The sequence below is a fragment of the Crinia signifera genome, chromosome 2, assembly GCF_055691185.1.
Source record: "Crinia signifera chromosome 2, ASM5569118v1, whole genome shotgun sequence".
In the NCBI taxonomy this organism is placed as follows: Eukaryota; Metazoa; Chordata; class Amphibia; order Anura; family Myobatrachidae; genus Crinia; species Crinia signifera.
Window position 1 is genome coordinate 251,579,929 of NC_139218.1, and position 144,179 is coordinate 251,724,107.

Genomic DNA, 144,179 nt, shown 5'->3' on the forward strand with positions numbered 1-144,179 from the left:
GAGATAGCATCCATGGCTGTTTGACAGTCACTAGTGCCGGGATATCGTGCACTATTCTGGGCCGTTAGAAATCTACACAGGTGGGTGTGAAAGCCTGACTGTAGATAGCGCCTTTGTATCGAGCACTGTGCTGGGCAGTCTGGGATGCGAGAAGAGGGCGAGTGGAAAGGCCCGACTCACAGTCTCACCTGCGGCTTCTGCTCAGTCACTAGTGCCGTGAGGCATATACAGTGCTGGGCAGTCAGATGTACGCAGCAGGGATGAACACTGCACAGAGTAAGTCCTTCTACCCTGATAAGGGCTGCAGGGTCACTCAACTGGTAACACACAATCAATCAAAATGTAACCATTACATGAAAAATTAGCTTCTTCAGGGTCCTGAAGAAGCTAATTTGCAAAGCGCGTGCCGGCTAGCAGTGAGCGGGCAGATTAGCACATTAACACTTTGATATTTTTTATGTAATTGTTACATTTTGATTGATTGTGTGTTACCGGTCGAGTGACCCTGCTGCCCTTATCAGGGTAGCAGGACTTACTCTGTGCAGTGCTCATCCCCCTGTGCACATCTGACTCCCCAGCACCAGTGACTGAGTAGCAGCCGCAGGCGATACTGTGAGTCAGGCCTTTCCACTCGCCCTGTACTCGCATCCCAGACTGCCCAGCACAGTGCTCGGTACAATGGCACAAGTGACTGTTAGGAAACTGAAGGCGCTATCTACAGTCAGGCTTTCACCCCAGTCTGTGTAGATTTCTGACGGTCCAGCACAGTGCACGATATCTCGGCACTAGTGACTGTCAAACAGCCGCGGATGCTATCGCTACAAGATATTGTATTGTTACAGCAGACCCCATAGAGGGAGTTATATATATGTATATATTTATGCTTGTTACAGTTGTGGTTAAATTGTTCAAATCTTAGATTACACACAAGGTTACTAACAAAAGACATACTGTGAAAACACTGCATCTTTAATATTTGAATTTCTACTTCTTGATTTATGTAACCACCCTTACCGGTAACAGGACAGATTTATAATACAATATATAAGTGTACTCGAATGTGCTATCTGCCCGTCACCTGATTTTAAACACCTGTATTGTCATTTTCTCACTTACATGTTTGGTCTTAATATTTTGCAATTTTTATTTATTAGAATAAAAGTACATTTTTTATTAAATTTGGTGCACCATTACAAGGACAGTCCTTTTCCTTTGTTTCTCTAAATTGATGGGCCCTCTTTATGTTTGCCATGTCATCAGGCCAGCAAGAAGGAATAGGTTAAATCAGCCACTGCACTGAAGATGTTGCACTGCTACCAGATGGGATTGCATCATGGGAGCAATTAGGTGCTTCCTTAGCTTAGGCAGATTAGATTATGCATCAAGTGATGCTTACTTTTGTTTTAATTATTTTGTAAGCTGGGCCATTATTTAATTGTTGTTATACATTTGTTAGCAATATGTTCTTATTTGTATGATCTGGCTGACCCTTCCAAGACCTTTCTTCTGTCAAAAGCTTTGAAGGGTTATTGTAGGCTGGCACCACATATCATTATCAGATGGCCTACCTATGTTTTGCTGTTGCCTCACATTTTAGATGCTTTTACGTTTGTGCATTAAGTTATTCAAATGACAAAGTTTTGTTGTTTAAACTGATTTTCTCTTTTCAGTGGATTTTCTCTTTTCTTCAGGATGTGATAGTTCAGTATGTGTCGTTCCAAGACTGACCAGGCTGGTAGCCTTGCTAGGATAGTCAAATTTTTCCTTTGTCCTTGGTGTGAGCTTTTTTCAACATTAAGATGGATGGAGCATGATTTATAGGTCAATGGCTCTCCTACTAAGGGGGTTATTCTGGTTCAATCCTTCTGGCAAATTCCTTTTTAGATGAACAAAGCCATGTGCGCTGCAGGGGGCAGATGTAACATGTGCAGAGATAATTACATGTGGGCAAGTTATTTTGTTTCTGTGCAGGGAAAATACTGACTTCTTTATTTTTACACTGCAATATAGATCTCACTTTGAAGAAAAACTCCACCCAAATCTAACTCTCTCTGCACAAGTAACATCTGCCCCTCCCCCTGCAGTGGACATGGTTTTGTCCACCTAAGAAGGAATTTGCCAGAAGGAGTGAACCAGAATAACCCCCTAATTACCAGTTTGGTCAGGTCTGCCATTCTCTGTTTTTCCCCAGTTGAGTTTGACTCTGACTCTTTTCATATAGGATTCACTATGTCAGCATCATCACATTGGGTTTGATGCTACTTTTGAGTTTATCAGTTTCTTTTCCTTCCTCATAACTAACTTGCCTGTTTTCCCCTCAAGCGCCACATTGGCTTATTATTAATAATAATAATAATAATAATAATAATAATAACTAAATATAGAAAATTGTGTATATGAATAATATCCCCTTGCTTTTTTATATTTTTTCCTTAAGTCTGATTACCTACGCACCCAACTGCATATTTTGTGGAATGCTTGTTTGTATGATAAAGGCTATTTTTCATATTTTGCTCTTATTTTCTGGTGCTTCTAACTTGTTCTTTATGTTTATTTCAGATAGATTCAATAGTAAACAAATATGGGTTTCTGGTCGATCTTACATGTTTTGGACTTCCAAATTCCCATCTGGCTACTGATAGTAGTTTGTTTCCACATTTGGTCTGGTTCATTGGTTGGAGTTTTGCTGGTATGCTCTGGCACTCAATGAAAGATTTATTTATTTGTGGGCAATTACCTTGGAAAGCATACAACTCTTGATGTTTTAACAATCATGCATGATCTTCATTTTGTTGCAAAAGCTTGGCCCTTTTTTGATTAAGTGTGTGTTATATACACAACTTAATAATTAAAATAAATCAATATAATGTACCTGTAATGATTTATTTAATAAAGCAAATGATAATACACAATTTGTCACTCTAACAATAGTTTGTCAGTGGTTGCCAACATTTTTTCTCTTCTGTACCCCATGATAAGATTTTTATATATGAGTGCCCCCTCCTCTCAAATATCCACAGTACTTATGAGTGGAGTGGAAGTGAGCGGTATACGCATTCTTGCGTATTCTATGCCTGTCCTTACAGTAAGGAGTAGCGGAGGAGTCTAGTGCAGTCAGGAATCTGGTGCCTCTGTGTCTGGCCACTGGCTGTGTACTGTCTGGGGTTCCTGCTAACGCCTGTAGGATGAATGCTGCTGCTTCCTCCACCCGTGCCAGTATTGAGCAGATTACCGCTGATGCCTGAAGGCAGTGTGGGTAGCTCCCAGTGGATTGCTGGTCGGGCAAAAGCATAAGGAGAAGATGATAATGCTGCAGAACCAAAAGTGACGCGACGTGGTTCATTTCCGCGGAAACAGGACTTCTTCTGCCATCGGGAGACTTCCTCCTCTTCTGCCATTACCAATAATTTTTTCAAGTACCTCCAACCAGTCTACAATGTACCCCCAGGGGTGGTTGGGAACCACTAGATTATATGGCCTCTCTAGCACACCCCTCAACCCTTCTTGTGTGCTCCAATGCTTTACACTTGTACGTATGTGTAGCATACCTCGTCATTGTTCCGTAACACACTTTTACCCCTTAGTTTCCTGTGTACAGTTTTATGCTTATCTTGTTGTGTTGTTTGTGTATTTATGCATCTTTAATGTCCTATTGTTTGTTTTTACATCTACTCTATGCTACTTCTACACTGTGAGTTTTCTTGCACCTCATAAATAATGATAATAATAATAATTAGTCTAGGTTAGCCACACTGACAAACCTTTAAAGCACTCTTTCTATGAATCACCCATTTCTGAAATATGAACAAACAATAACAAAAAGAACAGAATCCTCTTTTGTTTTTGTCTAGGCAGTGAGAACTGACAGAGCTTAGGACCCAATAAATGATGTGTTTAGTTAGGTGTGAAATGCTCAGCCTATCAATGGGCTGTCTCCTCACAACTTGACAAGCTCTTCTAAAGAGCTTAACAGTGCGGATTAAAGCTAAAAAAAATTGTTTCCCATCTGTTACGTGGAAGAGCTGTCATTCAGCATTCGCTGCTTGTCTAAACTAAGTTGGAAGTTTGCGTAAGTAGCTATATTTATTTAGCAAATTGCCCAATATGTGCATGCATACTAAGTGTTCAGCTCTTTATGATTTAAGATGCACATGTTTCTTTCCATAGTCAGGGTAAGAAGAATGATTCATTTATTCTGGATAACCATTTGGGGACTTTTCTACATGACAGTACTTGACGGACAGCTGCAAACTCCTACAGGTAACACCACACTCTGTAGAGTATCTTAGTATTGCACCTGTATGGTGTAACACATGTACCTGTAATTGTTATCACAAAGGTGTAGTTGATTTTTATCATGTTAAGATCATTTCTTGTAAACGTTAATAGCTAAAAAAATTTAAAAAACCTGTCCAATATTTTATTCTAGCTAAAATATAGCCACAGGAAATAATGTAATGTTCATGATAGAATATTGAACAGCAAAGTTATTATTATCTATTAAATAATTCATGAACCCATATTACACATGATCAACGGAATTACTGTTTATGTTACATAGAGTTCTAGAGCTGGGTACTGAAATGTACTTTATAATGTAACCTTGTTGGTTCATTGTTGTCCTCTCCGTAGCGTCCTACTGATGTTGAACTGAGTCACTTTTCAGAGATTATTTTTACATTTTTAAATATCTAAATAAATAAATGTAAATATTATAATTTCCATACAACTTCATTAAATGTTGCAGCATCTAAGAATCTATCTATCTATCTATCTATCTATCTATCTATCTATCTATCTATCTATCTATCTATCTATCTATCTATCGTACATGCTTACATATATGTGTAATGGTACCAATTATCTCCAGTTGTCAAAGACAATCCTCATGTATCCTTATTGATACTGAACCCACTAAATAGAAGCACTGTATGGGGTTTATTTTAGTTCATTCTTTCTGACAAAATCCTTCTTAGATGGACAAAACCATGTGCACTGCAGGGGGGCAGATGTAACATGTGCAGATAGAATTAGATTTGGGTAAGTTATTTTGTTTCTGTGCAGGGGAAATACTGACTGCTTTATTTTACACTGCAATATAGATCTCACTTTGAAGAAAAACCCCACCAAAATCTAATTCTCTCTGCACAAGTTACATCTGCCCCACCCGCATTGCACATGGTTTTGTCCATCTAAGAAGGATTTTGTCAGAAAGAATGAACTAGAATAACCCCCTATATTATAGAGAACATTCCATTATTGCCCATTGAAATCAAGTATAATATATGCTGTATCTTTTGCGGTTAGTTTGCATTTTAAGCAATATATATCTGTAGTTGAAAATGCTGAATGTTTTACTTTTTGTCGTATGGACTGTTAATAGCTGAGTATGGCTTTGTATTCAGAAATTCCTGACTCAGTAAGAACCAATTAAAGACAGATAATTTTCCCAGACATTTCTCAGTTATAGCAAAGTCTGTAATAAAAGCAGCAGTGTTGAGCTGATTTTGTAATAGTAACAAATCGGGTTTTGTTCCTATGTTATGGACAACATAAGAGTTTAGATAATGTTTTCTTTACATACTCAAAACAGCAAAATCTATACACTCTTAATTTCACCTCTCGCCTTCTGTTATTAGAAAAACAGGGCTATTGGTTTATACATACTAAGTTAATTCTAAAGTGTTGCTAAAGTTATCATTATTCAGTCATGTTTTTAGTGACATATGCACAATGGCCCTTATTCAAATTTGACTGCAGTACAAATTTGGGTACTTGTGTATTATAGCGGTGCCCCCGATGTACATCGCGCAATGTTTTTATCGCATCGCATGCCATGCACCCGATGGCATGCGATGCGACGTGATTTTGGTCCCCTATGCGATGAAACATTGTATAAGCACCCTAAAGGGTGCTTTTAAGCACCCAAATGGGTGCTTACAATGTTACTCCAATCAGATCTGAATAAGGGCCAATATCATAGCTTAAATCCATTTACAACACTTTGCAAGAATATTTAGATGTTCAATCATTAACTAGCAGCTGAAATCACATACTGTAGCCGATACTTGTGTATTATAGCGGCGCCCCCGATGTGCATCGCGCGATGTTTATATCGCGTCGCATGTCATGCATCGGATGGCATGCGATGCAACGCGATTTTTGCCCCCTATGCGATGAAAGATCGTATAAGCATCATAAAGGGTGCTTTTAAGCACCCTAATGGGTGCTTACAATGTGAAATGCACCCCCACGTCACCCCCCCCCCCCACTATAAACGTGAACCCGAAGCGTGGCGAGCGCAGTGAGCCCGCGAGGGGCGGCGGTACGCGTCCTCCGACCTTTTCATACCCCCACTATCCACGTCGGCGTGGAGTTGAGAATAGAAAGTGTGGCGAGCGCAGCGAACCTTCACAGGTATCGGAGTCCTCTCGCCGGCTTCACAGGTATCCGCGTCCCCTCGCGGGGCTCGCTGTGCTCGCCACGCTTCGGGCTCGGTGGCTCGCTGCACTCGCCACACTTTCTATTCTCAACTCCACGCCGACGTGGATAGTGGGGGTATGAAAAGGTCGGAGGACGCGTACCGCCGCCCCTCGCGGGCTCGCTGCGCTCGCCGCGCTTCGGGTTCACGTTTATAGTGGGGGGGGGGGGTGGCGTGGGGGTGCATTTCACATTGTAAGCACCCATTAGCGTCGCATCGCATTGTATGGCATTGTATGCCATGTACAATGTCATACAATTTTAAAATTGTATGACATTGTACAGCATCGCGCAATATCGCGTCGCATCGCATACCATAGTATGCCTTATGGTATGCGATGGGCGCCGCCAAAATACACAAGTACCCTGTAGCCTTTCGATGGCACCTCCACCTATAGTCTAGATTCAGGACATATTGCATTATATTTTCAATATTCAACTGAAGTAAAAAGTTTTGAATGATTACAATGAGCTTCATGGCACATTGATTTATGTGGCTGCAGAATCCAGAACACCCCTGGACAGCATCCTGTATAAAGGACTTACAGACGTGCAGTATGGAATGGAAGAAGGAAGCGGATCATTACCAGAATCTGATCCACCTTCAGCCAAATCACACAGCCAACTCTATAGGAGCTTCCTGAGGAGAAGGAAGAGGTCCATTTTATTCCCCAGTGGAGTGAAGGTGTGCCCGGAAGAAACCTTCGAGCAAGCTCTTGTGAATCATATAAAGTTTTTTAAACTAAGAGGTAAGTGAAAAAGCTAAAAATAGTGATGTCTATGGAAGTAATATAGAATGCTCATTGTGCAGGATGTACTATACACTAGCCCTGTAGTGTAATAACTAGTATTTCATAGTGTTTTCCAAGGCCCCAGTGTATTAGTGGCAGTTAGCATTAATCAGCACACTAGGGATAATGAGGAAGCTAATGCTGTGATCTACTAGGTTTTTGGCACTTACCCAGTGTAACCCACATACATGGCACTGTCGCCTGATTAGTGTTGACCCGGTTTAAACAATGAAACATTAGAAATTCTATTTAAAGTATATTTTTTTTTAGCAAAACCCACTTGTGTCTTGTTTAATGACTGTCACAATGCAATGATGCATGTGTACTACTACTATTAATATGAATGTTCTTAGCATTTATTAATATATGGTCCGCATACTCTGCAATACTCTGTATGACCTGTCTCATTATTCAGAAATTAAACTGAAAAAAATAAAAACATATTGTTTAAAACTCCATATTTATGCAGAGAAATGCTACACATAGATATTGTGTACTGACGTAAATCAATTCCACCATTTCAGCTGTTCCTCATTAGAGACTGCCATATGGGACTTTTGGAAATGAGTTGGACTAGCTGTGTGTTCCTTATATGCCATACAGTATACTGCATAATATGATGGGAGAGCTGACATGTGTTGCTTTAGTTAATTATTTTGTGATAGAAAGTACTGTATAACTATAGGAAATGATTAACTGTCTACTGTATGATGTATTGCTACTAAAAGGGCATACATACTGTATTTTATAAACTCTAATGACGTTAAAAACAATACAGCAAAAAATAAGAAACACATGTTAATCTTGTATATGTAATCTATAACATTAGCACATTCAGCATAAGTTCCTTGTGATGAGACAACTGCTGGTGTCTGGTGTGTCATATTTAATTTCACACCAGCACCCTTAGTGATGTTAGGTTCTGTTAAAGCTTTAAAAGTCAGTGCAGGAAATTGGCAAAAAAATGGCACAGGCCTCGATTTCTACAAATGTGCTACATTTCTTCTCAGATCATAGCTTTGAGGTGCATTGGTGGGCATAGACAGAGGGGAGGTGTTTCTAGCTATTAAGTACAAAATAGGCGCACCATATCCCCACACATTCTCCAACAGCAACAGCAGACATCCTGGGCTGGCTTTCGCTGTTGGAGGAACCAGGAGGGGGTTCCATTGATGTAGTAAATACCTGCCCCTGCAAGTTCGCAGTCCCCATTTGCACCCACCAGTGCGGACGAGGGGAGGTGGCAGGTGGACACGCTCATAGAAACGCCCAGCGTTTCATGGATGTTCCCATGGAAAAGAGGCAGTGACGTGGCAGCCTCACCAGATGTCAGCTGCCCGCCCTGTTCCCGTACAGGGCACATGCAAATCTAAGGCACCTGAGAGTGTCTTAGTTTTGCGTGTCCTGATCTAGAGTTGACAATTTTTAGACTCATTCCAATGTAATTAAAATCTTCACACTTGCAAAAGTAATAATATAACTTTTTGCATACATATGTGTGTCTACAGTAGATACACTGTATATTTGAATGGCTGAGAGCCTGGTTCAGAGGTGGACTCTAATGCATTTGCTATAAAAGCTGCTGTCTCAAGTACGGCTTTGAAAATATGCAACCCAAATCTCAGCCTTTGCCTTGTGCACCAGCATGTGGTGGAGAGTTCTAGCGCTGAGATGCCCACTTCCTGAGACCATGCACAGCTGCAATGGTTATATTGAACAGTGCACCAACAACAGGATATGGGATGCTCAGTGATTCTGTCTCAAATAAGTCTGCACATGGCCTCTGACGCTGTGGATCTGTGTTTGGGAAGGCAGCCATTTCCACTGACACTCCTGTGATACTCATATAACACTCCCATGATAAGCAGCTAACCATGGAAACGCCCATGGTTTACTGCTGGAAGCTCTGTTACAAGTGACTCAATGTGCAAGAGTGGTGTCTGCATGCAGTCAGGAGAACGCATGTGCAGTAAAGGGTTTTCTGGAGTTTTTATGCATGGGCACAAGCAAAAAGTACTCAACTGTGCAAATATCGGCACTGCGCCCACCTCTGAATCAGGCTCTATGACAGCAATCCAGTCCTAAAAAGAAAAACAATGATTTCCTCTGACAAGATCATCAACTCTTTTTGGAAATTCAAAAATGAAAAAAAACAACTTTCTGCATGTCGATTTGAATGTTCCACCTCAATTTATATACTTGGTCATACAGATGGAGCCACAGTTATCTTTGCTGCCTTCACGCTGCAGCGACCTGTCTCAGCGCGCCGTTTGCTGAGAATGGGACCGTGGTTCCATCTGGATGCGTTCCCGTGGCTCAGAGTACTGTAAAAGAGATGTGTGCCTTTACTCCTGAGTATGGCCATTTGCTTAGCTCTGTGCATTGAGCATGAATACTTGCAAATGCATAGTTAGAACTTTGGGGCCCCTTAACAACAGTTTGAAGGGGCCACAGTGGTGCACGCAGGGGGGGAGTTTCCGAGTACCCAGAACCCCCCCCCCCCAGGAGTCTAGTGGCCCTAGGCAGCTGAGGGTCCCCTATTTCAATGGGTACAATAATTTAAAAAATCGGCCCTTGGGAACCGGAGATATCTGAGTTCAAAGCAGTGGTCCCCATCCAAGCCTGTTAATTGCTCTTCCAAGTCAGATATTTCAGATTCTGTCTGACTTAGAGTTTTTCTGAGGATATATTTCAAAAGCTGGGACTCTTTCCCTTTGATGGACACTAGTAGCTTGTCTTTACTCTTTCCAAAACCAGAGATATCAGCCTTCGAGCAGCTGGTTACTGCTCCAGCTCCACACACCTGGTATGTAGTTTTATATTCTCATTGGCAGATTGCTCTGCCTCCTGAACTCTGATCCCCTAGTCCCCAATACCATTTGGTATGTGGGATTCTCTAATTTTTTATTCCATTAAAATCTAAGAAATCTATTTCCGGGAACTGGAGATATCTGCAGTCAAGCAAGCTGTCCTCCCACCAGAAAATTATGAATAATAAGCCCACTCCACTACATATACACCCCTCCTCTGTGTATTAAACATCCTCTACCACCCTGGAAGTTATGTATCAGGCCCCCTTCATTCAGCCCAATGCCCCCTTCTCCCACCATCTGTGCAGTAAAGGGGTAATTAGTGGAAATTACTGATCCAGGCCCTAAATGCTGAGCGGTTGATATAATACCTCTTACCACCCGTGGGACATCAAAGCTTCCGCTCATAGCACCCCCCGGCCCTACCACTGGAGGATCGGTAGGGGCCCTAATACATTGCTATGCTCTGGGATCTACACTGCTGTTGACGCCCCTGTATATATATATATATATATATATATATATATATATATATATTATATATATGTTTGTATGTATGTATGTATGTGTATGTGGGTGTATACATATATATATAACAGCAAGTAACGGGCGTCACTCCGGGGCTTGTGAATGAAGGTGAATTTTCTTGTGTCATGACAGACCGCATGACACAATAAAATTCACCTTCATTCACAAGCCCCGGAGTGACGTCCGTTACATATTTGTGGACATCCATCCACAGGGGAAGGCACCCGGGCACGGCTACACGGAGAAGCGGGGAGTGCCGGACATACAAGGGCGATATATATATATATATATATATACATACAGACAGATGTAGCCCGGCTAATCTTTGCAGGAGCTGGCGATTCTATTTCCAACCCCCGCCAGTGGTCGGCTACCGCATGCGCTTGAGACGCACGTGCATCCCAGTCCCTATCGCCGCCACTCGCCAGTGAAAGGGATCTGGTGGGCGCCGGGAATGAATGAGGGCTGCTACATCTGTATATTTTTTTATTATTATTTATATACATTTGGTCTATCTATAATACTATACTGACCCGGCATATACTGGGTCACCTAAGTGTCCATCTCCGTGCTTTACTCCGCCCCTCTCTGGAAACCCCCTTCTGAAAATCCTGCATCTGCCCCTGGGCCCCTGCCCCAATGCTTATACAGGAATCTTTTCCACAGCAGTTGGTAATTCTATGCACCATAATAGGGCCACGGTTCATTTTCTGCTGAATAGTTATGCCCTAGTTCACATTATATATATATACAGTATATATACAGTATATATATATATATATACACACACACACACACACACACACACACACACACACATATTGTAGGGCTGCCACTACACAGTATGCCACACAGTATCCCTAACTGATAGAAGTACTAAGCCCTGCAAAGTGGGAAAGTGGAAAGTGATATACTGTATGACCAACCCTTTTTTCCATACCCAGCCTGTAACATGACAGCCTTAGTCAAGGCTTAGTACCTCTCCCCAAAATACAGCGTCCCCAAGTCATATTATGCACATAACAGTACCCTAGTTCATATTATGTAACATTATTATTCCCTCCAGATAATTTTATACCACATTTCAGTGAGTAGGTCCAGGGATATATATATATAGATATATATATATATATCTATATATATATATGGTACTGCTTTCCTAGCACAGCGCCCGTCTCATTGATTGTATGCCAAGGTACTTAAGGCATACAATCAACGCGATGGACCCGATTTTTTAATCTCATGGATCTTATGCATACATAAAATGCATGAGATCCATGAGATGCATGAGATAAAAAATCGTGAGCCCCCAATAACCATTGTTAACGCCACCAGCACTATCAACGCCAACCCGAAGCGTGGCGAGCGCAGCGAGCCCGCGAGGGGCGGCGGTACGCGTCCTCTGACCTTTTCATACCCCCACTATCTACGTCGGCGTGGAGTTGACATTATATAGTGTGGCGAGCGCAGCGAGCCACCGAGCCCGAAGCGTGGCGAGCGGACGTGAACTACTTTACATGTATTCCGCGTCCCCTCGCGGGGCTCACCACGCTTCGGGCTCGCTGCGCTCGACACACTATATAAAATCAAATCCACGCCGACGTGGATAGTGGGGGTATGAAAAGGTCGGAGGACGCATACCGCCGCCCCTTGCGGGCTCGCTGCGCTCGCCACGCTTCAAGTTGGCGTCAATAGTGGGGTGGAGTTAACAATGGGGGGGGGGGGGGGCATTTCACCCATGAGGGGGGGTTAGCAATTAAAATTGGGGTTTTGGGGGCTTTTTACATTGATTCCAATGTAAAAATCTCATTGATCGCGTCGATTGCATCATCTCATGCATCTTATGCCGCACAAACACATAAGATGCATGAGATGCTAATCTCGTCGATCGCTTCGATTGCATCATCTCATGCATCTTATGCTGCACAAACACATAAGATGCATGAGATGCTTGAGATATCAGCCCCACACATACAATCTAGATCGTGGGCGCCGTGCTAGGAAAGCAGTACATATATATATATATATATATATATATATATATATATACAACCCCTTCTTAGATATAAAATATTTATTATAAAAAATATAATATTGAATAATGAAAAATTTTGAGCCAGATCTGCATTTTTGTGTAAAAAAATGTAATTTTTTACACAAAAATGCAGTTCTGGCTCAAAATTTTTTATTTTCACAAGGAATGAAGGAGACAAAGCACCCCAAAATCTGTGCCCCAATTTCTCCCGAGTACGGCAATGCCTCACGTGTGACCAAAAAATACCAGTTGGGTGCATGGCAGGACTCAGAAGGGAAGGAGTGATTTTTGGTGGCGGAATGAATGGTGGGTGCTATGTCGCATTAGCAAGACCCCCGAAGCACCAATACAGTGGAACCCCCCCACAAGTGACCCCATTTTGCAAACTACACCCTTCAGGGAATTCATCTAGGGGTATAGTGTACATTTCAAACCCCCAGGGGTTTCACCAATTGTGGTACAACTGGGCAGTGAAAATGAAAAAAATAAATTTTTCATTTTCACAGCTCAGTTGTATCAAAATTGGTGAAACCCCGGGGGGTTTGAAATGTACACTATACCCCTTGATGAATTCCCTGAAGGGTGTAGTTTGCAAAATGGGGTCACTTGTGGGGGGGTTCCACTGTATGGGTGTTTCGGGGGTCATTCAACCAGAATCTGTGCTGCAAAATCCAAAAATCACTCCTTCCCTTCTGAGTCCTGCCATGCACCCAACTGGTATTTTTTGGTCACACATGAGGCATTGCCGTACTCGGGAGAAATTGGGGCACAGATTTTGGGGTGCTTTGTCTCCTTCATTCCTTGTGAAAATGAAAAATTTCGAGCCAGATCTGCATTTTTGTGTAAAAAAATGTAATTTTTTACACAAAAATGCAGTTCTGGCTCAAAATTTTTTATTTTCACAAGGAATGAAGGAGACAAAGCACCCCAAAATCTGTGCCCCAATTTCTCCCGAGTATGGCAATGCCTCACGTGTGACCAAAAAATACCAGTTGGGTGCATGGCAGGACTCAGAAGGGAAGGAGTGATTTTTGGTGGCGGAATGAATGGTGGGTGCTATGTCGCATTAGCAAGACCCCCGAAGCACCAATACAGTGGAACCCCCCCACAAGTGACCCCATTTTAGTCACCAGCTTTGGGAGGGGGGCTGGCGCTGCGGCTGGCGGGGGGGTGGGAGGGGTGCTGGCGCTGCGGCAGCCGGGTGGGTGGGAGGGAGGGGGGCTGCCGGGTGGGAGGGGGGGGGGATGGCGATCGGTGGGGTATATACACACACACACACACACACACACACACACACATATATATATATATATATATATATATATATATATGTGTATATATGTATATATATATATATATATTTATATATATACATATATATACACACACATATATATATATATATATATATATATGTGTGTGTGTATATATATATATATATATATATATATATATACATATATTTTCAGTGCATATATTTTATTTTACAACTTTTTCAGCAGCTTGATGCTGCTGCTGCTGCTGCGGGGGGGAGGGGGGAGGAGGGCAGCGCTGCGTGCGCTCCAGACGCTCCGGGGGAGCCGTGGGAGCCGCTGCTGCTGCCGGGTGAGTGCCCGGCGGGTGCGAGGGGTGGGCTGCACATCGGTGGTGATCGGTGCTGTACCTGACAGCACCGATCACCACCGATCCCTGTGTTACCGAGCGGCTTAGCCGCCGGTAACACAGGAAACGCTGTGAATGGCTGTTCAGATTTGAACAGCCAATCACAGCGATCGCCGACCGGGGGGGGCACCCCTGCCCCCCCTGGGCGGCGAGGGGGGATGTCTGCTGTCAGGGACAGCAGACATCACCTAACTGTCACTGCGTCTCTAGACGCAGTGACAGTTAGAAGTCATGACGTACATTTATGCCATGTGTCGGGAAGTACCTCCCGGCCATGACGTAAATGTACGTCAAATGTCGGGAAGGGGTTAAATCAGGATTTTTAGCAATCTTCAATTTTTCTCTATTAAAATGATGTCACTGTGCCAATTTTCCTCTATTAAAATGGTAACCCTGTACCGTTTATGAGTGTATCATAATCTCATTCTTTAGTGAATTTTTCATAGGCGAATGATACTTGAGACAGGTGAATTGTATTAATATGGGTAAGGGTAGCCACAATTCTGGCCAGATTCCTCACAATCCAGCCTCCAAAAAATGAAAGTTTTCACTTATTGACATTTAAGCTTGAACCAAGGGTAAAACAGGTATATGGAACCTTAATTCCTGCCTCCAAACAAGTGATGTGATCACTCTTTAGTATTTTTTGGGGGATCAGAGTTAAAATTCCCTCAGTGTGGCCTGAGCATGTGCACTCTCCAATGTCCAAAGGGCAAGTCGCAGAATGTACACAATTGGCCACAAAAAAGTGTAAATTGGTCATAAGCGTTGTAAAGAGTACAATGATATATATATAAATATATATGTATATATGTATATATATATATATCCAAGGTAGAGGTGTGGCACTAGGACTAACAAAACAGGTCGATGACTACTCCATCTGAGGACGTTTCAGTATATTAACTGTTTTCAAGTCACATATATATATATATATATATAGATATATATATATATATCTATATATATATATATACATACATACATGCATGCATGCATACACACACACACACACAAACAATATTTTTCGACAAAACATGGTAGACATCATTTCAGCACCTTTTATGTTGTCACCTAAGTTTACCACACCATATACAAATCATGCAACACAATAGTAACCTCCTTTTACTATACTTGTCTCTTACACATTATGCCACATGGAATGAGCCAATATTCACACAGACTGAGCCAAAATTCACACTATGGCACATGGATTGAGCCAAAATACACACTATACCAAATGAAATGAGCAAAAATTCACAATATGCTTCATAAACAAGGACATTGCGCGCCAAAGGCATGCATTAAAAATGTACACCATAATGCCCATTACATGTTAAGCCACACACCATAATGTTCATTAGGTATTATGCCAAACATCATCATGCCTATTAAAAATTATGCTACATAAGTGCTGCTTACCTACATGCTCATTGCCAGGGGTTCCATTCTCATTGTCAGGGGGTCCATGCTTGTTGCTATGTGGGATTACATGCTCATTGCCAAGGGAGAGTACATGCTTGTGGTAACTGGGGGACAGCCGCCGCCGGGCAGAAGTGACAGCCATTGACAGCCAGCCATTGCCAGCCATTGACAGCCAGGGGCTGCCTGGCTGTATTAAGAGCACTGCAGGTCCCATCTATAATACCCCTTTCACACCAAAAAATGGGACTATGGTCTCAGGATCATGCGGGGACATTCCCTTTTACACCAGCCTAGTCCCTGCATTTTCTGGTTTGAGGGGGAGAGAACATCCCCCCCCCCCCCTTAGCCAGCCATAGCTTCGGAACCAACTGACCCATTTACATGAGATCAGTATCATATTGAAGACATTTTGAGTGGGCTTTGAATTATGTTGGTCCCGTGAAACTGGGCCATTTGGTTCCAGAGAAATCTACCCTCAAACAACATGAACAGCCATGAAATTACATTTCAGAAATGAAAAAAATTGGTTTACCCGCAATATCTCTGGAACCAATTAAACCATATGGACCAGCGTGGTATCAGATTGAAGGCCCAGTGATTTGGGTTTGAGATCAACCTCAAGCTTCTGTGATGCCGGAGGGGGAACTGGCAACTGTTGGAACCGGTTGGGGGTCGGAATTAGCGGGTCCCATGTTATCCTATGGAGAAAACGTTCTAGTTTTGCCCGGCTGTATCTCCGGTTCCCGAGGGGCTAGAGACACAGGGCCAGTCTCGTTGGAAAGCTATAAAATGGGCCTATTTGGAGAGTGGGCCTGGAGCTGTAGCTCCATCAGGCTCATTGTTAATCCGGCCCTGTATTTAGAGTGCCCCTCAAAACAAGAGTACTTTCTTTCCTCCTGTTGTACTTTACTAATACTTTGTGGGTAAACTCCACATGAGCAATTTATCTAGAGACATACATACTAGGTAATATTGCCCAGCATGTAGGCACAGCAATGATGGGAAAATCGCTGGGCTGAAAATTGTTCAGTGCATACATGCTGAGCAATTTTAGCCTATGTAAGAGATTTTCCCAGGGGTGGACAGCTTTCCATAGCAGGACGCTGTGGAAAGCCATCCATCCCTGGTTAGATCGCTTAGAAAATGCCTTGAAATCGCACCGTGTGTAAGCCTCATTACTGCAGATTGATATGCTGCTTCCCTTCACATGCCATATAGTATTGGGGAGGGGTGAGCGATGTCTCTGAGGTGGAGGACACACTGAATAAGTATATAGGCAGGCAATAGTAGTGGTTATATTATATCAGTCAGTGTAATGCTTTTATCCACAGTAGCCTGGGAACAAAGGTATGGTAGAAGGATGGGGGAAGAGAAAGGGAAGGTCACCTGCCAGCATACTGTATGTTGCAAGGAATGTGATGCTGGAAGCTGCCAACGGTCAGTCTGTGTTGGCTAGAGGAACCCTGCTATGCATACCGGGTATCCTCATGGCTTATGCACGGCGAGAATCAATGCAGAGATGTATCGAGCAAATGCTCTGTGCAGCTGTATGAATGGATGGGTGCCAGCTAGTAAAGTACAGAGGATGCTACAGTGGCACTTATGCAAATTTTCCTGGCAATCTGCTAACAGTGCCACCCACAGCGAGCTAAGCTCTGTGCAGCAGCAGTCGCACACCCCTAGTTACATCAATGCACTTCCTGTATATGCATAATGCAGTAGGTTTGCATGAGCTGCTTTTGCCTAAATGCACCCTGAGTCAGATGTATGAATGTCTGCAATTGCACATATGTTTGCGTGTTGGCTATTTGAGCATGCACAGAGCATAATAGATGCACAAGCTTATGTTGTATGCAATGTCACCACAGTGCTTGATGTTCAAAAACATTTCCTATATTAACTCTCTATTTTAAATGTAGCTCTTATGTTGGGTAAATGTCAATTTCAAACGTCTATTAGTAGTTTGGAAATGTGTACGCTGCAGCCTACTGTAGTACTGTACCTGTATGTACAGTACTCCTACTGTATGTATGTATGTACAGCACATAACTGTGTATTAATGTATGTATGTATGTATGTATGTATGTTTGTAATGAATTGCAATAAATGGAATAGAATTTTATATATACTACTAAATCGTTATTAATTATACAATTTCCCCACTACCAATATACATGTTCACAGCGCGTACGTTGCGTGAGCAAACCTAAGCTCCTACTATTTTCTAAGACCATAGAATATCCCTAAACTAAGCTGGATAAAGAGCTGACTTGGGCATGGATGGAAGAAGCAGGATTTAAACGTGATTATTAGGAGTGTTAAACAGCAGGACATTACTTATGTAACATCCATAACCTTGGTGTTTGGGAATAAACAATGTGATCAGAACTCTTGCCATCCCCTTCTTTGTTCATGGTGCCAAAAGTAATAAAGCTCTACTGTATATTTGTTTCCACTAGTCCATAGCCACATGGTATATTGGGGAAAAAAATTATCTGAGTTGAAAACACAAATCCCAAGTGTAGGGAATAGGATGGAATTACATTTATATTCAATGTTTTGAACAGTTCTACTATCAGTAAACAAATATTTAGTACAATAATTCCATGAGGATTAAGGGCATCATTTATCAATCAATATCTGCGGTTAAATCCCTGAAAAGGTTGGCAGCAATTATTAAATATCTCCCAAATGTATCAGGAGGGGACCGCAGCAGGAATCTCCAAACCCTGCTGTGATCCCTCTTGCACCGCCGCCGGCCGCATCTCCCATAGGTTTCTATGGGGGATGCGAAGCTGCCCAATTTATCAACATCGGACATCAGCGCTTCGCATCCTAGGGCTACCGCCATTCTGAGATGGCGGTAGCCCATTTTAGCCTATGGCTATGGAACGCACTGCTGCCGGGGCAGTGCGGTCGGCAGGGTCAGCGGGGAGTTAGTGCTAACCGCCCATACACAGGCCCCCCCCCCTAGTTTCCAGCTCAGCACATGGCAGAAACGGGCTCCTTTCGGAGCACTGTCCCTGCACCTTGGGGTGATACATTCAGGTGATAGAATCGCATTTTACAATGCGATCCTGGGTGGGAATATTCCGCTCAGATCGCATTGTAAATGCGGTCCTTCATAAATGTCCATAATTAGGGTATGCACCGCACTCTTTGTTTGTGGCTGCTCCAGTAATAATAAGTAAGTATAAATAAAATGGAGCGCTCTATGTGTATTTAATTAAAATATGAGTGAACACCTGTGAAAAAAATGATTAGTTAAAAACAATGTTTACACTCCTTTTTAGGAGTAAGTGGAGTCCCCAGCTTTTTCCTATCTGTCCCTACCTTAAAAGCGCCAGCGGCACAGCACAGCGGCTGTGAGATGACTTTCACCGTGGTTTTTGTTTTCTCTCCCATTTGTGGCGGGATTGTAGCTTCCGGGTTCATGCGGCCGGCCTCCCTGGCAGGCAAATCCCCGCGGGCGGGTGGCGAATCCCCACACGGCCGAAAAGTCATGTCGCACAAGAAAGCTTACAATGGAGGGGATGGCCACAGCCCGGTAGCCGTCCCTTCCAGTTGTGGGATCCGGCTGCAACCGGGCAGCCGGGCCGTGCCCGTCCCGTGTGAATGGACAAAATTGTGTCTATTATTAACTACGGTGTGCGGCACGGCTTTTCGCCCTGCGGGGTTTCGAAGCCCGGCAGGAGCCGGAGCATGTGAAATAGCCCTAAGAGTCACTGCAGCCGCCAGGGAGACCCACCGACACTTACTCACCCAGCACTAATGACTTTGCAAAGGGCGGCTCTTTTCGGAAGAGCGGTCCTTTGTGATACTAATTGCATATTGTAATACATATGCAATTAATATCGTTACAATGCTTGGCAGGATTTATTTTATTCACAAAACATCCCAACCTGAGAGCTGTTGGCCATGACTCCAGCTGTTCTTTATCTGTGAATATTCCTCTCACTGGCAGGTGGGGATTCTCAACTGCCCCCCCCCCCCCCCTTCCCGGGGCACTGCCAGCTGGAGGGGGTTTGTTGGACAGTGCCCTTTTTGGAAACCGTCCCACGCCCCCCCCAATAACACAATACATCCTGCAAAGTATTGCAACAATACTAAGTGCATATGTATTAACATATGCAATTAGTATCGCAATGGACAGCTCTTCCAAAAAGAGCTGCTCTTTGCGAAGCTGCAGGTGCTGGGTGAGTGGGTGTCGGCAAGTCTCCCTGGTGGCTTAAGTGACTCCTGGGCTTCTCCTCCCTGCGCTGTTGCTAGGGAGAAGGAGATCACTGGGTCTCGGGAGCACACCAGGAGACTGCCCGGACAGGAGGTGAGGGGGGCCAGAGCGAGCACTGCAGGTTGGCGGGGAAGGGGGGGGGGGGGCGGTATATGATGAGATGCGGAAAGAAGCCCATAGGCTTCTATACAGTAACACCAGAAAAAGATGGCATTATCATCCGCAACAAAAACTGCGATAATCGGGCAGTTTGGAGGTATACTAATATTAAGACTAAGGTGACAATAAAATGTGGACTTTTATGATCTCATGTTCTTAAAACTGCCTAATGTCATACAGAAAAGCAATGTAGCAAAGCAATGAGGAAGGCAAGTCAGATGTTTGGTTACATAGGAGAGCAGAAACAAAGAAGTAATAATGCCACTGTATAGTCATTGGTACAGCATTATCTAGAATACTGTGTCCATGTCTGAAGGCCATAGCTTCAAAAGGATATAAATACTCTACTAAAATGGTGCATGGCCTACATCACAAAACTTACCCAGAAGGATTACAAAATCTCAATATGTATAGTTTGGAGCAGAGTAGGGAAAGGTGAGACATGATAGAAAGCAAAAATTTGGGTAGTGTCTTAAATGCTACCACTCCTGGCGCTTAGATAACAAAAAAAAAACATAAATATGGGTCTCTATTTTAAACCAATATACTTCTCGCTGCAAGTTATCAATGGGGTTTGGCAAGAAAGTGCAAAAAAAGATGGGTTATGATTACTGGGAAGGTGAATGAATAAATAAAATATCTATATAAAATAGGTGTATTCCAATTTTAGGGAATTTCTTGCTCTCGTAAAATGAAACGATGTGATCCTTCAAAATATAGGATCACATACTGTTTCATAGAGCAAGCAATTCCCTCAAATTGGAATACACCCATTTTATACAGATATTTTATTTATTTATTTATTTATTTATTCATTCATTCACCTTCCTAGGCACAGTAATCAAAACTAATTTTTTTTGAGACACACTAGAACCTTTCAAATATATCAAGGGTTTTAACAAGGTCCAGGAGTGAAACTTCTTCAAATGAAGGAAAGTATTGCAACACGAAGACATGCACTGAGACTGGAGGGAGGGAGGGAGGTTCAGGGGAAATCTAAAGGGAAATTACTTCACAGAAAGGGTAGTGGACAAGTGGAATAGCTTTGGTAGCTAGGACAGTAGAACAATTTAAACATGCATGGGACAGACATAAGGATATCCTTACATATAAATAAGGATAACATAGGGTTAAGTATAAAAATATGGTTAAAAAAAAAGAGGCAGACTAGATGGTCCAAATGGTCCTTATCTGTTTCTATAAGATATGTTTCTAGTAATGACAAGTTGCATAGTGCTACTTTCTCAAGATATACTCTTTTGTATTAAATAAGCACTATAACTCTCTATTCTTTGCTAAATACAATCTTTAACAGAGAATCGTTACTCATCCCCAAGGTGACGCAATCAACTATTAAAAGGATGCCGTGGGTAAACCCCTTTAGTACTTCAAGTGGGACAATTAATACTGGTACACGCAAATTATGGCCCAAGACACTAACATTATGTCTTGTTATACTAGAGGATGCAATATATGGGTCGGGACTATATTGTAAGATCAGATATAACCGATAAGCCTGATTATTACTGAGCACTTCTATCACCCTCACAGCGGAATGCTATATCTTATTAAACATAGAGTAACGTGCATCACAAAATGTATTGTATACGTGAAGCTTGTCTTATGTAGGCAAGACCGAATGCACTCTGAGAGAACGTATGGCGTTGCACAGATCCCGGGCCAGCTCTACCATTAGGCAGCTTTAGACAGCTGCCAAGGGTGCCAGGATCTGGGGGGGCGCCACCAAGTCTGCCTATCAAAAAATCAATGATGTCTATGAGGATCCTTGTTGTACTTAATGCAGGTGGCGGCTGTGGAACCTTTAAGACTTCACTTCATATTTGCCTTGGAGCATTTTTTCCTACCTTGCTGCCCCTTCCTCCTTGTACTCTGTTGTGGGTGGCAAAGAGGGGCCTACAGGGAAAGCAGGGTATATGTCCACCTTCCCAGGGGGCTGGCAGGACCACCTGATTTTTGGGAGCCTCACTGCCATTCCAGAATGTTAGGCAAGTATACTTTAGGGGGTTGGAAAGTGGTTATTGCTTGCCGTTTGGGGGGGCAGTAGGTTGAACTTTTGCCTAGGGTGCTGAAAAGCCTTGCACCGGCCCTGCACAGATCGGCCATAAAACTAGCCATTGCAAAGGGGGCTAGCGATCAGCCGGTCGCGCGCCACTTCATGGCCCATAAACATAGCGTTGTCAATTTGAGGTATGTAATCATTGATCACATTCCAAATAATATACGTGGGGGTAATCGGCATATTAAATTGTTACAATGAGAGGCGGCCTGGATACATAGGCTAGGTAAGCTAGCACCTAGGGGCTTCAATCAACTAAAAAAGGTTTCCATTGCTTTTTTTGATCTGTGTATATTGTGATTTTTATGTTTCCTCAGAAGTAATAATTAAGTATATGAATAATTTAAATATACTTACCATTAGCGTAATTGATGCTAAATACTCTGGTAGATAAATATATGTCAGAGTACTCTATTGTCTCCTATTGTTTCCCCATTTTTATGTCTTTTTCTTTTTTTCTCTTAAGGGTATAGTTCACAATACACTTGTACTATTTATGTATCTATATGTGTATGTCATTTAATTGATGTATACAGTATGTATTGTTTGTATTTTTTTTTTTATAGAAAACAGTTTTTTTGTACATTTTGTATATTTGAACTGTGGTGTAGCTGGGAGGGCTGGTCTTGTGCTGATTGCAATGGGCGGTCTGTTGCAAGTGCACTTGATCAGCCTGACCAGGACACGGATACTCAGGGGTAGATGTATGAAGCAGTGATAAGGGAGGAGAAGTGATAAAGTGCCTGGTACTTTATCACCAGCCAATTAGCTTCTGACTGTTAAGTTACAGGCTGAGTTTAAAAAGGGGAAATAGATAACCGAGTTATCTAATGGAGGTGCAGAGGTTAGAGTTGCTGTGTCAAGTGGCAGTACAATAACTGGGGGTGTCACTCCCCAAAATATACAGAGAAAATAAAAAGGGAAATGACTGCGCTAGTATACTGCAAAATAAATGAATATTGCCAGTACCTATTAAGCATAATTTTAACCCCTTCCCGACATTTGACGTATATATACGTCATGGTCGGGAAGGACTTCCCGACACATGACGTATATATACGTCATGGCTTTAAACTGTCACCGCGTCTATAGACGCGGTGACAGTTTGGAGATGTCTGCTGTCCCTGACAGCAGATATCCCCCCTCGCCGCCCAGGGGGGGCAGGGGTGCCCCCCCCGGTCGGCGATCGCTGCGATTGGCTGTTCAAAAGTGAACAGCCAATTGCAGCGTTTTCTGTGTTACCGGCGGCTAAGCCGCTCGGTAACACAGAGATCGGTGGTGATCGGTGCTGTTAAGTACAGCACCGATCACCACCGAGCGGTTTTCCGCCCTCCCACCCGCCCTTCCACCCGCCCGGCAGCCCGCCCTCCCTCCCGGCAGCCTCCCTCCAGCCCTCCCTCCCACCCAGCCAGCAGCCGCAGCGCCAGCCCCCCTCCCACCCCCCCGCCAGCAGCAGCACATTAAATATTTCATTTGGGGTAGAAATTCGTTTATATGACATATATATATATATAAATATATATAGATATATATATATATATGTGTATATATGTATATTGTATATATACACATATATATATATATGTGTGTGTATATATATATATATATATATATACACATATATATATACACACACATATATATATATATATATATATATATACAGTGATCGGTGCTGTTAAGTACAGCACCGATCACCACCGATCGCCAGCCCCCCCCCCCCCTCCCACCCGGCAGCCCCCCCTCCCACCCACCCGGCTGCCGCAGCGCCAGCACCCCTCCCACCCCCCCACCAGCCGCAGCGCCAGCCCCCCTCCCAAAGCTGGTGAGCAAAATGGGGTCACATGTGGGGGGGTTCCACTGTATTGGTGCTTCGGGGGTCTTGCTAATGCGACATAGCACCCACCTTTCATTCCACCTCCAAAAATCACTCCTTCCCTTCTGAGTCCTGCCATGCACCCAAATGGTATTTTTGGGTCACATATGAGGCATTGCCGTACTCGGGAGAAATTGGGGCACAGATTTTGGGGTGCTTTGTCTCCTTCATTCCTTGCGAAAATGAAAAATTTTGAGCCAGAACTGCATTTTTGTGTAAAAAATTACATTTTTTTACACAAAAATGCAGATCTGGCTCAAAATTTTTCATTTTCACAAGGAATGAAGGAGACAAAGCACCCCAAAATCTGTGCCCCAATTTCTCCTGAGTATGGCAATGCCTCACATGTGACCAAAAAATACCAGTTGGGTGCATGGCAGGACTCAGAAGGGAAGGAGTGATTTTTGGATTTTGCAGCACAGATTCTGGTTGAATGACCCCTGAAGCACCCATACAGTGGAACCCCCCCACAAGTGACCCCATTTTGCAAACTACACCCTTCAGGGAATTCATCAGGGGGTATAGTGTACATTTCAAACCCCCAGGGGTTTCACCAATTTTGATACAACTGAGCTGTGAAAATGAAAAATTAAATTTTTTCATTTTCACTGCCCAGTTGTATCAAAATTGGTGAAACCCCTGGGGGTTTGAAATGTACACTATACCCCTAAATGAATTCCCTGAAGGGTGTAGTTTGCAAAATGGGGTGACTTGTGGGGGAGGTTCCTAACTTTTAGCACTTATGGTGCCTAGAAACCTACATGGTGCCTAAAAAAAAATCTCATAAAAAGGAGGCTCCAAAATCAAGTAGGTGCTCCTTTTATTATGAAGCCTGTGGTTTGGTCAACGTGCACACTAGGGCCACATATAGGATATTTATGAAAACAAAAGAATTGGGGGAATCAATTTTTAGTCACATTTCTCTAGTAAAATCTACTGTATTCGTTAGAAAAATGTATTAAAATTGAAACTCTGCAAAAAAAAAGAAATTTTGAAATTTCACCTACACTTTGTTTTAATTCCTGTGAAACACCTAAAGGGTTAACAAACTTCCAAAATGCTGTTTTGAATACTGTGAGGGGTGCAGTTTTTGAAATGGCATCATTTATGGGGGTGTCTCACATACAAGTCCCTCAAAGTCACATCAGAACTGAACTGGTCCCTAAAAAAATCAGTGTTTGAAATTTTCTTGAAAATTTGAGAATTTGCTATTCATATTTGAAGCCTCCTAGTGTCCAAAAAAATTAAAAGGAGGTTGAAATAATGATGGCAACATAAAGTAGACATATGGTCTTTGTTAGTTATTAACTATTTTGAGTGGTATGTTTATTTGTCTCTCAAGCAGAAAATGTGACATTTTGCAAATTGCAAAATTTTCAATTTTTTCACGACATTTTGGTATTTTTCACAAAAAAACACAGACTGTATCGACCCAAATTTACCACTAACTTGAAGTACAATGTGTCACGAGAAAACAATCTCAAAATCACTGGGATAAGTAAAAGCAAAAAAAAGTTATCCCCACTTAAGTGAAACATGTCAGATTTGAAAAAAATGGCTCTGTCAGGAACGCAAAAACTGGCTCTGTCAGGAAGGGGTTAATATTGATAATTAAAATATTTTAAAAGAAAATACATATGAACTCCACATTAATATGAGGCCAATATGGCGGCCATTAAAAATACCCTAAAAAAAGGGGGAGGGGGAGGGAAGGTAAAAATGTATGTTGGTGGCTGAACAAGTGAGTCCATACGGTACCGTATTAAATGAACCAGCATTGTGTCCCTCCTGGAGAGGGTCATGTTGGGATGTAAATGCAAATGTAATAGGTGGGAGGGTTCTAGGGGCAATTAATTAAACTATAATCTAAACTTACAATAAAAATATATATAAAATAATAGGAATCTATGAGCAGGAGACATATAAACGTAAAAACAGCAATATAGAGTAGAAACAAGCAGTACAGAAGTTTATTTTAAAGAGAAAAGTGAGCAGGTAATACAAATAGCGCTTCCGGATATCCGGAAGTGACGCACAAATAGCACTTCTGGTTTCTATGGAGATGAGGCGCAAGCCTCTATACGGGGGCAGCTCTATTTCTTCATCTGGTTTCTTTCAATGCGCTGTCCAGGTTAGGGGGCGGCGTGATAACAGCGGACCAATGCCCACTAGTCTCCACCAGAGTCAGAGTCACTGCAATATGTAATGTGACTCATATATATATCTAGAGAAGGGAGTGGTGGCCATTTTGGATATGGGCAAATAAGGTTTATGAGCCCAGATTAGAAGATAATTATTTTTAGAACTTATAAGAGTTTGGTAAAGATGAGTAGAGAAAGTTATTAGTGGACAGGAACAATAGATAGAAAGTATTAGGACAAGGCATACATAATAATTTATATGGAAAGTAAATATATCATCAGATCCTTTTTTCAGAAGAAAAGATCAGAAATATCAAACATATAATAGTTTTTATATGTAATTTCTGCAATCCAATGTTGATTGTTTATAACAAGCTATGTAAGCGGATTTAGCCATTGGATGGAAAGAAAAGAATATAAAAATAAAAAAAATATGAGTGTACAATCATCTTTTTAAGTAAAAAAAAAAAAAAAAGGGGGGGGGGGGGGGTATGATTTACTCCCCAATTGCACTTTATAATATTTTAACATGTGTATACATAAAAATTCTATGAATGTCTGTCGCACACTGTGCTCACATCCTAAGTGTTAACAATGGAGATATATATCTATATATATATATATATATTTAGATATATATCTATATATCTATATATATATATATATATAAACTAAACATCGGCACTCACCTTTCCTAGTTTTGGGGTGTGTGAACAAAAGTGTGAACAATGGAGATATACTGTATATCCGATGTTCTTTGTATCTCTGCTTTCCTTTTCAAAATGTTTCTTCTTATACGATTCAAGATCCTCTTTTATCCTTAGTAATCAGTTATATGAGGAAAAGAGGAAAACCATAAAACGTGTCATATATTTCATAAGGGAAAACAAGAATCTGGTTTGAAGTTCTATATTTATTAAGACGGTGGCATACCGCACTCACACAATGGTGACATACATTCCTCCTATAATGGTATCTTTTATTTCCTTTAAGGGTTAGATGTGATAGCGTACGCAAACTCACGTGGTTCTAGATAGTTATCCTCATATAAAGGTATATTTTATTCTGATCCTGCAACCATATTCACCATTCACTGTGAGAAGGCAAGAAAGTAGGGTGCATACCCCAACTTACAGGTTCCAATGTAGCACCATGCTCATAAAGGTTTCTTTGTAGGTCCCAAACCTTGTAATTTTGTTTGCCCACCGTACAGTGGTGGTGGACCCCCCCAAAATTTAAGAAAGTAGGTATACTAAAAATGTTCTTTTTATTATTAAAAGGTTTTTTTCCACAACATATATGAAAAGGGAGACTCAATGATCAAAAGTGCCTATGCCAGTTACAGATGACTAAAGGAAATAAACTTAACTTATTTCAGGGGGTAAGGTCCGGTAAGACACCCTGGATTTAGAAGTAGATTCCAGGCAACCAGGCTCAGTGGTCAAAGAGGGCTCCCTTATTCTCCACCTTTATGAGCATGGTGCTACATTGGAACCTGTAAGTTGGGGTACGCACCCTATTTTATTGCCTCCTCACAGTGATTGGTGAATATGGTTGCGGGATCAGAATAAAAGCACTTAGGATGTGAACGCAGTGTGCGACAGACATTCATAGAATTTTTATGTATACACATGTTAAAGTATTATAAACCGCAATTGAGGATTATATTACACACCCCTTTTTTTTATATATATTTGTAGGAGATTTGGCGATCTCTTTGTGATTTATTCCTTTGTAGCTGCTTGCGGTGCAGTCAAGATTGTCTTTTTTGTATATCTTGTTTTAATCTTTTTAAGTTAAATCTATAAGCACAAGATAGTATAAGTATACTGGAGTCTAATGACACACAGATTTATCACATTCCCTACTGTATGTCAGAGGAGATTGTTCTTAAAAAATTATAAATGTCAAGTGAATATAGAGAACGGAGGATTTGTATAATAATAGTGATATAGTACAAATATGGATTTGGGTTTTTAAATGATAGCATTGAGTCCCACAGCTTCATTAAGTCCATCGGGGTAGGTCGTTTGCATATGGAACATCCAGTAAACCTCCTGTCTACATAGTTGTTCGAAACGATCCCCCCCCCACGGATTGTTTTCTTAATGTGTTCTAATCCTAGAAGCTGTATGCCCGTCGGATCACCTGAGTGTGATTCATGAAAGTGTCTTGAGACACTATGGGACAATACATGTTTAGAAATGTTTCTTCGATGTTCCAAAGAGCGTACTTAAATTTTTCTGGTAGTACGACCTATATATTTGAGCTGGCAAGGACAGCTCAACATAAATATGGTGTATTCCGTATTGCAATTAATGAAACTATCTATATTGATCTTGTTCCCCTCTTTATCTTCTGTAACGAGGTTTGATTTTGATTTGATGTGGGTACATGTAATACACTTAGTAGCACCACATATGAAAAACCTTTTGGTCTTGGGCCAATCCACATTGAAGGCTGAGATTCAGATTGAGGTTCGGGATCTATTGTCTTCAGCATGCTAGGCGCTATTAGATTTTTTAGGATTCTATTTTTTTTAAAAACAAAAAAGGGTCTGTCCAGGATAATATCGGCTAATAGGTTGTCTTGACGTAGGAAATTATAATTTTTTCTTACAATTTTTTTTTATTTGCTGTGAATGACTTGAGATTACCTCCTCATATACTTGTTTGAGAAGATGTTTTGGATAACCTCTCTGTTCGAAGGTGTTTTGTCATCTCTGTAGCCCGTACCTCAAACATTTCTTTTATTGTGCGGTTTCTGTATAAGCGTAATAATTGTCCTTTAGGTATACCTTTTTTCCATGGTAAATAATGTGAGCTTTTGAAATGAAGGTAGGAGTTCGAGCCTACTTCTTTAGAAAATTTGAGGTACAGATACGACTGTCAACTATCTCTAGGGTCACATCCAGGAAAGTGATCTCGTTTGGGTGTGCGTGATGTGTGAAGTGTAAAGTGTAAAGTGTAAATTAAAGTTATTGGTGTTAAGGTGATCCACAAATGCTTGTGTTTGTGTGTGCGCCCCATCCCAAATGAAAAACAAATCATCAATGTAACGGCCATAGAGGACCAGATTCGCACGGAATCTGCTGTCCCATATAAGTTGTTGTTCGACTTCCCCCATATAGAGGTCCGCATAGCTCGGCGCAAATGTGGTCCCCATGGCTGTCCCCATAGTCTGTAAATAAAAAGTGTTCTCAAATAAAAAATAATTGTGGTGAATAATATAAGTGATGGAATCAGTGATGAATTTTTGGTGTTCCACCCCCAGGTCTCCATCTGTCAATAATCTTTTAGTGATAACTTCAATACCTTTGAAGGTAATTGATGATTTGTTTTTCATTTGGGATGGTGAGCACTTACAAACAAGCATTTGTGGATCACCTTAACACCAATAACTTCAATTTACACTTCACACATCATGCACACCCCAACAAGATCAATTTCCTGGATCTGACCCTAGAGAAACCGTATCTGTACCTCACATTTTTCTAAAGGAGTAGGCTCAAAATACTACCTTCATTTCAAAAGCTTACATTATTTACCATGGAAAAAAGGAAAATAATTACGCTTATAAAGAAACTGCACAATAAAATACACTTTTGAGGTACAGCCTACAGAGAAGATAAACACCTTCGAACAGAGAGGTTATCCAAAACATCTTCTCAAACAAGCATATGAGGAGGTAATCTCAAAAGATAGGGAGTCATTACTCAAACCTAAAAATAAAGGCGCAACCCCACAAAAAGAAAGGATCTAGAAATCACATATATTTGAAAATATAACAGTTATTCACAGCAAATTAAAAAAATAATAAGAAAAAATTATAATATCTTACATCGACAACCTATTAGCCTATATTATCCTGGACAGACCCTTTTTTTGTTTAAAAAAAAATAAATAAATAGAATCCTAAAAAATCTAATAGTGCCTAGCATGCTGAAGACAATAGATCCCCAACCATCTGAATCTCATCCTTCAATGTGGATTGGCCCAAGACCAGAAGGTTTTTTCAGACGTGGTGCTACTAAGTGTATTACCTGTACCCACATCAAATCAAAATCAAACCTCGTTATAGAAGACAAAGAGGGGAACAAGATCAATATAGAAAGTTTCATTAATTGCAATACGGAATACATCATATATATTTTGAGCTGTCCTTGCCAGCTCAAATATATAGGCCGTACTACCAGAAAAGTTAAAGTCCGCTTTATATATATATATATATATATATATATATATATATATATATATATATATATATATACAATTCCAATCCCCAGCAGGGGAATAAACGTACCCGGAAGATGTTCAATCACAGTAGTTCATATATATTATGAGGGAGAACGTATCGGGGTATGAGCCCCTTCGTCAGCTCCAACCTACAGCAGCTGGGGTGGGGGGGTATGGATGCTGCCGCCAACCTGCTCGGGGGGATACAGCTGCGGGCTCCAAAGGGGGAGGTGGGGGGTTGGGGATATGTGCGGGCACGCTCACCTGGCTCCAGGGGGGTGACTTGCTCCAAACCTCCTCCCTCCAGTGGCCGGCACCCCAGGCAAATGCCTAAAGCTGCCCTGGGAGTACTGCCTTGTTGCTTGGTAAATAAGATTCCCCTATTATTATTGGTGGTAAGCTATTTAATATAAAGGGTAAAGTGAAGCAAGTCTTTTTTTCAATGCAAACCAATTTTTCCCAGCAACAGGGTTTTTCCCCTTTTGAGAAATCAGCCCTTGTGGTCTATAACTGGACACCCCTTAAAAGTTAACATTCTCCAGCCAGCCCCTGTATTCAGAAATGAATGCACAGAGGAAGGAAAAGAGATAGAGAAAATATAAAATCATGCTGATAAGAAATAGGTAGAAGTAAGGCGTCTAAGAAGGATGGCGTGTTTATACTCTATGAGGTTTATTTACTAAGATGAGAGTTATATTGAAGATGGGATGTTGCCCATAGCAACCCATCAGGATCTACTTTTTATTTATTTAGTACATTCTAGAAGATCATATCATAGATAAAATATGATTGGTTACCAATGGAAACATCCCATTTTCAAGAGAACTCTAATCTTAGTAAATACATCCCTATATGTTATATAGTCTGTCTGGCAGAAGGATACACTGGAACCTGTTATCATCTGGTTACTGTAATCATGCACACTGTTCTATTTTAAAGCCACTTTATTGTTTAATGTTGTCACCACCAAAGATTGACACAGTGCTTGGACCACCAGTTCATAAATAATTACATTCTCTCAGGAAAGTAGCAGATGACCACAAGTGTGATGTAGTTAGTTCTACAGTCATTAAGTTGACCTTATATGGACAACATGCATTAGGCCGATGGGGTGACAAGGACAACATGGAACGGTAGATAGGAGAAAATGTCAACAGGGACAAAAAGGCAACATGGAAATGGTTTACATAAAAAGCTCAAAACAAGTTTTTATGATCTTTGGGTGTCATTTTTTTGAATTATTATTATTTGTAACGAACATTGCCTCAGGCAAGGTGTCTCAGTCCATTACTTTACTGCTATTCTCGACACAGGTAACTGTTCTCAGTCATAGTCCACATAGATGGTAAACCAAGCAAAAGTTGACCATAGACCATAGACCATAGACCAGTGGTAGCCAACCCTAGCCCTCGAGAGCTACCAACAGTTCACATTTTCCAGACAACCTAGCTGCTGCACAGCTGCACTCATTAATCAGTGACACATTTTAAAAGATACACAGATGGAGCTAATTAGCTCACTTGTGATTCTGTGAGGAGACCTGCAAAACATGCACTGTTGGTAGCTCTTGAGGTCTAGGGTTGGCTACCCCAGCCATAGACCATAGACATGTCAACCGTTTGTACCTGTCAATTTTTTTTTATACCTGTTAACCTCTTATGTAACCTTAAATCTAATGCACATCTAGACACTGTTTAATTATTGGAACCAATTACCACCTCAACTATTACACCCAAACCATTTTATAATTGACGTTAGCTTTGACACCCCATTCCCTGGGTGGGCTGGCAGGGTGGCATTAAGGTATTAGCGGCGTTAGCGTTAAGGTGCTTGCTAAGCAGCAAATGACCACTGCTTAGTGAGCCAACCTGAATTAGGCCCAACATGTATATAAAAAAAAAAAAAACCTCTACTAAAATGGAGCCACACCCATGGAACAATGGAGCCACACCCACGGCCCACTGCGCGGCAGCCATTTTTTCGTGATTTGTGCATGCACAGTGGAATCTGAGCGCTCTAGTGCTCAGACTCCACAATACCTCACTGCTGGCAGCAGCAGGACTGCGAAAATTGCCCAAAAAATGGCTGCCACGTCATTTTACCAGAGGTTTGCGCATGCGCAGTGGGGTCTGAGCGCTCTAGTGCTCAGACCCTACTGCTCCCATTGCTGTCCCCAGCAGAGAGGAAGGGGCACGGCCAAATGACGCTGCACGCGGGCTACCTCTTTTCTTAGGACACCCCTGCATGCAATGTTTCCATTATCATCTTTGTCTGATTCTTATGTTAATATCCCACCTTTAACATTAATAAAAATCTAATGTTTAAAAAAAAATATCCCACCTTTAACAACTAATGGGGAAATGTATCAAACCTCCTAAAGAGTGGACAAGTTACCCATAGCACAATGAGCTTCTATCTGTCATTTTCTTAAGTACAGTCTCTAAAATGATAGGCAGAAGCTGATTGGTTGTGGTGTGCAACTTCTCTTCCTGTTCACATTTCCACACTTTAGAGGATTTGACACATCTAACCCAAACAGTTGCATTTTCTTTTTCTTGTTTCTTTATTGGTATCAGCATGTTAGAGAACAGTGTTCTTGAGAGAGCCAAGGTCGGTCCTAGTGCCCGTTGACTTTGGTAAACTGACGAAGACAGTGCTGCTGCTCTCTCAACAAGAATTTAGTAGAATGAGCAACAAAATGTGACAGAAATTGCTCTCCATTACAGCACATAATTAAACATAATATAACAATGATGCTCATTTCTTTCTTCATTTGCATGTTAATGATTGTTTTGAAATATAGTAAAGTTATTACAATACTGTACATACAAATTCTTTTGTCCTAGCATTATAATAAAGCATGATATACAGTAATCTTTTGGCATCATAAATGTATTTTATTTCAATACAGCAACTTGATTTATGATGCACATTAAATTGTAAGCCTTGCAAATAACCATGCTTTTGAACCATGTACATGGATAGTCTCCTACCACATCAAAGTTCACACTTCTTCCACATTCAGGGTTATTGTCGAGTCACAGCTCAGTCTGAGAGGATCAAGAAAAATATCCCTTAAACAAGCAGGGTTGGACACAGGATTGACACAGGTCACAATGCAGTGTAAATGGGTAACTTGGGTCATCTGACCCAGATACCCATAAGCATGTAATCTCCAAACACCTGTGTGCAATGTAAATGAGACTGACCCTGGGATAACGCAAGTTGGAGGCAGTGTGAAATTTTGGGTCAGAAAAATAGATGTTTGAAATAAACATCCAGCATATACAAAATTAAAAAAAGAACACTGCATTGATGTAAATATGTCTTAGTAATATAATTTTTTATCGGTGACTAAGTGGCACATGTGATAGGATACAAGCTTGCTCGTGGTGGGGGATGCTGGCAGATCTCAAGCATTTTTTTTAAAGCGGCAATCATTTACAAGGCATAAAGTATCCAAGATCAGCTGGCATTCCCTACTTCTAGCAAACTCAGACCCTATTATATATACCCCCATGTATTCATTTATTATTTGTTATAAAATTTGAATTTTTAATGCTCATGAGTATTTCTGTACAGCCAGAGCATCTATATGGCTTTTTTTCATATGGTATGATCCTAAATAGCATGTAAAATGAGACTAGGCGTTTGAATGATAAGAATGGTACGGTCTTCACTTTCTGGTGAATGGATTTACCTCAATATGTAAGTGTCAAATACCAACTAATCAAATTTTTAATCAGAAACTTTGTTTCCTGCCATTCATTTAATATTCAATCATAGAGAACATTACTTTGTTTCTATCTATTGCATAGTCTGCCAAGAAACTGTTTGGGAAGTTTTCAAGATATTTTGGGACCGACTTCCAGACCAAGCGGAATATCAGCACTGGATGCATTTATGTGAGGAGGGCAAAATGCCTGCATTTGAAATAGGCGAGAACTTCAGCCGATCTGAAGACCATCATAAGCTGGTCACAGAGGTAATTTACTGAAATATTTATTATACGTTGAACTCATCAATATATTTAACATAGTGATTATTAATTAGCTTTCTATACTTTTGTTTTTATAATGAATTACCACACACATAAGTTTAATGTTAGCGACAATGAATCATATTACAATCTTATTGATTGCTCTTAAACCTTTAACATCTGTGTTTCTGGATACATTTCCAGCAGATGCAGAAGAAATGTTGTGAAGAACGGAATGTCTATGCCAGGCATGGTCAAACTGTGGCCCTCCAGCTGTTGTGAAACTACACATCCCAGCATGCCTTGCCATAGTTTTAGCATTTCCTAATAGCAAAGCTGGCAAGGCATGATGGGACTTGTAGTTGGAGGGCCATAGTTTGCCTTTGCCTGGTCTAGGCTGTAAGAAGCTTTTCAGTTTATTTATTAGATTCCTACAGTATAAATGTCTAGCTTAAGATAGAATAAGTTCATGCTTAACATGATTCTGCCGGCACTTTGCATTAGTCTCATGTGTCATGGAGACTACTAATGCATAATTTTCTCCATTGTTGCTTGTTCCTTATAAATGCTGTGTTGTAATCAGTGGTGCAAGTAGAAAAAATGTCTTAGTGGTACTGTGCCACAGCAAAAAATGGGTGTGGTCAGGGTGTAGCCATATGATGTGAAGGGGAGTGGCTACATGACAAAAGGGGAATAACCAAATGTGCAGCCCCTTTTCTTATAAAACTATTAGGCTGTTGAGGCTGGTGGTGGTGGTGGTGGTGGGGTAGGGTTACCCCACCGCCGGGGCTTCGCTGCGGGGGGTTATGCCAGTTCTAAATGGCGTAACCCCATAGAAGCCTATGGGCTTCCCTTCATGTCCCCTGCCGCTCCCCCGCACGCCCCCCACGCGACCCTGTCCTGTGTCCTGCCCGGAGCAGTGTCCTCCTCCTCCCTGCACCTCTTCTGGATGCAGGGGGGAGGAAGCGGAGCCCTGGCCGAGCAGCAACAGTTAGGTAAGGGTCCAGGGAGGGAGGGGGGACCCGCTGCACATCGCTGGCCACAAAGCAAAGGACAGCTCTTAACGCAAGAGCTGTCCTTTGCATTTATTATCGCATATGTTAGTGTGTATGCGATTATTAACAATGCGAATGCCGGCAATGTGTGGCGAAGGATATTAGAGAATCCCGCCTATAGGCACTGCTGGGCTGGTCATGTTTACATGGTGACTATGGAGAAAATAGGCCTCATCAATTAACCCCTGCTCTGCCAGAGTGTTACAGAGTGGCTAGGAATTAACCCCTGCTCTGCCGGAGGCTGTACTGTTACAGAGTAGCCAGCAATTAACCCCTGCCCTGCCAGAGGCTGTAATGTTACACAGTATCCAGCAATTAACCCCTGCCTTGCCAGATGCTGTAATGTTACACAGTAGCCAGCAATTAACCCATGCTCTGCCAGAGGCTGTAATGTTGGCGTATCCAGAAATTAACCCCTGCTCTGCCAGAGGGTGAGGCTGAAGAGTGACCATCCGGTATTTCAAATGACCCCACCGCACCAACGACATACCCACGGGTTACATATTCTTAGTACAATTTGGAACTATCTCCAGTCCTCAGCAGGCTGCACGCTGCGTTTCCCACCGATGCCCCCTTGTCCTCTGAACTGAGCGGCATGCATAATAAGGACACAGCAACATGACGTCACAACATCATGACGTCACGCCACTAACCTGCGCATGCGCAGTGAGATCGCTCTCTGGGTTTTTGTTATGGTGGTACAGGGTACCGGCACAATATGTTCAAACCTCGGGCATTATAGGAACAGACCCCGCGTATGCTGGCTTTACATGTTATTCCATGTGCAGTGTCTAACAAGGTGTTATTTCACTTTTATTTCTGTTTTATTATATGAATGTTTTTACATTTATTAAATGGCTTTTTTGTAAAGATCATCCAATTGCTTTAGACATTTTACATAAAAGAACAGTTTAGATTTGATTTTTCACTCAAGCGCTGCTTAGAACCACACAGGTTAAGTTTGTCCTTTTTCCATATATCGGGTACGACTAACCTGACTCTGCAGCTGCTGGGACAAGCACATTTTGCTTTGTGTTGCAGGTGGTTTGTAGGAATAACTGTGGTTTCTGCCTATTATTATTTGCTACAATTTATGTCACGATACATAATGACACTACTGCTCTTACGGTTTTAAATGGCAACATATTGTTTCAACAATATTTGCACCAGTTTTTGCTACATTCCTATTTATTATATGCGTTTGCAAATAATTGAAAGAGCTGTTTCTGTGCTCCATACATTAGATGTACTGGATTGTTATTTACCCTGGTGGGTTTAAAATGCTTTATACTTTGTATATTTAGTGTAATGAATTTATTAACAGAGTCATATAAATATATATATATATATATATATATATATATATATATATATATAATATATATATATATATATATATATATATATATATATATATATATATATATATATAAACACACACACTTATTTTTAATAACAGTCTAGCAACCCTCTCTTGGTTTTATGTTTATGGAGTTGCAATATTATACAGAGGTGGCAGATTTCAATTTTTAGGAAATAAACTTCAATGGCTCCTTTGCAGCAGTAGATAAGATTCCTGTTTTGTTTTTGTCTTTTACAAAACTATCTATTTATTTCTATAAACACCACAATGTCAGGTTGAGGAACCAGATACCTTGACTATCGGCAATCCCTCTCATCGCCCATAACATATTTTGAGGCTTTATATACTTTATCTGACACCCCCACTAAATGTGGAGGGAACTTTCATCTCAGCCGGGTATTGGAGACACCTGGATACATTTACATTTATCTTGATAAAAGTTTTTACTAATTTAATATTGCAGCTAACATGTTTTAAAATTATGTTTACTATAAGTTTACTTCATTATGTAAAATTATAACTGTAAAATTGACAGACTATCATTGTTTCGTTATATACCCTTTAGTGTTTTTATGGTACAGCTATTAAATCTAATTATTTGCTTACAGAAACTGGCAATGATCAAACATACTACAAGCAGGTAAGTCACTTATTGGCAAAGATAGCTGCTCTATTCTTACTGAATCAATTGTACAGTTACAGTATGTGTCATGTCTTGTGGGAGTTCATCAGCTGTGATAAGCAATCCCTATATCACCTTTATTTCAGTAACTTATCAAGAGGCAGACAATTAGAAATTCAGAACCACAAGTAATAGGGTGTGAGAATCAGAAAGTGAGAGATTTTGGGAGAGTTTTCCCATTTTTTTTAAAAGCGGCATTTACACTGAAAAAAAAAAAACAGGTTGAGTCTTCCATGTAATTGCCGCATTAAAAAAAAATCCCTCTCTTTCTGATTCTCAAACCCTATTACATTTGGTCTTAAGTGTTATTCAGACAAATATATTATGGACAAACTTTCTTAAATCATGTAGGTGTCCTATATTCATCTCTGTACATTTGTATGGTCATGCCTGTGTTGTGCTACAGTCTTGTCTTCAGTCATAGATGTACTCTCCTGTTCGTACTTTTCTATAGTCATGTCCTATAGCAATGTATGTCCCCAGTCAATGGGGACATACATTGACTGGGGACATACATTGCTATAGGACATGACTACAATGATGTTTATTTTATATAGTAATATAAAATAAACATCATAGACATCCTACCTCACGATCAAAGCTGTTTGCTAGTTGCCACCTACAGCCATGAATTTATGTATGTGCCTCCACAACATACATTCACCCATCAACCACCACCAACATTTAGTTACCATAGGTAAGTTCTTTGTTCACATGTCTTGGAGTTTAGTGGGTATGCTGCAGGAGTGGTTTTGGACTCAGATGCTTAACCGTTGACACAGTGCAGGCCATACTCTAAGAAACTGATCCTAGCATTTTGCTGGGGCAGTTCCGAACGACTGTGCAGCAGGACACACCCACAAGTGACAATAGATATGCCCATGGATTAACCTAGACACACCCTTTGGGCGGAGCATGGCACAAGCCTCAAGGTACATCAACTATAATCTCCCTGAAATAGTTTTCAAAAGTAGGCGAGTATGGTTTAGCCAGTGCTGGTTATGAGATAGTCCAAGTGTATGGAATTACAAGAACCAAATCTATAAATGACCCTAGACATTCACTTATTTGTGGGCATGCTCAGTACATACAGATGGTTCCTATGGTATTTTTGCCACAATGCATATGCATGGGCACAAGCATCACGGTAATGCTGTGCCGCACTGGGCTGTGTATAGTCTCCCTTGTGGGTATACAATTCAATGTGTATGGGTTGTGTAACAGGCATCACAGCAAAGATACAATAGGACAGACATCTGCATATTTTACATTGGGCAAAGACACCCAAATCAGCAACCCAGAGTCCCTTAGTTTTTATCTATCTAAATGCCAACTTATTTCTGTTACTTTTCTATTCAAGTTCTTGCAGAGATTGGACATGTGGGTAAGTCACTCTACTTGCAGGCTATTATAATCCATCTCATTTTCTTTGCTTTGTAATAGTTTGTTTAAAAAAAAAAGAAGTGTTTGGGTAGAGTTCTCTATTGGTTATTATCGGTTATGTATTTATAAATATACGTGCATCTAAGTGCAGTAACTATATAGGTAGCATGGAAACACAGTGGAGAGTGCTGACAGTTAGCAGACTTCTTCAGGTGACACATTAGTAAGAGTTGGAAAGACATTATTTAGCAATTAATTTGTCCTCCGCTCTGTTGCAAAGACCTGTCCTAAACAATCACAATGCAGTTGGATTAGTTCCACTCAGGTTTGATCCAGGAATTAAAACCATGCCAGCAACAATGACCATCAGCTAATGTGTGATGTTATTAGCTGACTGGGAAGTGGCATCGGAGCATGTGGGGAACATTTGCATTGTGATTTGGGGTAAATGTATTACTGTATGTTATGGGGGGAGTGGTATTAGCACATGTTATGGGCACTGATACAGTACCGCTTCTCTCCCATGCATTATGAGGCCGGTATTCAGTAAATGACATGGGTTCCACTGACATTATCGGTGCTGCTGTCTAAATGATAGCATACCGATATGCAGGGGCAATGTATGAAAGGTCAGCAGCGCTGACTATTCCGACACCTGAAGCTATTGATTTTGACTGCTGCAAGTGTCGTTGCCCTATCCTCCACAGCAGGGACAGCGCTGTCCCTGGCTGTGGCAGGTACTGACTGATCTTGCAGATGCCCAGTGGAGCTGGCCAGGCAGGAAGATACAGCTGTGTGCTCAAGGGGATATAGCCACAGGGGGAGTGCTCCAGTAGACAAGGGGGTAGATGTATGAAGCAGTGATAAGGGAGGAGAAGTGTGCCAGAGGAGGAGTGGCCCATGGCAACCAATCAGCTGCTCTGTATAATTTTATATTATGCAAATTATAGATGTTACTTCACTGTTGATGGGTTGACATGGGCCACTTTTCCTTTCTTCTCACTGCTTCACACATTTACCCCAAAATAAGGCAAAGCAGGAAGCGTTATATGGACACTTTGGAGGAAATTTACTAAAGAAAATTTGTAAAAAAATAGGTGTATTTGTATCCAGAAATACACTTATTTTTGACATTTACTATCCCGAAAATACGGCAATTCGTATTCCTATTGATGTGCTATCAATACGAACACAAATTGCCGTATTTTCGGGATAGTAAATGTCAAAAATAAGTGTATTTCTGGATACAAATACACCTATTTTTTTACAAATTTCCTTTAGTAAATTTCCCCCATTATGTGGCACTAGAATGTGTCTACCCTATTGTTTTAGATGACAGTCTATCTATCTATCTATCTATCTATCTATCTATCTATCTATCTATCTATCTATCTATCTATCTATACATCTATCTTGTTTACAGCCTGCCTAACTTACTGCGCTATGTGAGCATAATTTAATATTTACTATAAAGAAATTCTGTATGCATAGATTTTTCTATGTTGCATGGAAAACTTTATTTCAGTAACTTGGCAAATGTTTAGAGAAAAAGTGCTACTGGTGCGCAATTTGAGTCCATGGTTGGTATCAGCCCTCACCAGCCCCCCTCCCCCCACATACACTAAAACCACTGTTGGTGGGCCAAATGGTTATTTTCTGCCTTCAAATTCTATGTTTCTGTGGTGTACAATATAAGCATTATGTATTCTGTCAGGAAAATGCATTAATTAAGCATTAATGAATGCTCTCTATATTGAATAGAAGTCATAGAAATCATTTAACTTATTTAAAAACACTTTGCAGATATAGTGAAATTACATAATGTGCATTATAAATAATTTTGAACTTAAATATTGCAAACTGTAGCAGAGGAAAAATGCTAAAACTTTGCATAAACTGTACATTTATAAAACCTAATGAGCTACAGTTCCGGAGGCCTCACTTTGATGCTCATTAACAGAATCAGTTATTTCCGCACAATGCTGCATATTGTTACTACGTTGCATAATTATTAAGTAATTGGGTTAATAGGGTCATCTACTACATGTTTAGAACTACTTGAAAGTAAACTAGAAGTTATTTAGAGAACTGTCAGGACAGATGCCTGAGATTCCAAGTAAAATAACAAAGAAGGTAAAAAGTTCATGTCATGTAATTGTTGCTTAATCAACATTGAAGATAATGTAAAAGTTCTAATAGGAATGTCCGTAATAAAATGAATAGCTCATTTTAAAAATATTGATGAATAGTCTTCAGTCCCTCATTAGTCTTGTCTTAGATGACGATCTATGCTGTTTACTTGTTTTTAAATGTTTAACTTTTGGACCAAACTTGAGGTGACGGATGATTGCCAAATATATTGAATGGGGTGGCCCATTGTAGCCTCTCGTGACCACCACTAGGGTTATGCTTTTGATTACAAGCAGGGCCCAGCTATGTGTATAGTTTGTATGTTCTCCCTGCACTTTTATGTGTTCCTACCTCAATCCAAAATACACATTGGTGCCCCATGTGACTTACGAAATAATTTCTTTAAACGGTTCACAATATTTAGGCACTATAGAAGGGGGGATTTGATAAGCCTTGGAAAGTGATAAAGAGGAGAGAGATGACGTACCAGACGATCAGCCCCTAACTGTCCTGTTACAGGTTGTGTTTGAAACAATGACATTTAAGAGCTGATTGGCACTGTATCTCTCTCCACTTTATCACTCTACAAGGCTTAGTACATTAGCCCCTAATCATAACAGATATGTTTCCTCATTCAAATAACAATTTAAACATTAACAGGGTTATATACTAAGATGGGAGTTCTATTTCAGATGGAATGTTGCTATGGGCAAGATCCCATCTTAAAAAGAATTCATATCTTAGTAAAGCCCTAAATTGTTTGCGTAAATCACATTCATGTAAAACACAAAAAAAAAACAGGGACAAAACATTTGCATTGGATGATCGGTGGGAAGACAATTGTGCACAACATAAAGTAACGGTTTATAGATCTAGGTTATGCAGTACCATTATAATTGGAATGAGCGGTTTGGTTTTACTTCGGTTCATCCTGCCAAGTTTAAAAACAAGGTCAAAATGAATGTTTCATGGTCAGATGTCCATGAAACACAATGTTCCAACCATGTATGTTCCAACCATGTATGGTTCCAACCAACGTCATGTTTTGCCTTGATTTTTTTTTTTATCCTTGCTTGGCTGGAAGAAGTCAAAACTGAACCAATCAAAACTGGTCATACTGTTTTATCAGTCAGCAAATCAGTCAATCTATCCATCCACCAATACTTAGTTTTACCATACACCAGTTACCAATTGGTTTTACCAATTGATCAGTTGTAGTAATTCAATTGATAAATGCTACATTTAATAACTGGGCTTTTGTCATTTTGGTGGCTGGTTTCAGTCTTGAGGTTGTTCTGAGGAGGGGCAGTCAAATCAATATTGCTTCCATTTATTATATTAATAATGAATATCTACGAAATACACATGATAGCCTCTACAAGTTTAGTCCTCTCTGTCTTATTTTGAATAATGTGCAGCACAGATACTGATGCATGGCTTCACCTGTGCAGGTAAGTCCTACCTACGTATAAAGCTTTAGGAAATCCATCTACAGTACTAGCTTGCCCAAACAATGAACAGCGAGAAACATTAGTAGAATCAAAGGTACAATTAGGACAAAGGCCCTTATTCTGGTTAACTCGCAAAGGCAAATTCCTTCTCAAATGGACAAAACCATGTGCACTGCAAGGGGGGGGGTGTAACATGTGCAGAGATATTTAGATTTGGGTGAGTTATTTTGTTTCTGTGCAGGGAAAATACTGACTGCTTTATTTTTACACTGCAATATAGAGCTCACTGTGAAGTAAAACCCCACCCAAATCTAACTCTCCCTGCACAAGTTACATCTGCCCCAAATGCAGTGCACATGGTTTTGTCCATTTGAAAAGGAATTTGCCTTTGCAAGTGAAACAGATTAAGGACAAAGAGCAGCATTACCAGGTTGAATTAAAGGTTATTCAGTAAATTATAGTACCAACCAATCAGCTCCTGCTATTTTACAAACACAGCCTGTAAAATGTAAGCTAGATGATGATTGGTTAGTACTTTATCTCTCCCCGCCTTATCGCTTTCCAAGCTTTGATAAATTTCCCCCTTAAAATTGTATTTTGCACCACATGTCAGACTATTTCATAGCATAACTAATGTATGTACTGACCCAATAGTAAGAAACAACAGAGTGACTGATGCACAGTTTTATGCAAGTTGATCACAATTTACACTTGCACTACACATATGGAACTTAGGATCTGATTCGGAGTTGATCGCTATTGTGCGAATTTGCAATCCGGTCAATTATAGAATGACTGCACATGCATACGAATGATAGCGTGCATGCGCGAGACAAATTAGTGAAGGAAATAGGGAAAATATCTTATTGCAATTCCATTTGCAATTTGATGGACAGGAAGTCAGCATTTGGGGGTGGGCACCTGACGTTTTCCAGGTTTGTCAGAAAAAAATGCAGATGTTTTAAGGGAGTATGTGTGGCGTCAGTGTCAGCCTCGATCAGCCTGTATCTATCGCAGAGTTGTGGAAGAGTCAGGCTTACGGGATGTACACAGGGCCGGCGCCACCACTAGGCAGGACTAGGCATTTGCCTAGGGCGCCGGCCACTGGAGGGTGGTAATGAGCCGCCGAGGAGAGGTACCATAGAGGTCCCATAGAAAGCTGGGAGCGGGGAGCAGGTCAGACAGAGGGCTTCCCTCTTCCCGTTCTATTCGCACTGTGCCATGTACACATTCGATTTAGGCTATATAGTACATATCTGTACTATATAGTTTTGTCTATTTTTCTATTCGGTTACGATGCCGCGGGGTCAGCAAAATCAATACACAAAATCCAACAGTGTGTACACCCTATTCCTCTCATTTTCACAGAGAAAATCATTAGATGTGAGTAAATTGCAAATAGACGTGCAACGTGATACTGGATTGTGACATTTTCGCAATTCACTTGTAGATTGCAGATGAGCAATCAGATCTGAATCAGGCCCTTAATGCAAATATTCGCCCATATGTAGAGGTTTAAGCATCTATCCATGTCACTGGCCCCAATCCATACACTGGAAATAGCGGTCTTCATTATCAGCACTCACTTTTACCAGGCCTATACCTGCTGCAAGAGATCTGTCTGAAGTCAGTACACACATGTTAGCATTGTCACAATTCTGTCCCTATGTCCACAAGATGCCCTCACTCAGCTGCCTATTATGCCAATTCAGCCTAAGGGGAGCTGCAACTGAGATGTATAGAAGCAGTGGCGATTGCTCAGTTGTGCGCTTCAGCACAGATCAAAATTATCAAAGGTGGCTAAATAGAACATACACAACAGATCTACCTTTTTATTATTATTAGAGGGTGTCTGCGGGAACATAAGCTCCCCAGAAATCAGTGCCATGTATCACATATGCTGCATCTGGAACATAGGTATCAGTGCCTCCCCCCTGTATCTGTCTACCCCCAAGATTCCCATTGGCTAATTTATATAGGAGTCTGGTGGGCTGGGCAAATACAGGAAGGAGGCCCTGATTGCTCTGTCCCAGCTGCAGCATTAGTGATAATTGGAGCTGATCCATAGTTAGACACCTGCCAATATTAAAAAAATTAAAATGAAAAAGTACACTTAGGGCCTTATTCAGATCTGAGCTCAGTACAAATTTGTTCGGAAAATGGGCAAAACCATGTGCACTGCAGGTGGGGCAGATGTAACATGTATAGAGAGAGTTAGATTTGTGTGAGTTATTTTGTTTCTGTGCAGGGTAATTACTGGCTGCATTATTTTTACACTGCAATTTAGATTTCCGTTTCAGCACACCCCACCCAAATTTAACTCTCTTTGCACATGTTACATCTGCCCCACCTGCAGTGCACATGGTTTTGCCCATTTTCCGAACAAATTTGTACTGAGCTCAGATTTGAATAAGGGCCTTAATGGGGGCTGAGAGTCCAGGAGGTAGGGGTTGAAAATCCAGGAAGTCTGCTTTGTGAATTACAGACCCCTGGCTTTCCTCTTGCCCCCGTTTCCAGGAATGAAGCCTTACATCCTCCCCCTCAACATCACTGTCTGTCAGTCAAAGGGCAGAAGAGAGGAACTGCAGGCGACAGCACAAGACCTACGCTGCACAGTTGCAGAATGGACCCTGTGCAGCCGCAGATTCCTGATAATTGGGAATCTGCTTGCAGCACAGTACCTGTGCCGAACTCTGAATCAGGCCCATTGTTTGGAAATAAGCAAATCTATAGTAGGAGCTATATAAATAAAATATGCCCTCAAACGTTTATGGAAAAGGAGGTCACAACTTTTATTGATATCAGTGATTCCCAACCCTGGTCCTGAAGCACCCCTGACAGTTCACTTTTCCAGTGCAATGTGTATCTCCAACTGTCACACCCAGCGCACTTTTACTGGGAAGTACCCACCAGCATCTCCCTTGGCTCAACTCCCATAAGGTTTATGCCCGGGATTCCCCACACGGGTGAAATTTGCCCACAGCTGCATAAAATGGGGTGTAGCGTTCCTAACCATATTTTGTCTGTTAAAAACAAACAGCAGAACAAACAGCAGAATAATATAATAATTACTGTAAGTTACTTTCTCATGGACATATTGAAAATCCTCGAATCACCTCACACACATTCCTTATACAGTATATAGCCTCCTACATGACCCCATGACCAAAGCTACCCTATAATCCTATTAGCTGCTGCAAGTATCTAAACTATCCATCAACCAAAACATTAACCCTAACATTAGTCCAGGACAAATCATACTGAAAAATGATGGCGTTTATTTTCCCTATCGCTTATATAGATTTCACTCATACTTCCAATAACGGGTATGGGATGATGACCACAATTTTGGCTAAAATTCCTTTTATTGCATTGTCTTTTAAATGGATGCAGACTAGTACATTTATAGTTGTTATATAGTATATAATTTAGTGTATCATGTAGTTTGCAGTTCTCATACAATTACCCTGTATTTCCTGACCTTGTGGAATAAATGTATATCAAGTTAAAGATCCTTCAGCATCATTCTGTTAATCAAGTGGACTGGTGTCAATATATTACAAACACCCAGCATAATTGTTTTCAAGGAATTATCAGGAGAGCTGCAACTACCAGAATTCATAGCTGTAGTGCCATTTGTCATGTGTACAGTATGTGCTATTAAACACAATGACCTATAGAAAACCTAGAAATAGTTACTTTTACGTTCATCACCATAGCGATGTACAGAGTAACATGAATGCCTGTTTTAAGATGACGGAATGGTGTTACAGTGGGGTCTGCGGTTTATGTTCGAGGATGGGGAATAGTATTATGGTGATGTGGGTTACTAGGGGACACAAGAAATTCAATGCCATGGGAAGCAATGAAAATATATATATATATATTTTTTTTTTAATATATTTGAAACATTGAAATGTAGGTCAGAAAGAAAAAAAGTAAATGAAAAAGAACTACAGTGAAAGAGAGGAAAAAATAGTGTCTCATATATAAGGCAGAAAACGTATCATAATAATATGATTCTAAAGAAGTGGTGTATATTTCATAATTGTAACTTGTCTTCATGTTTTCCAGTACTGATATACTGTTATCCCCAGAAACAGTGGACAATACAACATTTCAAGGTATTTAAGTTCCATAATGATTGAATTACTATGTTCCAATTACTGTAGTCATTTATGAACAATGAGGAAACATGAAAACCCTGTAATCCCTAGCAATCACGCAGACATTTGTACCATCTGTCTAATTTGGGCAAGACGATTAAAGATAATTGCAGATTAATTGCTATGGATATTGGTCATTTCAACTCTTACTGTACATCTTGCATTAAGTGACCTCCCTATAAATCTCACATCTATTATGTAATATACATGTATGCTACATTAAATGGATACAATATCAAAGTCGATTTTCCAAAACCTTAAAATGAACACTTGATTGTAATATATTGAAATATAAACTCTATATTAAGGCTTTTTGTGACATGTTCAATTCACAGTTTGTGGAAACACCCTAAAAAAATCTGTGGCTAATTTCCTACCATAGAACATGTTATGGGAAATGTAACTGTACATGGATGAAGCTTTTTTATTAAATTGGTTGAAATTCTTCTAGAAAAGTGCTGTCTCTTAACCCCAGATAGATAGAGGCCCCAGATGCACAAAGCATAGGCCACCATTTCATATTTGTTATTATTATTATTATTTTTGTTTATTTATATGGTGCCACAAAGGTCCCATAGCACCTACCAATATATAAATGAGCAAAACCAAACAATTAAATAATAAATTACAGTACAATACAATTTAAGACCAGTTCAGACATACTATCCATATGAACCTAGCACAGTGGTTCCCAAACTGTGTGCCTAGGCACCCTGGGGTGCCTCAGGACACTTGCAGGGGTGCCTTGGGTTGGTGGACCAAGATCAATTCATATTATTTATGGTCAATGTACCAGGCAAAATCAGTGCTTGTGGCTGCCAATCATAATATATGTGGACAAGCAGAAGCAAATCCTGTCCCTCACCAGATAACTGTGACATATAAACACAATGCACTTAATTTAATATTTTTTTTTCTGAATTTCGCGATAAGAAGCATTTGGCCTTGGGGTGCCTTGAATATATTTTGATGCTCTAGGGTGCCGTGATTCAAAAAAGTTTGGGAACCACTGACCTAGCATATGAACCTAGATCTGTCCAATTTCTCCAACTGGTCACTAAAAATAATGTTATCTAAGCTCCCAAATGAATATCTATTTTAAACTAGATATTTTACAGTTTGTAAATGCCCATTTCGGTCAGTGTGCAGTATTCTTGCCTCATTTTATTTTAAATTCTTATAGTAACTTTATTGATTTTTGATTATGCTAGAAGCAGCAGCCAATGTACCGCTGTCATATGAAATATCCATCGAAAGTTACTCACCCACTATCACTCTGACGCAAGAGGAGAATGAAGATGTAAGTGATCATATGTAAAATAGATTTATTTGTATCTCTATTTATTGTATGTTGGGATCATTATGGAACTCATTTAGACTTTATGTATACATTTAGCTATGTCTTGGACACTATATTAATAGAGTTCATGAATAAAAAGGATCTAGGTATAATTATAGATCATAGACTTATGGCAATCCATTTCATCAAGTGCTAATGTGATATTGAATACTATGCTCTATAAGTGGTATATCGCCAGCTGAGAAACCTATCTACTCTATTATAAGGCACTTGATAGGCTTTTCTGTGAATATACAGTTCATTTTGGTAAAAACAAAAAATTATACTAGAATATTTCCCTACCTAGAGACGGACAGAGAAAAAATACTGTGTGAGAATCAAAAAGGAGCAATCAATTACAGTATATTGCAAAATCAGCCTGGTTTTTGGAGTGTAAATGATTGCTGCTTTAATTTAAAAAATGGGAAAACTCTGCCAAAATCTCTTGCTTTCTGATTCCCACACCCTATTGCATTTGGCCAATACTAGTGCGAAATCTCACCTATCTAGTAACACGCTTCCTAACTTAATTTAACATTCACATCGGTTCATATATGCACTAGAGTTCATTTTGTTGTCAGTAGCCTATGTTCCTAGCAGGTAGTGGGGCATATTCAATTGATGTCGAAACTGCCATCTTGCCGAAAAGACTGCAGTTTTCGACATGAATAGATCGGAAGGGAGGTGAGCAACTTACACGGCACTGTCCTCCTGCCCACCACCGCCACCGCCCGCACACTCCTGTCGCCTCCTATACTCACTCGCCGCACTCACCTGTCCTGCCGCCGGGCAGGGCCATCCTGGCTCCCACTGCCTCCCACCACCTCCCGCCGCTGCGCTCACCCGGTCCCATCGCTGGCCGGGTGAGCGTCAATCAGCAGCCAAATCTGAAATCCGGATATGACTGCTGCAATGAATAATGAATGCCGGATCCATTCCGGCAAAAGAATTTTGTAATGGATCCGCTATCAATTGAATATATCCCACTGTATGTTTTATGTGTTTGAAACTGCAAATATGGCCACTTTGCTTTTGTACAGATAAATGCTTTGGTGCAAATCTAGGCACAATTGTTTACATCTGTTTGTAACTTTACATTTCCTGATACAAGAACAATATAAATGATGTTGAATAAAAGAGTCCCATATTATCAAAAATAGGTTAATTAATCCAAGTATGGCAATAGTAATTAACATTGGTAAATATTCTTTAATGATGAGTACCATTTATTTTTTATTATCGTTAGATAGTGGATTCATGATATTTTCATAATTCAATGTAATAACTCAAAACATTCCAAACATGTCATTTTCTTCAGATGGACAATGAAATAATAATAGCGACAGAAAGGCCAAGGAAACCCGGAGACAAAATGGTTGAATTCAGAATCCTTATTCTAAATGAGCCATACAGCAAGGAACTGAGTGACAAGTCTAGTGATGCACATAAAGTGTTTGCTGGAAAGTTCATTGCTGAGGTAATAACTAAATGTCTACAGTAGTACTGACTATGTATAACAGTGGTTTCCAACCTCGGTCCTCAAGTACCCCCAACAGTTCACATTTTCCAGGTCTACACAGAACCGCAAGTGAAATAATTAGCTCCACCGGTGGATCTTTTATAATGTGTCATTGAGTAATGAGTACACCTGTGCACCTGATCGGTGACCTGGAAAACGTGAATGATACTTGTGTAATAGCACGGCGCCTGTTATGTAGTTAGTGTAGCGTCCCTGTCAGAATCAGCATAGTGTTTCAGCATAGTCAGTCAGAAGTAGCATAGTGTTTCCACGGCCAGCGTAGTCAGCGTCCCTGTCAGAATCAGCGTAATGTTCCCGCGGCCAGCGTAGTCAGTCAGCATGACGCAGTTACCCTAGTCAGTCAGAGGTGAAGTCACTGCATTATTTCTGACGCTGTTAATTAGGAATGGCTGAAGAACCTCTCAGCATGTTTAACCTGCCGCAGACAGAGGAGGGGTCGGTGGCTTTTTTTCAGCAGCACCATTTGCTGCCTCTGACACATATTGGTGTTACTGGACACCCCATGCGCTTGAGTATGAAGGAGTGCATGTGGCGCTGCCACATTAAAACCTGCCGAAAGAAGGTCAGTCTCCGTGCGGCACATTGGTTCCTGGGGTGTCGTATACCATTTCTTACCCTCATCTGTTTTATTTATTCATGGGCGGAGGAGCTCACAAGCATATCTTTTTGTGAGCGACAACTAAATTTGTTGAATAAAACCACCGTGCTGTACAATGCCATTATGTGGGAGGCCTGCACCGTGGACTTAATGTCGCAGCCCCAATGCCGGATTGGCGGTCCGGGAAAAATAGTGGAGGTGGTTGAGAGTCTATTTGTACAGAGGAAAAGTCATGTCGGACGAGTGCTACCTCAACAGTGGCTGTTTGGAGGCATTTCCAGAGACACCGGTGACTGTTTCATAATGCCTGTGGAAAGACGTGACTCCAGCACCCCGATGGCCGCCATCAACAAATATATAGAACCCGGGACAACTATATATTCAAATTGCTGGCATGCATATAACACCGAACAGCTGGAGCAGGCTGGGTACCACCATGCATGGGTGAACCACCACTATAATTTTGTTGAACCAGACACTGGGGTTCACACCCAAAACATTGAACGCCTTTGGGGATCGTGTAAATGGTGTAACAAACGTCAAAGGGGCAATGCGCGCCAGAATCTGGACTATACAGGAATTCATTTGGCGAAAGACTGTTGGTACAGCATTTACTTTATGCCTTAACTCTGCTCCCACAGGCTGACAAAGCAGACGACACAGATACAGACACAACTGCATCCACTTCTGCTACAGTTTCTGTCAATGCAGAATCAGAAGAATAACTGTTCATTCATTTTTTTCTTTCTTCTTGATAATTTTGATATTATTGTACTCTGTGAAATTGCTTTCTTCTTCTTATTATTAACTAAAATCCAGTTACCAGTTAACACATGTCATCATTAATGTCTCAGATATATGATATGGCAGGTGTGAATGTGTTCCTGTAACACCCCCACTATCCACGCCAGCCCGAAGCGTGTCGAGCCCCGCGAGGGGCCGCGTTACGTATCCTCCTGACCTTTTCATACCCCACTATCCACGTTGATTTTATAAAGTGTGTCGAGCGCAGCAAGCCACCGCACCCAAAGCGTGGTGAGCGCAGCGTGCGCCGCGTGGGGAGGCGGATTACTTTACATGTATTCCATGTACCCTTGGCTGGCGTCCCCTTTGGGCTTGCGTGGATAGTGTGGGTTTCAAATGGAGGCATTTGCCAGTATGTAACATGGAGCACTGGTAAATGCCTCCTTTATTGTATATCAGACGCACTTGCGTCCGCATAACCCCCTTTGTGCAGGAGACACACGTGCTACCGGACCCCCTAACCGCGTCACCCTGAAGCGGACATGGGCAGAATTGCCGTACCCTGTCGCGATAATTACTGAGATGCAGGAGCTTCTGAGAAGCACCTGCATCTCAGACAGCTGGAGCGCCTCTCCACCGGCGCCTGCACGATCCCCTCTCCACCGGCGTCTGCCAGCGCAGGCAATCTGGTGGCTACCGGTGCTGTGTGAGAGGTGCTCACTAGGCTTGCTATGGATGCCGGGGACAGAGCCGGGCTGCCGTGGAGTCACTAAGCTAAGTACGCTAACTACGCTAGGCAGCCATTGGCCTGCCACGGAGTCACTGCGCTAACTATGCTAGGCAGCCGTTGGGCTACGCTGACAGCGTAGCTTAGCCTACGCTGAAAACTTAGCATAGCCGTGCGCCGTGCTATTACACAAGTACCACATGAACTGTTGAGGGTCCTCGGGGATCGAGAACCACTGATCTATATCTATTGTATTGTATTATTTTTTTTGTAATTGTATTGCAAATCCATCACTGTAATTCCTGTAATTGGTTTTAGTAAATAAAATAGTGCATTATTTCTTTAATTGTACAGATGGAAAGTATATTTCATACTTTGCCTGGTTACAAGGGACTCATAGTCCAAAAGATCAGGTAAGGCTTACTCAGACATATAGTTATTGTATATCTTTAGCATGGGGAACCATGAAAATGTGTATAATAGCAAAATATCTAATGAGACTTTTCTTTTTATTACAGTCCCGCATCACTGGATGGAAGGTATAGTTAAAAAGCTATATTCATGTAATTGACAACTAATAAGATAATTACTTTCATAGTATAACACAGAGGTTCCCAAACTCAGCCATTGTAGTAAGTGGCGTCAGTTCATCCCGGTTGCCCGGAGGCAAGATAATCTAAAACATATATATAGAACAATCCAGAAAATATTTCTAGAAACTTTGTTAAATTGCACCGCATTTATTTAAAACAAATATATTGCCAAACAGTCATACCCAGGATTAGAACCTGTGCCCTGACTCACTGGAGACAGACACCTTACTGATTACATTTTAAGTATGCAGATTCTGACTATGTATAATTTTTTAGTTCTACACCATTACTATTAGGCAGAGCTATGTATTAGGAAGCTAGAATGTACATGCTTCCTATGCATGAGCAAATAGCTCTATCAGTAAGGTGTCTTCTTCTAGTGAAACAGGTAATTGGTTCTAATACAGGGTGTGACACTTACAAAAGCGATATCAATGGCTTTTAATTAATTGATTCAAACTTGCAGTGGAGGAGAGGTGCCCCCTTGGGAGCAGGAGTCAGGCGGCAGATGACTATATTGCCTTCCAGAGTTACGCCTCTGATCAGTGACGTGCGGTGAGGTTAGTGGTTGGTGAGGCAATGGCTTGGTGGAGTCAGCGACGAGGGGGTCTGTGGAGAGGGCTGGGCCCGGGTTGCTTCTGCGCTGACAGGCACGTGTGGGAGCTGCCATCTGCATAAGCAGCAGAGAGACCGGCAGAGCAGCTCCTGCCTGACAGCACAGAAGCCACAGACCCCCTCGTCGCTGACTCCACCAAGCCGTCACGGGGTCTGCCCATTGATCTGCCCAAATACCTCTTCTACTTAAAAAAAAAAACACTTGTGGCCAAATGTACTAGCCTCTCCGTTCAGTAGTTGTGCAGGATGCCGGCTGAACTCCGAGGTTTTTTTAAGAGGGCAATCATTTACAAGGGATGGGTTTGCCTTGTAAATGTATACCTCTTTAAAAGAACCTCGAGTTCAGCCGGCATTCTGCACAACTACTGAACGCAGAGGCTAGTACATTTGACCCATACTGTATACTTCTTTCATTTAAAAACACTTATTTTACAGAAACACATAGATACAGTACACACCTCTATTACTTTACACATACACACACCTCTATTACTTTACACATACACACTCCTCTATTACTTTACACAAACACACATCTCTGTCACTTAACATATACACAGCCCCCACCCTCCACAATTGCCACACATACAGCACCCTTTTTCACAGATACTGCTTACCTAAGCAGCACAGCACGTCCCTGGTCAGCAGTGAGACAGAATCAGACACAGAACAGGAACCGGACAGGAGATGGGTGAGGGCTGAGAGATCGCGTGTAGCACAGTGTGTGCCGGTGGCCAGATAATAACGGGAGCTATCAGCCTGGCTCCGCGCACCCCTTCATGCCGGTGCTCCAGCAGAGGCAGGAGGAGGGAAAGAGGCCAGGCCACGCGGCAGCAGGAGAAGAAGGTGAGCCTGGCCGCCCTGACATGCCTAAGCTGGGGCGCCAGCCACGGCGGGTGGAGGCTGGGGAGCCGGGCCACCCAGCAGGGCCGCGGCAGCAGGAGGAGGAGGAGGGTGATGAGTCGTCCGATGCAGGGGTTCCACTGGCGGAGTGGGGTGGAAGGGGAGCCATGCCTGTTGGTGGGGTCTCAGGAGACCGCGCAGCCACCACAGCTTAGCATGACAGCGGATACAGGCTGTCAGTGTGTGACAGCCTGATCCACTGTCCTATCACATCTGCCTCAGTGACAGGGGCGTTCGTCCCTGTCAATGAGGCAGATGTGTAGATGCCGCCTTTTCATGACTTTTTAATGGGCTTTTCAGCCTCATTTCACTCTGCAGCTTAACCCTGCCCCCGCTGCTGACATTTTTCAATTGTCAGCGGGAGGCACAGCTCCCGCTGCCTCCTAGACACAGACAGTGTCGTACCTCACCTCATAAATAATAAAAAATAATAATAAGATATTTATAAACACAGTGTATGTGCTTTAAATATTTTTATAATTTTTTTTTATCATTTATGACAGGGGAGGCACTGCCTCCCCTGCCTCCCCTGACTGCACGTCCCTGCCTCTGATTGTACCCCAGGTATTAAGGCTATTCATGCTTGAGCATGTGGGACTTAATTAGTCAATCTAATTGAATCATCTGGACTCAAGCATGGATATCCTAAAAACCTAGACTGCACTGGCAGAGTTTGGCTTAACAGAAAAATGGAAAAATCTAATTGGTTGCTGCGATTTACTGCAACCTTTTATACATTTACATATATACTTGTATTCCTCAAGCTTCATCTTTGAATCCATCTTAGGGTATGGAAAACATCTACAGTATGTGCCACTTATTCACACGGAGCTTAATATAGTGATTACATTGTTTAATTAGTAAATAATCCTGCATGCTTTCTTGAGTTCCAAATGTGTTATAGTCTCTTCCATTAGACATCAACTACTGCATTCTTCTCTGACATATCACAACTATGTTCTTTTCCATAACTTTTTTTATATTGTTTTTGTAAAATGTTTGTGTGTGTAATTGCTTACTGTAGAGCAGTTCTGGAAGTACAATTTGCTGCAATATTTGATGGGGATGCGGATGCCATTACCAACGCCACTTTGGACCTCATGAATCTCCATTCCAATAAAATTGAAGATACCTCCATAAATGATATTGAAGATAATCCGACAGCAGTTTATACAGTCAGTAGCTTTAGAAATTACCTAGTTGATGATCTAAAGAAGCAAATATTAATTGGTGAAAAAACATTGGATTTCAACACAGACTCTCTACAGCTATATAATGGTAAGTATTTATTTGTATTGTTTGCTAAAGTAATAACAGTAGAAATGTGGTTCGTAATAAAAAAGGCAATGTTTATTATTATCATAACATCAATGTTTATGCAATGATTTATAATAGAAGCACTGCCATCAGAAAATGTTGGGCCAGGAAATTACAAAATAGGCAAGGTCCACTCCTGGTGGGGCCTGAGCTGTGGATAATGTGGGTGGAGCTACATTGTTAAAGTTTGGGCTGGTGGGTGAATGTTATTATAACTATCATTTAAATTATATTATACCCTAGCCCTGCCTCAGCCACCTCAACATACTGTACATATACAATCTCATGGCAGCTCTACCACACTCACACATATATATACCCACACCATCTGCCTCTCATTCATATTTACCTAATCAACTCTCCTTTGCACATATGTACCCCAGCCACCTACCTTTCATGCATGTATGCTCCTACCCCCCCCCCCCCCTCCCTCTAACACACCAATAGTGCTTAACCTTTCCTCTTACAGATTGGTCGCTGAAGAATACACTCAAGCAAGTTTTAAACCGTCCTCATTCCTGATGGCAGTTTTAAAATAAACCGAAACATAGAACTTGCTTGAGTGTATTCTTTATCTACAAATCCTATGAGTGCCGCTTGATAGTCTGCATATTTACTCTCTCTTGGGAGGGCACTGGGTAAATAAAGCAACCCTATATTCACATTGGTCTGAGTGCCAGACCCTACTAACTAACTATCTATCTCTCTATCTATCTATCCATATATATATATATATATATATATATATATATATATATATATATATATATATATAGCGGCCCCATTTAATAACAATTGATCAATCTACTACTGCACATTAGCTAGGCATAGATTTTGTAAAAAAAAATATATATAAATAATAAAGCGCCTCATTCTTTAGCAGGGGCTGGCTTCCGCCAGGGGCGCGCACGCACGAAACGCTCACGCGCCCCTTTGAAAACGGAGCCTGTTGCCGGTCCCTGCCGCTGGTCCCTGCCGCCTCCCCCGCCTACCCCGCTGGTCCCCCTTGCTTCACCGACCCCCTCCCCCCCCGAACTGGGCAGCATCTCCCTGAAGTAGAGATGGGCAGGGAGACGCTGCCCAGCCGCCGTGATACTGGGATGCACGTGCGTGTGAGACGCACGCGCGTCCCAGTCTCTATCGCTGGTGCTCGGATCAGATCTGAATAAGGGCCATGGTTCGGCTCTCGACTGGCGAGGACAGCCAGACACAGGAACAGTTTTTTTCCCCAAGCAAGGGTGGGACGGTCATCCCACCCGATCTGCAACTAAAAATTGACACATGTACCTAGCAACCAGAATGCCCATCCCCACGTTTATCGGCCCTGTTTGGTATTAGTCTGTTATGTATGCTATATTATTATATAGCAGTGGTTATCGGAAACAAATTCCTCATGTATTGTGTTTTGTGTGCACTGATATACTTGCCAATAAAGTGATTCTGATGTGGTTGGTAAAGTATGAGGGAGGTGGGTTGTGGTAGGAGTGCTTGTAATGCTGTTGTCATTTATTTTCCTCCATACATGTTGGTGTCAACAGTCATTTAAATTCTTCAACCAAACAGCTTAAAAATATGTGAACAATAAAGTACCTAGTCATATGATTTTTTTTGTCTTTTTTAGTAAAAAATGTTCCATCCCATATTTACAATGAATGGACCTTAGTAACTGAGAAACCAGCATTTCCTATTCCATCCACAGCTGATGTTGTAAGTATGCCATAAATTTGAACATTTTAAGATAACAACATACCTCCCAACTGTCCCAATTTGGAGACTGTCTCGCTGTCCCTCCCGTGGCTGACAATGTCCTGCGGGCGAGGGCAGTTGGGTGGAGCCCGAGATCACCACTGAGCAGAGCAGAGAAGTCGGTGATCACTGAAGAGGGCATGACATATCTTCAGTGCAAGGATGGAAGGAGTGTAAGGAGGGGACCAGGGGCTACCCAGTCGCTAGGAGAGTGCTGGGTACGCCCCTGTAAATGTTAAGAATGGGGGTCACTGCGCTAGGCCACACCTCTATACTTTTACCCATGCCCACCATCCCTTATTCCCACCCCCTTGATAATTAGAAAGGTTGGGAGGTATGTAACAACATACAAAAATAAAATGTTAATTCTAAACAAAAAGTATAGTAATAATAAATTGCAAAACTTCCCAACTCAAAGAATGTTTAGTAATTAGTCAAGGTAGAAATGGATGGCTTAACACTCAGGGGTGGATGTACTAATCCTTGGAGAGGGATAAAGTAGAGAGAAAAAGTAGCAGTCAATCAGTTCCTACCATTTTTCAAACTCAGCCTATAGCATTGCAGTTAAGAGCTGATTGGCATGTACTTAATAGCTATAAACTTTTTCATGGCTGAGTACATCTCAGAAATATGGAAAAAACAGGCAACAGAATTAGAAAATCAATGTACATATTTCAGCATATTAATTTATAAAATCATACCACAGGACTGATTAGCCATGTATGACTCCATACGTTTTTCTATTTTGTTTTTCATGTTTGTTGTGTTCTAATATCCTGTATGTCATGTATGTGTTTTTAGAATAATGCACTACAAGCTGAATGGCTGCCAACTGATTATTCAACTATAATGAACACTTATGCATATAAAGAATCAAGTGAAGAGCTAACATCAAGAAGTCAACTTGCTCTGGGGGCCGAAAGCCCTGTTGTCACAGAAGACAATGATTTTAACCTTCATGTTACTCCAGTTCCAGAATACATCTTTACTACACCTTCAGATTACTTGACATTCCAGCAAACCACATTCTTCAGTTCACTGGACTCTAAAACATTGGCAGTTATTGATTCTATCACGGATCTAGAAAATCAAGAAGCATCAGGAAATGATATATTACAGATCAATCAACCAACTTATGAGAGCCAAGTAATTAACACCATTCTGCAACCAAGTGCAACAATTCCATCAGCTGCAGCAGACAATTCTGACATTGTGACATCGGCAATAGCTGCTGAAGAGCCTGCTTTAAGTCAATCTTCATTCACAATCTTATTAAATAAGAGTGAAAGCTTTAATGGAGCTAGTGATACTGTACCAGAAGTCACTTCTAAAAACAGCATGGAAACAGCTGAAATACTTGTAGAAGACCATTTACTACCAACTTCTAAAAACACGGAAAGTATTGTTCCTCTGGATGAGGGGTCAGGTTCAGGATTCGGTCATATGACTGATGAATACAAAGCTGTTACATGGTCTTGGACTGAAACAACAGGGGAATATATTTCTTCAGTAAAAAGACAAACAATAGACATAGATTTAACAGAGACAACAAGGAACTATGAGGAATTACTTGAAGGACATTTTACTGATAAATCAATTGCAAATGATATTAGCTTGGTCAACAATGAAATGAGCCTTGGTACAAATCAGGATACAGAAAATGTTGAACTAACTCATAACCCTATTGCTACAATACAACCTATCCTTCATGAGGCCTCAACTGAGGCTCCAGTTATGTTGTTGACTTCAGGATCCTGGAATGTTGACCTGTCTGTGCAAACAACAGAATCATCTGACCAAGATGTAGACTTTTTCCCTGATCCAGATAGTTTACTTTATACTACAGAGGAATATTCACCTTCAAATACTGAGGATACTTCCTGGCCTGTACAAACACCAGAACCACCATCCCAGGCAAGCCTGGTTTTGGACTATGATACAGATATAACAGAAAGTTTCACTTCTAATGAAATAGAACCACTAAAACCAAATGTTCCTGTAAATGATCTCACACCAGATCCAACAACTAGTGGACATGATAATCAATTTATAACTAGTTCTGAAAAAAATATTATTTCACATGAGGAATTGTTAAATACTCTCCCAAGCCTGGATACTAAGAAGACCCATTCACTCAGTGACAGTGAATCTGGAAGTGAAAGCAACATGCCCAATATTATTCCTATGATACCGAAGGAGGCTGCCATTACAGACTCAGGGCAGTATGAGTCACAATCCAGTCAAACTTTCGTAGGCCCGACAACTTTGTTGACACAAGAGGAAGTAGATACTATTGGTGTTCAAGATATATCTCTGGAGTTAGATCATATGAGCACGGTATATTTTCATCCTGATTTAAGTCCAGAAGAGAGAAGTTTAATAGGAAAAAACATTGACTCTACAGATTTGTCTGGTGTCCTCTTTTCTACTCATGGGAGCAACGTCAATGCATCAGCGCAAGCACGGGCACTTGTGGTATTTTTCAGCCTGCGTGTCACTAATATGATATTCTCTGAGGATCTCTTTAATAAAAACTCTCCTGAGTATAAATCTTTGGAACAAAGGTTTCTTGAACTGGTAAGTTTTAACTGTGAAATGTTAAATGATTAAATTTGGGTTTATTGGCAGAATAACATTGATATAATTTAATATATTTTAGCAGATGTAACCAGTGTCTGTAGGTATACATCTAACTGTCAATGGGGGGTATTCAATTACCCGTGAATATTGATTGCAGTTAATTGTATCACCAGAGGCTATTCATGAAACCCTTATCAGCCTGCATGTGCTTCAGCTTATTTGGTTTTCACTGTGTCACCTGCCTCAGCTCCCCCAGTAGCTCCCACTCACATGACCCCGATCTAGCCAGGGCACCCGAGGCATGGAGAAGTGGTATGGATGTGGGTCATGGGGCAGAGTGCCAGCTCACAGACGCCCTCTTTGATATCTCTGCTAATTTCCTGTAGCACGAGTGGGGCACTGACTGGAGCAGTCACCGCTGCTTATCATAGATCTTTTTCACCTGCCTCAGGCAGCAAACAAAATCCCCAATATGCACTTTTTGGGTCACGGCACAGGCTTCATTGAACCTGTGTGGTTTTTGGGCGAAAAAGTTATATATTTTTTTAATAGCCTGAAAAAAAATATCAAAGAACAACTGGGAAAAATCGAGAAAAAAGTTGGTTTCTTCGTGACCAATTGAATATCGGCCATTAAGTTCTTAAACTTTTATTACATTACATGTATCAGCCGCCTAATGATCGAAACTATAATTAAGTGCGATAGGCATACATTAACTATTCCCTGAATACCCAGGTGGTGAAGCATCGGCTCAACGATCTTCCATGTAAATACTAATATACAATACATTTACCTTGCTGATTTGCATAGTGCATCTGAGGAGTATTTCTAAACTCTCCCTAACTGTTGTAAGAAGTCTGCAGAATAATGAATACTCAGTTCTATCACAGTATCTTTCCTATAGTGTCATGACTAAAGTTTTGGTAAATTAAATGATTCCTTCACTGCTTTATATATGACATCCATGACATCCATAAATATATATAGGGGCATATTTCTCAAACAATGTTTGAGTGATAAACCACAAAAATGCCCATTTTCAGGGGCTACCTGCAAATAGTACGGTTGTGTGGATGTTTGCACTGGAAACCACAACAATGCCCTATTTTTTTATTGCAAAAGCATCCCCCATAGGTTTCTAGGCTAGCCGCTAAAATAGCAAGCTTGGCTCAAGTAGCTAACTTCATATTCAGAATGCGTTAGCTACTGTAGCATATGGCCTACAAAATGCAAAAGTTACCTGGACATGGTTCCTATGGATCCCTCCCCTGCAATGATTGCTCGCATGTGTGCAATTAGCAGACCAGGCATGCACAGTATTGGAAGTAAGTGTCCTATTTCTAACATTCAGGCATTATTTAATTTATTATTGTAGTGATACATAAAAGGCAGTACGAAATTATAATTATTACAGTCCTAATAATTAATAAGAATATTCGGTACTCTTTACCTAGAACGGCGCCCATCGCGGGCATCGCATGTACATCGCATGCCATTATAATGGCATGCGATGCGACCGATGCGATGCCCGCGATTTTACATAGAAATGCATGTTAAAATGTAAATTGCGTCGGTCGCATCGCATGCGACCAAAAAATCGCATGCAATGCGACCGACGCGATTACCGCGATTTTACATAGGAAACAATGTTAAATGGCCCAATTGACCCGATTTTACATAGGGAAAAATGTTAAATGGGCCACAGTCCCCAAATAGCCACCCTGAAGTGTGAAATGGCCCCCCCAATTGTTAACGCCACCCCACGATCAACGCGAACCCGAAGCGTGGCGAGCGCAGCGAGCCCGCGAGGGGCGGCGGTACGCGTCCTCCGACCTTTTCATACCCCCACTATCCACGTCGGCTTGGAGTTGAGAATAGAAAGTGTGGCGAGCGCAGCGAACCACCGAGCCAGAAGTGTGGCGAGCGGACGCGGATACCTTCACAGGTATCCGCGTCCGGATACCTTCACAGGTATCCGCGTCCCCTCGCGGACTTCACAGGTATGTGCGTGCGCTCGCTGCGCTCGCCACGCTTCGGACTCAGTGGCTCGCTGCGCTCGCCACACTTTCTATTCTCAACTCCACGCCGACGTGGATAGTGGGGGTATGAAAAGGTCAGAGGACGCGTACCGCCGCCCCTCGCGGGCTCGCTGCGCTCGCCACGCTTCGGGTTAACGTTGATCGTGTGGTGGCGTTAACAATTGGGGGGGCCATTTCACACTTCAGGGTGGCTATTTGTGGTCTGTGGGCCATTTAACATTGTTCCCTATGTAAAATCGCGGTAATCGCGTCGGTCGCATCGCATGCGATTTTTTGGTCGCATGCGATGCGCCTGACGCGATTTTTTACCTTGCGATGCCTAAGATCAAAATCGTGGGCGCCGTTCTAGGTAAAGAGTACCGAATATTCTACAGGTACACCTCCGATAATCCTGCACCCTCGGTTCCGCTACTGTGCCGGATTATCACTTTTTGCTGGAATATCTGTTGTATTGATAGCAGTCCCTTTGGAATGCATCCCCCCCCCGACTACCCCCACCACGTGCCTCGCCCTGTCACTCATCTCCCTCCTGCAGTATGACTCCCACAAAAGTGTGACTTCCTCCCCACCGCCACCCTAAACCCTGCAGCTGGCCCTCTAACCTCTCCCACAGAATGCATCCCACTGAATCCTACTCCCCCCCTCCCCCCCTCCCCCCGGCACTTGGTGTATCCGGATTAAAAATCAGTTGTCATCCTGTATAACTGTAATCTTTCTCCATTTGTTTTAAATCACACTTTTCCATTTATTTTGTTCCCTGACCCATGGTAAGACTCCCCTTTAAAAATGAACTAAACGTGTGTACAGCATCTTGTACAGATTACTTTTACTAATTTGTTTGTTTCAGCTGGTTCCTTATCTGCAGTCCAATTTAACTGGATTTCAAAACCTTGAAATATTGAATTTCAGGAATGGCAGCATCATTATTAATAGTAGAATGAAGTTTGCAAAGCCTGTACCACGTAATGTAACAAATGCTGTATATATAATTCTTGAAGACTTCTGCAACACCGCATACCAAACTATGAACTTGGCAATTGACAAATACTCCTTGGATGTTGAATCAGGTAAAGATCTGTCCTTTTCATTATCAATCTAAACTGTTAAATAGTAGTTATTCTTTGTAAACATTTAGGCTTGGTACACACTTTGATGATGGCACCGTTGACTGAAAAGCCAGCAACCAATTTTAGTAAGCAACACACTTATTGTTTATGCGTGACCATACATCTCAACTGGGTGATCTTTTAAGTTTGCCTCCCATTTGTCATGTCATTGATGCCGGTTCCTGCAGCCAGCATAACGGATTGGTTGGTCAATCACCCGTATACGCAGGCAGACGTACTTATATATTGGAACATGGTCAAAAGGTCCATATGGTCAAAAGGGATTCGGTATGAAATCCCTACGGTTAAAATCCCGACAGGGTCAAAATTCTGAATGGGTCATAATAACGACAAGGACAAAATCCCGACAAAGACAAAATCCCGACATTAAAATCCCAACAAGGACAAAATCCCGACATTTAAAATCCCGAAAGGGTCAAAATACCGACATATATAATGTACAGGTGAAACAGTCAACATGACTTTCCGTCGACAGGTTGCGAGGTTGACATGGGTTTTTTCACTGTTTTTTTCCCCGAATGTCGACACAGTCGACATGGACACAGTTGGAAGTGAACTGCAGCCCCTCGCATTCGCTCGCAATGCTTCGGGCACGGTGCCTCACTGCGCTCGGCACACTATTTTATTCTCCCACCATGCCCTAGTGGATGTATGGCATGAAATACCGCCTGTCGGCACATGTCGGGTCAATATACAGTGAAAAAAACCATGTCGACCTTGCGACCTGTCGACGGAAAGTCATTTTGACTGTTTCACCTGTACATTCTATATGTCGGTATTTTGACCCTGTCGTGATTTTAAATGTCGGGATTTTGTCCTTGTCGGGATTTTAAATGTCTGGATTTTGTCCTTGTCGGGATTTTGTCCTTGTCGGTATTATGACCCATTCGGGATTTTGACCCTTTCAGGATTTTGACCGTCGGGATTTTGACTGCATCCCGGTCAAAAGGTAGACACATGAAAAGATCAAAGTTTAGTATCCACACAGACTACAATTGGCAATGGTAAAGTTTGCAGAGTGAAGCCTGTATGCTCAGTCTGACTGTAAGTAGCTACTGTATGTATGTCTTAGAACCATTTTGTAACATATAGAGGCAGCCAATCTTTACAGCTTTTGATTTATTTACATAGTGCAGATGTTGAAGCTTGATAGGTAGTAATACGTTCCTGCATAGTGACAAGGAGAAGGCCAAAGGGGATCAAGAGTTAAAAAGAGTTGCTCAGCTACCTCTATATTTGGATTTAGCTTTATTGTCTAAGGACAGGTTTAAATCTCAGAATAAATAAAAAAGGGTGACAATGGTTTACCTTATCTAGGTAAATGTTCCCGATCTTTGAGCAAATTATGAAGAGATTTTAGCAGTTTTATTGATGATTTATCATCATGTTTAAAGTTGTAAAGAGCTGACACTGGTAAAATACTGTAATTCCATTATTATCAAGTAGGCATTCCAGGTTTGACCTCCCTTGGACCCCTTTGTGTCCACATTTTAACTGTCGAGCTCACATACTGTACTAAACACTAACACCGAATGTCTTCCAGCTCAAAGCTTCTGTTATATGCTTATGCAGCTGCTGCTGCCCGGGTGTGTGCAGTGGTTGCTGTTGGGAGGGATGGAGGGAGAAGGTGTGTGTGTGTTTGGTGGGCGGACCAGGACCCCCACCGGGCCCCTCTAGCAAGCCTGGGCCTGGGTAATTAGTACCTGCCCCCCCCCCCCCCCCTCTCAGGAGCCCTGGCAGTCTGTGACTGGGCTGGTAATACTGTGACATGGGACATGCATTCCCATTGGGATGTGGTTCCTACCTATGGGACTGCAGACCAGGCTGCAATTAGCAAAAAGTGTTCTTCCTAGCTGGCATCCATGGGCTGCATCTGATGAAGTCTATAGAAACCGGGGGTACAGTATGTGCAGTATCAGCCTACCAGCTCCTGAAATGTACCATCTACACCTCTTTATCTCATTTATAATCTCACAGCACAAATTGAGATGTAATCTTTACACTGCCAAGAATGCTTTCCCACTGATACCACTCTCATGAGCTGGTGCACACCAATGCTCCCCTGCAGTCACCTGAATTTCAGGCATCTTGGCCTGAAATTCCATGTAGACTTGCTCATATAAAGGTTCATAGTGACATGATGGCCTTTGCACAGTAAATCATTACTGATACATATACTTTGTCTCTCTTCACAAGCATACAGTAATTAAGGGCAGGAATAGCTGGGATGAGACATAAGATGCTTGTACATACACTAATAAGCCAGATTGAAGCAAAAGCTTTGGAGGCTAGTTGCCTCTGTGAGAGAGAGATATAGTTTCACTCGCTGCCAACAGATGGCAGTGTTTCGGAGACACACAGACACTAGAGATTTAATAGGATGAGAGATTCAGAAAGTGAGACATTTTTTTTAAAAGACAATCATTTGCACTTCAAGGTATTTGTGTAGTTTCACGGCGCCGCCGAGCCCGCAGCATGGGCGAGTGAAGCGAGCCCCGCAAGGGGACTCAGATGCATGGCGCCATCTTCACTTCACTTCAAAATCAAACTGGTTTTGCAGTGTAAATGATTGCCGCTTTAAAAAAACTGGAGATTTCTTACCAAATTTCTCACTTTCTGAATCTCTCATCCTATTAAATCTCACCCTAGATCTACTGTATATATAGATGCTTCTTTCTCTTATCTTGCCTTAGTTGCACCACTTGTGAATGACATAGGCTATAATTGAATAAGAAAAGTCATTAGTGCAGAATCACTTCGTAAACTAAATTTAGTTTGTATTTTGCAGATGTTTTAAAATAACACAGAGATCCATAGTGTATGTTTCTTTTCTTTGTGTTATCAGGGGACGTAGCTGACCCATGTAAATTCCAAGCTTGTAATGAGTTTTCAGAGTGTCTTATAAACAAGTGGAGTGGCGAAGGGGAGTGCGTTTGTAACCCAGGATACGTTAGTGTGGATGGCATGCCTTGTCAGAGCCTCTGTGATTTGGAAATAGACTTCTGTCAGAATGATGGCAAATGTGATGTAATTCCCGGACAAGGAGCAATTTGCAGGTAACACCTTAGTTCTGCTTAATAAAATATCAGTTTATCTGTATATTTTTTGTATTATGTGAATAGTCTATAGGACTTTTGTAATAGTCTGCAAAATTCATTCTCTTTGCTGTGAGTTTGCCTGTATTATTTACCCTTTGAGTTCCAAGGGAATTTGTCAAAATAGGTGTGAAAATTGGCAAGCAAACCTATTAATTAGCCCTTTGAGTGCCAGTATTGCTGTGAGAGATCCTCAAAATATCTTTTAAAAATGCTGCCTTTGGCGCTCAATGGGTTAAAGGAACAGTAATTTAAAAGGCAATACTAACCTGGATTTGCCTTTTATATGATTGTCCCATTAAAAATATGGGTAGACTCAACAGAATGTTGCATCTCACAGGGTATTGCTTAAGATACCATGTTGAAATCATTAAGTAGGCAATATACCTCTGGGTATACAGTATTTATTGTTCAGACACCTGATTTTTCTTTCTATTCCTCCAGGTGTCGGGTGGGGGAAAATTGGTGGTACCGTGGAGAACACTGTGAGGAGTATGTCTCAGAACCCCTAGTTGTTGGCATTGCTATTGCATCTGTAGCTGGATTTCTTCTTGTTGCTTCAGCTATCATATTCTTCTTAGCAAGGACACTGAGAGATCAAAGTTCAAAGGGAGATTCTGAGGATTCTGTGGGGTACGTCTATACATGAATTATTATTTTATTTAAGAATCTATATTTCTGAAATGCACATTTTAGACTGGCCCTTGAAGGGATTATTCATGTGTAATGTAGAAGGCTATCTTAAACCTTTGAGTGCCAAGTGAATTTGTCAAAATTGGTGTGAAAATTGCAGGTAGGCAGGTGATAGCTGATTGGCTGGCTGTTTATCACTCTCCAATTTATCACTTTTGAAGCTTAGTGCATCTGGCCCTATGACATGTGATGTTTACCTTATATAGGAAATAGAATTTTTATTTACACAACATTTTTTATTTGAATTTATATAACAAATGTGAGCAATGCTGGCATTTTTAGTGGATATAAAGGAAGGATTTGGTTTTCATATTGTATTGGTAAGCAGGGATGGACTGGGGGCATAAACAAGACTTGGCATGTTATTGTGCACATATGACAAGTAGAGCATGGCCATTGTACACAGGGGCGTTCCACGAGTCAGGAGTACCTGGCCTCATGCCACACCCCCTGCTATCTATATATCAGCCGCATGTGGGCAAAAAGGGTGGCTGAGCAGAGAACCAGAAAGCTGCTGTGCTTGGCTAGCCTGCTATTTGTCCTTCTAGCATTTGCCTGTTGCTAAGTGTGTGCTTGCATGGTAAATATAAGGAGATTAAACTTATTGGAATTAAACTTTTGAAAGCTGCTGTCAGTAAAAATACACTTTACCCAACTGGAGAGCCCATACTAACTTTCTCCGTTTAATGACATTGAGGTAGTAAGTTAGGATTATTTTTCAAAGTGTTAATTAACTACAGGTGCACAGTGATTAATGGAGTAAGTAAAGGTGTCAAATACTTGTAGTGCCACCACAAAAGACACTACCCATTAGACAAAGTTTAATTGGCTACCCAGTTTTCATTAGACATGCCCACAAGAAGGTGATGGACTGAGACAGAACAAGCCATATACATAAATGCGATAACAAGCAATGAGAGATCAATCTGCTGTTCAATTCACTATTGAATGAATGCTCAGAATCTATGTGTAATTACTTTATAAACATATTACTGATATTGATATTGATATTGAGAAAAAGTGATTAAAGGATTACTTGGAGAGCTGTGAATGTTGCCTAGCCAAGGTCAGAACCTTTTCGGCACTCTAGGTAAAACTTCAGCTTACTGCTCCCACCACCCACACGCCAATACAAACTTACCAGAACCTTAGGTGAACGCGTGGAGGTGGCATCTTAGAAGTCCAACACCGGCTGTTTGCATAATGTTCAACAAGAATGTCATCCTTAATTTTGTGCTAGTCAGACTCAGGGGTGCGCCCCACATTCTGGTCCCCTAGGCAGCTGCCTAATGGTACAGCTGGCCCTGTGCTTAGCATGGCCTGTCCTGCACCACCCAACCTTTGGAGATTTCTAACTTCTAATCACATTGGCTGACAAATTGACCCTTAATACGACAGCACACAAATCATCAAAAGTAAATAAATTCTTTATTGCAAAGATACAATAATCAATGCTACATTTATTCCGAAAATTTAATAACAAGCTTCTGAAAGTTGAAAGTAAAACAAATAGACTGGTACTGTACATTCTGTTTCCTGATTAGGTTCCTAAATTGCACACTTGAGTTTTATTGCATTGTTCAGAGGTTCCCAAACGCGGTCCTCAGGGGTTTCTAACAGTACAGGTTTTAAAGATAGATATGGTTTAGTATGAGGTATTAATTAAGTCACCGGTGACCAAACATGGATATACCTAAAACCTTTGGGAAATTCTGTCATAGTTTTGTAAAGGTTTTGGGACATCGGAAGTTGTCGTCTCATCTTTGTTTTTGTTCAAATGTTCTTGCCAAATCATTGCTTTTGCAATCAGGACAGATGATCAGAAAAATGTGTTGGAAAAGTGCTAAGTGTTCCTGGGAAGTAATTTGGAGATGGCTAGGAGTGCATGCAAAAACGGCCCATTCTTTGGGTGTATTATGGGAGTGACAATGCAAGTGACTGCATGCACTGATAGGTAGTCATGAGCATAGGTGACTGTGGTCAATTGGATAAATTGCCCCTGGCACAGGTTAGTGCCATTGATGGGGGTATATATATAAGGATGTGCCTATTGGTATTACAGAGTGCTTGGGTACTAAAAGTGGGTGTGTCAGTTCTTGCACATTTGGCTGCATAAAAATACACAAGTTATGGAGCTTGTAGGCCATTTTCATAAAGTCGTAGGTGGACAACTGTCAATAGATGCTGTGACCCAGTCCCACAAAGTGCTTCATTATGTTCTTTAGTCAAGGTGAAAAACTAGCTAGTACTGTATATTAATTTTTGGTAATTTAACTGGTAATTTAATTTATACTGATGTGTCCATGTATATGGACTGATGTGTCCTCCTTTCATGTTTAATTGCCCTTCTAGTCGTGCCATGCCATGGGTACAACTAGGTAGCACCAGGCAACCTTTTTAAGACGTTTTATATTAAAATGTGCCTTATTCGCAAAATGCACAAGTAGCTTCTACTGATTAAAATGGCACTGTGGCTTCAACTGCAGCTGTATCTCATATGAAATGCTACATTATAGATAGTTTCAATAACTTATGTATGGGCAAGGGAAAGGATATGTGTTAAAAAGGTAGCTTTTTCCCAGAGTGGAGATGCGCATTCTTTGCTTGAAATCATTCCCCAAGAGAAATGTTTATGGTTATGCACAAACTGAATATTGCAAACCAATAAAGACAGGTAAATCATTAAAAATGCCCCATTAGAAATCCCAAAATGACTTTAAAAGAAAACTGTGTTCTTTGGAACTGAATGTTAATGAATTTTTAAAACATATATATGATGTATGCAAACATATGTAAATTCATTATTTATAAATAAATAATAAAGGCAAATGTATGAAAAGCAGGGGGCAAATAGCAGACTCTGGGCAGCTGGCTGAGGAATCAACATGAGCCACTAGCTAATAAAAGGGGATTAGTTGTTATCCAGAGGAGCCGTCTGGTCAGTGCTCCTTCCTGGAGACATGCAGAGCTAATCTAGAAAAGGAGTGATGGAAGAACCATGGTCGGGGCAACTGTTAGTGTTAGGCTATGTTGGGTGGGGGAATACCAGTAAGAGCAGAGAACCACCTAGAGAGGAGAAGCATCAAGTAATCACAGCATTGGGCACCAGTGAACCAGGAAAATTACCTCCCAGAACTGAAAATTTTCCCATTGACCCAGGACAGGAGCCTAGCAGTGGGCAAGCAATAGTCCTAAGGTAATGAATTACACACCCCAAGCATCTCCCCTAGCCTGCTAGCAGCCTGCTTGCCTACTATAACATCCTGACACCCACTAAAGGCCCCCATACACTAGGGCGCCCCCGACTTCCCCCTGAGCTTCCCCGGCTGCTTCCCGGGGGAGCTTGATTAGATTGACACTTGATGTGCCATTTTTTACATGTGATAAATCGTCTCGATTTATCACATGTAAAAAACCCGGGGTGCGGGGGGGGGGGGGGGGCTACAGCGCAGGGCTGCTGGTGGGAGCAGGGGGGGCTGGGGACGCTGCGGGGGACACAGGCGGCATAGAGCCGGGCAGAGGGAGCCGGGAGCTGTCAGTGCTAGAAAAAAAAGCCTATACAATGAATGGGCAGCCTGTAATTGGCTGAGCGCTCTCTCAGCCAATTGCTGACTGGCTGAGAGAGCGCTCAGCCAATCACAGGCCGCCCATTCATTGTATGGGCTTTTTTTTTTTATTCAGTACTGACAGCTCCCGGCTCCCCCTGCCCGGCTCTATGCCGCCTGTGTCCCCCGCAGCATCCCCAGCCCCCCCTGCTCCCTCCACCGCCGCGCCGCCCCACTAGGTCCCAAGTCGGGTGGTCGGACGTGCAGCAGGTCCGACCACCCGACGCAGATCCGATGCGCACGGGGCCGCGCATCGGATCTGAGGGGACATCAAAACTAGCCGATTATGGTCAGATTTCGGCCAGATCCGACTGATCTGGCCGAAATCGGACTAAAATCGGCTAGTGTATGGGGGCCTTAAGTATATAGCAGAAGAGGGGGGCTACTGCAAGTTTACTGTAGCTCTGGTGCTAGCCCTAAAATAGTGACTCAAAGGAGAATAATTGTTTCCTTTCTACCAATACAGTACATGCACTGGTGCAGGGTCTTTGCAAATTCCATGCTGTCTTGCTGTCTGCAATGAATCTGCAAAAAATGCCCCTCCAAAAATGACCTTTTTTTAAAGATTATTTTTTTATGGGGTAGGGATACCGAAGGAAGTGGTGGGGGTAGACAACGGGTACACATATATACATGCATGTAGTTATACAATTTAAAATAGTCATAGTATTACTTATAACAGTTGTATATTAAGAGCGGTATTTGGGTACAGCGAGGTAACAAGATATAAGTGAATGCAAATTATCTTTATGTTGTCAGTGAGTGGACCTCAAAGTCATAGTAATAATCTATAACAAGAGTTACCATAAAGTCAATAGGTGTGGGATAGTCGAATATTGTGTTTCCATAAAGGTATTATCATGTGGCAGGTGAACTCAAGGGGCTCACATAGTGGTAAGTGCTCTGTAAGCACTCCAGGCAGCCCACCTCGCTAAGTGACTGATGAATGGGGATGAGTGTGCTGTGTCAGCAGTTTCAAACTAGTAATGTGTTTGAACATCCTCCTCTATATAAAAATCGAGGGGGTACTGGGTTGTTTGTGCTATGAATAATTTGGTGGAGGCCAATATATGGCCAAGTACATACTGGTCGTTGTGATTTATGTTATTTGGGAATAAATGAAACAGGGCTATTTTTTGATGGGGAGAGACTGTAGTCTCCACAATTTTAGAAATACCCTGTCCCAGAGTCCAGCTATCTTGGGACAAGTCCAAAAGATGTGGAACAATGTTCCCACATTGCCGCATTGTCGCCAGCAGGAATTAGATAAAGAGGGCCACATAAAGTGCAAAAGAGCAGGGGTTAGGTATTGCCGGTGGCTGAGCTTAAATTAGTTCAATGTGGGATTGGCATTTGGATACATGGAAGCACTTATGGAATACGACTTGCCATTCCTTTTCTGTGAAGGTACAAGCTAAATCTAATTCTCATTTAGTCTGGGAACAAAATCTAGCAAGCTTTTGACATGCAACCAATAAAACATACCCAAGAGATGGCACCTCTAGAGTCTGTTCATTAGCGAAAGTAACTAGTACTCTATGGTAATTTATTTCAATGAAGTGATTCCCTGAGAAGTCCAAAATTCCAACTATAGGTCAGGAATTAAGTACGCTAACCCTTTCAAGGAAAATTCTAATGAAGAGAGAGAGATCTCGGGATTCAATGACACAAATGACAACCATGAATGTCTAGTGGAGTGTAGCACAGAGGGTTGTAAGATGGATTTTGGTCTTTTGGAGGCAGGTAGCCAAAATATATCAGTTAGAGGGAGAGGTGAAAATAACCCTCGTTCCAGGAGGACCCATGATTAGATGTTGTCCTTAGCAAACCAGGCTCCTAGGGGTGCTAGTAATCATGCTACCTGGTAGGAGTGTAAGTCAGGGAAGGACAAGCCACCCTCTGACTTCAGACATTTTACTTCTAGCGAGTCTGGGTTTCTTGCGCTTCCAGATGTAATGCATAAACATAGACTTAAATTTGGCCAGTATGTAGCTCAGGACAAGTATAGCGATAGTCCTAAATAGATATAGCAGTTTAGGATGTAGAACCATTTTTGGGGCATATATCCGAACTAGTCAAAAAATGTCAAGTAACATAGTAACATAGTAATTAAGGCTGAAAAAAAAAAGTTAGTCCATCCTGTCTTACTTGAAACTACTGACTTGACTAAGTCATATCTATAGGATTCCCTTAGTGGCCAAAAATGCATCCAATTTTGATTTAAATTAATTACCAGTATTTGCGGTAATCATACCCACCGGCAATGAGTTCCAGAATTTTACTGCTCTAATGGTAAGAAATCCAAGTAGCATCCAATCATTAGTCACGTGAGAGAGTTTGTTTAATAATGAGAGATAGTTGCATGAGACGAGGTCTGACACTTTGATGCAAATTTGAATACTTAAGTAATTTAGGCTTTTAGACTGCCATGGGTATTCGTATTTCGCTTTCAGCTCATCTAGTAACTCTGTAGGGAAGTTTAAAGGGAGAGCCTCTGTTTTCGAGCTGGTCAGCTTATAGAATGAAACGGTAGAGTATTCTCGTATTATCGCATGTAACCCTTTAAGGGACGAGGGAGGATTAATTCTAGACAGAAGGACGTTGTCTGCAAAAAGGCAAACCTTGTATGACTGTCCAAATAAATTAAGGCCAGAGACATCGATAGTTTGTTCTATCGCTAGAACAAACGTCAGAGGAGACAACCCTGGCGAGTACCATTTGTAATCCTGAAAGTGGTTGAAAGCATGCCGTTTACAAAAACTCTAGATGCTGGGTTGGAATAGAGAGCTGAGATGGAAGCTGAAATTTAGAATCAACTTTAACTCTGATTTCAAATTTATGGAGGACAGCCTGCAGCCCAGTGTAATCTTTCAAATGCCTTCTCAGCATCCAATGAAAGCAATAAAAATGGTTCCGGTGACACTGAGAAGGCATCTAAACATTAATAATCCTCTTGGTATTATCAGGGGCTTGTCTACTCTTAACGAAGCCTACTTGGTCCGGGTGGATAAGTGATGGGAGTAATGGATTTAGTCTATTTGCTATTAGTTTAGCATAGATTTTTACATCTGAATTTAAAAGGGGTATTGGACGGTAGTTGGACAGTACAGTGGTGTTTTTGCCAGGTTTGGAAAATGCCACTATTCTAGCCTCCAACATTTCAGGTGGAAAGGATCCGCTTGACAAAACTTCATTGAAGACGTGAACCGGGACTGGGGCCAATGTGTTATTAAATGATTTATCAAATCCATCTGGACCAGGGGCTTTATCGGTTGGCATATTGTCGATTACCTTTCGGACTTTCTTCAGTGACCAGAGGCACTCCAGAGTTTGGATAGCCCTCGGGTCTAGTGATGAAATCTATGCCTGTGGCTGAAGGCTGAGGGGTCAAGGGGTCAAGATTATATAAGGAGGAGTAATAATCGGCAAATGCATTATCAATTTTTAACGGATCAGAAAAGCTTTAACGCATTCTTTTTCCAACATTCCTCTTAATTTCCTGACAAGAAGTCTACCTGCTCACCTTGTGTTTAGAACATTTGTTTCAGTTTAATCTGGTTTTAATGAACTTTTTTCATAGTCAAAGTGTTCCATCCTTCCCTTTTCTTAAGAAGCTCTTTGTATATAGAATTAACCAAAGTAAAAAAGTGACAGAGCACAAATCTATTCTTTAAGAAATTCCGAATCTGCTGCTGTCTGTAGAAAGGGAATACTCCACCCCTTAAAATATACCAAAAGCAGAAAGAAATAAAGACAGCGCTAATTCGGAAAAAACAGTTCTGTATATAGATCTCTATCAGTGGGTGCTGATTTAAGTTTACCATCTAATTCAGCCAGTCGCGATTTAACATCCTCTCGTTGTCTGCATAGTTATTTACGATGTCTGAACCAGAGGGGTAGTTTTGAAAAAGTGCACTGGGGAAACCCCAGCCTGGTCTTTCTGACGTTTAGACAGAATTGTGGAGAAAGCTGGAATTGAAGGAGAAAGCACTCCAATGCAGTCACTTTGTAATATATTCAATAATCAGGGAAGATAAAAATCCTTGAGAGAAGTTACTTCAGGTTGTCATAATAGCTGAGCACAGGAGTGATGGGGAAGTCACGTAACATCAGGATTAAGGCATATGGACTAGATATTTACACCTCCTGTGGCCGCTGAAGGGAAAAATCTGCAGGTGCTTATTGGTCAGAGTTCTATCAGTGCAGTGCTGATCATCTGAGGAAAAGGAGTGAGCTTGAGAGGGGGAAACTGGGCTCTGGACAAACAGACAGGCAGGCTGCAGCTGGTTTCTGTTTTAGATGCATGGATTTGGGGTAGGAGCGGTGAGGGAGAGCCCAATCCATATGTAGGGCAGTCTAGATGGAAATCAAGATGGCCGCCACTACAGGGAAAGAGGCAGATATACAGAGCTCTTTGAAGGAGGCTCTGGGGTCTCAAATGGAGGGGAAGGGGGCTGTACCAGGGAGGCGCTCACCTCAGGGCACTGGATCCGGCTTCCTGGGGGCTGCAGCATGCTGGTTCAGCCGCGCTACGTTCCTGGAGCTCTGCCGCCGGGCACCCGTTAAATTGAGGCTGCGGCTCGGTGCTTGGAGAAGGCTGCAACCCATCTGGGTTGAAAAGTCTGTCTCAGTAGTGCTGCTGGTCCCTGTGTGGCGGGTCCCCGTCTGGCAAGCTATGGCTCAGGAGAGGCCGCTGATGTCTGGGTGTGCAGAAAAACACAACTAGGAGATCTGAAAAATATTCACTGTTTAGGGTCTTAGAAAACTGGAGTTAAGAAATGCTGAACAGTGCTAGCCATGATCAGTTTAGTGCCTAGGCAAAATGTTAGCTTGTTCAATCCCCCCTTTAAAATTCCTGAGGGTCTGCTGCCTGACACCATGGTGGTCTAGTGTGGTAATGAGAAGGTGGTGTCCCATTGTGACCTTACTCTTCTGCCTACCATGCCATGTTGGTGGTGTGCCTTAACTTCACAAGTGTCAGTTCCTCTTGTGTACTGGCTTGTCTTCATCGGATTTTCTCTCAACAGAAATGGAACTGTATAAGATATTGTCTTTAGGGCTTAGGCATCCTGGAGTTTTCTGACTTCACCTGGCCTCTTCTGCTGCCTATTCTGTATTCAGTATTCCAGTGCCTTTAGTTTTCTTACCACCAGATTCCCTTTTTTATGCTCTTACTCTATTGTCATACTGACTTCATAGCCCTTGCACCTGCATAGAAAATTTGTAGCGAGTGGCTGCAAGTCATTGAGATTCATTTGGCTCATGGCCAGAGCCATATTGAAAAGCCGCAGCAACTCTTCCAAAGATGCCAAATTTCTAAACTGGCCACAGGTGTGTCCCCAGTGGTACACAGCTCTACCCTCATCAAGATTTTCTAGAGTAATTCCGGATGGGTGGTAGCCCAAGGCACTCCTTCTTGAGCAACATAGCCTTAGGTAAGTGCCTAGGTCACTTCTGACTTGAAATAGGTCTATAAAATAATAAAGCACATTGTAGTTTTTAGAAGTCATATTTTTTAATTTCTAATGTGTACTGATGGTAAATGTTTTAGAAGGTTAAGAATATCTCTCAAAATCAGTATTAGCATTCCAGTTTCGGTACTTGTGTATTATCTGGGCGTCCGATTTTTTCATCGCATGCCACTACTTAAGGCATGCGATGCGATTTTTCATTGTAAAGACCCGATTTTTAATTGTATGGTCACCCACGGGTGATTTCATACCCCCCCCCACAACTATGCATGGAGTTGATTTTATATAGTGTGGCAAGCGCAGTGAGCCCCGCGAGGGGACGCAGATTACTTTACATGTATTCTGCGCCCCCTCGTGGGGCTCGCTGCGCTCGCCACGCTTCGGGCTCGGTGGCTTGGTGGCTCGCTGCGCTCGCCACACTATATAAAATCAACTCCATGCGTAGTTGGATAGTGGGGGTATGAAATCACCCATGGGTGACTATACAATAAAAAATCGGGTCTTTACAATGAAAAATCGCATCGCATGAATTGTATGCCACTATATTGCATGTGATGCGATGCGATGCAATGCGATGCAATACAATGAAAAAAATCGGGTGCCCAGATATTACACAAGTACCCCAATTTCTTTATCACTGAAACTCAAAACATAATATTTATGTCTAACCATGCAATCAATAACCATCAATATCTAGAATCATTTATTTTCTTTTTTTTGTTTAAAAGCTGCTAAATAGTCTGAAGTTAAGAAATTTGTCTTTTATGTTGGGAAAAATAATAACGTACAAAATCTTTAATGGTAGTTGGAACACATTGTGAGATAAGCGCTTTAAAATGTGATAAGTAAAGTTTAGCACAAACACAGTAAGAGCCAAACAAAGCTAAGTTTAATGCAGTAAATGTTTGTTGAACTGGGGCACAGTCATTTTTTTGAAGGACAGCAGTAAAACTTGCTTAAGCATATAAGGGAAATACTCCTAAAATAGGCGTATTCGTGTAAGTAAATACGCCTATTTTAGGTGTATTCGTATTTTTGGCATTTACTATGTCGAAAATACGTCAATTCGTATTCGTATTCATAGTGGTATTTACAAATATGAATGTATATGCCATCGATAGCATACGACTAGGAATCACCATTTATTTGACTGGTGAATTCTAATTGACTAAGAGTTTGCCTAATTAGCGGGATACGACCGCTAATTGCCAGTAAAATATGCCTGGAAACTATATTTAAGTTTCCGGGCATATTTGGCAGAAGCCTGCACGGATCAGTCAGAACCATGCAGGCTTCAGTGTAAAAAAAAAAATAGAACAGTAAATAAATAATAAAAAAGAACGGCGTGGGCATAACCAGCCCCAGGCTCAAAGAGACGGTCCTGGTTTTAAAAATGAGGGAACAAATGAAATAGGGGTCCCCTGTATTTTTCAAAACAAGCACCAGGCTCAAGGGCAGGTCCTGGTACCCAAAATACTGAGGACAAAATGAGCCGGGGGCCCCTGTATTTTGAGAACCAGCACCAGGCCCAACCAGCCAGCAGGGTAATGCCACAGCCAGGGTGAGACTTTTTCCCCCGATCAAGGCAGTGACCCCCTGAATGGTCAGCCTGGGCAGGGACCTTGGGGAAGTAGGGACATCTCTAATGAAGGGACCCCCCCCTCCAGAATCAACCTGCCCAGACTGAAGCCTGGGGTTGTCCCCGGTGCCCCTGGGCATTGGGTACCAGGCTGATGTTTGTGTAAAATATAGATTGCACTATTTTGTATTGCTGTGGAACTATGGGTCCCTGCAAGCCTGCACCGCATGCAGGGTCTTGGAGAACCACAAGTCCCAGCATGCGGGGCATTAAAGGGCCTGCTGGGACTTGTAGTCCCACAACAGTACAAATTGGTAAATAAAAAAACACTTACAACAGTAAATTATAACTTTGTTACATCCACAGCCCATGCACACTAGTCTGAAAGCTGAGGGTCCCCTCTTTCCATGGGTACAATAATTAAAAAAATCGGCCCTTGGGAACCGGAGATATCTGACTTTAAAGCAGTGGTCCCCATCCAAGCCTGTTAATTGCAATTCCCAGTCAGATATTTCAGGTTCTGTCTGACTTTAAGTTTTTCTGAGGGTTTTTTCCAAAAGCTGGGACTTTCTCCCTTTAATGGACACTAGTAGCTTGTCTCTACTTTTCCCAGAACCAGAGATATCAGCCTTCAAGCAGCTGGTTACTATGCCAGCTACACACACCCGGTATGTAGTTTTATATACTCGTTGGCAGATTGCTTTGCCTACTGAACTCTGATCCCCTAATCCATAATACCATTTGGTAGGTGGGATTATCTAGTTTTTAATTCCATTAAAATCGAAGAAATCTATTTCCGGGAACTGGAGATATCTGCAGTCAAGCAAGCTGTACTCCCACCAGAAAATGATGAATAATAAGCCCACTCCACTATACACCCCTCCTCTGCGTATTAAACATCCTCTACCACCCTGGAAGCCATGTATCAGGGCCCCTTCATTCAGCCCAATGCCCCCTTCTCCCACCCCATCTCCCACCACCTGTGCAGTAAAGGGGTAATTAGTGGAAATTACTGATCCAGGCCCTACATTCTGAGCGATTGATATAATACCCCCTACCACCCGCGGGACATTAAAGCTTCCCCCACCCCTACTGCTGGAGGAGGGGTAGGGGCCCCAATACATTGCTATGCCCAGGGGTCTACACTGCTGTTGACGCCCCTGTATGTATATATATATATTTTTTTTCTTATATACATTTGGTCTATCTATAATACTTTAACTGACTCGGCATATACTGGGTCACCTAAGTGTCCATCTCCATGCTTTGCTCCGCCCCTCTTGAAACCCCCTTCTGAAAATCCTGCGTTTGCCCCTGATGCATACTGATACTTACCTACCCTGACATGTAGTTAGATATCATATCCTCTGTCTGCTGATCCTGGAGAAATTCCATATGGGGTACCTGTGGAAGGAAACCATATTCACAGGGTCCTCGGCATAGATCACATCCTCTTCTTTCCATGTAGGCATGCCATGGGCTTAGCAAAATGAAAAATTGACAGGTCACGATCCTTGCACATACTTAGTAGAGACGCGGAAAGCTTTGTTTACTTTCCACAGCTCCACCCCTGAATAGCGATATTGGCTGCCAATCGGCCAATCTGGAGTCGCTAGGCCGCTAGGAAGCCAATAGCGCTGTAGCATACCTAGTGAGCTTTTTCTATGAGAAAAGCTACCTGTGTTTACATAAAGTTACTAGGTAATACTACATATACAGTAGCTTCCATACCGTGTGCAAATCATCAGTTGTATGTAGATTTAAGTTAAGTCATACCATGTTATAAACAAGTTACAAAGTTGCAGAGCATCATCAGCTGTGGCTTGGACATTGACTATATTTGTTTTGTATCCTGCAGGAGGCAAACTGATAGCATTTCATCAATTGAGAATGCTGTGAAGTACAATCCAATGTATGAGAGTGATACCACAGGCTACAGTCATTATTATAAGAGATACCCACAGCTCCCATCAACCAGTTCCACGAGTCCAGAGACTTCTACAGACTTTAGCAGTGAAGAGATCAGACACATTTATGAAAACAGTGAGCTCACTAAAGAGGTAAGCGGGCAGTATATTTGCTTTCTACGTGAATGATAAAGGTGTTCTAATGTACTATATATATTTATATTGAATTCACTCTTTGTATTTTTGTTTTTTTTTAATCTAATTTATAGTAAAGGTTTTGTACCATCCTGAAGACACCTCGTATCACTTTCCTTTTCAAAGTTAATTACTGAACATAGATATAAATAGTGCTCATTTCATAAATCACATGTTTAAGCAACCTCTTATGTTAAAATCAGATTTGTAGGGAATATAATGGTGGCTCAGATTCATATATCTGCATCTTAGATATCAGATACAAAGTGAATTAATGCAGCTACTCAACTAATCATTTTGCTTGATTTAATAACTTTTTAAAAGCGTTTTATAGTTTTAATTCTGTGCCCTCCATAAGTTACAAGCCAAGAAATATAATTACCCCTTATTCATAGTTATATATATGTTAAATCCTTATGTTTAGATATTTCAAGCAGTTACTAAATTGTACAAATTACTTCCACAGATAAAAGTCCCATTATGTATATAGTAATGTCAGAGGGGTAAGCTCATGCTAAATAGATTGTTGGTTTACATGTTGTGCTGTTCCAAAAACCCACATATAAGGCTCAATCCAGTATCCTGTGGATGAGTTTCCATTGCAGCGGTATGTAAACACCGGTAACGGGCACAGCACATTTCCTCCTCATGGCACAATCTCACCCTGGACTCACGGATTTATGTACTAAGGCCTATTGGGCTGTGAACAAATCCACATGTCCAGCAGTACTGTAAGTATGGCATAAAGCCACACTTAATTGCACCACAATTAAATCATGGGTGTTTGGATTGACCCCATAGATTAGCATAGCTTCTTGCAAACCTATTTCCTATAACAGTGCCATATATCTAAAAACAATTTATAGGTTATATACCCTTTTTTGTCATGAATCTGTAAATTTACTGGATTTGCACTATAAGCTAACAATGGCACAACGATTAACTGGGGTGCGAAGTATAATTAGTGATTTTTGCCCCACAAGCAGGTATGGATTTAGCTGCACACTGGTTCTGGGGTTTATCGTACAGAGAAGGCAGTAAACCGGCTCCGATAATTGAGTGGTAATGTCTAATCCAAATAGATAATCAGTTAGAAGGTCTGGTCAGCAGCTAGGATCAAAATGTAAAAGTCTCAAAAAATGGCAAGGGTTGATACTCATAGTTGAAGAGTCCGGTTCTAGAAGGGTAATACTCTAAGAGCAAAAGTAAATAGATTAGGAATACTGGATGTAGGCCTACAACTTTGGCATCTTCTTATAGCCAGAGTGGAGTTTAAATAGGCTGCCTGATTAGATTAGCTCACCCCCAGTGATAGCAGTAATCACATGACTGAAAGTATTTGCAACACGGAGGGGCATGCCTCTTCCCCTGTAGGGAGGACACAGCACAGAAGCTTCAAGCAGACAATGGAGACAGGAAGAGTCAGTAAAGCTAAATCCAAAGAGACAGCAGCGTCTGAACCAGTAAGTACTTGCCAAAATCCTTCGGCATATGCTGGGTCACCTCAGCCTACTCCTCTACAACCTTGCCCTCTGCTCCTTGCTTTGCATACACCCTTTTGCAAGCGGAGTGATCATCATCTCCTGGTCATCTGTCCCATCGCTGCAGTGGGAGACGTTGTGGGTGGAGTATACACATGACAATGGCAGAGCAGGTCACTTTGATTATGTTAATTTGTTATTATTTTTAAGATGAAAATACAAATAATTTGTTCTAAGACAATACTTTAAAAAAAAAATTGGTATATTTAAAAAAAACAAAAACAGATTAATGAGTTAAAATAATCATCTAGCAATTTTTTTAAGATTAGTTTGGAAAGTATTAGTTAGATCCAAAATAAGAATTTCAAATTTGGAGATGATTGACCTCCTCTAAATAGAATTTAGAATTCCAATTTGTCTTCTCCTCTACTTGCTTGCTTGCTTAATGATAAAGACAGGGTAATTATTTGTCTTCTTTATTGTTAATGTAACATCCTTACTTTTTTTAATGATATAGTTCTTTTAAGTTTCTTCTGACCAATAGATCAACCGTTTTAAAGATGATATAAAATATATATTTCTTTTTGAATCATAGGTAAATAGTTTGGGACCTTAATTTCTGATACAGTATAACATACATTTACATATTTACTTCTAGAAACTACAGTATATTATTAAACAGAGTGAATGAAAGTACATTGCGTAAAAGCTTTCAAATACTTATCATTCCTTCTTGGTAGAGAATCTACGAGTTTCCAGCCTTTGGGTTGTTACAATGAATCTTTTATAAATATCGCAGGTTTACACATTTAACTTTACTTATTCATGCATACAGAGGATGAGGATCTGTACACTGCGGGAGGGAAGGAAATTTGACTAAACTTTTATCTGGCATTAATATTATTACAATTACACATTTTATCTAAACTTATACTGCAACATTGTGTTACGCTATATCTGTAATGGACAGTAAAAAGCAGCCAAATGTATTAACGGTCTTCTAAGGCTCATCAGCAAGAATGTTAACTTGTCAGCTCCGCACAGTCTCCAGAGGGTCCAGGTGTCTAATCAGATGTCAACTCAACTTTGTACCTATCTGCCCTGGCATTTGTATTCAAAGGACCTGTATTCTCGGATGTTGTAACTTAAGTCCTAGTGACTGAATGGGGACTAATCTCATCTGACTTTGCAAGAACCATTTGCTAGGTCTTGTAGATAAAGAGCCAGCTATTTTATAGACTGAAGATTGCATAATTATGATCAAAGCCAATATACTGCACCATGATTTTGTATTTGTTTGAGTGGTGTTTCTGTAGCATTTCACATGACCAAAATGCTGTATAAACCCACCCATTCTATCCTGATCTCCAGTTCACCACAAAATGATTAGCCACCCAGCAGCCATTCTTCTGCTTTCTCCTACACATAGTCTGTGATTTGGGTCTTGTCATTACTTGCTCAGCAGTTTACAGCTGCATCTTGTGAGACCACTTCCATACACTCGCCATGGGTGTCTCACAGTACCTTTTTGGCAACTCCTCCGTACTGCTCGGCTTATTTGCTCAGCAATTCTTCTGGGTGCTGTTTTCCTTACCTGAGGCATGGCCCTTTAACAACCACAAGAACTCAGTACATTGATCTTTGACACACCTGCATGCTGAGCACACTACCAGTTGGATGACTCCATCAACTTTATTATCCTGTTGCCATTTGCAGCCTTGAACCTTCTTGAGTTTATGACTGGTATAATCCTGCAGTGTCATCTTACCTATTGAATCAGCCACTATACCAGTCAGGATAGGCATAAGAACAGAGCTCAAAAATCTATGTGCGGCATCATGTACATGACCTATTGCCTGTAGCTGCTTTCAGCAGTGATCTGAGGTGGATATTTTATATCTTCCCTACATATGATGCAACCGTACCTTGGACCTTTTCACATCTACTGATATCCAACACCACTATCTGGGGTCTAGTAACTGGTCACATTTGGTGACACCCAGCTTTCAGCCTACTATTTGTATCACTGTTTCAACTACTTTACATCAAAGCTGCTTCCTTTATCTTCTAGCTCTGCAACACAGTTAGTCCAACCTTGTCTCAGTCTTGACTGCTTTGGAACTGTCTACTACCAGCCCATCATAGGACTCCTGCATAGTTCCTTAGTGCTCTACTATGTAACACTACTTGTCTTATGGTTTCCATGTCTCTCCACAATGCTTTTTCACCTGGTCTATACCCCAAAGTACCTGTCTCACTTTGTCTCCTCTATCGTTTGTGTCATGTTAGCTCTTTATGCGTACCTCATATGTTCCTAATAATATGATGCTAATTTCCCATGCGATTTGTTCTATTTATTGAATACATGCCTTTATTATTCTACTCAGTTGTACCACATAGCTGTTTTAATGCTTTTTGTTGTATGTGACATATGCCAGAAGATACAGAATCTGTGGCACCATACAAATAACCTAGATCAGCGGTTCTCAAACTGTGGGTCCTGACCCCAAAGTGGGTCCCAACCACCTCAGAATGGGGTCACGTCTCCATGTTGCTGAACATCAGATTAGTGTGTCTGTGGAGGGGGGATAACTCATTAAGTAAACACCCTCTGCTTCCCCCTTCCATCCCCCTTTCCCCCTTTTCCATCCCCTCATTACCCACTGCTGCCCTGTCACAATAGTGGGTACTTCAATTCACTGACCACACATGTGGCGGCCTGATGTGGTAACTTGCTGGGGTCCTGTAATCATTTTTATTGTCTGACGGGGTCCCAGAGCAAAAAAGTTTGAGAACCCCTGACCTAGATGATGGTTGATGTGCAGACAAGTAGAGCATGTGAATGCTGAGTTTAAGGCAGTGTATGTGCCAATGTAGCACTGGTATTATGTAAAGTTAATATTTTTGAACATAGCCTTTTCCAATATGAAGCAGGGTTTAGGAATTTGAGTTGCTTCCCTTCGTAATAATAAATGTACCCTACATATTCACAACAGTCCAGCAGCAATATGATTGGCTAATAATTTCCCTTTCTGATTTTTTTTTTTTTTAGGAAATTCAAGACCGAATACGAATAATAGAACTGTATGCTAAAGATCGCCAGTTTGCTGACTTTGTCAGACAGCATCAGATGTAAGAAACATTTTTTATTACTTGAGATTAATGCCAATATCTATATAAGTCTAATTGGAAGTATTAGAAGCTGACAATTTTGAACTATGTGTTGGAAAGTTTTCTCAGAGCAGAAGGACTGTTGATGTTCTTACTTCAGCAATAAGAACAGTTGGCATTAAACAATAAGAACGTTACAATATTGACTACAGATACAGTAATTCTGCTCTAGCATTTCTTACTTTTGACAGGCATGTCATCCAAAATGTCTTCTTGTCTTCTCCCTTGCATCTATTTATATTGCAGTCTTTACATGGTTTGGGCTGATGTAACTATGGAACAAGAAGGCATTACACTGTGTCATATGGAGACAGTTTACATTGAGTTTAAACTTTGAAATAGTCAACTGAAAAATGCTTATGGTATACTTTACTGAACTGCGAAGATGTTATAAGTCAGTATGATTGTTTACAGTCTTGGCATTCAGCAGACAGTATTAAGAGTCAGTAAACGTCCAGAATGGTCTACTAATAGTAATTAGACCAGGATGATGACTACTAACCAATTATCCTAAATGCAAGTGGCAACCTGCCAGGAATGGGGCCCATGTTTTCCTCTGCCTTTAAATCATTTTGTATATTATGTACTGAGCTGTGTGTAAAATGTTGCTAATACTTGCTTTCCATTATGGACAGCAAGTAAAATTGCCAAGCAAACATTTTTATTCAATCTAATGACCTGTCATGTTTACCTTATATAGGAAGTATAATCTTTTTTTACACAACTTTTTTAATTAGAATTTATATAACAAATGTGAGCGACTCTGGCATTTTCAGCTAAAATTTTAAACATCTCTTTACAGAGATGTTGGCACTCAAAGTGTTAAAATAAAAAAGACTTTCTGGGTCTCATAAATCAGCATAATTGTGAAGCCTTTTCAACAGTTGTGACTTATTTGCATGCGCCTAATTACATATTTTACACCCTGTCCCAAAACCATCTATTTTTGCAGCTGCCTAATCTTCTCAGCAAGAAATCACAACTGCACAGTACACCAATTTAAGCTCATTTTTTATTATGTTTATTTGAATGTTTGCGTCTGTCTATGATAGAATGCTACAAAACAAAAACGTTGATTTTGGTTAAGTAACACACTCAATAATAGTTAAATTCTTGAGTTAAGTTAATGCAGAAATGCACTCCTATTTTTATTCTATTTAGCCTTATTAAATAATGTATTTGTATTTTATTAACAGGTCTGTGGATAATGTCAGAAAAACAAACCCGTGAAATTAATTATTCATGTGTTTTCTCCTGTTTAGTGAGAAAAAGGTAAATTAAACTAATGGTTTTAGTACAATTATTGTGTCACTTTAATGACTATAGGCCTAAAGCAGAGGTGCACACAATGTTGATATCTGCTGCAGTAGAGCAGTGGCAAACGCAGGATTTTTAGAGGGGCGTTTCCAAATGTAATCAAAAATCTCCCATTCTGCTGCATATTGTAGTAAGTATGGGAGTCTGGGAAGTGGAAACAGCCCTGAAAATTGGTCTATTTATACACTGGATACACTATATAATACAGTATTAATATTTAACAGTACATATGGTCTATAGTATAGGCCAGTGGTTCCCAAACTGTGTGCCTTGGCTTCCTGCGGTGCCTCAGAGTACTTGCAGGGGAGCCTTTGGTTGGTGGTCCAGAACAGATTCAAATTATTTATGGTCAATGTAATAGGCAAAATCAGTGCTTGTGACTTTCAATTATAAAATATGCAGATAAACAGAAGTAAATACTGTCCCTCACCACATAACTGGACCTAAGGATGGCATATAAGAGCAACTTATTTCATTGAATATTTTTTTATGAAATTCTCGGAAACAATCTTTGTACCTAGGAGTTACGTGAAAAATTTTTTTGATACTCTAAGGTGCCGTGATTCAAAAAAGGGAACCACTGGTATAGGCTGTTTCAAACATTTAAATACGATAAGTGGTAAGGAAAAGGTCAAACATATCATAATAAATAAATACACAAACAAATATACAGTAATAGAACCAGTACTGCACTTTCTAAGCTTACAATCTCCCACTTCATGGTAAGGTTCCTGTCTCTTCCGCCTGGCAGCTACTTCCTGGTCCAGTGCAATGTTTGAGGGTAAAAATCTACACATACAGTAAATATGGTAGAAGAAGCTGGTACGCTAGGCATGTGCAGCAGCTCTGCTCAGTCCCTTAAACTGCATGATGTGGTGGCAGCTCTAATGATTAGATTATATACCAGTGCTATTGTTGTCATAAGGCACTTGCCAAGAGGAGAGCCCTGTGTTTGCCTATGTAGAGGGATTTTTTACTGCTGTGCATTCACCAAAGCCCCACTAATGATTAGCATTTGCACATTCACAATGTTTTTTTTGCAAAGTGAGTACCAGGTAATTGGGGGAGGTGGCTAAAAAATGCATGTGAATCGGGACCATCTTATGGGCATTCCCCAGGCAGGCACTGAGGCCCAATGCACATGTGGGACTGTTTTATGGGCATTCCCTATTCTGGCACTGAGGCCCCATGCACATATGGCACATAATGAGCATTCCCTAGTTAGCCACTGAGGCCCAATGCACATACCTGTTAGTTGTTTATATTATTATACAATATAAAACACCAGCAATAATTGGAAAATTGCTGGTCACACATCCAATTGCCTAGATTCTTAGCTCTACAACCATGTGATCTGTAGATGACAAACCCATATCATTTGAAACCATTTTCCTGATACATGTCACATTGATTTTGGCTTCTGAAAGTAGGGTATTCTTGTGCCCTTTACTTTTTGATGCATTCCATCATTATATAGAAATTATTTGAAGGATGCGTATTGACTTGTCAGTATACAGGTTTATTTTTTGCACTCTTAAACTATTTATAGACTATATTAGAGCTTTTCTCAAACATACTGTACATCATAATCAGGGAGGTATCGGTAAAAGCAGGGCTGTCATGATGGGTGGGCTGCTGGGACTCCAGTTCCGGGCCCAGACAGAAAGATAGCCCGGGACTGGTGTCTATCAAGTGTCATTTGTTCACATTTCCCTTGAAGTAAGGTAGAGTATTACAGTCAGTGCTGCGGACAACAGTGGTCTCACCCGATTTCTCAGCACGATCCTTGATAACTGGACAAAATTGTATAAATATATGGCCAGCATTAGTTTTCCATATCTACTACATTATTATTGTTTTTATAACAGAAATTGCTAATTGGATAAATAGCTGACAACATTTGAATGCATTGCCCGTTCCAGCAACACTTGGCCGCAACATGAGGAATATTTGCATATTTATACTGAGTACTGTGGTTACATAGACATTATAGGATGACTACACCATATCCATATATGAGACTACAATCACTACGGAGCCCTTCCAATAACATTGTGATTTCTGGTATTTCCATAGTCTAAAATTTGTATTATACAGTTTATTCAAATTCCTGTTATTGATAAAATAGGTAACTAACCAACCACTTTCCCTTTTATTCTTTTGTGATTTAGGAAGTGATGAAGGTCTTGGAACAACACAGACCTTTTGCCATTAGAAATGAGTTACCTCATGTTTTGCTTTGGAGCAGCTTATGCCAGAATTGTAAATATGTAGTGCATAAAGACTTTCACAAATGATGATGATGATGATGAATGATGATTTTACAGTATTTACCGTTAGGAAAACAAATGTTGCTAATATATTGTTTTTAACAACACTGTTTGACTTTCAGTTATTTTTGTAAATGTGGTTATCTTTTACAGTATATTGTTTTGTTGGTGTTGCAATTACAATAGATTATCTGAATATGTTTTGTATGATCTATGCAAGTGTACATAGGAATGGCTGTTTTGTGCCATACTTAGCACACAGCCAAGGGTCAAAGTTCACAAATGACTAATAATGTTTGTAATACATGTCTGTGTCATCTGCCTTCTAATATATGACATCAGCCATTAGGTGGTAACCCCCTAAGATTCCACAACAGGTAACTATTATAAACTGGTAGGAATGTGTGAATAAGATTATTATACTATGATACAAGTTAATTTTTAGTGTTAATAAAAAAAATTAGGGTTAGCAAAGTGGCTATTATTATATGTTTTATGGTACTAAACGGAGGACCAACATACATTATCTAGGCTTCCAAGGTAAAACCAGCGGTCTTTGAGTCTCAGCGATATGATGCAGATAACCATGCTGGTCCATTTTGCGTGCATGCTCTGTCTGCATCTATGAAACATTCTGAGTATGTGTACTTGCAGCTAATTGGGTGTACAGTGATTGGCTGTTAATGTTCACATATAGATTTAATTTAGTGAATGCACGTTGAGAGTATAGGATGGAATGTTCTCATAGTAAGTATACTGAGGGGATCATGGGTCAGTCTATTAGCATCACGTTAACAATTTCAGGCTTTGTGTATGCACCAAAAACACATATGCCTATGTCCATGCAGATCAGTGTATACCTTACATCTGCCACTCTTTCTGAATTGACAGTGATGGGAAGAGGTGGGTGACAGAAAGCCAAGCACATTATGGGCATGTTCACTGAATTGCATCTAGAGCAAAGGTGGACATCTGTTGTGGGTGCTTCAGCCATAGTACATCCGTAATTGATATCACCATAGTGTAAAAAAAAAATCCAAAAAGTGATCCAAATACCAGATAACATATAATTACATACATTTTTGTGGGATATGGTGATTAGGTCGACCCTATTTAAGGTTGACATGCATTGGGTTAAAATGGCTTTGACACATGAAAGGTCAACATGGATAAGGTCGACAGGGTTGGAAGGTTGACACAAGCATTAGGTCGGCAATGGGAAGGTAGACTATGTCGACATTTAGGAAAAAAAAAACATGAAAAACTCATGTCGATCTTTTGACTGTCAACCTTCCCTTGTGTCGAACTTCCAACCCTGTCGACCTTAGCCATGTTGGCCTATTCCATGTGTCCACCTAAGCCACGTCGACCTTCAGTGGTCGACACAATGCACAAACTAATTCAGTTAATGCCATTTTTAGCACTGTTGTTTTTGGAATTTTTCTATTGCAGTCATTAACAGACTGAAGATTTAGGTGACTAGCTCATTAAGGTTTAGTCCTTCATGAAGACTGATGAGGCTCAGTGCACTTAATCTGTGGATCCAATAGACCTCTTGAGACAGTGCAGAGTTTTTTTGTATCAATGATTAGTGAACCCAACTGGTCTTAATGAACTCAAAGAGCTCTTCACCGAAATGATCAGTCTGGTAATTAATACTGAACTATGGCATTGGAAGGTTCATAATGCTCTTTGGAATTATTTGTGTTTTACAACCAAATGATACATTTTAAACTACAAAACTGTGTGCTACTGTTTTTCTGTTGTTTTTTTGCTCTTTTTTTCTCTTATTTGTGTACTTTAATGCATAAGGTGTGCCTTTTGTATTGGTAAACAACTGTTTTTCTCATGTACATAAATATAGAGGGCGATCTTCATCAATCCACTGTCAGACATAGATAATGAATACTGTAACTTGAATGTAGTTCCACGTACTGTATGTTGTATTGTTGAGTTGGGTCTCATTACCCATACTCCCAATCAGTGTATACCTTAACATGAATACAAAGCTCAATATAATACATGTTTGTTCACATGGTATATTGTACATTGAATGTACCTATATGATTACAAATAAAGTGTATTTAACAAAGAATCAAATAGTATAGCATTATAATTTTTCTGTAACTTATGTTATATCAAACACGTCCAACATAAACATTCTGAATCTCGTCTGATGGGTCACTCCAATAATACATGTCTCTGTTGTCATACACCATGGTCGATTCACTATGTGATAGGAACATTATAATTATTGCATGTTGAAAAGTTTCTGTTTTTTGTACTTTGATATCAATTTCAAATATATATGCTTACTAGGAAAGTCTCCATCTGTGTTTCAATTTATTATATGTGCATGCATTTGTGTTCAGACACTGAGTATATACTTAGCTACAGTGACAGCCAGATGTATTAACTTGGCAAAGTGATAAAGTGGTGATACATCAGCTCCTAACTGTCATGTTACATATTAGGTTTAAAAATGGCAGCTGGGAGTTGATTGGCTGGTGCGTTATCAGTGGCCACTTTATCACCACTTAACCAAGCTTAATGCATCTTCCCTGAGAGCACTATTATTATGATGCTACATTTTATTGAAGCAATTTATTTGGTCGATGACCATCGAATGATTTCTCCTGGGCTCGCAAATATAAGTCAGTGGAGACTGACTTATATTTACGGGCTCCGGGACGAAGACAGGGTGGGTGGCTGACGTCATGTGATGTCAGCTGCCCGCCCCCGGCACACTGCGTCACAGACAAATTTGCAAGCAAACGCCAAGTGTTTTCATGGGGATGACCATGAAACACTGGGTGTTCCCATATCCCAGTGCCGCCATTGCCCCCGTCCTGCACTTCCTGTGCAAGCACCCTGCTGACTGTGCAGGTCGGTGAAGGCACCCGCACAGAAGCCCTGTACATGGGCATATGAGAATATGCACATGCGAAGAGATTCAACATTGGTTCCCCTGTGCGAACAAGCGGGGGACCGATCAAATTTGAATCCTGGCACATGTCTGGAACTTCAAAAGTTATAGCTGCGGCATCACAAGGGGAGCATGGGGGTGCAGGTGGCACCCATATGTCAGCCACAGAGTGCAGTCATCAAAATACCAGCTCATACTCATTGACAAGAGCAGGGTACCTCACTGTAACATTATGTGGACCACCCAGCTTTTGTTCATGTAGGAGCTGGAATTGCAGTCACAGCAGTCTCTGGGGGCAGTCCAGGATGGTCAGACCCCCGGGTGTACATAGATGTAGGGATGGACTCTTCATCACCACATTGGGTGTCAGTATAGTAAGTAATGAATCTGGGTGATAGGCCTCACTCAATGAACTCCCCCCTAAAAAGAAAGGTATTACTGTTTTTGAGACAGTGAGTGCGACATGTTTCCAATAATTCCTGTAATTAGAACAAAACCCCCCCATTCAGTATGATTGGTGGCCTCAAGAGGAACCTAGTAACGACCCTGGACAGTAATGTACACACTGGTCTTTTTATACACTGGATACTGTATGGAACACAGTTTTAATATCTAACACTATATATGTCTATTCTACTGTATATTATAGGCTGTATCAAACCTTTAAATAATATAAATAAGTTGTCAGGAAAAGGTTAAACATACCATTATGAACAAATACACAAACATAATAGAACCAGTACTGCACGTTCTAAGCTCATATTCTCCCACCTCAGAGTAAGGCTCCTATGTCTTCTTCCTGGCAGCTGCTCTCTGATCCATTGCACTGATTGATGACTCAGATCCACACACATACAGCAGACTTGGTAGAAGAAGCTGCAACCATGTGCATTATGGGCCTTATTTTGGTTCACTCTTTCTGACAAAATCCTTCTTAGATGGACAAAACCATGTGCACTGCAGGGGGGCAGATGTAAAATGTGCAGAGATAATGAGATTTGGGTGAGTTATTTTGTTTCTGTGAAGGGAAAATACTGGCTGCTTTATTTTTACACTGCAATATAGATCTCACTTTGAAGTAAAACCCCACCCAAATCTAATTATATCTGCACAAGTTACATCTGCCCCACCTGCAGTGCACATGGTTTTGCCCATCTAAGAAGGATTTTGTCAGAAAGAGTGAACTAAAATAAGGCCCTATGTGATCCTGTCAAGTGTAGGTGTGTGCGGTAAGTGCAGATGCAAATAGCCACTGCTGATTTTGGAAAGTGTGCACCTCTTGAGATGGTAGTGGACTTTAGGAAGAAGGCTGTTGGTGTTCCTCTGCTAACTATTGCTGACAGTGTGGTGTCGCTAGTGGACTCCTTCAAGTTCCTAGGAACCACAATCTCCCGGGACCTTAAATGGGGGCCCAACACTGATACTATTGTTGGAAAAACGCAGCAGAGGCTATTCTTCCTTAGGCAACTGATGAAGTTCAACATCCCACAGAAGCTTCTGCTTCTCTTCTACTCCGCAATTGTGTAGTCTGTACTGTCCTCCTCAATATTGGTCTGGTACGAGCGAGAGAGACAAATGCAGACTCCAAAGGGTAGTCAGAACTGCGGAGAAGATAATCAGGACAGACCTTCCCTCTGACCAGGACCTGTACCTGTCCAGAGCAAAAAAGCGAAGACAGTCAAGGACCAACTACATCCTGGCCATGTCTTGTTTAACCTGCTGCCATCAGGCAGACACTACAGGGCTATTCCCACCAGGTCCACCAGAAGCCTAAAAAGTTTCTTTCCTCAAGCCGTTCACCTGTTGACACATGAACTAATCGCGCCATAACCCTTTGCACATAATCTAACATGGTGTCCCCTTGGAATAACGTTCTGTATGACTGTACATGTTCCCCCACCTGCTTATATTGTTTATTCTTTATACTGTATGCTGTTTACTTGTTACCCACCTGGCTGTTGCACAGCGAACCGAAAACAAAAATCCTAGTATACGCAAGTATACCTGGCCAATAAAGCTGATTCTGATTCTCTGTACGAAATGAAAAAAAAAAAAAGAGGAGCAAGTTTCTTTGGTACAGATGTATTAAACTTGTGCGTACACATGGGGGGAGATATATTGCTCAGCAATATATTGCTAGTAATATGTTGCTGAGCAATATATTGCTCAGTGTCTCCTTTTCATCAGCGACCAGAGATGGTCACTGATGAAATAGAACCTCTGCTGGGGGAGCCGCAGAGGTAATCAGCTAGTCGCAGGAGCAAGCTCCTGCGACCAGCGATTACAATGGGGCTGAAAACGGGAGCACGCACCCGGCAATTTATCGCCGGGGCACACTCCCATCACTGGCAATATGGTCGCCAGCGACCATATTTTCAGCGATTATAGCCCATATCGCTGCCGTGTGTACACGGCTTCAGAGAAGATGTTGCTAATGGCAACCAATCAGCTTCTATTTGTCATTTTATAGACTGTGCCAGATAAATGATACCTAGAAGTTTATTTGTTGCTGTGGGCAACTTCTCCAGTGTCTCTCTCTGAAAAGTGAGAGACACTGGAGAAGTGATGTACTTGGGGTCAATGTGGTTAATTGTTGAAAACTATTTGGTACTTGTTTCCTAGCACGGCCACACCGATTTCCATTGGGGTGGTCGTGTCGGAAAAATCGCGTCGGTCGCATCGCATGTGACCGACGCGACCGACCCGATTTTTTAATTGAATCAAATGTGAATAGGGTCCCTGGGACCCGATTTTACATTAGATTCAATGTAAAATATTCCCTACACCCCCAATTTGACACCCTGAACGCGATTGACGCGAACCCGAAGCGTGGCGAGCGCAGCGGTGCACGTCCTCCGACCTTTTCATTCCCCTACTATCCACGTCGGCGTGGAGTTGAGAATATAAAGTGTGGCGAGCGCAGCGAGCCACCGAGCCCGAAGCGTGGCGAGCGCAGCGAGCCCCGCGCGGGGACGCGTATTACTTCACAGGTATACGCGTCCCCTCGCGGGGCTAGCTGCGCTCGCCACGCTTCGGGCTCGGTGGCTCGCTGCGCTCGCCACACTTTATATTCTCAACTCCACGCCGACGTGGATAGTAGGGGAATGAAAAGGTCGGAGGACGCGCACCGCCGCCCCTCGCGGGCTCGCTGCGCACGCCACACTTCGGGTTCGCGTCAATCGTGGGGTAACTACGGGGCCATATACAATGTGAAATGGGTCATATTGGCCCATTTCACATTGTTTCCTATGTGAGATGGACTTAATCAAGTCCATCTCATCTTGTCCCATTATAATGGCACAAGACCGACGCGATGCTCCCGATTTCAATGTTAAAAATTATTTTAACATTGAAGCCTATGGCAAAATCGTGGGCATCGTGTCGGTCGCGTCGGGGGCAATGTTAATGGCCGTGACCGACGCGATGCCCGCGATTTTTACTTTGCTGGCAAAATGGACCTGATTTCAAAGGATATCGGGTCCATCGCGGGCATCGTGTACCTTAACTTTAAGGTACACGATGCCCGCGATTGTGGCCGTGCTAGGAAACAAGTACCAACTATTTTACTTTCTTAAAATACTGCAATGTTTGACTTTATTTATTATTTATTTATTAACAGTTTCTTATATAGTGCACACATATTCTGCAGCGCTTTACAGAGAATATTTGACCAGTCACATCAGTCCCTGCCCCAGTGGAGCTTACAATCTATATTCCCTACCACATGTACATGCACACATGTGAATTATTGCCCCTTTAAAAAAATGTCCAAGGTCGGCCGGCATCACACGGCCAATGAACTGGGATGCTATTTTATCCTGCCCTTAATTTCTTGTGCTCTCAATGTAACTTCACATTGACACTTTAAACATACAGTATTACGAGTTGTACATATTTTGAGATACATGCAACTAAAAACATGCATATAAATACGCCATTGTTGCGGCACACATTTTATGTGACCATTTTGGGTGCATATATGTTTCTATCTAATTTTCCCTAATATATAATAAAAAATTATAATTTAGTGTTTTTTTTAAACAAAGCATTTAAACATATAAACCACAAACAGCCAAAACATTTATTTCACTTCATTTTTAAAAGCTCAGTCAGTTTATCGTAAAGGAGATTAAGTAAAGCACGTTGAAATAGATTACTGGGTCTGTAGGGTGCATTGTAAGCATATTACAGTACATGTTGGAGACTAAAACACAGAAGGACAGATGACCCATAATTGAACTGTAGAACTGCATGCAACCTGTGAAACTTTAATTGACATTGTCATTAATCTTCTATTGAACATGCCCTAAGTACACTTTGTTTATTAAAGTGTATTGGCTTCTACTTAGCATAAAACTAAAAAACGGTGTACAGTGTGTAATAATTTACCAGTGCAATTTAATATTTAATGATGCACTGTCTATTTAATAAATAAGTTATCCTCAAAAAGCCCTTAGTGAATAATGAATCAGATAAAAATTGTATGATGTGTGCACCATTTATATAACATACTGTACAAGCGACCCGCCCCAGCTTCGCCCAGAAAACATGTACAACCTATATTCACTTTCCATCTCTGCATAATGGTAATACAATATTTAAAGTTTCATTAAAGAGCTCCTCAAAAAGAGACGAGTCGACGCCACATCAGATGTATTTAGGTTTTTAATAGATTAATCTCCATGCTACTTCTGATCAGGAGCCATCAGCCTTGGGCAGGGGGCAAAAGAACGTTAGGGATGGTGACCAAGGCAGATATACACATAGAGAGTGGGGGATCAGAGGAACACATGAAAAGGAAGAGGCCATATACACTAATATGGAGAGGGTTAGAGGCACAATTGGGGGGACAGTGGTCTGGGGTATTCATGGGGATGTGGACAGTAAAGGAGAAGGGGAGATGATAAGGTGCGCATAGGGAGGTAGGAGGCATAGGCACTCGTGGGAAAGGGGGATAGAGGTATGCTTGGTCAGGCAGGAGGCATAGGTATATATGAGGAGGTGAGGTGATAGGTGGCGGTGCACATGTGGAGGTAGGAGGCAGAGGCCTCAAGGGGTGGTCAGAGGTACACTTAGAGATAACTCATGGTAGGATGAACACTAAGGAGAGATGGGTGCCGGGACATGTGAAGGGTATACGTTTATGTTTTCTGAAGCATAAAGCCTTCTATGAGAGCACAACTACTGTAGTACCACTTTTGGCCATTGTGTGCAGTGTAGAGCACTACGGGTCTTCTCTTAATTAAATTATCACTTTTACTTAAATCATCCCCGCTCAGCTCCTTTTTGTCATACATTAGATAAATGTTTCGTAAACCTTCCTCGACATATGCGCTATAAAGTTGCAAAAACCACATCAAAATCTCTCAAGATTAGATTAGCCCAAAAGAACAGACAGACAGTTTGATTGGCCCAATCGGTACTTATGTAGTAACTGGGCTGCCGATTTTTTGATTGTATGCCTTAAGTTAAGGCATACAATCAGATGCGATGCGATGCGATATCGCATCGCATCGCATCCGATATCGCATCCGATATCGGATGCGATGACCCGATTTTTCCATAGGAATCAATGTTAAAATGATTCCTATGGAAAAATGGGTCCTTTTCATACCCCTACTATCCAAGTGGGCATGGAGTTGGATATAAACCTGTGGCGAGCGTAGCGAGCCACCGAGCCCGAAGCGTGGCGAGCGAAGCGAGCCCCGCGAGGGGACGGTATTCGTCCCCTCGCGGGGCTCGCTTCGCTCGCCACGCTTCGGGCTCGGTGGCTCGCTACGCTCGCCACAGGTTTATATCCAACTCCATGCCCACTTGGATAGTAGGGGTATGAAAAGGACCCATTTTTCCCATTGAATTCCATGTTAAAATGGACTCAGTCCATTTTAACATTGATTCCTATGGAAAAATCGGGTCATCGCATCGCATCGCATCGCATCGAATCGCATGGTCGCATGCGATGCGATGCGATCTCCCGATCCGACCCGATTTAGAAATCGGCAGCCCAGTTACTACATAAGTACCGCCCAATCATATAATATAGACCGTTTAATATAAGTAATAAACAGCAATGGTTTGGTACTTGTTTCCTAGCATGGCACCCATCGCATGGCATCGTGTACCTTATTTAGTGGTGTGCTATGCGATACTTGTACAATTAAATATCGCATAGCAGCAAATGGGATGTGATTTTTAATTGTACAAGTACCCATGCCATGAGATGTGATGGGAGCTTACAATAAGATGTAACCCCCCAGTATCCACGCCATCCCGAAGCGTGGCAAGCGTAGCGAGCCCCGCGAGGGGCGGTGGTACACGTCCTCCGACCTTTTCATACCCCTACTATCCACGTCGGCGTGGAGTAGATTTTAGATAGTGTGGCGAGTGCAGCGAGCCACCGAGCCCGAAGCGTGGCGAGCGGACGCAGAATATGAGCCTGAAGCGTGGCAAGCGCAGCGTGCCCCGCGAGGGTATGCAGAATACATTTAAAGTGATCTGTGTCCTCTTGCGGGGCTCGCTGCGCTCACCATGCTTCGGGCTCATATTATGCGTCGCCTCGCGGGGCACACTACGTTCACCACGCTTCCGGCTCGGTGGCTCACTGTGCTCGCCACACTATCTAAAATCAACTCCACACCCACACTGATAGTGGGGGTGTGAAAAGGTCGGAGGATGTCTCATGCACATCCCAATCCTCCATCGGCGGGGCAGAGGCATCCTGCCCGTCTCTGCTTCAGGGAGACGGGCAGGGTTTGGGGGGGTGGGGGGGGTGGGGGTCAGGGAAGCTAGTGGGACCGGCGGGGACCCGGGGGAAGCTCCGTTTCCAAGGGGCGTGTGAGCGTCTTGTGCGTGCACGCCCCCGTAGCGGAAGCCGGCAGCTGGCAGGGCTGGTAAAAGTATCTGTATGTTGTTTTTGTTTCTGGGTAAGTGACTGATATACAGTATAAAGTATTTGAGTGCCATTAACCATTCCTACCTCCACAAGTTACAGGCAATAATCTAGTGTGTCACAAACCTTATTATAATCATCCTGATCTTCATCATAATCATCATCATCTACATCATCCTATAAAAAAGAACAAATTCAGCATTCCATGTATTATAAAGAGATTATTCAACATGTACCAATATATTAACATATCAATGTATCAAACAGTCATTCTTTGGTGCGCAAAAGAGATGCATCACCGCTTTTTGCAGGTAAACAATGTATTAGTGCTGCAAATTATCGAAATGAGAGTCACCCTGAGAAATGTTATTGTATAGACTTGCCACTCCGACAATCTCTATCCACCTGTATTGCCTCAGCATATAGCAAATGTAATATGTAATTAGGGAGTGGCCCTGTTGCGTATACTAAGAGAGCACACAGAGCCTAATAAAGATTTGATCTAAAGGACAGAAAGAAAACAGAAGACATATAGCTTTCGCTAATATGTACTCCCAAGGGGTGCAGTGGTGCTCAGCTTAATAAAGAAACAATTAATTTTAATCATATAAAAAATGTATTAAAAGAAATTCATGAAAACATCATACATATATTAAAAATTAGGACGTGCACTTCATTATTTAATTCAAAGACAAACTGACATAGCAAGACAAACTACATATAACATATAAAGGCTCAGTAATTGATTTTTAAATATATATTTTCTGGTAAGAGGCTTGGATCAGATTTTCAAATGAGGCATAGGAAATCAGTTGTTAGCAAGGCATTTCATAATTACCAGTCCCGCACAGAGAGATAGTCTCTTTAGGCTGTAGTTTTGTTAAATACCGGCTCTGATGTTTTATCCGCCTTCCAGAGTAAACAGTCCACCCTCCTATCATAGGAGGGACACTCCAAGTTTCAGACAGAATAGCCCCTATATGCCGGCTTTTACTTGGCATTTGAGTGCCGGGTTGTTTTGCAGGTCCCAGCCTGATCTCCCTTTCACACAGTAAAGCAAAGCATTGGATCAAGCATCTGTATCTGGTAATTTTTTACTGATTAACACGGGTATTTCTTCTGTTTGAAAGAGTCAACCCGGCTCAAAATCCATGGGTCTTTGACCCTAGTAAATAACTGGGTCAAAGACCTGATAATTTTGACCCGGGTTGATCCTTTCACACAAGAAAAGGACCCCTGTTGGAAGGCAAATTGACGGTATAAATGTTTACTCCAGTAATTTGCTTTTCTGTGGGAAAGGGCTATTAGCATACATAACGCCATCCTGTAAGTATATAGGACTGTAAGTATACATAGCGCCATCCTCATATTTTTCTCACTGGAAAAGTTGCCTGTACACCTTACTGCCAGTGGCTTTATTAAGGGAAATAGGCACAGCTGGAGAAATCTGATTCTGCAAAAGAAAGCCTTTTAAATTAATACAAAAAATGCAGTAAAAAGTGTTATTACAGCTTGATACATTGTCCCCTAATTGGTCCTGTGATATGAAATTGGCATGTCTGGATCTTCTTTTTAAATTTGTTTTCAGTTGTGGGCCTAAACGCAAAATGTATAGTAGCTTATTTATGAAGGGCATTTTAATTAAGGCTGTATGACTGTTATGATGAAACTACAGCATTTTTCAAACTCAGCTGTGATGGAGACGGGTACGCAGGATAAAATATTGACAGAGAGTCCATAAGTGATGTAGATGGCCCTGTTATCATGGCTATGCAGTAAAAATGGTGGGGTCTGTGTACTAAATTGTAAAGTAGCAACCACTCCTGTTGTGTTTCGGACATAGGGCCAGATGCACTAAGCTTCAAAATGTGATAATATGGAGAGTGATAAACCACCCACCAATCTGACACTTTTTAAAACACAGTCTGTGACATGGCAGTTAGGAGCTGATTGGCTGGTGGTTTATCACACTCCATTTTATCACTTGTTAAGCTTAGTGCATCTGACTCACAGCCTGTAGCATGGCAGTTAGGAGCTGATTGTTTTTTTATGTATCAACAAGGCTTAGCAAATAGATCCCTCTGTGCAAAGAAAAGCCATCAGTGGTTAGGTTTTTTTAATTATATTTAACATTCAATTATTTTTCTACAACAACAGCAATGACAACTAATCAAGGCCATCTGTAAACTGCTGTGGAGCCTTGTTGTGATGTTGTGATGACCCAGTTTGTCAGTAGGCATGCTTTTGGCATCTGTGGCATTTAATAAAAAAAAAAAAGCAATTAAGTAGAAATGAATCAGAAATGGGCTCTGTGATTTGCATTGGCAAGAAATGTTCAGACAAAATCTTCAGTCATACATAGTGCTAGAATAGGTAATGTGACGGAGTGCATATATCAACAAAAGGGGTTTAGAGATCTCTGCGCTGCTAATCCTCTTAATAACGATGATCAATAATTGTTATCTCAAACAAAAGGTTTTCCTGTTTTCACCAGCGATGTTGTTTCTTGGGTGAAGGGATATAACTCCACATGTGGAACAGGAAAAAGAAGAAACAGCAAAAAACAGGCTGTCAGGCACGGTATTGATGGTATAGCAATAAAAAATATTGATCCAAATCAAAGGGGATCCCAAAATCCCAATATAGAAGGCTTACACGTGCTTACAGTGAGTGACGTGTGTGGTAATCCTATCTGGGTATCTTTATGGGACCACCAATCAGTGCTCGAGACAATAGTAGCTTACATGTGCTTACATGTAAGGAGCTTATGGTACACATATAAAGGTATCTTTGCTGACTCCAAAATAATGCTCACACTGTCTTACGTGATAGAAAAGCGGAGTCAATCAAACAAAGGTATCTTTCTCTTAAATCCTCCTCATAATGGATACGATGTCATATGCAATAAAGAAGATAACTCCTCATGGTGCAGATATGATAAAAACAACCAGGCTTTATTTACAAGACAAAGAAGTTAAAATGAATGGCCAAGCCTCGTACCGTAGGTCAGGGATAACACAGCAGGCAATAGAATGGAAACCCGGGTAGCTCCTGCTGCAGTCTCAACCTAGTCCTCTGGAACGTGGGTGGCCTTCTAAAAACACTCCTCCAACATGTTTCGACGCTCCAGGCGTCTTTTTCAAGGTGGAGTGTGGATGTGTGCATCCATAATATTTATACCCCTTCACCGGAAGTGGTAATCACCCGGAAGTGAAATGCGGGGATGATGCTTAAAATGTAAAATAAAACAGTCCGTATATAAACAAAGATATGGCTCAGTAGATATAAATGCCGCCGATCAAACCATCTCATAAGCGCTTCCCGTGGTACCGGGATCGCGCTGATATGGTATGTAAACGGAGATGCACTATGACGATCAGGTCACCTGATCGCTCTGACAACATCCGGTCCTGACGTCCAAAGCGTCAGCGGTGAACACAGTACTAAGAAAGGAGGTCATGTGATGTAAACAAAGCATCACATGGTCCGGGCGCGTCTCCATGGATTGTAGTGACGGCGCCGTCACTACAATCCATGGAGACGCGCCCGGACCATGTGATGCTTTGTTTACATCACATGACCTCCTTTCTTAGTACTGTGTTCACCGCTGACGCTTTGGACGTCAGGACCGGATGTTGTCAGAGCGATCAGGTGACCTGATCGTCATAGTGCATCTCCGTTTACATACCATATCAGCGCGATCCCGGTACCACGGGAAGCGCTTATGAGATGGTTTGATCGGCGGCATTTATATCTACTGAGCCATATCTTTGTTTATATACGGACTGTTTTATTTTACATTTTAAGCATCATCCCCGCATTTCACTTCCGGGTGATTACCACTTCCGGTGAAGGGGTATAAATATTATGGATGCACACATCCACACTCCACCTTGAAAAAGACGCCTGGAGCGTCGAAACATGTTGGAGGAGTGTTTTTAGAAGGCCACCCACGTTCCAGAGGACTAGGTTGAGACTGCAGCAGGAGCTACCCGGGTTTCCATTCTATTGCCTGCTGTGTTATCCCTGACCTACGGTACGAGGCTTGGCCATTCATTTTAACTTCTTTGTCTTGTAAATAAAGCCTGGTTGTTTTTATCATATCTGCACCATGAGGAGTTATCTTCTTTATTGCATATGACATCGTATCCATTATGAGGAGGATTTAAGAGAAAGATACCTTTGTTTGATTGACTCCGCTTTTCTATCACGTAAGACAGTGTGAGCATTATTTTGGAGTCAGCAAAGATACCTTTATATGTGTACCATAAGCTCCTTACATGTAAGCACATGTAAGCTACTATTGTCTCGAGCACTGATTGGTGGTCCCATAAAGATACCCAGATAGGATTATCACACACGTCACTCACTGTAAGCACGTGTAAGCCTTCTATATTGGGATTTTGGGATCCCCTTTGATTTGGATCAATATTTTTTATTGCTATACCATCAATACCGTGCCTGACAGCCTGTTTTTTGCTGTTTCTTCTTTTTCCTGTTCCACATGTGGAGTTATATCCCTTCACCCAAGAAACAACATCGCTGGTGAAAACAGGAAAACCTTTTGTTTGAGATAACAATTATTGATCATCGTTATTGAGAGGATTAGCAGCGCAGAGATCTCTAAACCCCTTTTGTTGATATATGTACCTGTTTGTTTTGGCATTTTGTAGTTGTCAATCCTAGAGATCCGTGCAGCCGCTTTGAAGTGAAGCGCCGGTTGTTTTATTACTTCTTCTTCTAATGTGACGGAGTGGTCACAACTTCATGATAATGACTGTATTAATGACTGTCACTGAAACTGTCTCCCTGGCAAAGAGGCAGGGCCGGCGCCACCACTAGGCAGGACTAGGCATTTGCCTAGGACGCCGGCCACTGGAGGGCGGTAAAGATCCGCCGAGGAGAGGTACCATAGATGTACCATAGAAAGCTGGGAGCGGGGAGCAGGTAAGACAGAGGGCTTCCCTCTTCCCCCACCCCCCATCCCGCCTCTGAATCAACGCTGCCCTCCCCCCTGCAAACCCCCCCCCCGGAGCGTGGGTGCCCGCCGCAGTATCCCCCCCCCTGAAGCACACGGGGGGGGGGGTGCATCGGGCGGCGGGCGGAGGATTTGCCTGGGGCGGGGGGGGGGGGGGGGGAGGCTTGCACCGGCCCTGCAAAGAGGAAATCTGTCGATACCAATACATGACTGCATATGATTTATTAGTGCTTTTACACTATGGTACCAATATATACCTCAATTCACCTCTGTGGCCTGTCCCTCCGTTCTTTAAAGAAGGAATGGAGGAGCTGGTGATATAAGTATAGACAGAAGTGTTCAAATATACTCAGATTAGGGTAGATTAACTTCCTGTTTCCCCAAAATTTAGGTGACAGTACCTACTACTGTTAGCATCACAACAGGTGTGGATGGGAATGATAGTATATAAAAAAAAACAAACAAAGGTGTTCAGCGTCTCCGGGTTTCCTAAATGAAAGTTATTTCTCTGACATGCAGCAGGGACCACTGGAATCACATCGGGTATTAGAGCTGGGAATGCTGGGAGCTAGGCACTTCTTAATAATAATTAGGGGATACTGGCTCCTCCCCTCTAAGACCCACAATCCCCCAGTGAGAAAATTGTGCCAGGGAGTTAGGTCACAGTTTTTTCTGCTCCTGCACATTTTTCTAGTTTTTGCTATATACATAGATTTTTACATCTTTCGCTTGATAGCAGTGTGAATCCCTTCCCCACTTATTGAAAGGTGTGGGTCCGGGCATTCAGCGCCCCTGGAGTTCCAGGTCGTCAGTCAGGACCTCGCTAAAGGTACCTGCCTGCACGGGTTCCGTGCTCCTGCCGCCCCTCCATCAAAGGGGACGCCAGTCACGAAGGAGAAGCCTCCGGTGGTGAGTAGGGCGCTGAGCGCACTTTCCACACGCCGTCCCCTGCTTCTCCGTCTGCCGCGCTGTGCGCGGGTCTCTGCAGCGTTGTGAGGACGCCGCCATCTTGCAAACGGCGCGTACCTGTGTACTAGTCCCACGCGGCAGAACTAAGTGCCGGAGGCATTACACGCAGTGAGCGCTAGCAAGCGGGTGGCTCTGGGCGCTGTCAGGACTGCACAGGCTGGCTAGGTAGGAGGGAGAGGGGACACGCTGTTACACGGAGGCGGGCATGGCGCGGCCATTACGCAGATACACAGTAAGGCTGACTCTTTCCTGTTCACAGGTGACTGCAGCTTAGAGGGCTCTGAAAAAAGTTTTATTACTGACACAGTGTTTTGCGCTGTATCGGTCTTGGTGTAACAGGGCTCATTCTCCTCCAGGTCTCACAGAACCCTGAGGTTTCTGGCTTGTGAGAGGTGTATCTGTACTCAGTGTGTGTGTGTGTGCAAGATCCTGTATCGCACGCTGTTGTTGGACCGGGCGAGCAGGGATCATGACGGGCAAGTCCAAGGCCTCTCAGAAGGTTTTCGCTTGCACTGTCTGTACAGCAAAGTTTTCTCAATACACAGCTGAGGGCAATGCCACTGTTTGTCAGTCATGTTCAGGTGCTGAATCTGCATCACTGGCGGGGTCTCAGGCGCCCCAGTGGGCCTCAACCTTAGTGGGTACTATGTCAAAACTCACTTCTGAATTGGCGCTGGCTCGCAGAGCAGAGCCATCTTGGGCTACAGCCCTAGCAAGGTCTGTGGAGGGGTTAGCTAACTCCATGAACAGACCAGAGAGGCCTTCTGCATCCAGCAATAAACGTCCTTATCAGGCTATTATTGTGGAGGATGATTTAGAGGAGGAACAGGATCCATTTCACGAAATGGAGGATGGTGAATGGGAAGAGGTTCAGGATGTCATTCCTGAGGGAGAGCCTACACCTTTAGGGATAGAGGCTCTTATTATGGCGGTAAAGGAGGTTCTTCGTTTACCGGACGATCCCAGACCAGAGCCGCAGGAATTTGATCTGTTTGGTGGGGTTCAGAAAACATCAGTGGTCTTTCCCTGTCCAAATCAGGATCAGCTTGTGGCTGCATGGAAGAACCCGGACAAACGGTTTCAGATTCCCAAACGTTTTCCTTTTCTGTATCCCTTTGAGCCAACCGCCCTAAGCAGGTGGGAGACTCCACCTCCTGTGGACACCTCAGTTTCCCGTCTGTCCAAGAAGACAACTCTGCCAGTCCCGGGGGCTTCGGCCTTGAAAGATCCCTCAGATAGAAAGATGGAGGCGACTCTCAAGGCCATTTATGTAGCAGCAGGGACTCAACTCAGACCGGCTATAGTTTCGGCCTGGGTAAATAGGGCAAATGTAAAATGGGCGGAGCTAATCATTGAAGGATTGGAGACAGGTATGCCCATGGATGAGATTCGCTGCTTAGCTGAACACGTTAGGGAGTCTGCTATGTTCTTAGGAGAGGCGGCTAAGGATGTATCCTTGATCTCTTCTAGAATCTCAGCAAGCGCCATTTCTGCACGGAGAGCCCTCTGGCTTCGCTCTTGGCAGGCGGACGCGGAATCTAAGAGAGCTGTGGAGGGTCTTCCCTTTTCCGGGGACATCCTTTTCGGACCTGAATTAGATAAATGGATCTCACAGGCGACGGGAGGAAAGTCTGCATTTTTACCATCGGCAGCTCCTCCTCCTCCTAGACGACTGTTCGCAGGTCCGTCTTTTCAGTCCTTTCGGACTCAGCGCCCCTTCCGGGGCAGAGGAAGAGGTTTCCAGTCGACCAGAGGTTCCAGAGCCAGAGCCCGACCTCAGGCTGCTCCAAGAGTCCAGGAACCTAAGCCCCAGCAGAAGCCGGTGGCATGACGGTTTACCAGCTTCCGTCAACAGTTTACCCGTAGGTGCCCGTCTGTTGGCCTTCGGAACCCAATGGTTCTCCCTTTCGGAGGATCCTTGGGTTCGCAGGGTGGTGTCAGAGGGGTACCGAATTCAGTTTGATTCCACTCCTCCGGTACGGTTCTTCACAACGGCTCTACCAACATCTCAGGAAAAGAGAACGAGCCTGTTAGAGGCCATTCGGATCTTGCTGGAGGCTCAGGTCATCATGCCGGTCCCAGCAGCTCAGAGGAACACAGGGTTCTACTCAACCCTCTTTGTAGTCCCCAAGCCGGATGGGTCAGTCAGGCCCATTCTCAACCTGAAGCCTTTGAATCTGTTAGTCTCGTATCAACCATTCAAGATGGAATCAATCCACTCAGTGATTGCTTCGTTGGAGCCAGGGGAGTACATGATATCATTGGATATCAAGGATGCTTACCTACACATCCCGATTTGGATCTCTCACCAGGCCTTTCTTCGTTTTGCCATCGGTCGGGATCATTTTCAGTTCAGGGCTCTGCCTTTCGGATTATCGTCAGCGCCCAGAGTATTCACCAAGACTCTATCAGTAGCCGTCGCATACCTCAGATGTCAGGGGGTGACAATAATCCCCTATCTGGACGATCTCCTAATCAAGGCTCCAACGAGGGAGTTACTGGAGAGTCAGGCGAGGTTAACTACTCAGACGCTCACCAGCCTGGGGTGGATAATGAATTTCAAGAAATCCTCTTTAGTTCCATCCAAGAGGATCTTGTTCCTAGGTCTTTGGCTAGACACGGAGTCTCTGAGGGTCTTCCTGCCAGAAGACAAGATCCAGGCTATCTTGCTCCTAGTTCAGAGGATCTTACTTCCACAGAGGATCAGCCTCCATTTGTGTACCCAGCTGCTAGGGAAGATGGTGGCAGCCTTCCCAGCTCTGACGTGGGGGCGTTTCCACTCAAGACCGTTTCAGTGGGATCTTCTCAGAAAGGGTGCGGGCTCGCACCTGAATCTGCACAAAAGGATCCACTTGTCGGCCGAGGCAAGACAGTCTCTTCTGTGGTGGCGACACAGAAGGAACTTAATAGAGGGTCGTCGGTTTGCAGTCCAGGACTGGATTGTGTTGACAACGGATGCAAGTCTCCGCGGCTGGGGGGCTGTAGTGCTTCATCTCTGCCTCCAGGGCAGGTGGGACCTGCAGGAGAGTCGCTTGTCCATCAATGTGTTGGAGATCAGAGCCATATACAATGCTCTGTTGGAGGCTCAGGAGTTCCTTCAGGGTCAACACATAAAGATAAGGTCGGACAATGCCACGGCAGTCGCCTACGTGAACAGGCAGGGTGGCACGAGGAGCAGCATGGCCATGAAGGAGGTAAAGAAGGTTCTTCAGTGGGCAGAACGGTCAGGAACAATTCTGCTGGCAGTGTTCCTTCCAGGTCGGGAAAATCTAGAGGCCGATTTCCTCAGCAGGGAGGACCTTCACCCAGGCGAGTGGTCTCTCAACCCCGAGGTATTTCGGGAGCTCACCGACAGGTGGGGAGTTCCCGAAGTGGATCTGATGGCGTCTCAGAAGAATCACCAGCTACCAGCATACGTGGCACGTACAAGAGACCCTCAGGCCATATCGGCGGACGCTCTGTCGACTCCGTGGGAGTTCAGTTTTGTCTACCTGTTCCCGCCACTTCCACTTCTGGGCCAGGTGCTCAAGAGGCTCAAGAGGGAATCAGTGCAAGCTATGCTGATAGCGCCCTGGTGGCCTCGCAGAACGTGGTTTTCATACATCCAGATGTTACTGGCAGACGAGCCAGTTCGGTTGCCCCTCAGACCGGATCTTCTTCTGCAGGGACCCTTCTTCCATCAGAATCTGCCACAGCTACATTTGACGGCGTGGCTGTTGAGACCGAGGTCTTGCGGGAGAGGGGAATTCCAAGAGCTGTAATCCCTACGATGTTAAGAGCTCGAAAGCCCGCCTCAGCAGCGCATTATCACAGAATATGGCGCTCATATGCGGGTTGGTGCGAGTCTAAGGGCTGGCCATTCCGAGTATTCAAATTGTCCCGCCTTCTGTTGTTCTTACAGAAGGGGTTGGATGGGGGTCTGAGACTGGGTTCTCTTAAGGTCCAGGTTTCAGCCTTGTCTGTTCTCTTTCAGAGGAGATTGGCCATCATTCCTGAGATACAGACATTTTTTCAAGGGGTGCTTCGAGTACAGCCTCCCTTTGTACCTCCCACAGCTCCTTGGGATCTGGACTTGGTACTAGCCTTCTTGAGGTCTGAGACCTTTGAGCCACTGAACAGGGTGGAACTGAAGTTCTTGTGCTGGAAGACAGTACTCTTGCTAGCCCTTGCCTCAGCTCGCCGGGTTTCGGAGCTGAGTGCTCTGTCCTGTAAGCCTCCGTATTTAATTTTCCACGAGGACAGAGCAGAACTGCGTACCCAGGCCGGGTTCCTTCCGAAGGTGGTATCCTCATACCACATTAACCAGCCTATCGTGGTTCCGGCCTTCCAGGGAGATTCTCCAGAGCAATCCTCCTTGGACGTGGTCAGGGCGCTTCGGATTTACGTCAAGAGAACCAGGTCTATACGCAAATCGGATTCCTTATTTGTACTCTATGACGCCTTCCGCAGGGGTTGGCCTGCGTCAAAACAGACAATTGCACGATGGATCAAGTGGACGATCCGTAGTGCTTATCTTCATGCGGGACAGGTGCCTCCTGTCTCCTTAACGGCACACTCTACCAGATCGGTGAGTATGTCGTGGGCCGCTGATAGAGGGGCCTCTATCTCTCAGCTTTGCAGAGCGGCCACTTGGTCGTCTCAGAACACGTTTGTTAAGTTTTACCAGTTCGATACTTTTGCAGCTTCGGCTTCAACTTTTGGTCGTCTGGTTCTACAGAATCCCCAGCACTCTCCCTCCCGGGGCTTGGTCTTTGGAACCTCCCCGATGTGATTCCAGTGGTCCCTGCTGCATGTCAGAGAAAAGAGGATTTTGGTACTTACCGGTAAATCCATTTCTCTGAGATCAGCAGGGACCACTGGACACCCGCCCGGCTGTTGGATTCTGCCTGTTGTGGTTGCTGTTGCAGCCCGGTCCGATACCTGCGTGTTGTATGTATGGTTATGTTGTTTATGGTTTTTCTGTAACCCTTTCCTCTGGTGGGCCAATTTCCTCACTGGGGGATTGTGGGTCTTAGAGGGGAGGAGCCAGTATCCCCTAATTATTATTAAGAAGTGCCTAGCTCCCAGCATTCCCAGCTCTAATACCCGATGTGATTCCAGTGGTCCCTGCTGATCTCAGAGAAATGGATTTACCGGTAAGTACCAAAATCCTCTTTTACCACCATGTGTAGGGGGTAGATAAAGGTTCCACCATACTATATCAAATAGATGATGATGATAACAGTTGTCGGTTGTAAGAGTAACGGATGTCATAGTGGTTACAGATCTCATTCAACACTCAATGTAATTACATATAGAGGGAATTATAACGAGAGGACATAGTACATAACGTTTAAAATTAAATACTTTTAATAAAGTTTTGCACTTACAATCTCAAGTAGTTTAAAAGCATATGAAATCAATCCTCAGGCACAAACAGGAAACATTGGTGTCCAGAAGTCCAATGGCAGCAACTCCAGCTCTCTATATGGTCACTGAGTTACACCGGTACTGCGATCCCAAAGTGAGACAAGGGAGATATCCAAATAAAACAGTAAGACACGCTTAACGCGTTTCTGATAATAAATCCTTCGTCTGATGAAATGCGTTAATACATTGACTATTTAGCTGCACCCAGGACTTATTGAGCACACAAGAGAACCAAGTGGGTCTTTTTTCTTGTATTCGTGTATGGTAATCATACAGATACTTTAAGCAAAAAAGGAAAAGAATCTGCCCAATTCTGCAATTTATGGAAGCAAATTGGGTTTAGTGCCTCTGATTGAATAGAATATGGCAACCAGTTATCAGCCAAAATTTAGGAAATGCTATGATTTATAAAACAATACAGGGTCAATGTATGAAGCATTTTTATATAAAAAAAAAAAAAAAAACACCATGAGGAACCAATCTTATAGCACTGGAAAAGGTTTTTAAGATCCAGAAACAGTTCACAGCGCTAATAAACTAAATAAAAAATCAAAAATAAAATATAAAAATAAAAATAAAAATAAAAAACTTGTGAAAAATTAAGTGGACAAAATCAATGTGCACAAATGTAAGATCAAAGGTACTTCCCTTTCATATGTTTCAATGGGAGGGAGGTAAAGGTATCGGTCCTTTGAAGAAATTCTTATAAAGTGTTAGATCCGTGTGTTTTCTTATTTTTCTCAAAAAAAGCATGAAATGAAGAAAATGTACATTGTGTAAACAAATGAAATTCAACACAATTAAAGCATGAATAATAAAGTTCAAAATGTTGGCAGAGGAATTGGTTTTCTCCTGATTTCTAGATTTTTGTCACGAAGTTTACTTCAGGGGCGTACCTCTACTCACTTAAATATTATATATTATAATCCCATAAAGGTATCTTTTTCCAAAAAACACAATTCTCTGTCAAAAGGGATGAATAAGCGTACCCCCACTCACTGGTTACTCGGTGGGTTAAATCTCATCAGGGTATCTTTTGTGGGGGTTATCCCAAAACTTTATATATCAGATGAATGAGTATATGTTTGGCGTACCCCCACTCACATCCATACGCCAAACATATACTCATTCATCTGATATATAAAGTTTTGGGATAACCCCCACAAAAGATACCCTGATGAGATTTAACCCACCGAGTAACCAGTGAGTGGGGGTACGCTTATTCATCCCTTTTGACAGAGAATTGTGTTTTTTGGAAAAAGATACCTTTATGGGATTATAATATATAATATTTAAGTGAGTAGAGGTACGCCCCTGAAGTAAACTTCGTGACAAAAATCTAGAAATCAGGAGAAAACCAATTCCTCTGCCAACATTTTGAACTTTATTATTCATGCTTTAATTGTGTTGAATTTCATTTGTTTACACAATGTACATTTTCTTCATTTCATGCTTTTTTTGAGAAAAATAAGAAAACACACGGATCTAACACTTTATAAGAATTTCTTCAAAGGACCGATACCTTTACCTCCCTCCCATTGAAACATATGAAAGGGAAGTACCTTTGATCTTACATTTGTGCACATTGATTTTGTCCACTTAATTTTTCACAAGTTTTTTATTTTTATTTTTATATTTTATTTTTGATTTTTTATTTAGTTTATTAGCGCTGTGAACTGTTTCTGGATCTTAAAAACCTTTTCCATTTGTAAACAACTTCAGGACCTTTTGGTGTAGGTCCTATCAAGTTCCAGAGACTATTTATAGCTGCTTTTAGCGCAAAACTTCAGTCACGCACAAAATTTGTTTTGCAATCTTATAGCACTGTTCTATCATATGTTAGAAAACAGAAATAGAAAGTATGTGCAGCATTTCCCTTTCACACCCAAAACATGATTCCAACATGTCAGACCCAGGACAGAACCCGTTCCCACCACGGCTCTAAACATGGATGCAGTGTTAACTTTTCTGCCTCCAAGCACTAATGCTGGCCACACATCAGACAAACTTTCCTCCAACCAGCCAACTAGTTGCTTGGATGGAATAAAAATGTGGTACTGGATGGGAGCAAATGTAATACTGTATTTACTTCAGAAATTTGCTCCCAATTCTTGAAAAGGACAAAAACTGTCGCTCAGACACGGTACTGTAGTTGAACCTGTTTGATTTAAACAATTTGACTGAATGTATTTGTCCATTTTCCTGGGTTTGTGAGCACATTTCTGATTGTCCTTTGCTCCCATCCAGTACCAGATTTTTATTCCATTGAAGCAACTAGTTGCATTGTTGGAGGAAAGTTGGTCTGATGTGTGGCCAGCATAAGGATCCTACTCTTCCTAGGATGTAGAGAGAAGCAGGGTCAGATTACCAGGGTCACACTGCACCTGAACCCTGGTCCTTCCTGTGTCCAACGCTGGTTACTACCCGGCTTGAATTCCTGGGTCTCTGAACCTGGGTTATTTTTCGTGAACCCTTTCATTCTGAGCTTCAACCAGGGTTAAACCCAGAAACAACCCAGGTTGTTTCTCAGTGTAAAAGGGTAAAACAGTGCATGCGTTCCAATTCATTATTAACATGAAAGTTAAAACAATGCGTTTAGAAACAAAAAGAATAAAGATTGCCCTCCACAGTCATTATACTGGGATCAGTAATACAAAGCACAGTTACCCTGCAATTAGCTTGCAATGACTCTTTTTGTTAAAAAGTATAATTGTATTGTCACTAAGAGATTGCAATTTCCCATCAGTTGGATAATTGTATTTACCCTAATTGGTTGTCAAATCTATATATAGGCGACTCATGTGTGAATGGCAATCCTCCTAAGTGTGCAAAGCACATGTGTCTGGGAAGTCTGCTCAGCATATTAGTTAATAGGATAAACTTCCTCACAGATCTCTCTGGACCAGGTGAGGGCTTTTTCATTTACTACTAATAATAATTGTAGAGAAAGGTTATGTTTCAAGACAAATATATTATGTATTAAAAAGATTATTTGGGCCATCTATCAGAAAAAGATTTATTTCACTTATATAGTATTCTATATATTCTATGTATTTTTATTTGTCTCCTGCAGCGCAGCTTTACAGGGCTAATGACAAGGTGTAAGCAAAACAGATGTACATACTCCAAAAAAAAAAAAAATGGGTATGGAAACATTGCCCAATTTTGCCCATATTTATTTATTTATTTATTTATTAATTAACAGATTCTTATATAGCGCAGCATATTCCATTGCGCTTTACAAAGGAGACAGTGATACAACAAACAGGATATTTACAGACAGTCAAAATGTAGGAGGGCCCTGCTCGCAAGCTTACAATCTATAGGGAAATAGGTATTGATACATAAGGATAGATACTGTATTCTTTATTGCATCGATTCCACCAGAATGCAAGGTTCTGTGACTGGTTCTGGAATTTGATAAGCTTGCCTGAAGAGATGAGTTTTCAGGGACCGCTTATAGGTTTGGAGACTGGAGGAGAGTCTTATTGTTCTTGGGAGGGCATGCCACAGAGTGGTGCAGCCCGAAGAAAGTCCTGCAGTCATATGCAGATACGTATGCACCCAGAGCATACTTGCCTAACTGACCCTCTCCATGAGGGAGAAAATGCTCTGTTCCTGGATTTCCCGGGTAATGTATGATTGCCATCACCTGTGGTGATCTAGGTAATTGACAAGAAAGGTGTTTCACCACAGGTGATGGCAATCATACATTACCAGGGAAGTCCAGGAACAGAGCATTTTCTCCCTCATTGGGGGGGTCAGGTAGGTAAGAATGATCCAGCGAAATGCCTGCATCTGTATGGGTTGCAAATGTGCCTGGTCTTCTACAAGTCATTATCCTCAGAGTGTACGTATACGAGGCTGATACTAGTCTAGTAGGGAAGAAATTACTGCTCCTAATAGACTTCGTATTCCATTATGTGCTCATATGAATAAAATGTATGTTTGTGAACTCACCCTTCCTTAACTGAACCACACCACATACTTCGGTGCACACATTTCATGCCCAATTCAACTCTAGATAAAAAACAGTTACCGAAGTAACTGAAGGGGTGCCTGTGTGAGTTGTTACTGCCAGCAGCTGTCAAGAAAAGGGATTGTCAGTCCCTATAGAAAAATATATTGGAAAGAGCACAACTATTTTTTGTTTAAAGACAAATTTTTTTTGCAGGTGATGGGGACGGCCATGGGGACCAGGTTCGCTCCGAGTTATGCCAACCTCTATATGGGGGAGGTGGAGCAACATCTAATTTGGGACAGCCCATTCGGGGCGAGCCTGGTTCTCTATGGCCGTTACATCGATGACCTGTTTATCTTTTGGGATGGGACCCCCACTTCAGCACTTTCCTTTGTTGATCACCTTAATACCAACCCCTATAATTTATCCTTCACTCACCATCTAGACCCTAGGCGGACTTCCTTCCTGGATGTGACCCTTGTTGCTGAAGGTGATAAAATTGTTACCTCCAACTACACAAAGGAAGTTGGAGCAAACGCCTACCTGCAATACAGTAGTGCTCAATACCCCCCTTGGAAAAAGGGCATACCCAAGGGGCAGTTTCTCAGACTATATAGGAACTGTTCCGATTCAAAATCTTTCAGTCAACAAGCAGAGGACATGAAAATGTCCTTTCTACAAAGGGGATACCCAAAGGCTCTAAATGATCAGTCCCTTTCCGAAGTAACAACCATGAACAGAGAGAATCTCTTAAAGTATCAAAATAAAAGCCATAAAGATGGAGATGTCAACTCCAACCAGAGCCAAGTCATGTACATCTCTACCTTTAATACACATTCCAATGTAATTCGCAAAATCGTAGATAAAAACTACAATATCCTCAAGCAAGACCCCCTGTTGGTAGACCTATTACCCACAAATCCCCATTTTGTGTTTAAAAAGAACCGCTCACTAAAAAACATGTTAGCACTGAGTTTTTTAAAACCCATCAAGGACACCTCTATTGAGATACCCACAACTACCTGGTTAGGGCAAAAACAAAAAGGCTTCTACAAGTGTGGGGCTAATAGATGCATAACCTGTGACCATATCCCAAAAAAATCTAACTATGAGATTCTGAACAAAGAAGGTAAACAACATAAAATTGATACCTTTATCAATTGCAACACAAAATATGTAATATATTTTTTACAATGTCCTTGTGGCCTGGGATACGTAGGCCGTACTACACGAGCCTTAAAAGTACGTTTCCTGGAGCATCTCAGAAACATCAAGAAACAGATACCAACACACAGCATATCAAGACACTTTACTGAAGTCCACGCAGGTGACCCTAAGGGACTCAGCGTAATTGGTTTAGAATCTGTATCTAAGACCCACCGAGGCGGAGACAGATTCAAAAAACTCAGTAAGCAAGAAGTGTTTTGGATGTTTCAGCTGCACACAATCCATCCCGAGGGCCTAAATGAGGCAGTTGAGCTGAATTCTGTACTATAATAATAATATATCAAACCTAATTTCTTCATCATAATGTGTTATTACACTTATATCTTCATTTTCATATTTACATTTATTTTTATATTTATTTTTATTATTTATTATTATTATTATTATTATTATTATTATTATTTTTGTATATAAATAATTAATAATATTTTTTTACAATCTTTCATTATATATCTCTCAGTATCTATAGCAATATCATTATCAGTCATATTATTATACTTTTTTTTTTTTTTTTTTTTTTTTTTTTTAATAATTCTTTATTAGATTTTCTCAAAAATACAAATACATACAATCAACCAGACATTATAAAAGGTTTTCTAACCAATATTATTTACCAATATTTATACCACTTCATACATAAACAATAACACAGACCTACATACGTGCTTGCAGCTCATCCCTTTATCTATATAGTTTCCTCCTTGTATTTTTTACCATTTACATACGTCAGATCAGATTAATTACCAATTCCCTACTTTTATACCCCCTCATCAATCTTTAGCTATGGATCTTTTAATTTAAATTGACAGTCTGATACACTTAGACTGATACATATCTTATATCTTATATATCTTAAACCCCAGAACAAACAAATTGGAAAACACCCAGAATAGAAAAAAAAAGACAAATATGAGGATTTATCAAGTATATATATAATAAATTAATAAACCAGCTCTTCTATTCATATAGTTTACATCACTTCATACTAAGAGATATATAATTTAAGAGAAATATATTTTTTCTTTTTTGTGCACTCTAATGTTATTTATTTCAAAATTCCTCAATATATTTAATTAGTTACACTCAACCATCATTCGTTAGCCTTAAGCTTTCCATAATCCTTAACGTGCTTACAATCTATATGTGCTCACTTTCCCCTTATTTTTGGCTTGTATTAGTGAAGGGGGATATATCAAAAACAGATATTTGTGTATATTAATAAAAAAAGACAAAAAACTTTCCATTAAAGCTATCGTGTTAGTGTCTAATATTATGCATCTTTACCTTCTTTTTTCTTTCCCTTTCCCTCCCCTTCCCTTTCTTTCTCCTTTCCCTCCCCCTTTCCCTTTTCTTTTTCCTACAGTGTTGTGCTATATTTCGAATATATCCATTTACCCCAAATAGCGTGAAATTTCCCCACTGCCTTCCCTAAAATATATGTATACTTCTCATGTTCAACTGTACTGTTAACCATCCCGATCCATGCTCGGGGGTCAGGTCCTTTTTGGGCCATCCATGATCTGGCTATTATTACTTTGGCAATTGCGCATAGATTACCAACCAATTTTTCATCATCTGCTGACATTACATTATCTGGCCTGACTCCCAACACCAGACCCAAAGGGTTAATACTAGACCGCGGAATTCCGAGGTTTGTTAGCACATTTCCCACTTCTTGCCAATAACTTTGCAGTGCTTTGCAGCTCCACATTAGGTGCCAGAAGTTACAGCCTATGGTCTTACATTTGGGGCATCTATTACAATGATCTTTTGAGAATTTACTAATCCTATCTGGCGTATAATAGGTTCTATATAAAATATTTATTTGTATTTGTTGTATCCTAAGTGATTTGGTAGCCTTAGCCGGGATCCGAAGGGCCCTTTTCCAGCTACTCTCTTCTACTTCAGGTATGTCGTGCTTCCATTTCATCATCAAATTTACCAAGTCGTCTACTGGGGGTCCATCCTTCAAGAATTTATAGCATCGGGATAGACGTTTACCGTTTGGTAATTTATTCATAAATTTCCTCGTGGGGGACTCGGCAATATTAAGGGGTTTAACCTTATTCTCGTGAATCACAGCGCTTCTCATTTGTGAATATCGAAATAGCATATTTTGTGGTAGTTCGAATTCCCCTTGTAGCTGAGTAAACGATTTTATTTCACCACCCAGCATGATCTGTCCCAATGAGGATATTCCAACTTGGGCCCATAGCTTATTGCCCTGATGTTTCTTTAGTTTTTGTAACTGTGGCAATGAGAATATATTTAGCTCAGGATCATCTCCCCAATACTGCATTATTCCTTCTACCCGCTTCCATATAGTTTGGGCCTGTCGGATTAATGGGGGAGTTTTTTTTCTTGATCCACTTCTCGTCACAACCGCTTGTGACGGAGTTAGCCCTGATTCAAACTTCAAAATAAAAGCTAGCAGATCGTCCGAATTTTCATTCTTATTAACCCATCCAACCAAATGGCTCATTTGGGCTGCATAATAATATAATTTAAGATTCGGTAGTGCTATTCCGCCACTATTCCTGTCTCTACATAAAGCTGTCATTTTGATTCTGGGTGTTTTATTACACCATATAAAGGACAAGATTGAGGAGTTTATCTTACCAAAGATGCTATCACCGATAAATACCGGAGCCTGCAGAAAGATATAAAGCAACTTTGGAAGAATTGTCATCTTCACGAGGTTAGCACGACCCATTACTGTGAGCGGAAGCTTCTGCCAGCTTTTAAATTTAGTTTTCATTTCTTTTAAAGCGGGCTCTAAATTGTCTTGAATATAATCCCTGGAATTTTTAGATATTATAATCCCGAGGTATTTAATTTTCTCAGCTTGTTGAATACCACAGTCACTCAACGTATTATTATTCCGTTCTGTCTCAGATGTTAATATATATGATTTATTATAATTCATAGTTAGTCCTGAGTATAGGCCATATTCTCCAATGACATCTACCACCCCGGATAGTTTACCTGCCCGATCTACCATACCCACGAGGAGGTCGTCGGCATAAAGGGAAATAATATTATCACCTATCCCCACTTTCCCCAAGCTACTTCTCAATCTGCAGGCTAACGGCTCTATGGCCACCGCAAAGAGAAGGGGCGAGAGCGGACAGCCCTGGCGTGTACCTCGGGAGAGTTGAAACGGTTCAGAAACATATCCGTTGACCAGTATACGAGCTGTTGGCTGGTTATATAATGTGAACACCCGATCTATAAATTTTTTCCCCATTCCGAAAGCCATTAGTACGTATTTTAAATAGGACCATTCTACACAGTCAAAGGCTTTATTCGCGTCGAAAGAGGCTATTCCCACCTCACATCCAGACATATCTGCCATCTGGATATATGTATATACACGTCGGATGTTATTGGCAGTCGACTTCCCCTTCATAAACCCATTTTGGTCAGGGTAAACTATACTGCCAATAACCTTATCCAGTCTGTTAGCCAGTATTTTTGCGTATACTTTGGCGTCAACTGTCATTAACGATATCGGCCGATAAGAATCCACAGATGTGGGATCTTTACCGCTTTTATGAATTAACGTAACAATGGCTTCGGACATGGATTTAGGGAGATTACCTCCTTCATCCATTTCTTGAAATAGACGTAACAATCTAGGGGCCAAACACCCAGCCAGCTGTTTATACAATTCCCCTGGTAAACCGTCACTTCCCGAGGCCTTATTTACTGGTAATGCTCTTATCACCTCATTTACTTCTTCTATCGTGAAGGGGGCATCGAGAGCTCTACTCTCCTCCTCTGACAACAAGGGGAGATTTATGTCGCTAAGATATTTAATTAGGGACTCCTCAGCCACACTGACCCTGGATTGATAGACCTGGCTAAAGTGTTCTTTGAACGCACATGTTATATCACTTGCAGATAAACACAAGCGACCAGTCTCAGAAAAAATTTTAACCACAGTGTTCGAAGGTTTATTGATTTTAGTTAAGTAAGCCATATATCTACCGGCTCTATCGATGTTATTATAGAAAATATGAGTTTGTTTTACCAGATTTTGCGTGACCAGAGTTTGGAGATGTTCTACCCATTTCTGTTTCGATGCCATCCAATCTACCCTAGCCACCTCAGATTTTTCTCTTATATATTTACGTTCCTTCTCTTGCATTGACCCTTCCAGGTCTAACGTTAAGAGCTGCGTTCTCTTTTTTACCCCAGCTATTTTTTTTATCAGATCACCCCTCAGTACCGCTTTAAAGGTATCCCATACTATATCGAATTTTGATGTATCTTCATTAATCCTAAAGAAGGTGTTGGTAAGTTCTTCAAGGTCATCCAGGTTGCCTATTTGTGTCAACCAGGAAGGGTGCATTCTCCAGTATGTATACCCGACCTGTTCACAGTTGTCTACCTGCATCACTATCGGAGTATGGTCCGAAATCCCCTGAGATTTATATTCCACCGACTTAATTGATTTTAATAGATTTTTAGACACCAATATCATGTCAATTCTTGAGAAGGTGTGATGGGATGACGAATAACAGGAATATTGTCTACTCAGGGGATGTCTTTCCCTCCACACGTCCCACCATCCAATTTCTTGGATATAGTTAGCTAGATTACTGCTACCATCGGGATAGGCCCCTTTACTGAGCCACCTATCCAATCCTGGGTTCATAACAGCATTGAAATCGCCTAGGCAGATTATTGCAGCTTCTGGTCTTTCTGTTACGAATTCTACCGCATGTCTCAGAACCTCAAATGAAAAAGGGGGGGGTACATAAATAGCAAGGATGCAATACCTACTCATCTCAATGAGCCCTTCCAGAAACACATAACGACCAAAGGGGTCTATTCTTGAGTTTAATAGTTCAAACCTAACACCTTTCTTGATGAGGACGGACACCCCGCGCGAAGAGGAGGAGAAGCGTGAGTGGAAAGACGCTCCTATCCATGGCCGATCCAATGTAACCACCTTATCCCCAAATAAATGGGTCTCCTGGAGACAGATTACATCCGCCTTCAGAGATTTACATTGCTTCAAGACCAAGGAGCGTTTTACCCTCTCGTTCACCCCTCTAACATTCCATGTCAAAAAGGTTACCATCATACTCCTTTAACACATTTCCCACCAGGTTGTTGATAATCCACCATTTCTAGGATACCTTTTAAGTTTTGGCAATATTTCATACAGGAATTTTGGTATTATAATTAAATCACCTTCTGGAGGTCCATCTCTAATAAGTATATAGCTGCTGCAAGCACGTGTACAAAGACATAAGACATACAACATAAAAAACATATAATTAGAACCCTCCCCCCTCCCTGTATAACCTACCCATCTAGGCATACCTATACCCTCTTCCTTAAACCCACTCAATCAACTCACATAAATCTAACTCATTCACTAGAGGCTTTTAACTCAAACCACCCTTTTTCTTTTGGCGTGCCTACCCTCCGATGACCCAGCCGGTGACTATCCACCCGCCCTACCCCAACCATTCATTTACATAGTATATACCATCTATTATGTTATTTACATCATTAATGCAGATTATTACCCAAAAAAAAAAAAAAAAAAAAAACATTGATATATTTCCAAGGAGATCTATTTACACCATTACACTAGTCATTTCAACAAACCCAGATCGCTAGATTAATCACCCAATCATATCCATTTCTTTGTTATAGGTTGTGGCTTGATATAAGTTATGGTCCGATGCATAATACTCATCTAACTACTCCACTGCCTTTTCAGTAGTAACGCATAGCTTGATCTTATCTTTTGCCATTATCCATAATACTGTATATATATATACATATAATATTACATATTCCTCATCCAAAATGGCAGGGCGAAATACAAAAAAAAAAAAAAAAAAAAAAAAACCAAGGGTTTAATCTATTGCATTAACCATTGCAGCAGACCGATATGACTGCCCAGTCACCCAGTCATGTCTATATCTAAGCTGTAAGTTGCCGATTTGATGGATAATTTGTGTCCAACCACTCCGCCACCTCTCCAGGGTTGAAGAAGAATTTAGTCACATCATTTACAACTATCCTCAATTTCGTCGGGTAGAGCATTGAGTATTTGATGTTGAGCTCTCGTAGCCTTGCTTTTATGTCCCTATACCGTGCTCTCTCCTTCTGTATTTCAAGGGGGAGATCGGGGAAGATTGAAATTTTTCTACCGTTGTATAGTATGTCCCCCTTAGCCCTTGCAGTTCTTAGTATGTTGTCCCGATCACGGAAGTGAAGGACTTTGGCTATAAGTGTGCGTGGAGGCCCACCAGGAATTGGGGGCTTGGATGGCACTCGGTGCGCTCTTTCAATTGTGAAGAAGGGCGAGAGGGTCTCGCTACCCAGAGTCTGCTTTATCCATTGTTCCACGAACACTTCTGGCGAGGACCCCTCAACCCTTTCTTCAAGGCCCACAATACGAATGTTACTACGACGCAACCGACCTTCCATGTCTACATATTTACTTTGTAGCTCTTTGACTTCTTTAGCAATATTTTTAACCTGTGTTGCAAGTGGGGAGCAGACATCTTCAATCTCTGAGATCCGTGTTTCTATCTCTGTTACTCTTGTACGGATTTTTTGAGCATCCTCACGTAATAATGTTATATCAGATTGAACCTTACCCAATTGAACGGACAGGCGGCTTTCGCTGGCATTTACAGCCTCTAATACCTGCTGTAAGGTGACCTCGCTCTGGGACTCAGCTCCCCCACTCTCCTTTGTAGGGGTACTGTGCGGGGTAGATTCTCTTGAGCTACCAGCAGTGCGTGGCTGGGTGCGGGCAAATTTTTCCAGCCTAGCTGCCGCGGTATTTTGTGTTTTACCCATCTCTGAAAACAAGTGAAACTCTTATAGTGTCCCAGGGGCTTAAACTCCTTTGTTGATCCACAGCTTCACCACACACACTAAGCAATCAGGGGATTTGACCAGACCAGGCCCACTTAGATCAATATGGTCCCAAGTCCACACAGATTTATAGAACCGATCAGCATATGCTATAAAGCCAGCAGCTTTAACCACAGTAATCAGTACTCCAGCCACTGAAATGCCTCATGCAAGATTGGTTTTAAAGCAACTCGCGCCAGCGTATCTTTCACGTTTTCTCTATCACCAATTTTTAGCCTGTGAGAGTAATTCGTACAGCCAGTGTTAATCAGCCATGCGGTCACAGTAGGGGAGACCTCCAGCATATATTTCCCCTTACAACAGGATCGACACAGTGTGTGTGGACTTACGGTTACCAGCACTAGCAGTCAGGCGCTGTCCTCTTCCTCAGCAGCCGTGTATGCAGATCTTACTGGGGCACCCTGACGTGGAGCCCTGATCTCGTTTCCCTTTTCTTTGCTTGGCGTCTCGAGGATCACCGCCTCTGGTCTCCCCGTTCAGGCGGCGGGACACCCGGCCCTCTCCGCTCTCACGAAGCGAGCCGTCACACGCTCGCAGTCACAGGCAGGGCGCTGGGAAATCGATCTGCTCGGCAATCAATCCCGGCCAAAACAAGCCGCGACGTCACCTCCTCCTTCCGCTACCGCTCACTGCTGGGAGCCCTCACGGCGAATGACCAAGGTACCAGCTCTGGTCCGATCACTGTTATATTTGAGCAGCCGGCAGCCTCTATGCTTTAGTTTACAGCATCCATCTGGTTGGGGTCAGGGAGAATTCGGGTGGCCGTCACTCCGACATGGAGACACCGGAGAGCAGGAACCTCCTCACCTCACGCACGCCGTCGTGGCCACGCCTCACGTCAGTCATATTATTATACTTACTATTCTATTTATTATTTATATTGTCTTCTTGCCCTATTTTTAATTTAAATTAAAATTTTTAGATACTTAATTTTCTTTATTCTGTACCAACTATCACAAGTAATTGTCCCCTGTGTATTTGATAATATATGTACCTGCATTCATACTGTTATTTGTTTACCACAATATTATTTATTATCATTAGCCAATATTATCCATACTTCACAATGCTTAATTGATGCACTATATGTGTGTTTTACACAAAGCCTCAGCCTGGTTCTGTTTCGAGTGGACTGCATGTGTAGACTAGATGAACAAGTCCCCATTAACAATAGGCCCTTAAAGAAGAGGACCTTTGTTTCCCCCAATATCAGGGAAACAATTGCCGGTTGCACATGCTATAGTAAAATGTGCAACAATCATATTTCTACTATGTTTACTGGTGATCTCTTCATTGATTCCAGTAATTATCTATGCCGCATCCAACCATATATCAATGTTGCACTTTTCTATACATAGTATTCACATAGCGCTGTATCAACAGCGCTATGCGTTCCACATGCGTTCCATCCGAATACCGGAAGTACGCGACCGGAAGTCCTATGACGCCGGCCGGGGTGCCTCTGGAAATATAGCAGTTTTATACTGCAAGAAACACTCGTTTCTATATCGGCACATATACTGTTTACTAATTTTTGTCTCCTGCTCATTATAAGGTATGTTTTTCTGCAATGTAAAGTTAATTGTTTGCACACAGGTGCACATGTTTTACCTATTATCCAAGGTATATATACCCCTACCCCTGCCTGTCATTAACCACCTTGAAAAAGCTGCTTATAGCGGCGAAACGCGTTGGCCCAGGCACCTACACTGCACATCTACCCCGCTGCTATCCAGCCATCACCACCTACCACCTAAAAACTGACAGGAGATCCAGCCTTGCATTGACCATCAGCCCATCGACCGGAGTGTGGTACAACCATCTGAAGGCAAGCCAGCCTATCTAAACACCCACCCGGGGTCACCCAGCGGACTCGTCATTTCCACTTCTGATATTCCAACTGGGAGGAATGCCACCCCCATTATAAAATTGGAGGAAGTACTATCGAAATACCGCTTTGGCCAAGTCTGGAGGTCAATCTTTCCAACCATCTCCTAGTCTCACATTGAACTGTGGACTTTCAAAGGTGACATTACAATAAGTGGATGTAGCTTTTATACCCCCCCTTCCCTTCCCATACCATTGTGTACCATATTTTATTTTTTGCTTATTTTTAGTGTGTTATTGTAAAATTAAATTGCTTTTTAATTGACCTTACTCTGTCATCAATTCAAGCGCAGTCTCTACCCTTTCCAATATATTTTTCTATAGGGACTGACAATCCCTTTTCTTGACAGCTGCTGGCAGTAACAACTCACACAGGCGCCCCTTCAGTTACTTCGGTAACAGTTTTTTATCATTGTTTTTCCAGTCGAGTGTGGGGAAAACAGTATGAGTTGTTTTGCCAACTTTGATGACAGAATGAGCAGGAGACAAACTTATTTTTCCCGATGGGAACAACCTGTCTCTGAAAAAGACAATACTAATTATGAATTAAGAGATGATTTTGTGAATTTGGAAAAATTGTTGAAAACTGAATTGAAACACTGGCTGGACAATACGAATTTACAAAAGTATTTGGATAAAAACATCACCCCCTGAGGTTTGCGATTGTTCAAACCCTCTATTTCCCAGCCAGAGTCTGAATTCCAAAATGAATGGGAACAAACTTTGGACAGATGTTCAATTGAACTTATAAAAATAGTGATTAGGTACAGGAAGATACAGGCAGATAAGACAATAGAAGAAATTAATAAATTGAAACTTAAAATGGATGCATATAAACAGACAAAGGAGTATAAAGAAAGAGATGAAATTACAAATGACAAGATAACGAAATTTGAACAATCTGTTGTAGAAATGAAAAGTAAAAAATTCAGGAGGGATCTAGAAGATTATAAGCATGGCACAGTGAGGTCCTATAGGGAAAAAAATAGAAATAAGAGGGAAGATATTGATCCCAATCATAAACCTATCTCTTCCGTGAGACAATTTCCGGAGAGACAACAATATAGGAAAAAGTCCTTTTCAAAACAGAACTACTCAGGGAGGAACTATTCAGGCGACCATTTGCGAAAATATGGAGTTCAGCCTGATTCACAGGCAAGTATTCAATGCCGGTGCGAGCGGCCGGCGAGGGGGTTAAACTGCGAGGATCACAGAAAACCAGTGATCCTCACAGTTTAACCCCTGCGCCGGCCGCTCGCACTATGCAACGTTCCGGGGGAATCCTCGCTGTCACAGAACGGCGAGGATTCCCCTAAACTGCGAGAGCCGAGGCTAGTGCAGCAAACTCGCTGTAATTAGCCTCGATTCTCGCAGCTTTTGGAGGCACATTCGCAAATTCCCCCTCGCTCAAAAAACGGAGCGAGGGGGAATTTGCGAATGAGGGGGGTCAGTTGAATACTGACAGGGTGAGCGGTGACTGCGAGCAAAAAGTCCTGCTCGCAGTCACCGCTCGCCCACAGCATTGAATACTTGCTAATGACCCACGATAAACATCGCCAAACCATCTATAACACCAATTATCCCCCACTACAAAAAGAAAGAAAAAATCCCCCCACCACACAAGAGATAAGACCTTTGGGAGCACGCCCGAAAGATGTATTATCAACTAAAAATCAGCGGACAGAACAGGAGGAGGAGATTACTACCCGGCTTGAATTCCTGGGTCTCTGAACCTGGGTTATTTTTCGTGAACCCTTTCATTCTGAGCTTCAACCAGGGTTAAACCCAGAAACAACCCAGGTTGTTTCTCAGTGTAAAAGGGTAAAACAGTGCATGCGTTCCAATTCATTATTAACATGAAAGTTAAAACAATGCGTTTAGAAACAAAAAGAATAAAGATTGCCCTCCACAGTCATTATACTGGGATCAGTAATACAAAGCACAGTTACCCTGCAATTAGCTTGCAATGACTCTTTTTGTTAAAAAGTATAATTGTATTGTCACTAAGAGATTGCAATTTCCCATCAGTTGGATAATTGTATTTACCCTAATTGGTTGTCAAATCTATATATAGGCGACTCATGTGTGAATGGCAATCCTCCTAAGTGTGCAAAGCACATGTGTCTGGGAAGTCTGCTCAGCATATTAGTTAATAGGATAAACTTCCTCACAGATCTCTCTGGACCAGGTGAGGGCTTTTTCATTTACTACTAATAATAATTGTAGAGAAAGGTTATGTTTCAAGACAAATATATTATGTATTAAAAAGATTATTTGGGCCATCTATCAGAAAAAGATTTATTTCACTTATATAGTATTCTATATATACTATGTATTTTTATTTGTCTCCTGCAGCGCAGCTTTACAGGGCTAATGACAAGGTGTAAGCAAAACAGATGTACATACTCCAAAAAAAAAAAAAATGGGTATGGAAACATTGCCCAATTTTGCCCATATTTATTTATTTATTTATTTATTAATTAACAGATTCTTATATAGCGCAGCATATTCCATTGCGCTTTACAAAGGAGACAGTGATACAACAAACAGGATATTTACAGACAGTCAAAATGTAGGAGGGCCCTGCTCGCAAGCTTACAATCTATAGGGAAATAGGTATTGATACATAAGGATAGATACTGTATTCTTTATTGCATCGATTCCACCAGAATGCAAGGTTCTGTGACTGGTTCTGGAATTTGATAAGCTTGCCTGAAGAGATGAGTTTTCAGGGACCGCTTATAGGTTTGGAGACTGGAGGAGAGTCTTATTGTTCTTGGGAGGGCATGCCACAGAGTGGTGCAGCCCGAAGAAAGTCCTGCAGTCATATGCAGATACGTATGCACCCAGAGCATACTTGCCTAACTGACCCTCTCCATGAGGGAGAAAATGCTCTGTTCCTGGATTTCCCGGGTAATGTATGATTGCCATCACCTGTGGTGATCTAGGTAATTGACAAGAAAGGTGTTTCACCACAGGTGATGGCAATCATACATTACCAGGGAAGTCCAGGAACAGAGCATTTTCTCCCTCATTGGGGGGGGTCAGGTAGGTAAGAATGATCCAGCGAAATGCCTGCATCTGTATGGGTTGCAAATGTGCCTGGTCTTCTACAAGTCATTATCCTCAGAGTGTACGTATACGAGGCTGATACTAGTCTAGTAGGGAAGAAATTACTGCTCCTAATAGACTTCATATTCCATTATGTGCTCATATGAATAAAATGTATGTTTGTGAACTCACCCTTCCTTAACTGAACCACACCACATACTTCAGTGCACACATTTCATGCCCAATTCAACTCTAGATAAAAAACAGTTACCGAAGTAACTGAAGGGGTGCCTGTGTGAGTTGTTACTGCCAGCAGCTGTCAAGAAAAGGGATTGTCAGTCCCTATAGAAAAATATATTGGAAAGAGCACAACTATTTTTTGTTTAAAGACAAATTTTTTTTGCAGGTGATGGGGACGGCCATGGGGACCAGGTTCGCTCCGAGTTATGCCAACCTCTATATGGGGGAGGTGGAGCAACATCTAATTTGGGACAGCCCATTCGGGGCGAGCCTGGTTCTCTATGGCCGTTACATCGATGACCTGTTTATCTTTTGGGATGGGACCCCCACTTCAGCACTTTCCTTTGTTGATCACCTTAATACCAACCCCTATAATTTATCCTTCACTCACCATCTAGACCCTAGGCGGACTTCCTTCCTGGATGTGACCCTTGTTGCTGAAGGTGATAAAATTGTTACCTCCAACTACACAAAGGAAGTTGGAGCAAACGCCTACCTGCAATACAGTAGTGCTCAATACCCCCCTTGGAAAAAGGGCATACCCAAGGGGCAGTTTCTCAGACTATATAGGAACTGTTCCGATTCAAAATCTTTCAGTCAACAAGCAGAGGACATGAAAATGTCCTTTCTACAAAGGGGATACCCAAAGGCTCTAAATGATCAGTCCCTTTCCGAAGTAACAACCATGAACAGAGAGAATCTCTTAAAGTATCAAAATAAAAGCCATAAAGATGGAGATGTCAACTCCAACCAGAGCCAAGTCATGTACATCTCTACCTTTAATACACATTCCAATGTAATTCGCAAAATCGTAGATAAAAACTACAATATCCTCAAGCAAGACCCCCTGTTGGTAGACCTATTACCCACAAATCCCCGTTTTGTGTTTAAAAAGAACCGCTCACTAAAAAACATGTTAGCACTGAGTTTTTTAAAACCCATCAAGGACACCTCTATTGAGATACCCACAACTACCTGGTTAGGGCAAAAACAAAAGGCTTCTACAAGTGTGGGGCTAATAGATGCATAACCTGTGACCATATCCCAAAAAAATCTAACTATGAGATTCTGAACAAAGAAGGTAAACAACATAAAATTGATACCTTTATCAATTGCAACACAAAATATGTAATATATTTTTTACAATGTCCTTGTGGCCTGGGATACGTAGGCCGTACTACACGAGCCTTAAAAGTACGTTTCCTGGAGCATCGCAGAAACATCAAGAAACAGATACCAACACACAGCATATCAAGACACTTTACTGAAGTCCACGCAGGTGACCCTAAGGGACTCAGCGTAATTGGTTTAGAATCTGTATCTAAGACCCACCGAGGCGGAGACAGATTCAAAAAACTCAGTAAGCAAGAAGTGTTTTGGATGTTTCAGCTGCACACAATCCATCCCGAGGGCCTAAATGAGGCAGTTGAGCTGAATTCTGTACTATAATAATAATATATCAAACCTAATTTCTTCATCATAATGTGTTATTACACTTATATCTTCATTTTCATATTTACATTTATTTTTATATTTATTTTTATTATTATTTATTATTATTATTATTATTATTATTTTTGTATATAAATAATTAATAATATTTTTTTACAATCTTTCATTATATATCTCTCAGTATCTATAGCAATATCATTATCAGTCATATTATTATACTTACTATTCTATTTATTATTTATATTGTCTTCTTGCCCTATTTTTAATTTAAATTAAAATTTTTAGATACTTAATTTTCTTTATTCTGTACCAACTATCACAAGTAATTGTCCCCTGTGTATTTGATAATATATGTACCTGCATTCATACTGTTATTTGTTTACCACAATATTATTTATTATCATTAGCCAATATTATCCATACTTCACAATGCTTAATTGATGCACTATATGTGTGTTTTACACAAAGCCTCAGCCTGGTTCTGTTTCGAGTGGACTGCATGTGTAGACTAGATGAACAAGTCCCCATTAACAATAGGCCCTTAAAGAAGAGGACCTTTGTTTCCCCCAATATCAGGGAAACAATTGCCGGTTGCACATGCTATAGTAAAATGTGCAACAATCATATTTCTACTATGTTTACTGGTGATCTCTTCATTGATTCCAGTAATTATCTATGCCGCATCCAACCATATATCAATGTTGCACTTTTCTATACATAGTATTCACATAGCGCTGTATCAACAGCGCTATGCGTTCCACATGCGTTCCATCCGAATACCGGAAGTACGCGACCGGAAGTCCTATGACGCCGGCCGGGGTGCCTCTGGAAATATAGCAGTTTTATACTGCAAGAAACACTCGTTTCTATATCGGCACATATACTGTTTACTAATTTTTGTCTCCTGCTTATAAGGTATGTTTTTAAACGTTTTTCTGCAATGTAAAGTTAATTGTTTGCACACAGGTGCACATGTTTTACCTATTATCCAAGGTATATATACCCCTACCCCTGCCTGTCATTAACCACCTTGAAAAAGCTGCTTATAGCGGCGAAACGCGTTGGCCCAGGCACCTACACTGCACATCTACCCCGCTGCTATCCAGCCATCACCACCTACCACCTAAAAACTGACAGGAGATCCAGCCTTGCATTGACCATCAGCCCATCGACCGGAGTGTGGTACAACCATCTGAAGGCAAGCCAGCCTATCTAAACACCCACCCGGGGTCACCCAGCGGACTCGTCATTTCCACTTCTGATATTCCAACTGGGAGGAATGCCACCCCCATTATAAAATTGGAGGAAGTACTATCGAAATACCGCTTTGGCCAAGTCTGGAGGTCAATCTTTCCAACCATCTCCTAGTCTCACATTGAACTGTGGACTTTCAAAGGTGACATTACAATAAGTGGATGTAGCTTTTATATCCCCCCTTCCCTTCCCATACCATTGTGTACCATATTTTATTTTTTGCTTATTTTTAGTGTGTTATTGTAAAATTAAATTGCTTTTTAATTGACCTTACTCTGTCATCAATTCAAGCGCAGTCTCTACCCTTTCCAATATATTTTTCTATAGGGACTGACAATCCCTTTTCTTGACAGCTGCTGGCAGTAACAACTCACACAGGCGCCCCTTCAGTTACTTCGGTAACAGTTTTTTATCATTGTTTTTCCAGTCGAGTGTGGGGAAAACAGTATGAGTTGTTTTGCCAACTTTGATGACAGAATGAGCAGGAGACAAACTTATTTTTCCCGATGGGAACAACCTGTCTCTGAAAAAGACAATACTAATTATGAATTAAGAGATGATTTTGTGAATTTGGAAAAATTGTTGAAAACTGAATTGAAACACTGGCTGGACAATACGAATTTACAAAAGTATTTGGATAAAAACATCACCCCCTGAGGTTTGCGATTGTTCAAACCCTCTATTTCCCAGCCAGAGTCTGAATTCCAAAATGAATGGGAACAAACTTTGGACAGATGTTCAATTGAACTTATAAAAATAGTGATTAGGTACAGGAAGATACAGGCAGATAAGACAATAGAAGAAATTAATAAATTGAAACTTAAAATGGATGCATATAAACAGACAAAGGAGTATAAAGAAAGAGATGAAATTACAAATGACAAGATAACGAAATTTGAACAATCTGTTGTAGAAATGAAAAGTAAAAAATTCAGGAGGGATCTAGAAGATTATAAGCATGGCACAGTGAGGTCCTATAGGGAAAAAAATAGAAATAAGAGGGAAGATATTGATCCCAATCATAAACCTATCTCTTCCGTGAGACAATTTCCGGAGAGACAACAATATAGGAAAAAGTCCTTTTCAAAACAGAACTACTCAGGGAGGAACTATTCAGGCGACCATTTGCGAAAATATGGAGTTCAGCCTGATTCACAGGCAAGTATTCAATGCCGGTGCGAGCGGCCGGCGAGGGGGTTAAACTGCGAGGATCACAGAAAACCAGTGATCCTCACAGTTTAACCCCTGCGCCGGCCGCTCGCACTATGCAACGTTCCGGGGGAATCCTCGCTGTCACAGAACGGCGAGGATTCCCCTAAACTGCGAGAGCCGAGGCTAGTGCAGCAAACTCGCTGTAATTAGCCTCGATTCTCGCAGCTTTTGGAGGCACATTCGCAAATTCCCCTTCGCTCAAAAAACGGAGCGAGGGGGAATTTGCGAATGAGGGGGGTCAGTTGAATACTGACAGGGTGAGCGGTGACTGCGAGCAAAAAGTCCTGCTCGCAGTCACCGCTCGCCCACGGCATTGAATACTTGCTAATGACCCACGATAAACATCGCCAAACCATCTATAACACCAATTATCCCCCACTACAAAAAGAAAGAAAAAATCCCCCCACCACACAAGAGATAAGACCTTTGGGAGCACGCCCGAAAGATGTATTATCAACTAAAAATCAGCGGACAGAACAGGAGGAGATTTTTTTAGACCAGAGATACTCAGCACAAGGGGAACCAAACCCTTACAGGGAATTAAATTCAGGAACCCCCAAAAGGGGAAGAAGTCACGACTCAGAGGGCGAAGGGGGGGGGGGGGGGGAAGGAGAGACAGAAGAAACTAAAGACTAAATTTAGTCTTTAATATTTCATCCAAAATTCTCTCACCATCAGAAATAACACTCCTTGAAAAAGGGTTAAAATATTCCCCAACAGCACCCCCCAATATATTCGACCTATTCGTTGAACTTAATAGGTTCATTAGAGGACTTTGCCGAAAAAGATATTTCGCACGCCAAATTCTTAATAAAAATAAGGACGAAGCGGCAGCCATCATACTTGATCAAGGAGATGCGCCAGCCCTCGCAGCCCTTACAGAGTTGCTTGAAGAAATCGGGTCAGAAACTTCAGAACCCACTAAAATCTACGACATTTCTAAAGAAAAATTCAAACTAAAATCAGATTTTTATCCCCTAAAATCTAAGGGGTCAAATGTCGAATCATTCTATAAGACCACCCTGGGCGATTTTAAAAATATGTGTCAGAACATTAACCCCAAAATAGAGTTAAAGAAATCTAATCTCAAAAGAAATGAACAACAGGCCCTAAAGAAACTTATGAAAGACACTACGTTAATAATAAGAGAGGCCGACAAACGGGGGGTATCGTTATTCAGGACCGCCAGGATTATATCCTGGAGGCCAACAGACAGCTTAACGACCCCAATTTCTACATAGTCCTTGATAAGGACCCCACTAAAGAATTTAGTTCTGCACTTTTTGAATTACTAAAAAATGCCTTCAGCGAGGGGGTCATCTCCAGGGACGAACTCCGCTTTCTTTTCTGCGAACATCCCCTCACTCCCATATACAATCACCTCCCCAAAATTCACAAATCCCTCACCTCACCCCCGGGTCGACCTATCATTTCTGGTATCAATTCACTTTCCTCCAACCTTTCCTTTTATGTCGATTCCTTTCTTCAGCCAAGGGTTTCTACCCTCAGGTCCCACATCAAAGACACCATCCATTTTTTACAATTAATTCAAAACATTGAATGGAAGAATTCATACTCATTTCTTACCTTAGATGTTGCGAGTTTATACTCGAACATCCCACACAAACTTGGTAAAGATGTTATAGCCAGAGGACTGGTGTCTGATGGGGACCTGGGGGAGAAACACCAACGCTTTATCACAGATTCTATTAGCTATATTTTAGAGCACAACTATTTTTTGTTTCAAGACACATTTTTTTTGCAGGTGATGGGGACGGCCATGGGGACCAGGTTCGCTCCAAGTTACGCCAACCTCTATATGGGGGAGGTGGAGCAACATCTAATTTGGTACAGCCCATTCGGGGCGAGCCTGGTTCTCTATGGCCGTTACATTGATGACCTGTTTATCATTTGGGATGGGACCCCCACTTCAGCACTTTCCTTTGTCCAATATATACCTCAATTCACCTCTGTGGCCTGTCCCTCCGTTCTTTAAAGAAGGAATGGAGGAGCTGGTGATATAAGTATAGACAGAAGTGTTCAAATGTACTCAGATTAGGGTAGATTAACTTCCTGTTTCCCCAAAATGTAGGTGACAGTACCTACTACTGTTAGCATCACAACAGGTGTGGATGGGAATGATAGTATATTAAAAAAAACAAAGGTGTTCAGCGTCTCCGGGTTTCCTAAATAAAAGTTATTTACCACCATGTGTAGGGGGTAGATAAAGGTTCCACCATACTATATCAAATAGATGATGATGATGATAACAGTTGTCGGTTGTAGTAGTAACGGATGTCATAGTGGTTACAGATCTCATTCAACACTCAATGTAATTACATATAGAGGGAATTATAACGAGAGGACATAGTACATAATGTTTAAAATTAAATACTTTTAATAAAGGTTTGCACTTACAATCTCAAGTAGTTTAAAAGCATATGAAATCAATCCCAAGGCACAAACAGGAAACATTGGTGTCCAGAAGTCCAATGGCAGCAACTCCAGCTCTCTATATGGTCACTGAGTTACACCGGTACTGCGATCCCAAAGTGAGACAAGGGAGATATCCAAATAAAACAGTAAGACACGCTTAACGCGTTTCTGATAATAAATCCTTTGTCTGATGAAATGCGTTAATACATTGACTATTTAGCTGCACCCAGGACTTATTGTGCACACAAGAGAACCAAGTGGGTCTTTTTTCTTGTATTCGTGTATGGTAATCATACAGATACTTTAAGCAAAAAAGGAAAAGAATCTGCCCAATTCTGCAATTTATTTTAGTTTTATTTATTTTATTTTAGCAAATTGGGTTTAGTGCCTCTGATAGAATAGAATATGGCAACCAGTTATCAGCCAAAATTTAGGAAATGCTATGATTTATAAAACAATACAGGGCCAATGTATGAAGCATTTTTATAAAAAAAAAACGAAAAAAAAAAAAAAACATGAGGAACCAATCTTATAGCACTGTTCTATCATATGTTAGAAAACAGAAATAGAAAGTATGTGCAGCATTTCCCTTTCACACCCAAAACATGATTCCAACATGTCAGACCCAGGACAGAACCCATTCCCACCACGGCTCTAAACATGGATGCAGTGTTAACTTTTCTGCCTGTGCTTGAAAATTCCAACCACTCCAAGCACTAATGCTGGCCACACATCAGACAAACTTTCCTCCAACCAGCCAACTAGTTGCTTGGATGGAATAAAAATGTGGTACTGGATGGGAGCAAATGTAATACTGTATTTACTTCAGAAATTTGCTCCCAATTCTTGAAAAGGACAAAAACTGTCGCTCAGACACGGTACTGTAGTTGAACCTGTTTGATTTAAACAATTTGACTGAATGTATTTGTCCATTTTCCTGGGTTTGTGAGCACATTTCTGATTGTCCTTTGCTCCCATCCAGTACCAGATTTTTATTCCATTGAAGCAACTAGTTGCATTGTTGGAGGAAAGTTGGTCTGATGTGTGGCCAGCATAAGGATCCTACTCTTCCTAGGATGTAGAGAGAAGCAGGGTCAGATTACCAGGGTCACACTGCACCTCAACCCTGGTCCTTCCTGTGTCCAACGCTGGTTACTACCCGGCTTGAATTCCTGGGTCTCTGAACCTGGGTTATTTTTCGTGAACCCTTTCATACTGAGCTTCAACCAGGGTTAAACCCAGCAACAACCCAGGTTGTTTAGCAGTGTAAAAGGGTAAAACAGTGCATGCGTTCCAATTCATTATTAACATGAAAGTTAAAACAATGTGTTTAGAAACAAAAAGAATAAAGATTGCCCTCCACAGTCATTATACTGGGATCAGTAATACAAAGCACAGTTACCCTGCAATTAGCTTGCAATGACTCTTTTTGTTAAAAAGTATAATTGTATTGTCACTAAGAGATTGCAATTTCCCATCAGTTGGATAATTGTATTTACCCTAATTGGTTGTCAAATCTATATATAGGCGACTCATGCGTGAATGGCAATCCTCCTAAGTGTGCAAAGCACATGTGTCTGGGAAGTCTGCTCAGCATATTAGTTAATAGGATAAACTTCCTCACAGATCTCTCTGGACCAGGTGAGGGCTTTTTCATTTACCACTAATAATAATTGTAGAGAAATGTTATGTTTCAAGACAAATATATTATGTATTAAAAATATACATACATGTGATATTTAGTTATGCCTTCTAGTTCCACAGCTGACAAAAATCAGATTATTTGGGCCATCTGTCAGAAAAAGATTTATTTCATTTATATAGTATTCTATATATTCTATGTATTTTTATTTGTCTCCTGCAGCGCAGCTTTACAGGGCTGATGACAAGGTGTAAGCAAAACAGATGTACATTAGGGCCAGGGGCGGGCTGGGCCGGGGGGCAGAGTGCCATATGCCCCCCGGGCCGCTTACCCACCCACTGGCTGCGGGCCGTGCTGCGGCTGGATCAGCTTCTCCAGCCCTCCTGCACTGGCCGCGGCTTACAGAACACGGCCGCGGCTACAGGAAAATGGCCGCCGGCCCCCTGCACTGAGGACATGTTCTCAGTGCAGGAGGCCGGCGGCCATTTTCCTGTAGCCGCGGCCGTGTTCTGGAAGCCGCGGCCAGCGCAGGAGGGCTGGAGAAGCTGATCCAGCCGCAGCACGGCCCGCAGCTAGCGTGGGTAAGCGCTCTCCCCCCCCCCCCTCCCTCACCCCAGCATATGTGTTTCTGTCACTGTGGGGGCATATCTGGCACTGTGTGGGGGCATATCTGGCACTGTGTGGGGGCATATCTGGCACTGTGTGGGGGCATATCTGGCACTGTGTGGGGGCATATCTGGCACTGTGTGGGGGCATATCTGGCACTGTGTGGGGGCATATCTGGCACTGTGTGGGGGCATATCTGGCACTGTGTGGGGGCATATGTGTATCTGGCACTGTGGGGGGCATATCTGGCACTGTGGGGGCATATATGTATTTGGCACTGTGGGGGCATATGTGTATCTGGCACAGTGGGGCATATGTGTATTTGGCACTGTGGGGGCATATGTGTATCTGGCACTGTGGGGGCATATGTGTATTTGGCACTGTGGGGGCATATGTGTGGCACTGTGGGGCATATGTGTATTTGGCACTGTGGGGGCATATCTGGCACTGTGGGGGCATATGTGTATCTGGCACTGTGGGGGCATATGTGTCTCTGGCACTGTGGGGGCATATCTGGCACTGTGGGGGCATATGTGTCTTTGGCACTGTGGGGGCATATGTGTCTCTGGCACTGAGGGGGCATATGTGTCTCTGGCACTGTGGGGGCATATGTGTCTCTGGCACTGTGGGGGCATATCTGGCACTGTGGGGGCATATGTGTCTTTGGCACTGTGGGGGAATATGTGTCTCTGGCACTGTGGGGGCATATGTGTCTCTGGCACTGTGGGGGCATATGTGTCTCTGGCACTCTGGGGGCATATCTGGCACTGTGGAGGAATATGCGTATTTGGCACTGTGGCAGAATATCTGGCACTGTGGCGGCATTTGTGTCTGGCACTGTGGGGGCATATGTGTATTTGGTACTGTGGCGGAATATCTTGCACTGTGGGGGCATATCTGGCACTGTGGACATCACATTGTGCGGTGTAATGGGCATCATGGTATGGGGCGTAATGGACATTACGGTGTGGGGAGCATTGGGTAATTGCCATCACAGTATGGGGTGTAATGGGCATCAAGGTGTGCAGCATAATGTGTAATTAGCATCACAGTGTGCGGTGTATTGAGTAATTAGCATCGCAGTGTTGGGCGTAATGTGTAACTGGCATCATGGTGTTCAGCATAATGTGTAATTGGCATTACGGCATGTGGCTTTATGTGTAATGGGTATTACAAGGTTCGCTAAAATGTGCAATCTGCAGGTACACAATACAATCATGGTACAGGCAACGCCCCTTATGATAGGCCACGCCCCTAATTTTTCGGCGCGCCTACGGCGCGCAAAAGCATTCCTTCCGACGGTGACTTGGCTGATTATGGGCCAGTGCTCTGGACTTGCCCCCTAGGCTAAAAGTTGCCAGCCAGCCCCTGATTAGGGCGGAGTGAAAAAACTGAAATTGAGAAATTCAAAATCGGCTAGTGTGGGAAAGTTGTGACTTGACCTGAATAAGAAACGTGCAAAAGCATTTTGATCTGAGTCAACATCTTCTGTTCTGGCAAGAGGCCTAAAGTTTAACTTTTTAGGTGAAAATAACAAAACCTATGAAGATGCTCCAATCTAGTTATAATTATGTCAGGATGTCTTAGAGTGGTTAATTAATATACTTTAGCATAGTAAAAAACAGTACGAGCTTGTCCTAGTGCAAAGTGACTAACTGGCGGGAGAAAAAATCCCTAATAATTGACCCATTTTCATGGTCACAATTGTGAATATTGTGTGTTTTCTCCTGAACGTGTTTATAATAGAAGAAGCACAAATACTCTAAATGGAATTTCGGTGACACTGTGTGAAATATAACACTGCATAATGGCCCTTAATCAGACCTGATCGCAGTACAAATTTGGGTACTTATGTAGTATCTGGGCTGCCGATTTTTTGATTGTATGCCTTAAGTTAAGGCATACAATCAGATGCGATGCGATGCGATATCGCATCGCATCGCATCGCATCGCATCGCATCCGATATCGGATGCGATGACCCGATTTTTCCATAGGAATCAATGTTAAAATGATTCCTATGGAAAAATGGGTCCTTTTCATACCCCTACTATCCAAGTGGGCATGGAGTTGGATATAAACCTGTGGCGAGCGTAGCGAGCCACCGAGCCCGAAGCGTGGCGAGCGAAGCGAGCCCCGCGAGGGGACGGTATTCGTCCCCTCGCGGGGCTCGCTTCGCTCGCCACGCTTCGGGCTCGGTGGCTCGCTACGCTCGCCACAGGTTTATATCCAACTCCATGCCCACTTGGATAGTAGGGGTATGAAAAGGACCCATTTTTCCCATTGAATTCCATGTTAAAATGGACTCAGTCCATTTTAACATTGATTCCTATGGAAAAATCGGGTCATCGCATCGCATCGCATCGAATCGCATGGTCGCATGCGATGCGATGCGATCTCCCGATCCGACCCGATTTAGAAATCGGCAGCCCAGATACTACATAAGTACCCAAATTTGTTCTCAAAATGGGCAAAACAAATGCTGCATTGCAGGTGGGGCAGATGTAATGTGCGGAGAGAGTTAAATTTGGGTGGGGTGTGTTGAAACTGAAATCTAAATTGCAGTGTAAAAATAATGCAGCAGGTATTTACCCTGCACAGAAACAAAATAACTCACCCAAATAGAGCTGGCCATACATCTACAGATCGATTGTCAGATCTGGCTGGTTGGAACAAATACCTGGTAATATCTGAATGACAGTTTTTGGCAGTTTTCCAGCATTTCAAAGCAAAGTATCAGCATTTCAAAGCATCCATTACCAGTATTTTGTTCCAAACAGACAGATCGGACAATAAATCTGTAGATGTATGGCCACATTAACTCCCTCTGCACATGTTACATCTGCCCCACCTGCAGCTGCATTACAGCATATAATTATGCCAAAGATAAGCCAATATATTAACAGTTAAATACATTAAAGTGCATTATGCTGTAATAAGTATTGCTGATCAATCCTGCCTAGAAGGGCCGTCTTTTTGTATGGGCTTAATGGGCACTTGCCCAGGGGCCCCAGGCATATAAGGGCTCTATGTTGATAGCTGAGGATCCCCTTTTTCCAGGGATACCAGAATTTTGAAATTGGCCCTGGGGAACTGCAGATATCCAACTTCAAAGCAGCAGCCCACATCCGACCTGTTAATTACAATTTCCAGTCATATTTCTCAGGTTCTCTCTGACACTAGCGGCTTGTCTCTATCATGCCCAGAACCAGAGATATCAGCCTTCAAGCAGCCGGTCCCTGCTCCAGCTCCAAACGTCTGGTGTAGTTTTATATTTTTGTCAATGGATTGCTCTGGCTCCTGATCTCTGATACCCAAGTTCCCAGCACCTCCTGAAAGTTGGGACTCTAGGTTTTTATACTAGGCTAATGGGCCCTACACACATTGCGATGTGTGCAGGGCTACCTAGCTATGCTAGGTCGGGCTGTGCTGCGCCGCTATCGCCTAGCACACAGAGCTGACAGCCCACACACAGAGCGAGCTGTCAGCTCTGTGTGCTAAGCGAGCAGACAGCGCCAGTGTTCTCCGGTGGGAGAACACTGCCGATGCCGAGATTGATGGACACTGTCCATCAATCTCGGCCAGCGATAAAGACGCGCGGGGACGCGCACGGATGCCGATATAGCCCCCACACATACACCGATGTGAGGGCATTTGCTAAGCGACTTTGCCAAACTAAGCAAAATCGCTTAGAAAATGCCTGAATATCGGCATGTGTGTAGGCCGTATAAGAAATCTATTTCCAGATAATGGCGATATCTGCAGTCAAACAAGCTGCGCTTCCACCGGAAAATGACGAATATTAAGCCCACTCAATTATCCAACCGTCCCCTGTGTATGAAACACCCCCTACCTCCCTGGAAGTCATTTACAAGGGACCCTTCATACAGCTCAGTGCCCCCTTCCACACGTTAGTGTTCACCCTCCCACCACCTGTGCAGTAAAGGAGTAATTAGCAGAAGTTACTGCTCCAGGTCCTACATGTTGAATGGAAGATAGAGCACCCCCTGCCACCTGTGGGTCATCAAAGCTGCTGCTGATACCACCCTCCACCCCTGGGAGGGGAGAATGGGTAAGGGCCCCAGTGCATTGCTTTGCCCAGGTGCCCACACTGCTGTTAAGAAGGCCCTGCTGCCTAGAAATGAACACAGTGATTGGCATATATGTACTGCTGGACACCACTCATAGAATGATTAACCTGTTATTTTTTGAATCAATGTATTTATTTATTTATTTACAGTTTCTTATATAGCTCAGCAGATTCCGTTGCGCTTTACAATAGTAGACAGTGATAAAACAAACTGGGTAATGACAGACAGACTTGGGGGTTAGAGGGCCCTGCTGCAAGCTTACAATTTATTACATCATAATACACTTCAACGTATTTAACAGTTAATATATTGGCTTATCTTTGGCATAATTATATGCTGTAATGCAGCCCAATCATGTTCCCAGTATAGGGGATGCAACACTGTTTTTCTGTCAATAAACAGAAGTGATATGTAAAATGATACATTAGACAGTTTACACTGTTACTTGTAAAACTTATTGTAACAGTTACTGTTTTTCAATAACAGACTGCAAGTTATTTCCTATTTATGTGCACAGGATTGTCTATCTTTGTACATGCACTGCAAAGAGAGCAGCATAAATCCAATTTCATGTAGTTCAGTGACACTGTGTGAAATATAACACTGCATAATGGCCCTTAATCAGACCTGATCGCAGTACAAATTTGTTCTCAAAATAGGCAAAAAAATGCTGGACTGCAGGTGGGGCAGATGTAACATGTGCAGAGAGATTTAAGGTGGCCATACATCTACAGATTTATTGTCCGATCTGTCTGGTTGGAACAAAATCCTGGTAAAAGATGAGGGCAAATGACAGTTGACCATTTGCTTTGAAATGCTGAAAAACTGTCATTCAGATATTACCAGCTGTTTGTTCCAACCGGCCCAATCTGACAATCGATCTGTAGATGTATGGCCACCTTTAGATTTGTGTGAGTTATTTTGTTTCTGTGCAAGGTAAATACCGGCTGCATTATTTTTACACTGTAATTTAGATTTCAGTTTCAACACACCCCACCCAAATTTAACTCTCTCAGCCCGTTACATCTGCCCCACCTGCAATGCAGCATTTGTTTTGCCCATTTTGAGAACAAATTTGTACTGGGATCAGCTCTGATTAAGGGCTATTATGCGGTGTTATATTTCACACAGTGTCACCGAAATTCCATTTAGAGTATTTGTGCTTCGTCTATTATAAACACGTTCAGGAGAAAACACACAATATTCACAATTGTGACCATGAAAATGGGTCAATTATTAGGGATTTTTTCTCCCACCAAAGTCATTCACTTTGCACTAGGACAATCTCGTACTCTCTTTTACTATGCTAAAGTATATTAATAAACCGCTCTAAGACATCCTGACATAATTTTAACTAGATCGGAGCATCTTCATAGTTTTCGTCATTTTCACCAAAAAAGTGAAACTTCAGGCCTCTTGCCAGAACAAAAGATGTTGACTCAGATCAAAATGCTTTTGCACGTTTCTTATTCAAGTCAAGTCACAACTTTTCCACACTAGCCGATTTTGAATTTCTCAATTTCAGTTTTTTCACTCCGCCCTAATGTACATACTCCCAAAAAAATGGGTATGGAAACAGATAGATACTGTATTCTTTATTGCATCGATTCCACCAGAATGCAAGGTTCTGTGACTGGTTCTGGAATTTGATAAGCTTGCCTGAAAAGATGAGTTGGTACTTCTGTACTTTCACGGCGCCACTAGAAATCGCGGGCATCGCGGCCATTGAATGCACTAAAAATCGGGTGCGACGCGATGCCCGCGATGCCCGCGATTTCCCATAGGGACCAATGTTAAATTTCTCAATTGAGCCGATTATACTGTTCAATGCCTCAATTGACACGATTTTTCCATAGGAAACAATGTTAAATGGCCCACAGAGGCCAAATAGCCACCCTGAAGTGTGAAATGGCCCCCACAATTGTTAACGCCACCCCACAATCAACGTGAACCCGAAGCGTGGCGAGCGCAGCGAGCCCGCGAGGGGCGGCGGTACGCGTCCTCCGACCTTTTCATACCCCCACTATCCACGTCGGCGTGGAGTTGAGAATAGAATAGTGTGGCAAGCGCAGCGAGCCACCGAGCCCGAAGCGTGGCGAGCGGACGCGGATACCTTCACAGGTAAACGCGTCCCTTCGCGGGCTTCACAGGTATCCTCGTCCCCTCGCGGGGCTCGCTGCGCTCGCCACGCTTCGGGCTCGGTGGCTCGCTGCGCTCGCCACACTATTCTATTCTCAACTCCACGCCGACGTGGATAGTGGGGGTATGAAATGGTCGGAGGACGCGTACCGCCGCCCCTCGCGGGCTAGCTGCGCTCGCCACGCTTCGGGTTCACGTTGATCGTGGGGTGGCGTTAACAATTGTGGGGGCCATTTCACACTTCAGGGTGTCTATTTGGCCTCTGTGGGCCATTTAACATTGATTCCTATGGAAAAATCGTGTCAATTGAGGCATTGAACAGAAAAATCGTGTCAATTGAGAAATTTAACATTGGTCCCTATGGGAAATCGCGGGCATCGCGGGCATCGCGTCGTACCCGATTTTTTAGTGCATTCAATGCCCGCGATGACCGCGATATCCTATCTGTCCTAATCTAGTGGCGCCGTGAAAGTAAAGAAGTACCGATGAGTTTTTAGTTAACGCTTATAGGTTTGGAGACTGGAGGAGAGTCTTATTGTTCTTGGGAGGGCATGCCACAGAGTGGGTGCAGCCCGAAGAAAGTCCTGCAGTCATATGCAGATATGTATGCACCCAGAGCATACTTGCCTACCTGACCCTCTCCATGAGGGAGAAAATGCTCTGTTCCTGGATTTCCCGGGTAATGTATGATTGCCATCACCTGTGGTGATCTAGGTAATTGACAAGAAAGGCGTTTCACCACAGGTGATGGCAATCATACATTACCAGGGAACTCCCATCGCATCCCATTGCATACCACTAATTAAGGTATGCGATGGGACCCGATTTTCGGGTCCAAAGACCCGCACTGTACAATAAAATATTGCATTGCATGCCATTAAAATGGCATGCGATGCGATGCGATTTTTATTGTACAAGCACCCTGATGGGTGATTACTATGTTAAATGCACCCCCATTGTTAACGCCACCCCCACTATCAACGCCAACCCGAAGCGTGGCGAGCGTAGCGAGCCTGCGGCGGTATGCGTCCTCTGACCTTTTCATACCCCCCCTATCCACGTCGGCATGGAGTTGATCTTCGATAGTGTGGCGAGCGCAGCGAGCCACCGAGCCCGAATTAGTGGTATGCGATGCGATGGGCGCCGTGATAATACACAAGTACCAAACTGTATTTATTAGCTTTGGATTAAATGAAACCGAGTGTGTTCTCCAATGGTCCATCCCATTTCTTTGAATACAGAGGTACCAAAACCAATAGTCCTAAAACCAGAGCTCCTAGTCCTAATGTTTGCCATGGAACAGTCAAGTTAATGGTCATCAGGAATTTTACCATTATGGGGAGGAAACAAGAGATCCTAAACTGAACCAGGGTGAGAGTAAAAATATCAGGGTCATAACCTGTCAATAGGTATCCCTGTGCTAGTCCATCCACCTGAACAGATCATGCTGGGACCAGGTGGAAAAGCTGAATTCTCGGACTGTCCTAACAACACTCTGGGTGCTTTGGCATAGCCTGTCAATAAAGCTGTCTATGCTGGCCCCGCCACCTGAACATGTTGTGTCATGACATCACAACAAGGAGACCAAAACATGTCCAAAACACCTCCAGCAGTGGCTTTCTAGGCAGAGATGGTGCCATATTCTCGCACTGCTCACATGGCAGTTGCACAATTTACTAACCTCTAGTTGCAGCTCAGAAAAATATGTACCAAAGTCGTTGTGAATGGAGAGTATCTGCCCAAAAGTAATATATTAGCTTGGAAATTGCCGGACATTTGTTAAAGTTTGAAACAGGAAAAGATTCTATGAGCTAGATCTCCAGTTTTCCCACAGTTCTTCCAATAAAATACAAAAAGATCCTTTTATCTAATTACCCTCTCAGTAATAGCTTTCATTTGGATTTTAATATGCCTGTTAAGTCTTGAAGTGTAAGTCTGGGCTTACAAGTACATATGTACAAATAAAGAGTACAGTTACTGGGCCTTGCTCACAAGAGTTTACAAACTAGGGGGAATGGACAGAGTTAAGGTAATTGGACAGAGTGTCTTGGTACCGCAAGGGAGAGTTGGCCACAGACCTCACACCTGGGCAATGAAACACCAAAATTAGTATACAGAATAACATACTGTGAAATTAAGTGTAGTGTAATCTTATCTCAAAAGTTTGACAGATGTGGGCTTGACACTGTTGAGCGTAACTTAGAACGAAGGGTTCCCACTTCCTGAAGAAGGTTGTGGAAAAGTCGTTAAAGCATTAGATCTATCATAATACATGTATTTCGCCCAGCGTTTTTATGAGGACTCCCATTAAATGCTTAGCGTTCCCCTGCACCAGACCCCTTTCCGCCCCCACGGAAGTGATACATTTTAACATTATCTAAGATTTCAAGCGATGATTTATTTTGCTGGCATGCTTCTCTCCATATACAGCAGGGATGGGGAACCTTTGGCACTGCAGCTGCTGTTGAACTACACGTATCAGCATGCCCTGCTACAGCTCTGCTATTTGGCCATGCTGAGTGTTGCATGGTATGCTGGGATGTGTAGTTCAACACAGCTGGAGTGCCAAAGGTTTCCCAACCCTTTATATTTAAAACCTAATACCCAAATTGTTACATTTATTATTGTATAGGAAGCTGACTTTGCAAATGCAGCAATGCAAAGTGACTAATACATCTCTATATATTTACATGTTAAGTTTCTAGAAAAGCCAAATGGAGTAAAATGTTCTCACAAAAATACTGAATGGAGGCATCAGTGATATTGAATGGAGCTGTCAATGATGTCCATCTTGCTCACAATCGAATCTTTATGTTCTGTCTTCTTTTGAACAAGAACCAATTTGATGCCTGCTGGCCCGTAAAGAATACTGTAATTAAACTACTGCATTGTAATTAAGCTGTAAACATCTACAGCCTTCAGTTCTGTTCTATAATGAGCACAATGAAATAGTCTAATCAGAATGAAAACTATGATGAGTGAGCAGCAATAATAGACTGTTTGTCTTCACCCTTATCTTTTCTCTCAATAGATGCTTACATTACTATTTTGACTCTTTACAGTGAACCCGTGTTTCGCTTTCTAAAATAATAAACACAAATAAAAATAATTAATTGTAGGTCTCACTTCCATTGAATCTGGATCCTTTGTGGGATAAGGAATGTGGGGCTTATAGCCTTGGCACTGCTACAGAGACTGAAAATGGCGTTTTGTACATATATGAGATGGGGGTGCTGGATGACCTCCTGAAAGTCCGATTTTCGACTGTTAAAAGCCCAATAGTCAGGATCCCGAATTATAGGGTCTATTCTCCCTCGCAAGGGGCTTCTTTGTGCTTGCTCCACTGTTGGAGAACTGTCAGTCTGGATTCTGACGTTGATCTAATGACCCTTGGAATCCCTACTGTCAGACCTCACACCCTTAGAGGGGATAACTGTGAGTCAGACACAAAGGGGAAAATTCACTAAGATGGGAGTTCTATTTTACATTATGTTGCTATGGGCAACCAATCGGATACTATCTATTAATTTCTAGAAGGTGCTAAATAAATAAATAAGAAGTAGATTTTATTTGTTGCCCATAGCAACAT

At 42.0% G+C, this 144,179-nt stretch overlaps 1 protein-coding gene across 5 annotated transcripts; it reads left to right on the plus strand.

Moving 5' to 3' along the window:
* The first annotated feature begins 3,737 nt into the window (after positions 1–3,737).
* Positions 3,738–89,618, plus strand: IMPG2 (interphotoreceptor matrix proteoglycan 2). Of its 5 annotated transcripts, XM_083174263.1 has the most exons (21): positions 3,738–4,069; positions 4,168–4,260; positions 6,984–7,229; positions 34,269–34,435; positions 37,456–37,487; positions 38,890–38,913; positions 46,568–46,617; positions 47,871–47,959; positions 49,317–49,475; positions 51,962–52,020; positions 52,126–52,146; positions 54,743–54,996; positions 56,657–56,742; positions 57,583–59,358; positions 62,248–62,467; positions 65,373–65,583; positions 66,067–66,255; positions 78,829–79,030; positions 83,606–83,685; positions 84,921–84,996; positions 87,213–89,617. In XM_083174263.1, exons 2-20 carry the CDS (start codon positions 4,182–4,184, stop codon positions 84,952–84,954), a joined length of 3,978 nt encoding a protein of 1,325 aa, XP_083030389.1. In that variant the 5' UTR covers positions 3,738–4,069; positions 4,168–4,181; the 3' UTR covers positions 84,955–84,996; positions 87,213–89,617. The 5 variants fall into 5 exon arrangements, with proteins under 5 accessions (XP_083030389.1, XP_083030386.1, XP_083030388.1 ...); XM_083174260.1 differs by lacking the exon at positions 3,738–4,069 and having other exon boundaries at positions 4,141–4,260; XM_083174262.1 differs by lacking the exons at positions 3,738–4,069; positions 84,921–84,996 and having other exon boundaries at positions 4,141–4,260; positions 87,213–89,618.
* Positions 89,619–144,179: the final 54,561 nt, after the last annotated feature.

Bases quoted from the DNA above. Each gene is read 5' to 3' on its own strand.
- IMPG2 (XM_083174260.1), top strand. From the start codon at position 4,146: ATGCACATGTTTCTTTCCATAGTCAGGGTAAGAAGAATGATTCATTTA. The intron at 52,147-54,742 runs GTATAGTTAAAA...TGCTTACTGTAG, and splicing joins CCCGCATCACTGGATGGAAG to AGCAGTTCTGGAAGTACAAT. The intron at 54,997-56,656 runs GTAAGTATTTAT...TGTCTTTTTTAG, and splicing joins CTCTCTACAGCTATATAATG to TAAAAAATGTTCCATCCCAT.